Source organism: Sceloporus occidentalis, unplaced genomic scaffold, assembly GCF_023333645.1.
Source record: "Sceloporus occidentalis isolate IW3139 unplaced genomic scaffold, rSceOcc1.0.p SCAF_7, whole genome shotgun sequence".
In the NCBI taxonomy this organism is placed as follows: domain Eukaryota; kingdom Metazoa; phylum Chordata; class Lepidosauria; order Squamata; family Phrynosomatidae; genus Sceloporus; species Sceloporus occidentalis.
This window is the reverse complement of record NW_028316987.1, coordinates 6,243,288-6,365,183: the sequence shown is the minus strand read 5'-3', so window position 1 is coordinate 6,365,183 and position 121,896 is coordinate 6,243,288. Positions and strand designations below refer to the sequence as shown.

Sequence of the window (121,896 nt, the reverse complement as noted above, 5' to 3'; positions counted from 1 at the left end):
GGAATGCTCCCAAACCAGTATATATCAGGTTCCTTTTACTAATGCAATCATGGGGCTTGTGTGATAAACTCCATAGTCCCTCCCAAATACATCCCAGATTTTCTACTCTTGAGATCCTTAGCTACTGTAAACTGCTGAAAGTTGCAGTGATTCCCAAACTCTGGTCCTCAGGGTGTTTTGGACTTCGACTCTCAGAAGTCCTAACCAGCTTAGCCAGCAGTCAGGATTTTTGGGAGCTGAATAATAATAATAATAATAATAATAACTTTATTACAGCCATTTGGCCAGCCGAAATCCAAAATATCTGGATGAAAAAGTTTGGGAACCATTGGGTCACTAGTCCAAGGCCTTGGCTATATAGGAAACAGGTCTGGTTGAAGATATTTTATCACCATAGGCAAAAGACAAGATGGTGCACCTGTTTAACATACAGACGCCAACAACGGTGACAGTTGAATCTTCCTTCAACATTGGCAGGAGGATAACCACTCCCATCAGAAGGCAGTAGCCTGGCTTATGATGGGCCACCAGACATGTTGTTGTGCGACAAACACAATCCTTTCCTCATCATATATAATGTCATGTGGATTTTTAGTGCTTTAAAAGTAGTGTTTTAATTCAATGTCTGGTTTACTGCTTTTAAAACTTTTGTACTCCATATTGTTTTACGTGCTCTATTTTAATTTGTAATTGCAAGCTGATTTGAGTCCCCATTTGGAGAAAAGTGATATATAAATCAAATAAATAAACTTTTTGCCTCTGCTCAACAACTGATACTTCAGGTAGCTATTTGACTTTGCCTAATTGCATAGGCAGGACTACCAGGAAATAAACAACACCTAAACGACAGCATTTCTGATACCGTGTTTCCCCGAAAATAAGACACTGTCTTATATTTCTTTTTTCCTCAAGAAGACACACTATGGCTTATTTTCAGGGGATGTCTTATTTTTATTAAGTATAGTACAACAATCTACATTTATTCAAATATAGTTAAGTTGTATTCTTCTGGAAAATTGTCATAACTCTCCAAACCCGGAATTCCATCCTGAATTTCTTGCGACTCCATTTCCTTTAGAACCATTGGCCCCAATCTTTCTGCTCCCTTCCCGCTTATTTTATGGGTATGTCTTATTTTCAGGGAAACAGGGTAGGTGGCCATTGCAGGCAAATATATACATTTAAAGGCGTTTAAACTTTGGACTTTGAAACAAGATTTTTAAAGGACGAACAGCAGCAGCGGTGGTGGTACTGATGATGGTGATGATGATGACTGATGTTATGTCTCTGTGTTGTTTCTTCCATTACCCTTCCTTCCCTCTTCATGGTATGAACACATGATGATTGTAATATAATGTATATTTTATTATGCTGTGTGTCATGGAGGCCTCTGTCTCTACAATAAATTACTCATATGCTTACTTGATATATTCTGTTTAATCTTTGTGGCACTGAATACTGAATATAGATGACTTTGTAGGGGCTACTTTCAGATTTCTACATAAAGAAAAGGTATCTGTTTTTTTGAATAACAATATTCCGGTTTCAAATGGGCATGCCATTCTTCATAACATAATAACAGTGGACTTGGAGTTATCCTCTTATCTATCAATTATATGCCATAGTAGTTTTTCCGACATAATTTTCTCTTTACTTGTATAGGTTTTATTGGACACATATATGGGAGGTATTTTTAAATAGTGATGGGAGCAGAAATCAATATATATTTTGCATGCATCCAAAATAAGACTATCCCTTATATTCTGACGTGAACTTTGGACACTTTAATGCAAGTGATAATAACTTGTCATGACTGAATGTAATGTATGTTTTATATGTTGTGTGTCATAGAGGCTTCTACTGTATATTTACAAGAAAGGTGTTTGACTGTTTCCTTTGAAACATCTTGATGTACTGATGATGCATTTGAATCAAGTTTTTAAATGTATTACTTCAATAGTTGTTTTCCCTTTCTAAGTTCAGTGGGTTGGATTCAGAGTTTGGTATGTGCAACCAGACTGACCAAAACAGACTTTCCCACCTCTTCCTCATGTCAGCCCCCCCAGCCCCCCAAAAGGCTACCTAGATTGTGCCCGAGACCCTATTGAATGGAGTTGACTGTGGTCTTAAGAAGAAAAGAGTTTCTCCAGAACTGTGTATAATTCCGTTCCATTTGGAGAAAGCAGATTGTGAATCCAACCCCACAAATCCATCTGAGGTGTAAGAGCTAGGAGCTGGAGTAGGGTAGAGGATGAGAGGAGATTTTGTCAGGTTGTGGTGTGCAGTTTGACACCGCTTTAACTGCTGTGGCTCAATGCTATGTAGTTCTGGGATTTGTAATTTTTGAGATCTTTAGCCTTCTCTGTCAGAAAGCTCCAGAGCCACAACAAACAACAAAGCAAGGATTCCATAGCATGGAGTCATGGCAGTTCATAGAATTATAGAATCATAGAGTTGGAAGAGACCACAAGGGCCATCCAGTCCAACCCCCTGCCATGCAGGATCTCTCAATCAAAGCATCCCCGACAGATGGCCATCCAGCCTCTGTTTAAAGACCTCCAAGGAAGGAGACTCCACTACACTCTGAGGGAGTGTGTTCCACTGTTGAACAGCCCTTATGTCAGGAAGTTCCCCCTAATGTTGAGGTGGAATCTGTTTTGCTGTAACTTGCATCCACTGTTCTGGGTCTAGTCTCTGGAGCAGCAGAAAAAAAGCTTACTCCATCCTCAATATGACATCCCTTCAAATATTTAAACAAGGCTATCATACCACCCCTTAACCGTCTCTTCTCCAGGCTGAATACATCCAGCTCCCTAAGTCTCTCCTTGTAGGGCATGCTTTCCAGACCCTTCACCATTTTGGTGGCCCTCCTTTGGACACGCTCCAGCTTGTCAACATCCTGTGCCCAGGACTGGACCCAATATTCTAGGTGAGGCCTGACCAAGGCAGAATTAGAATGGTACTATTAGTTCCCCTTGATCTAGACACTATACTTCTATTGAAGCAGCCTAGAATCGCATTGGCCTTTTTAGCTGCCGCATCACACTGTTGACTCACGTTCAACTTGTGGTCTGTTAGGACTCCTAGATCCCTTTCACATGTAGTTTCATTCAGCCAGGTGTCCCCCATCCTACATCTATGCATTTCATTTTTTTGCCCTAAGTGCAGTACCTTACATTTCTCTGTGTTGAAATTAATTTTATTAGCTTTGGCTCAGCTTTCTAATCTATTACGGTCAATTTGAATTTTGATCTCATCCTCTGGGAGTATTAGCTATTCCTCCTAATTTGGTGTCATCTGCAAATTTAAACTAGATAAATCCATGGATAAAAAAAATGTGTGAACTGAGGGCCGACTGTAAAGCGGTGCAAAATCGGGTTATTTCTCCAGTGTGGACGCAGCCCTAGAGAGATGTGTGACCGGGAGCAGGAAACTGGAGAGCTGGCAGAGCAAAAGGAAAAAGGAAGGCAGGAAAGAGAACCAGAGAAGAGAGAGGCAGAACAGCAGGCCAGCCAGCAGCAGAGGAAGACTGTAACACATTTCTTCTCTTGGCATTAGTGCCACCCTCATCCTTTGGCCTTTCCTTGGGGAGGGGGCATCAGGGCAGTGGTGATGGAGGTGTGGCAGGGCCCCTTGAGGGCCCCCAAAGGTGATGCCACAACACGTGGGAGGCGTTGTGGCTTTTGCCAGCCCCCTTGATGGTGTGAGCCTGAAGGAGGAGGAGGAAGGAAAGAAGGAAGGAAGGAGAGAAAGGAAAGGAGGAAGGAGAAGGGGGGAGAAGAAGAGAGAGGGATCCCTTGGAGATCTACTGGGGATCGGGCCGAAAAGGAAGGGGAAAAGGCTGGAGAAGCAACAAAAGAAGAAGGGGGGGGGGAGAAAAGAAGCCAGAGAGGCCAACCTCCCCCCATAAGCGCCTCCCCAAAGAAGCCCCTTCCTTCCTTTCTTCCCTCCTTCCTCCCTTCTCCTGCCTTGCTTGCTCAGGATGGACGATGGAGCTCAACCCAGCTGGGAGGTGAGGTAAGTCCAACCTGGTCAAATCCCCCCCCCCTTAAAAAAATAAGGAATGGCCAAGGGAGAGGGAGGGAGAAGGGATCAGATGCTTGCCTAAGGGATCTGGGGAGATCATGGGGTTGGTACTCCAGGAATGCACCCTGATGGGGAAGCTGATCCCGGGTGGAGGAAGGGGATCTGCCCCCCATGCTTTGGGGAGGCATCGTGGAGGTGTCCAGCTGGGTGTCCTCCTTGGCCTTGGCCCAAAGCCTGGCCCTGCGGGGGGGGTGAAGAGAGTTAAGAGGGCTCCCAAGCCCCCCCTTTCCCTGGGCTTTGCATCATGTTTATTTGGGTGATCTCTTCCCTCCCCCCATCTGATGTGTAACCCCCCCTCCAGCCTGGATCTGTTATCAACAACCCCCCTTCTATTTCCTCCCCATCTGTATCAGCTGCCTTGCCTCTGATCTCCATCCAAGCTGACACCATCAAACTAGGGAAAAAAGAAAAATAATATCAGGATTCTCATCCTGAATTCCTCCTCCCTGGGTCTGTGGCATCCTCAGCAAACTCCCCACATCTCTTGCAACCCCCCACCCCCCAAATTGCATATATGCCTTCAGTTCTTCTCTCAAGGCAGCTGGCCTCCCCTAAGGATCCCTTCCCCACTTCCTTTTCCTGCTCCCCTCTTTGTTTCTATCCATTGGCATTGTAGTCCTCCCCTTTATCTTTCTTGTCCTCTCTCTGAATTGTCTTCCCAAACTAATTGCTGTGTTTTGATCTTTCCCACAATCCCCCTACACTTCCATGAGACCTTCTACCACTCTTCACCTGCAGCCATTTCTCTATCCTCTCTATCCATTGGAATTGCAATCTACCCCCATTTCTCTTTTGTCCTCCCTCTGAATTTTTCTTCCAACTATTTGTATGTTTTGATTCCCCCCCCCACAATCCCCCCCACTTCCATTATACCTTTTCCTACTCTTGACCTGCAACCCTCTTTCTACTCATTGGAATTGGAAACTTCATCCCCCCACTTCTTTCTTATCCTCACTCTGTGTTTTCTTCCCAATTTGCTGCTATGTTTTGATCACAGTCCCCACCACACACTTCCATGAGACCTTCTACCACTATTAAACTGCAGACCCTCTCTCAACCCTCTTGACATATTGGAATTGCAATCCTCCCCTCTCCTTTCTTGTCTTTACTCTGGATTTTCTTTCCAGTTAACTGGTATATTTTGATATTTTCACAATTGCCCCCCTTCCATTATACAGTATCTTTTACCTCTATTAACCTCCAGCCCTCTCTCAACTCTCTCCACCCACTGGAACTGCAAACATCCTCCTTCTTTCTTGACCTCTTTCAAAATTTTCTTCCCAACTAATTGTATGTTTGATTTTTCCACAATCCCCCCTTTCCATTATACCTTTTGCCACTATTAACCTGCAGCTCTCTCTTGACCCTCTCCACATATAGTGGAATTGCAATCCTCCCCCCTCCTTGTCCTTATTCTGAATTTTCTTCCCAACTAACTGTTATGTTTTGATTTGTTGACAATTCCCCTCTGCCATTATACCTTCTACCTCTATTAACCTGCAGCCCTCTCTCTAACCTCTCCATCCATTGGAACTGCAAACTTCCCCCCTTCTTTCTTGTCCTCTCTCTGAGTTTCCTTCCCAACTAACTGCTATGTTTTGATATTTCCACAGTCCCATGCATACTTCCATGAGACCTTCTATCACTGTTACAAATGACAATCCCCAGCATTCCATAGCATTGAGCCATGGCAGTTAAAGCGGTGTCAAACTGAATTATTTCTGCAGTGTGGATGGAGCCCTAGAGGTGTGTGTTATCAGGAGCAGGAAACTAGAGCTGGCAGAGCAAAGGAAAGAGAAAGAAAAGGAGCAACAGAAGAGAGAAGCAACACCTCTCTCAGCCCTCTCCACCAACTGGAGTTGCAACCTCCCTTCTTCTTTCTTGACCTCTTTCTGAATTTTCTTCCCAACTAATTGTATGTTTTAATTTTTCCACAGTCCCCCCCCCCCCCCATTATACCTTCTACCACTATTAACCTACAGCCCTCTCTCGACCCTCTTGACATATTGGAATTGCAGCCTCTCCCATTCTTTCTTGTCCTTACTCTGAAATTTCTTCCTAACTGCTTTGTTTTGATTTTTCCAAACTACCCTCCCCCCCCCACCATGAGATCCTCTACCATTATTCCCCTGCAGTCCTCCTTCTATTGTTTTCCCTTCCTGTTCCTGATTTTTAAATGGTTTCTTATTTCCCTAGAAACCCAGGTTCCTGGATCCCCAACCAAACTACATAGAGCTCCCCCCTCTGTTTCCCCACAACTTTCCCCCTCTTCTTTTACCATGTGGCTGCCTGCTAGGAACTCGGCACCCACATTCCTGCTGTTTGTTGGCCTTTCCATCTGTTCCCATTTCCTCTCTGCTTCGGCCCCCCCAACCCATCTCACACTGTCTTGGCTCAATGCCCTCTCTATTTCCCATCCTTTTTCGCTTATCTTCCCTGGATATCGTTTCCTACTTCCCACCCCATTGCATTCCACACTTATTCTATGCTGCTTGTGTCCTTAAGCAACCTTACTGTTTATTGATCTTCCTGACTCAGGATTTGTTCCTTGCCCATCTCATCTGTCAGAGTTTGGGACTGGAGACAACCTGGGAACCCCATGTCTTCCCTCTTAAGTTCCACGACTGAAGAAAGGTGGGGTTTCAGTAAACAGAATACGTATAATGAATGATAACCAAACATGCACCCTAATCTCCTTGTCGAGTAGATTTTTTGCAACCGCTAGTAGATTCCAGGGATCTTTTCCCCGCCTGCTCAACCTATAATCATATAATGATCTGCCTACCAGTTGGTCCCATTGTCCTGTTGTATATCAGTTTGCCCCCTCTTCAGCAAATTCCAACTATTCTTACCCCCCCATGACCTTATCCATGTCCCCCACACTTGTCTAACCAAAATGTGCAAAACAGAGTCGAAGCTCATCTTTCAAAATTGTGAAGCAATGATAGAGAAGATATTCCCAGATAGCTGTGTTGGCCATAGAGCTGTACGATAACATCCAAAATCCATAAAACAGTGATACCTTTAATTGGCCAACCAAAATGCACAAAATTCATAATGCAAGTTTTCAAAGCTCCACTGGTTTCTTTATTAGACAAAGGCAATAGATAAATGATAGAAACGAGTGCCTCTGAGTACATACAGAATACATTTCTCATCATTTGTCAGGAGCTACTCTTTTCCTTACATTTCTGGGATTATAATATGTGTGCCTCTGTTTCTCAGCTCACGAACTGGCCTACTAGGTTCAAAATGAACATACCACCAGTTTGGTTTCTTTGTGATGCTGTGCATATTCTTCACTCTTATGTATGGTTGGTTTTGAGAACATAGCCATGCAACAGAACAGGATTAAACTGAGATACTGTGATAGAAAGCTGAATGTTTAGTATTTGAATCCTTATTTTGCATTTTTCTCCCACCCTAACATTTTGTTATCCAACTGTCGTCTGGTTTCAGGGTGAAATTTTCTCTCAGACAAATGCTTCTATTATCCTTCCTGTGGCAAGTGTGAACCCTGGCTGCTCTTACTGTGAGGCCATAGTATGTCATGTAGTTAAACTGTGGAATTCACTGCCACAAGGTGCAGTGATGGATGTGAACTTGAATGGCTTTTAAACAGAAACTAAAATTTGTGGAGGAGAAGGCTGTTAATGGCTGTTTGTCATGATGTGCTTTTGAAGTTGCCTTAGTGTTGTGTATATTTTTAGACTGCACTTGTTTTATTTGTTTAATGAGCCATCTTGAGTTTCATTTCTGGAGAGAAAGAGAGAGCAGAATGAAACCTAATGTATTACATCCACTAGCAGAGAAAATATATACCTCTGCAGATGAGAACAACAGCATGCGCTGCTGTGGGCTGTTTGTGGCTTCTCACTGGGACATGTGGTTGGCCACTATGGGGACAGAATATGAAAATGTCAATAGAAGGCTGATGTTGCACTCGTGGGGTGCTCATGGGGTGCCGATTGGGGGCTTCCCATTGGGGTGTTTGGTTGGCTGTTGTGGGAACAGAAGGTTGGACTCTGTAGGCCTTTGGTCTGGTCTGTAGGCCTCTTTTTATGCTCTTTCACTGGAGGAATTTTGCGTACATTGAGGGAAAGGTAAACTGTCTGAATTTTGGGACCCAGTACTTGAGAAGTTCCTCGATTGCAATCCACATCGAAATGAATAGGAACTGTGAAAGAACATCCCCTGGGATCTATTGGTCTGTGGAACGTGTGAAATAATAGGTGTAAGATGTACTATGCGGAGTGAGAAGCATATTCCATGCACCAAGAGTAATAGGCCAGTAGTTTTAGATCTCATCCATAAGCTTCCTCTGTATCCTCCCTTTCCTTCTTTATACGCAGATAGGGTCTTAGAAGTACAGTGATTCTCGGACTGGAGTCACCAGTGGTCCTGAGACTATGACAAAAATTGAAAGGAATATGTTGAAGTGTCTCATGTTGAATGGTGTTATTGCATGCTGAAGAGGTAACCTACTTCTTAGTGTAAACATGGCAATTTTATACTGGAAGGTAGCTTGCTTCTTCAGCAACACAAATGGCTGAACTAGAATTGTAATCAAAAATTTAAAAAAGGCTTAGCTACGTGCATAGCTCTTTCTCATGCACATGTTGCATGGGTTCATTGATCATGACCTCTTAAGAGAAATGGAACAATTACAGTTTAATGCTCAGTGTGGTCTTTGTCATTTTATGGCTGCAACTGCAATCTGCAAGAAAATGTTGCCGTGTATTCTCCCTCATCTTCTATTAGTGGTGCTTCTTTCCTCATTTCTGGCCTGCCAATGCCCCTATTCCAAATACTATAAGCTGGAAGGATTCAAGATGAGAGTGTACTTTTGCCTTCTAGATATCGGTGACTCCCTCCTGTTTCTCATTTGGTCCATTTGAATCCATGCCTATTGGAACCAGGTCACTAAGCTTGTCTTCTTAGGGAGAACTTGGGTGATAAGATATAGGAGATAAGAGAGCCAGTTTGGTGTAGTGGTTTGAGCGCTGGACTCAGAAGACCAGGGTTCAGTTCTCCATTTGGCCATGGAAACCCACTGGGTGGCCTTAAGCAAATAACACTCTCTCATCTTCAGGGAAAGGTAAAGGAAAAGCACCTCTGAATAAATCTTGCCAAGAAAACCCCAAGATAGGGTCATTTTAGGATTGCCATAAATTGGAAACAACATCAAGGCATACAACAACAAAAAGGGAGATAATTAAAACAGAATATTGATCCTGAGTGCACAGAGTCTAAGATCCTAAGGTACAATGTAAACAGCATGGTTTTAAGTCACCTACACTTTTTGACTGTGCCCTCTATAGACTGAGTCTGTACAGTAGTATGTAAAAAGGGAATTCTTGGCAGGTACTCTTATAGCTTCATTATACAATTGCAAGTGTTTATTTGGTGCTGTTCAGATGAAGTCGAGAGCCATATGCAGTCCATATTCTCCAGCATACATATGTGTATGCATCTTGTATGGGTTTGTCAACACAGATTTCTTGCATACACACTTTATATCTTAAGTGTATATAGTAAATGTCCTTTATGCATAATATTTGAAAGCGTCCCTGCAAACAGGCAAGGCTCCATGAATTCTTCCATCCATTCCATTATGCAGCTTCAAAATTTGATACAATAGCTTTCAGTTTTCTTCTCACTCTTGCTTACTGATTAAATGTCACATTTCAAGTTTCTAGCTCTTATGACTCTCAAGATAAATTTGAATGAGGAAAATCTAGTAGTTTCTTAGAGGCATAAGGCAGTAGGATAGCAAGCTTTATTCTTTTGGACTACATGATTCACTGTGCTGTTTGAAAGAGATATAGTCTCGAAATACAACTTTTCGTGACTTCTGGAGCCTGTCAGCAGTCAGCATGACAATTGCTTCTTTTCTTTGACTATGGTGGGGGAAGTGTAAATGTAAGGAAATATGCTATTTTGCATGCTTTGTTAAAGGTTTCGACTCCAGTTTTTCTTGATGCACAATTTTGCTACGCCATATTCCTGAGTACCAGGATGCAGGGTGAGTCTAAATGGCCCCATGAAATCATTTCCAAACAGATTATTCTAAATAACGCTGTGTACCAGCTGCTGTCTGGAAAACAGAATTCTTTCTGGCTCTCTTTTTTGCTAGGAGGACTATAGCTTCTCTTTCCGGCTGCCGGTTACTTGGCTGTGACGAAGAAGATCTTTGCTTAATTGCTTCCAATTCCCTGGCCTCTTTCCCCCCTTTTCCATCCTGTGATTGAAATGATGATGCTGGGCAGAAGGAATGGTTCTGCTTCCATGGGGTAAGGGAGGCAATATACAAAAGCAAAAGGTCTGTCAAACTCTAGGCATTACTGTCACATTTTTACAGTTCGCTTGGAGAATTTGCAGATTACAAAGTGAACAAAATACACAACCTTGTAGCAGATGGAACCATTCCTCCAGGCAGTTTAGGATTGTCTTCTCTGACTGGCAGCTGCTCTCCAGGGTGATGGGCAGAGTGTGGTCCTTTTCATCAGCTGTTGTCTGATCCTTTTATGTCAAGATTTGAGCCTAGGACCTTCTGCAGGCCAAAGCTAGGGAAATTAGTTTTTCTCAAGTAACTCCTCTTATTATGTTTTTTTTTAAATTAGCATTGCATTTTGCAGTGTTTTTTAAAACTAATGTGTTGCAGTACTTGTTATACTGCTTGCTACTTTTTATTTGTCCAAAATCCAGTAGATTTTGTCCAAAACCCCAACCCAAGTAGGCCAATGGAATCAATGGGAATACGGCAAGTAAACACTTACATTCATTCTTTTAGTTTCATAGGTCTACTGTAGTTGGGGTGGGGGTGGGGGGTTAGCTATTGGATTTGAGCTTTTAGATTTCATAAGAGAATGGCACAAAACTAAAGATTCTTGTCAAAATGCTTCTTAAAGATGCCTTTAAAAGTAACTTTTAAAAGTTGCTAGAATCTGTTACTTGTTTTACACCACTAGAGTAACTTTACTCATTGTGTTACTTTGAAAACGTAGTGTTATTATGCTCTTCCGAAATGCAGAAAATAAATCAGACTGACTTTCAAAGCTCCACTGGGCTCTTTATCAGGCATTTTTTTCCCTGATGAAGCAGCGAATGGAGCTTTGCAATTTACATGATGCATTTTATGCATATTGTATGGCCAATAACGGTATCACTCTTTTGTGAATTTTGTTTTTTGTTATATTTTGCTTCATGACCAATACAGCTACCCCTGAATGCTATTATGCCCTTGCTCTTTTTTTTAACAGTAACTTTTTACAGGTAGTTATCTTAGATGCAACTTGTTACTTCCAAGCTCTGCTATATGTATAGTATCTGTTCTACTAGTGAGAAAGTGGGCTTTCTGGCCACAAAATGTTGAAATGGAGTGGTGGTATTTGGTGCTGGGATGCTCTGCTGCCTGGAGTCTTTCCTTCTGGGCTTCTTGGTTTAGTGTCCCAACTCAACAGCAATTCATAAGTATCGTCTTTTGCAATTAAAAACAGAGATATTCTGGTGTATTTTTAATATGTCCATTCTTGTGTGAAAAAGCATAGGATTCATTCCAGATTTACAGTTTAATCGTCACTCATAGATGTGTTGGATGTGGAGGATTAGGATTAATCTTAAACTTCTTCTGCCGGTAGTGTTGCTCTGCTAGCAGCTAACGCAGAGATCTGCTGATAAGTCAATTTGCTGGCAGAAGTGTTCTATTGGCTAAGCTCTGCTCACAGAAGAGACAGAAGAGAGGTTGTAGATTGCGGCTGAGGCGATGGTGTTGAAATGCCACAACGCCAGCACCAGGTTGGACTTGGTTAACATTGAGGTGCCATGTAGTTGGTACATAGTCTGCTATCATACCAGGTCATGGGATTGGTTTCCAGATTTAGCCCTACTTAGACTGAAAACCCATGAGACTTAAGTCATGCTTAACATAAATTCCACTGATTTCAATGGCCTACTCTAAGTATTAATTTCCAGCAGCCCTAGGTTGAGAGGGATTTGGATTCAGCACAGACTCAGCTAACCTAGTCTCAGCTCAGCAGGCCCTTGGCCGTTTTAGTTTTAGACATAATTAGGACTGTGCTTTTAGTCATACTTAAGAGCACTGAAATCTCTGACACATATGCTAAGTATGGGTTGAATGGCATGGGTTTTCAGCCAGCCAACTAGAAACCAATCTCATTTCCTGATCCAGTGGCAGACTGTACAAACCACATGGCACCTTTGTGCTACTGCTTTCAAATTTGCATCTGCCTGCATCTTTAGAGATTTGACTTGCAGGAGAAGGGTCTGAATCTTGAAGAGTAGTACCATACATATGTATGTAAAGAAGATATTTAAAGGGTGTCCCTCAAGAGGTAAAATCAAGACCATCATTTGCCTGCAATGAGTATGAGAAATATAGGTCTATGCCTGGGGAACAGTGACTAGTGGAAAATAAGAAGCTGCAGAGAACTTGGGCACACTGGCTGGGTTGGATTGTGGAAGATATATATTTTTATTATTTATGTATAAGGACACTTCTCCAACCTCTGTCCAAGATATCCCAACCAGAGCCAGATGCAAACTACCAGCAGAGGAAGGGAGGAGGTGGAACTGTTGACCAAGGTCACTCTCAGCACTTCCTCAGTCCAAGAACTGGGTTCAAACCCCCTGCCCCAGGATAAGAGCTCATGCAGAAATCCTTTCATGCACAAATCTGAGGGTCAGCGTGGTATAATGGTTTGGGCATTGGACAGTGACACTGGAGATCGGGGTTCGATTCCCTGCTTAGTCATGGAAACCCACTGGGTGACCTTGGGTGAGGCACACTCTCTCAGCTTCAGAAAACCCTATGATAGGTTTTCCTTAGGATCACCATATGACAGAAACAACTCAAAGGCACACCATCACCACCACCACCACTGAATCTATTCCTACTTCTGCTCTTTGACAGCCTTTCTTAATTTCTGCAGTCTAATTTCAGAGAGGAAAAGGGCTTTGTATTGTCCCTGTTGCTGAATCACAGCTAACCAGAAACCCTTGTTGATTTGCAGCAAATGACATAGAGACTCACACAATGTCTCAGTCTGGCTGTTATCTCTTAAACCCCAGTGATTTGATTGTTCATTATTATGTTTGGGAATGGTGAATATGATTTTAAAATGAATATAGTTTTTAAGGGTTTATTTTATTTTATTTTTGCATTGTATTTTGTAACTTCCCTGCTGTTATCTGGGTGGTCAACTGCCTGCAAGTATTTGTTGTTGTTGTGAGCCCTCATGTCTTTTCCAGTTTATGGTAATCCTAAAGTGAAGCTGTCCTTCAAGTACTGAAGTTGAACTATTGCAAATTTAATTTTCCAATGGGTTCAATCTGCCTTCTATCCATTCCTGTGTCTAATGAGATGTGCATGATCAGAAATGAGCCTCAACAAGCCTTGGAATTGTGAACTTTTCTATCTTCTCTGCATCAATATCCACCTCCCCTTGAATCTTAGTCTTTTTAAGCTGTCAAATGTGGAGACTGACAGTATTTTCCTAATTTGCCAAGAAGCATTACCATTTTTCTGTCCATTGGCTACAGTTGTTCCTTTACTTCCTGGAAACTCTCTAGAGACCAGCAGTTGAGGGCTTGTGGGCCAGCAGCAGTTTGTAGACTATCACTTTGAATAACACTAATCTACACTACAAAATTTAAGTCCTTTGATGCTATTTTAACTGCCATGGTCCTGCAGAAACCTGAGATTTATAGGGTACTTCTCTGTTGAAGTTCAGGAGAATAAACTAGAGCTCTGTCTAAACCATCTGGAGAGCTAACATCTCCTCAGACTCATTGACCATGGTCCAAACCTTTGAATAGCATTGACCTAGATGCAGGATAGTGGTTTATAACAAACTCTGATTAGTTTTTCAACAAGCCAGCTCTGAACAGTGCTTTCTAAAACTGGCCTGCTAAACTACTCAGACTTTTTGAAGTAGGAATGAGCAACTTGTGGCCCTCCAGATGTTGGAATTGTAACCTACAATCCAACAAGTAGTTTGAGCAAGACAGTTCCAAGCTTATGTATTGGTCCATAGTGGTATTTGTAGGTGGTATGCATCTTTTCTTTGTAACCAACAGCATTACTGTTGAGGTGAGGAATCATAAGATGAGGCATCCTAGAGCCAAATTAGTCATTGATCCCTGCTGTGTAGTTAGCATTGCAGTGCAAGGATAAAAGAAAACAAAACACACCCCCAATCTGACAGTATTTATGTGAGGCAAACTGTCTAGGCAAACTAGCTATTATGTGGAGAAAGTTACCTATTTGAAGGCAGGAGAAGTGCATGTTGGCATCAGTTACTTAAATCCAGTTGCTAGTTCCAACTCAGGTAGACCCATTGAACAAATTCCTCTACACTTACTATACACATCCCACTGGTTCATTAAGTCCAGTTGTGACTACCATTTGGTTTTGGCTAACTGGGTTTTATACCTAATATATTAAGTGGGTGTTACATTTTGTGTTAGACGTTTATAGCGGGCAAGCGAAGCTATGTTATGCATATTTTGAAGAAGCATTTTTTGTTCACTATTGTCTCTTCCATAGGTTCCAATAAAGTTGAGTTATATCATGTGCATATCTGATATGCACCTCCCTGATATGGAAGGTGCATATCAAGTTAGTTCATATCCAAGCTTGGAAAAGTTACTTTTGGGGGCCACAGGTCCCAGAATTGCTCTATCAATCTGGCCAAAAGGCTTATCTTGGAATTGGCAAGTGCCTGATTCCTCAAGTGCTTCTGTATACTGCTGAGCTAAATTCTTTCACTTGTGTTTAGATTCATACCAGTGTCTTGTTCTGCTTTGTTGCTTTTCTTATTTTTTTTTAATGTTTTGTCTTTGAGGCATGGGTAGCTTTTAAAAATGGTTTTAATGATGCCTTTCTCAAAAAAGTGTGTGGCTTTGTATTTAATTGAACGCATTTGAATACTAATTCCTGTACTAACCACAACCCCTCCCCACTTGTAAAAAAATGAACAGTATGCAAAGCCAAAGGAAACAGTGGAGTGGCAAAGGGAAATATTATATTATCCAGCAACAAGACATGGTGTAACAGGGAGGAGACCTTCAAAATGAAAGTTTAAGGAGTTGAAAATGAAAGTTTCCTTTGCCAGAAGGGATTCACTTGGAAATGTGTGAGCTTGTTATCACATTTGCTAATGAGCCAATGTGGAAGTTCGTTGGCCAGGGATTGGTAGCTGATATAATTTGCACAGGTTCAATTTTTCTGCATTAACTCCTCTTGCTCTTTTTTTCCCATTCACCAAATGAGATTTTTGTAAGAGAGTTGTGTGCTATGCAAGGCTTGCTGAGCAATCTGGTTCTGCAGCCTGGATGTTTTGGGGTCCAACTTCTGCAATGGTTTACCATTGATAATGTTGCCCAAGGCTTAGAGGAGTTGAAGCTCAATGCTCCAGAAAAGTCAAAGCCTCCCTGTTCCTGTCCAAGATTTAGAGGAAAAAAATGAGTCAAGAGACTGGAGAGGAAGCGAGCCAGGGAGACAGGGCTTGGTTCAGGGACGTAGCCAAGGGGGGGGGGTTCTTGGGGTCCAGACCCCCCCTTCCATTAGAAAAATGAATGGTGTGTGCTGCTGTGCCGCCGCACCCAACCTCCATTATAATGGTGGCATTTAGTCTGGAACCCGCCCCCCCTTCCTAAAATCCTAGTTACATCCCTGCTTGGTTGAAGGAGGAGCTAGCATCTGCTAGCTCATATAGTCGCACTTCAAGTCCCTGGAGCTCGGCAAACAGAGCTCAGCTAATAGGGTTTTTTTTGTGCGGATATTAGTGGGGGAGATCCTGAGTTTTGTTTCAGTGCCTACTCAGATTATTTAATATGGACAATAGCAGCTTCATTTATATACTGCTTCATGCCACCTAAACAGTCTCTAAGTGGTTTACAACTGTAAGCTAATTGCCCCCAACAAACTGGGTACTCATTTTAGTGACCTCAGAAGGATGCAAGCCTGAGTCGAGCTTGAGCCCTGGTTGGTATTGAACTCACAACCTTATGGTTTATGAGTGAGTGGCTGCAGTACAGGCATTTCACTACTGTGCCACCAGGGCTCCTACCAGTTACACCAGCAAAAGCTGTAGCATGTTTGTGTTCTTGCCAAAGAATGTGAGTAGCTACACCTGCAGCAGGTTCAAGTTGTTTGACCTGTGGGAAGAGAAGGTCCAGCAACTTGAGGCCTGTTTATTTTGTGTATTCCTACACAACAGGGGGTTGGGATGGATGGCCTGTCCAGAAATGGGAAGAAGAGAAGGGCAGGGAGAGGTGACCTATATAGGTGGGACAAAGGCTTAAACACCTGTCACTGTCTGGGGAACAGTTACTCAGCTACAGCCAAAACAATATACACAGCAGAGTACAAAAACACAGCTTTTTTTCCTTTCCTTTTCTTTTTTGGTACTGGCAATGCACTGACCGCTTTTGACCCTTAAAAGAAAAACTCACAGACAGTTGATTCATTCAAAGATGTGTCATCTTCAGGTTGCAAAGTGTACAGTATTATACAGTACAGATATGCACACTACTCTCTGTCTTTCAGTCAACTCCAACATCTGCTCTCCAGCTTCACACTAGCTCACGGCAACAACCTGCTGCTCCAACAATAACTCTCAACTCACAACAACCGACAACAACATGTGACTAGTCTTCTGGTCCACTTATATGGAGTGTTGGGTGTGAGTGATCATTCAGGGCCACATGGCCTGATGCAATCCTGTAGCAACCTTGCATCATGCCGTATGCTCATAACTTCGCTGTCAGAGGCTCTCTCACAGAATATGTGTCATCTGTCAATCAAAATGTTTAAAGGCATATTACTCTAAGAGGCCCTTGTATTCTCTTCCAGCTTTATGATTCCAGGAAACATTCATTCAAGTCTCACCTCTATCATTGAGTTGTAGAATGTCTTGGGCACCTTATTTGTCCTCTGTCTCCCATATGTAAAATGTTCATAGGCCATGTTTTGTCAGGCAGGTGCCACATTTGACTCTGACTCAAAAACAGAATTGTTTGGTCTGGATGTCTTTATTGTCTTCAACTTGTAACCCAGTATTTTCCACAACTTGAGTACAAATATATCACGTTTTAAAACTCTGGACTTTCATCTGCTTCTTCCAGGGTTTTTTTTCCTTATCACCAAAACAACAACAACAAAAGATGGGGTTTTTTTGTTAAAGAGGAAAATGGAAGAGCTGCACAATGACTGTTGATTATTAACACGAGGAACCATCTGTCTGGAAACATCCATAAGATGCAATTGTAGCAAGCGGTAATAAGAGATGCGGGCCATTAAATCATCTGACTTTTAATAGATGAATCAATCAACTGGTCACATTTAAATACATTTGCAGATAAGCAGACATACATGGAGGTGCCCTTTGAAATAATGAAAGTGGAAGATAATTTACAATTTAATAAACAAAGGATATCACTAGTAGGGAAAAAGAAGCCAGCTTTTTTTTGGTCATTTTTCATTCCTTGTTACACAACTGAACAAAGAGGCTAAACACACTGAATTGGGAGTCTCCTCCTCCTCTTTATTCCTTCTCGCCACACTTAATAGCAGCCACAGGGAACCCACAAAAGGAATTTTTCTTTTCCCATGTACTTTCTTTTCATTTAACCTGCCCCCACAATGCTATTTCACCCTAAAGTCCTTACTAGTGAATAGTGTCAGACACAGCAGGTGCCTATAACTCATAGCCCTTATAGGTAAGATGTAATTAATTCCAAATAAAACATTATTTGTAATTTTTTTACAGTAACACAGGTATAATTATATCAAATTATGATATAATTATATTTTTATCCCTTTTGCAGTGTAACTGTAACTTTTTGTTGCTTCTTTTTTATATAAATATTTTTATTAATTAAAAAACATAAAAATACATATTGTGTAATACCATCCATTCTTCCAATAAACATGAAATATTTTCATATCTATATTACTTCCTTCATATAACTCTCCATCTCAAAGTTTAGCTCATATATCTCAGCTTTCATATCTTTCTAAAATCATTTTTCTCCAAGTGATAATAAGAATTTAATTATTTAATTGTCTAAATAATCATCAATCATCATCTATAAGTGCTCTTTTGGTTTTTTTCACCACTATGGCAGTCATCATTATCATTCTCCAAACATGTTCTTTACTTGCAAAATTAAATATCTACTTAATTAAATACTTTTTCGTTGCTTCTGTATTTAAAAGGCCTCACTGAATGGCAGAGGAGGAATACCTTATGGTTCAAATGTGTTTGTTGCCTCATCCCCTGTTTTGGGCATTGTGGATATAAAAAAGTACAAAACACACAAAAATGTGTGTTGAGATGTGTTTTTGACGTAACTAGTGGACAACCATTTTCATTGTTTTTGAAAAACAGGAAATTAAAGCAATTTTTAAAGTTGCAGCTACAACAGTATCTTAGAACAATAACTACTTACTGTTAAAAAAGTAGATTTATCAGGTAGTAATCCATGAACTGCACCCTTACATTACACATTTTTGTTATTTTATCTGTCTTTCTTCCTTATATAGGACCCATGTCAGTTCATAGGGATGAAACCAAAATATACTTTAAAAACAGTCCTTATAATAAAAACACTTTAAAAACAATTAAACTATCTTACTAAAAATGATACTTCTCTAATTTGAAACAGTTGAACTGCATTGAAAACATAACACTCAGGATGAAAGTACAGCACAAAGAAGAGCCTTCTATAACAATCAGTTACTATCCAAGGACTGCCAATATAAAAAATACTCGCTTGCCAGAAGAGGGAAAGTAGAGAAGGGAACAAGCCTAGTTTTTCATGGAAGGGAATATCACAATCTGGGAGCAGCCACCAAGAAGGCCCTCATGCATCCTCACCAAACATGCCTGTGAGACATAAAGGGAAGAAAGTTAGTTATGGTTCTTTTGACTGCTCTCCTTTCGTTTGTATAGTAGGAGCCCACTTTTGCCCTGACTGCAGTTGGAGAAGAGGGCAGGAAAGGCAAAATGGCTAGGAAAAAAAGAGTCAAGAGCAACTACAGCTATCTCACCTCCCTTTCCAGGGACACTGAAAAGTAAACACTACCTCCCTGGTTTCTAACCTGGAAACCTTAAACCCTACTGAGCTAAATTGTCTTGCCTGTATTCAAGTTGTCTCTAACCCATGTCTCAACAATGTTTTAATGATGCTTAGAGAAGCAATAGTAGCCTATGCTCAACTGCTCTAGAAATATAATCTGTCTGTCTATCTACAGCTATCTGTTTATCCATGCAGATGATTTTTAAAGCATCTAGTGACACTTCGGATGTCTGTTCTGGATTCTAGAAAGATGATGTTAATTAAATATACAAAACCCAGAACATAATATTCATGTTTTCAAGTGTGTGGATTTTAAAAGCAGCAAATATCACTTTACATACATCTGTTCTGAATCAGAAGGATGCAGTTAGTCACTTATGGGTACATACTAGGGTGACTAACACAATCGGAAATATATGAATATTGCGTCAAAGCATTTCGGCTTCCTCCTCTTTTAGCTGCTCTATCTCAGTGGGAACATGTGTGTATGTACATATATATGCATGAATCCTGAGATCCTGCAACCAGAGGCTAAGAGTACAGTTGCATGAATTAAGGATCTATGCTCTGCCCAAAACAAACATCCACCCATGGTTTTCTCCAAATCTCTGTTTCCATACCATAATTGTGGGTGAAGCAGTGATTATTTGTTGCTACTGTTAGCTGGCTGAGAGTCAAAACACCTTCTCAGTCTAGATGTTACTGAGTCTGATGGGCCAATGGTCTGACTCACTTAAAGGCAACTTCCTATGTTTCTGTCTGCATTAACAGTTGTGAGTACAGAAGCAGTATCTGTCAGTTACTCCACATTTCTTCTTTTTCTTTTAATGACAGAAAATGAGGGGGTGTCCTTGTGTATGTGGCATAAGATTTATTCATTCATCATTGACTGTAACATTTTTTTTTTACTGGTATCTGCAGCCTCATTTCTACAACAAATACACCCACATCAAGCACCTTTTGAAAAAAATATTGATGTATCCTTCCAATTACTTGCAACACAATCTAGACTCCTTTTCCTGTGTTGGTGCTTTCCCACCTGCTCAAGTACCAGCTTTCCTTCTGTTTGTATTTGATGTTCCTTTCTCCCTTTTCTATTTTTTTTAATGTTTGCATGGTGTTTTCCTAGTTTGTGGGCCTTGACTCTACCATCCTCTGAACTCGCCATCAGTGTGTTGGGTTGACTGATCCATCTTCTTCCTCTGTGTTTATGGCTCAGAATTCTTATGCAGTGTTGAAAATCCCTGATGCCCCTTTCATGTTAGTAGACATTACTAGTGTGTGTGGATATAAGGAATTATGAACGCATACTTTCTCACCTGATTTCTGAAGCTAAACAGTTAAGTTGTGCCTGGTGCCCACTATAGCTAGTGGAATGGGTCACCAGTGGAAGAGCCAAATGTATCTAATTCGCTGCCTAAACCATGAGAGAGATCCTTCTTTTTGACCCACCACCCTCACCCTGGTGTGAACATAGGAGAGGGCCGTCTTGGTGGTTGCTCCCAGGTTCTGGAAAACAATTCCTAGCATGGTTAAACTAGCAGCTTCCCTGCTACTTCCATAAGCAGGTGATGGTCTTTCAATTTCAGGTCCTTGAGGGTTGATAGTTTGGAGGAAAGAGCTTTTCAGAATGTAGATCTACTGTTTGTTTATTTTTTTTAATGGTCACACTTTCAATTCTATTGTTTAATTATGTTTTAAATTCTTCTATGATCTGATTTTTCTTAACCTATGCTTGCTTTACCTTTTATAAGCCCACTGGAATTTTGGACTGGGAAAAAGATGGGATGTAAATTAATATAATAAATATCTGAACTCCATCTATGTAGGGTCTAAAATGTTTTACCTTGGCTTACAAGGTCTGAGTGCAATTGCTAGGAGATAGCAAGGCATTTTATGTTGTCTGTTAGACCACAGCAAATCTTGCCCATCAATTACCCACTAGTCATCATTCTAGCCTTTTCTCCTTGCTTAAATTTGCCCCAGAAGATAGCCCAAACAATCATTGTATGGAACACAGCCCTTGGTCTTGTAACTCTTAAAATGTTTTAAAAGGGGTTACTGAAGAGAATTTTGTTTTTCCAGATCTTCGGCTTCCTTTGCTATATCTGATGCTTTAACATAGTCTGGGGGAATTTAGAAATTTAGGGCATGTACAACCTAAGATGAAGTGAATAGGTAGCAGCTGGGATTATTTAGATTAAGGTGTTTTAATTCACTGATTTAAACCGGGGGGGGGGGGGGTTCTTCCACATTAAAATGGTACAGTGCTGTAATTCCAATTTAACTGCCATGGCAACATGTTCAGTGCTGGGAATTACAGTTTTGTTGTTGTTGTTAAGTGCCCTCAAGTCGCTCTTGACCCATGGCGACCCTATGGATGAGACATCTCCAAGACCACCTGTCCTCCACTGCTCTATTTAGTTCCTCCAAACCCATACCCATAACCTCCCTAATACAGTCCAACCATCCAGCATGAAGCCTTCCACTCTTTCTGCTTCCCTTCACATTCCTAACATTATTGTTTTTTCCAATGAGCCATGCCATCTCATGATGTGTTCGAAGTACGACAGCCTCAGTTTTGTCATCTTGGCTTCCAAGGAGATTTCTGGCTTGATCTGATCTAGGATCCATTTGTTTGGCTTTTTGGCTGTCCATGGGATCCTCAGCATTCTTCTCCAGCACCACAGTTGGGCATTTAGAATTCTTAATCAGAGAGCTCTAGTGTCTGAACAAACTACAAACCCCAGGATACCATAAGCTGTTGCCATAGCTGTTAAAGTTGAATATAGTATTATAATTGTGTTGTATGAAAGGGCCCCAGGTTTCTCATTTTGAAATTTGTATATTTCTGGCTCAAACATGCATGCTAATTGCTTATAATAACAAGGGATTGTGTTCAGCCTTATGTAAGAACCCTGGCCTTCTACCTCGGACAGAAACCTTGCTGTATAGTTTAAAGGAGGGAAGCTACAGTTTCTCAAGTGAGCAAGAAATCCTTTGTATCCCCAGATATACCATTCTTTACTATCCAATCAGAAGTCACTTTAAAAAAAAATAAAATAAAAAGTAATGTTCAATGTGCAATTTATTTTCTGAAGGAACAGTACTTTTAATATACCAAACATCAAATTAGTATGCCAAATTTATACAAAATGCATTTTATGCTCCTATAGTAACAATGTGATTTTCAATCTTTAAAAGTGCTAATATTTCACTTTTTAAATTTTCTGAAAGTTTCAGGTGTTTTCCCTAGTTTAATTGAGAAAGGATGGGATCTCTGGCTTCTGAACTTGCCTACCATCCCCAGTTATCACCCACCCAAGGGAGATGATCCAATTTACTCATACACAGTGACCCATTCAGTTTAGGATTGCTGTTTTAATCTATCCCTTCTCTTCTGCAGACCCTTCACTGTCTGCACATGCATGCAGAGTGGGAAAGAAATTTGAGATAATGGAGCCCATTGGCTTTGGGGCACCAGAAGCATATCAGCCTCTGGTCTTCAGGCCTTATAGGGGTACTGAAGGGGATGCAGAATGCCCTTTTGTGGCAACAAACACAAGGCGGTGACTTCCATCACCCTTCTTACTAGCTAACTGCCACTCTCAACTTCGCTAAGAGCTTCTGAGCATATGCACTGGATGTGTCTTCTCAAAATCTCTTGGTAGAGTTGTCAGATCTCAGGGCCTGGCTGTAAGTCTCCAATTTTTATGGGTCTCCAGGCTGGGAACTAGGCTGTTTGGGGGGCTCACCTCCAGGTATAAGAAAAGGGATGGGTGCACATCTCCAGCTGAATAACAACAGAATACCAGGTTCTCTAGCAGAATGCCAGCTTACTACAATTTACAAGATTTAAAAATTTTGGTGGCAATTTACTAAAAAGACTCTCCAGGAAATCTACGTATTTATTAACTTAACTTTCTCCTTTCCTCCGAATTGGTGCATTGCCAGGGGTCACCCTTTGCTCTGCTCTGCATCCACTCTCTGGCCAGATGCAAGTAGAGTAGATTAAAGCTTCCATATTCCATCTCCCTAAATAGGGAAGAAATAATAATCCTTTCATTTCACCTTGATCTGGAAATAGTCCCTTTAAGCTAAGATTTCTCTCTTAATTTCTGAATAAGAAAATATGTTTTCCTTTCTCTTTCACTCCCTCTCTCTGTGAGCAGCTGTGGTTGTTATTTAATGCATAATGCTTAATGAAACCACCAGGGGCTGTTTGTAGGTCTCAGGTTTTGGCCCAGAGACCTCTGGGCCTGAGAGGAACCAGAATTGCAACTCTATCTCTTGTTGGAAGTAGAGAGGGAAGGAAGCTATTTAGGGCACGTCTTGAAGACTTTAAACAGGAAAAAACAAAACAAAGCAAAACAGGAGTTAGATATTTCCTCTTAACAGACAACACATGGAAAGTTTGCTTGTTTTAAACATTATTTTATTGTTGTGAGGATCTGGATGCTTACTGTTTAGCAGGGGTGTCACTAAGGGGTGAGGGGTACCCAGGTGACACACATCAGAGAGGGCTGAACATCCGGGGTCGCTCCTGAGACCCCCCCCCGGTAGCCCCTCCACCAGCCAAGACACCTCTACCATGCATTGGGGTGCTATTGCCATATGGAGCTTCTTCTGGAGCAGCTAGCTGAGAGAGAAAAGGCTGCTAGGCACCAGCAGCACCCTACCAGCGACTGCTGATGGGAAGAGGCTGCCTTTTGGGTTTGGTGGGCCTGCTGGCCAGGCAGAAAAGCAAGTCACCTCTATATCCTGCTTGCCCAGCAGCTCTGCCAAACCCCAGAAAAGGATACCTGGTTGCAGCAACATGTCACCCCCACCATAGCCTGGCTGGCATTGGGGGCAGCTAGGAGTTACACACTAGGGTGACACCAACCCTAATAACACTGCTGCTGTTTAGCACCTTGCAGAGTTCATGTTTAAGGAATTACTTAATATGGGGCTTTTCAAGACCTCAGTGCTATAGTCACGCCTGAGACAGGTTGGTATTTGTATCTCCAAGCAAGGGTAGGAAAGAATTTTGCTTGGAGAGCTGCTGCCAGTCACTGTGGACAATACTGATCTAGAAGACCCAATGGTCTGACTCAAGGCAAGGCAGCTTCTTGAGTCCCTGTGCATTTCTGCCACAAAACAAAGCCATTCTGGGGATTAAATATGGGGGTGACATTAAGGGAAGTAGAACTGGAGGCAGCAATGGGACAAAATCCCCAGGGAAACTCTCTCACAATATTCTCTTGAAACGAAGTTGTGCAAGAGGAGTCTTCATAGAGGAGGCATGGATCTGACACCGCTTCACACTCTGAAAACAAGTGGGAGGTGGAGGAGGACACTTGGTTGTGCCAGCTGGCCTCAGTCCCTCACTGTATGAGGACTCCAGTTTGCATATTTACAAGTGTGTGAAGGAATTCTCTACACAAGAGGGAATCCTGATTGACTCTCCCCACCAACAGTAAGCAGAAGGTGCGGCTGGCAGATGTCAGCAAGTGGCAGTGCCAGTCACTGACATAAACCTCAGACATATTTTCAGTTCATGAATGGCGGAAGTCAGGCAACACCACTCCCAGGGAGGAAAAGTTCCAACTCTACCATCAGGCAGAATGAGGTAACTGGCTCAAACAGCAGCATCAGCATTCCCTTTTTTCTACCATGCTCTTCTTTTTGGGGATATCCCACATGGCCACTCCAGGGCTGTCAGGTCGCCTGCTGCCCTCAGTTCTCATTTGGGTTCAGTTCTGTATGAGGATTAGGGTCTGTGTGCCATTTTGCCTGTTGCAGCCAGGAAACCTGAGTACAGTATGTAGACAAGTAGAGGATTAGAAATATGAAATGTACCATTTTGTAAGAAGAATAGCGGAAGAGGTTGACTTCTACTTAATTCATGCCACATGCCCCAAAACTACTATAAATCCTCCATCTTTTCATGATCATTTATGGAGAGATCTACTGGACAAAACAGTACTTAGTTCTGTTTTTACTCTGATTAATTATCTCTGATTAAGTATGTACCCCTGTACATAAATTTGGTTCTAAATGGATTTTAGAAGATTCTACGTATTTTTATTGACTTTTTTTTTAAAAAAAATGTTTGTTTATTTAATTTCTATCCTGCTTTTCTTTCATAAGGGACAAAAAATGGTTCACACCATATGATAAAACCATGTAAACATATTATGTTCAAAGCAAGAATATGCCTTTTAGCATAATAGGCAGCTTATGTGAGCACACAAAAAAGGTGATGTTATGATACTGCAATTACTGTAGTGCAGAGATGAATTTATCAATTATGAGAGATAACCAGAGCCTAGACAGAAGTCTTTGTATGGTGCCTGTTTTCAGAGAGGCATCCAGATTAGTTTAACAGCAAAAAGAGCTTGGACCTCAGCTCCCATAATCTCCCCAAGTAACATGGCCAGTAATCATGCTGGCAGGAGGATTCTGGGGTTATATTCCAAAAATGTAACTTTCCCAATCTTGCAGGAAAAGCAACAAATAATATGTTTCTCATTAAGGAGCCAAAAAGACAAACAAATGGTTCCTAGGACAGATCAGGCCAGAAATCTCCCTGGAAGCCAAGATGACAAAATTTAGGCTGTCGTACTTTGTACACATCATGAGAAGCCATGAAGCATTGGAGAAAACAATAATGCTAAGAAAAATGGAAGGAAGTAGAAAGAGAGGGAGGCTGCATGTGAGATGGATGGACTCTATGAAAGAGATCACGAGTATGAGTTTGCAGGAGCTGGGCAGAGCAGTCATCTGCAAGGTCACCGTGGGTCGAGATCGACTTGAGGGTGGTTAACAAGAACAAAAGGTGCCGCAAGATGGCTTTTTAAAAATTAGATTATCAGATATTAACGTTACTGTTGTTGATATGTGCCTTCATGTTGTTTTTGACTTATGGCGATCCTAAGGCGGGTCTATCATGGGATTTTCTTGGAACGTTTCTTCAGAAGGGGTTTACAGTTGCCATCTTCTGAGGCTGAGAGAGTGTGACTTGCCCAAGATTACCTGGTGGATTTCTATGGCTGAGCAGGGAATTGATCCCTGATCTCCAAAGTCATAGTGCAACATTCAAACCACTACACCATGCTGGCTCTGCATTTTCTCATTTTATTTCCTTTTATTTATTTATAATATTCTTGCCTTGGTTTCTAAGAAAAAAATCTGTCTCCTTCACTGTCTCAGAGCAATTAAAAATAATTTCCTTAGGTTTTCAAATTCCTCCCCCCCCCCCCAATACTCAAAGGAAAGTGAGTAAAAGAGAAAGGATGGGACCTGCCTTTTCCACTTCTCACTCCTATTTCTTGTCATTTACTCCAGTCAGAGTTTGCTATGCACTGGCGTTCCCTGCTAAATGCCCAGCTTTTCCGGATTGTGCCATGGACTCCATGTTTGAGGATGACATCAGCATCCTTACCCAAGATGCCCTCGTTCAGGATGATGAATGGCTGGACAGCCCCAACACGGACCTCTCCAGTGAGATGTGTTCTGCTTCTCACTTTGCTCTAATCACAGCCTATGACGACATCAAGAATCGCCTGACGGGACTGGAGCGGGAAAACGCCAGCCTCAAGAGGAAGCTGAAGATGTACGAGATCAAAGTAAGTGATGATGATACGTGGGCATGATGATACGTGGGCTCTAGTGCAGTGTCTTTCACCCTTTGGTTCTCCAGATGTTTTGGATTTCAGCTCATGGAATCATCATCATTGTTGTTATTGTTGTTGTGTGCCTTCAAGTCATTTCCAACTTATGACAACCCTAAAGCAGCCCTATCATCGGGTTTTCTGGGCATGATTTGTTCAGATGAGGTTTACCATTGCTTTCCCCTGAGACTGAGAGGGTAGGACTTGCCCAAGGTCACATGGGTTTTCATGGCTGGATGGAGAATCAAACCCTAGTCTCCAGAGTCATTGTCCAACACACAAACCACTATCCCACATTGGATCTAGAATCATCATTACCTGTTATTTTATTATCTGTATTAAACTTGAAAGCCAGCGTGACTCTTTAAAGGTTAATCAGCTGGAGCATTTCCTTACAATGGAAAGCTGGGCTATTTAGATTAATAATTCTTATTTATTCGTTTTCCCTCCATTTATAGCCTGCTGTTTCCATAACGATGGGACTCAAGGTGGCTTACAAATTATTAAAAGCAATAAATACAGATTTAAAACCATGCAAAAAGATAAAGTGGTGTTTGTGCATATAATTTGTTTTAAAATCAGTTAAACAATCTCTAGCATTGAAATAATTTCAAATGCATTAAAAGACAATATAAATAAATGTATCAAATCAAATAAAAATGAGATAAATTAACGGAACCATCTGTACTCCCCGTCCTTTGCAATCAGACAGAAGAGACAAGCTTTCAATATACAGAGTGGAAGAGGCAGCCGGACCAGGGCCTATTAAATAATGGGCTCTCAGTTTTGTCTTTGAACACAACCAAAATTCCTGGACTCATTCTTTTTTAATTTAGCAGAAAGTTGTCCAAAATTTACCTGGAGCACCACTGAAACATTCCACAATATAGAAGTGTTGCCTTATTTCACCTCATGACTTCTCTAACCATATAACCAACTAAAAAAAAATTAAGAGAAAATTCAAATTGAACAAAATTGGAGGTGACTTCTGGTCTCTCATAGCTAGCCCAAAATGTTGTTGGGTGTGGATGTAGAGGCAAGTTGGAAATTGGACCCCACACCTTGCAGTTGCCCACCGCTGCTTTTACTGAAGAGCCATTCAGTTCATTTTCAGGACAGCAGGACTGAGCAAGTAGGTACACAGGTCACTTACTTTCAGCCTGTGGGTCACATTTTGCCCAATCCTGTTTGTCTTTGAACAGAAGACTTCCCCCTGTAAAACAGGAGGCATGACCACCTTACCACTGAGAAAGCCGACTTTTTCATGCTTTGAGTACATAGCACACTTCTGATAAAGAAGACTGTTGTTACTGTGTGCATTCAAGTCATTTCTGACTTAGGGCAACCCTAAAGCCAACCGATCATGAGGTTTTCTTGGCAAGATTTGTTTAGAAGAAGTTTGCCATTGCCTTAATCCTAAGGACGAGAGAGTGTGACTTGTCCAGGTTCACCCAGTTTGTTTTAAGGCCAGTGCTACTTGGAGTGAAAACTCAGCAGGGGATTTTAAGAAAGGCTTGGATTAAAATGTAACCACATAAAATTTCCTTTAAAATAAAATAAAAGTGTTTGAATATGGTTTTTGGCCACAAATGGTTCTTCTACCATCAGAAAAGTTACGTTTTTGGATGACATCTATATAATCCTCCAGTCAGCATGGCAATGTTTTCCAAAAACAATATTTCGAAGTTCTTTCTACAACACATCTGTTAACCTCTACTGTATCAAGCCTCCTTTTTGGGTTTCATGTAATACACTTAATGTAGCCTCCCTTCCAATTTTGTATTCTCATTGCTATGATTCCCCAGTTTGTACCAATGTTTGGACAACACACACACAAACCCCACAATGTTTGCTGAGTTTTCTTCTTGTAATCCTGGTATGCAGTTCCCGTTGATCAGTGAATTTGGAGAGGAACGTATCTTCCCAGCCTATGACTCCAAAGAAACTTCTCTTTTGAAAAGCGAGAAGGCCAATCTCCAGCAACAGCTGAATCAATTCCAGCGTGAGGTAAGTGATACTACCTGACCCACTTACAAGGGGCTTTTAAATAGCAAAGGTTTTTAGCAGTAGAAGGCTGCATTGTACCATTGGCTCATGAATTGTGGAGATTTGCTCAAGAGTATGGTCTGCAGTATTTTTTAAGTGACCTTGTTATTCCAGGCAAAAATGGTGTCACCTGATTATGTCTCCTTTTCCCATCCTCAGGAGACCAGGGGGACCCCTTAATTTTCTGGTAGGAAGTGGTAACAGAAAAGTAACTGGTTTTGCCATGAGTGCATGAAAACTCAGGGGGCTTAACTACAGTGGTGGCCTAGAGAGTCCTTCCAGCCCTCGAATCGTAGAATTATAGAGTTGGAGGAGACCTCAAGGGCCATCTAGTCCAATCCCCTGCCATGCAGGAAAACATAGTCAAAGCACCTCTGACACACGGTCATCCAGCCTCTGTCTAAAAATTTCCAAAGAAAGAAACCCCAACATATTCTGAGGCAGTGTCTTCCACTGTCAAACAGCTCTTACTGTTGTTCCTAATCTTGAGGTGGAATCTCTTTTCCTGTAGTTTGAATTCAGTGCTAAGGGCTCTCTTCTCTGGGGCTGCAGAAAACAAACTTGCTCCATCTTTAGTATAATATCCCTTCAAATATTTGAACAGGGCTATCACATCACCTCTTAACCTTCTCTTCTCCAGGCTAAACATACCCTGTTCCCCAAGCCTCTCTTCATAGGGCATGGCTTCCAGACCTTTCACCATTTTATTCACCCTGCTATGGACACACTCCAGCTTGTCAAGATCCTTTCTGAACTGCAATGCCCACAATTCTGAAATGAGAAAGTGTCGAGGGATATGTCAAGTTGTCTGTACACAACTAAAGCTTTCCAGGCATTCTTGATCATGCAGTTGGCAAATAAGTCCTTAGGAGTTGAAGGGGAACAGGGAGCATAAGAGAAATGCTGGATAGCCTTTGCCTAGCTTCACAGCATCAGGATAGGAGAAAGGTACTTTATGCTCACCAGATAGTTGCAGTCTACTCACTATGGTGAGTAGAGCAAATATCATTCTTGGAGCTTGATCTAAAGAGTATCCTTGAGTTTCTTTTTTAACCTTTTCTTTATAAAATAAACATCCATCAGGTACCACTTTGATACAATAATGATGATTATATATAACTAGCTGTTCTGCATCCCTGTTATACCTTATTATATTTCTACATATACGTATTATTCCAAAAGCAAATATATCTTTTTCTTTCCTTGGGTTTCATCAATTAAAATTTAGAGATATAGCTGTGATAGTCTGGAATATCAGCATGCAAAGGGATCTTGTAGAAAATAAATGTTACATTACTGGTACATTTACATACAAACATTACATACATTTAAAACCACAACAGTAACAATGAAAGAAGAAAAATGGGAAATGCATTAACAAAATTACTTTTTATTTTCTATTTTGCTAGCTATTTCTGTAATAAATTATTTTATTTATTCATAAGGATCTTGTAGCACCTTTGAGAGTAACTGTGCGAAAGATGTTGTAGCCTAAACTTTCGCAGATGTCATCTGCTTCCTCAGATGCAAGATGAAATGTATTCATCTTTAAGATGCTGATTGATTCTTCCTTAACTGTGGCTTTGAATCAGGGGAGGGAAAACTCATTTCATTCACTTTTCAAGACATTTTGCTACCAGAGGTGAAGGACAAGATGACTCCTTTACCATTCTCTTTATTTATTTTCTTATAATTTTATATTTCACCCAAAGATCTCAGAGTGGCTATTTTGAGTATAGCTTCTCTTCTTCTAATACTGATAGTTGAAACCTATTGCAAAATTTGTGAGAGGACAATCCACTCCATTTCACTGTGTCAGGGAGAAGTGAGCCAGCTGAGAGGCTACAGGAGGGATTGCTTGATGCACATCTTTCTCCCTTCCAGTAGAAGGGAAAGCCAGGATGCTGCCATTGCTGTCCCTTCCACTCTGCTAGCTGAGTCAACCACCTCACTGTGCCTTATGGCCAAGCTGGTCCTGTCACCTCTGCTGTTGCTAGGAGATTTCATTTTCCTGATTCTCTCCTCTCTCCTTTTTTTAACTATAAACGGCACCTGTGCTGCTCCCATTGCTGTTTCATGGAGCAGGAGTGTACTGGAGCTTGTCAGTGTACAGCAGAGTTGCAGCAAGATGGGACATACTTTGGTTTTTTTAAGAAGATGATGATGATGTTTTGCCTGTTCTAAGGCAAAATAAGGTGAAAGGGAGGGCTCTCTACAGTTTCAGCTCTAGAAATTCCATAGCACAGAGATGACATTGTAGACTGGGTCATGGGAATCAAGGGCAGTTGGGAAGATTGAGTTACCCACGTCTCGAATCACACCTTCAGGCAAGGTGAGATGGTACTGCTGAGCTGGTTTAGATCCCAAACAGTATTTGCATCTTAAATTCCAGTGCCATGTTTGCACTGGAAACTGCAGAACTTTCTTAGATATGCTACCTTGGGGGGCTGAATACCTGGAGGACAACAGATCCTCTCTGATCTTGGAAGCAAAGGCTTGGTTAGTACTTGGATTGGTGACCACCAAGAAATACCAGGTGCTGTCGGTTATATTTCAGAGGAAGGAACAGGCAAAACCACCTCTGTTTATTCCTTGCCTGTGAAATTCATAGGGTTGACATAAGTAGACAGAGAACACACAGACACACATACACACACTGCCTTGAGCACATTAAGAGGAAAAAGATATACCGGTAACTGAAACTACTAACATAAGTAAAAATGGAATTCTAAAATCAGGTGAGAAAAAAGTGGCTTGAGAGAAATGTCAACAAAATTCTCATAAAGAAATAAATAAGTGGTATTAATGGGAACATAAGAGCCCCTCACAACATTTGCAGTCTTTCTCTGAGCATGTGCTAAACACCCACAGAGGGATAGAGTGGTGACACAATATATATGGCACGGATGCTGCTGGATTGCAATACCTAGCATTCCTCACCATTGTCCATGCTGCGTAGGTTTGATGGGAGTTCCAGTCAAACAACATCTTGAGACCATAGATTGTCTAGCCTTGTAAGTCATCGTGTTTGATTCCATCAATGAAGCAAAAAAATGATTTGCGTCCTTTCCTCTCAATACATTTCTTTTCCTTTAGAGTTGAAAGAAAGCCAGCATAGCTGCTTTGCAAATAACTTTGTAAAGCAAATATCTCAGGAATGTCCCTCTCCCTGCATTAATAAGTTACTTCCTCAGCTTTACAACAGAGACTACTGGTTCATCTAACTGCCCAATAATGTCTTCTCTCGCTGGCAAGCATCAAGATCTTCCTGTTTCTAATGGAGGCATTTCCTGCTAGGAAAAGCTGTTAGATATATTCCCAACTTGCTCTCAAAGCTTGTTGGAACAGTGCAGTAAGGGTTGAGAAATTTCACCGTTTGTCTTGTGGTTTCAAAATCTCACTTAGGAGACTTTGCTGGTCTTCTGTTGACAAGCGAAAACTTTCCTGTTCTAACAGGTTTTTAAGAATTGACTTTTAATAGTGTGTTGTTTTAGTGGTGTGTTAATTGGTTGATGAAATATAGTTCCTTTACAGAAATCATACATGGCTGGAATTTATAGGAGATTTAAGGGGGAGAAAGTTTGGCTGGGCACAAACAGTTGCTTTTCAGGAAGCCTTTGGTTCTTTCAACTCCAAAAAATAGATTAGGCATGTTTTTGTATTGTGTCAGAACCTTTGCAAATTATATCAAAGTGCTGCAAACTTTAATTTCTTGAAACTGGAAAATCTACACTGAGAAAGGGGATGTGTGATAATTTCAGGAGTGAAATGTTCATTAACATGTTATCTCTGTGCCCACTTTTATTCAAGATCGGACCAAGTAGCTTCATGATGGATTGAAAGTCTGGCCCATTAGGGCTCTACATACCCAGGATTTGATGCCCATTTGAAAAAAAAAAAACAGTTCCCTCTCAGCTTAGGCTGCATCCTTGCTGCAGAAAGGTGCCACAACAAACTGCTATTCCCAGAATTCCATAGCATGGAGCCATGACAGTTAAAGTGGTGTCAGTCCAGATTATTTCTGCAGTGAGGATGCAGCTGTAGTCAAGGGTGGAGAATAGCACAAGTATCTAAAATGCAGTGAGCATTTTATTGTCAGTCTCTATGGATTGAAATTGATTTTCAAATTCAAATATCACCATTTCCCCCCTTTTGCTTTTTCTGTCCCCACCCCTAGCTGCAGAAGAGCAAGGAGAGGGAAGAACAGCTGGCTGAGATGATCCCAGCCTATGAAAAGCTATGTGTGGAGAAGACTGACCTTGAATCAGAGCTGGGACAGATGGTGGGTTTCACCAGGCTACAAGGCACACAGTGCCCTCCTTTCCATGTACCTGTTGATGTGATGCTGTGAAATGATGGCCATGTTTGTATCTGCTTGGGCTGCAGTTTTCCAGCTGAAACACATCTTGTCCTGAAAACCGACATGTGGAGAATTGCCAAATGTTCCACCCAAAGGCCTTCCTGAATCAGGCAGAACATTGTTTTCTTTTTTTCAACTAGAAACAAGGTGGCACTTCTTGTAAAATAAAAGAGGATGCTCATCTCTCCTGATTTTATTGCTGGTTTTAATGCATGTATATTTTTATTTTTTTAATTTTTGGTCAAGAATCATGTGATAGAAGCCACAAAGAGTTGTAAAAACTTTTAGCGTATGATCATGTTAACCATCCATTTAGCCTGGCTTCCTTAGAGGATTCTGGCAGGTGCTTCTGAAAAAGTTGTAGCGGAGCTTGGAAATAATGAGTTTCTGTATCTAGCTTTATAAAAGCTGGCTAAGAGAAAGAAAGTGAGATTTGAGAATAAGAAACAAAAGAGAAAAGAGAGGATCTGGAATAATCAGAATGAGTAGAAAGAAGAAAAAAGAGTCTGGGGAAGAGAGAGAGAATATAGTAGGAAAGCAAGTAGAAAGGTTTGGGTTTTTGCTTTGATCTGATTAGCTAAGCCTTTGGAAAGCCACGGACATTATTCAGGAAATCCAAATGAAGAGAAACCTGATGAAGATCAAAGGAGAAATGGAAGTGGCAGTTTTAGAGTGGGAGGATGGGGGATTGGCCTTCAAATCAGGGCCTTCTGATTTGCGCACAGCTTAAAATTCTTTTTTTTTTAAGTGAACTGATTAGCTTTACTTTAAAAAATGTAATCCATTGCATTACAAGTAACACATTAGAGACACAGGCTGCTGCCACACTGCAGAATTAATGCAGTTTGACACTGCTGTAACTGTTTTGGTTCCATCCTAGGGAATCCTGGAATTTGTAGTTTGTTGTGGCACCAGAGTTTTCTGACAGAGAAGACTAAACATCTCACAAAACTACAAAATGCAGAATTCCATAGCACTGAGCTATGGCAGTTAAAGCAATGTCAAAACTGCATTAATTCTGCAGTGTAGATGCAGCCTTAGAAGATCCAAATAAAGCTTCATCCATGAAATTCAGTCTCCTCTATATCAGAAGTTGCTGTGAAAAAAAAGTGGGGAGGACAAGCACTATGTATGCTATGCTGAACTCACTGAGTGAAAGGTGGGATAGAAATATAATAAATAAATAAAAGTGATCTTCCCGAAAACAACATTTTGGAAATAACATGTAAACGATGCTTGTCACACTAAAAGGATGACAACATTACCAGTTATGTGGCTTTATAAAAGGAACATCCTTGTGCCTTCATTACCCTTCAAAGTAATATGTTACAGGTGAAGGTGCTACTTCTAACATGATTGCCAAGCTTGGGACTTGATAAGATTGTGGTCATCAGAACTAAACTGTGTCTGCTCCTAGATCTAATTGAATCTCATGAAGAGTGCTGGACTGACGAGGGAACAGAAGAAGAAACAGTTTTGTTAGTTAAGAAATGGTTAGATAGGGATTTGGCCTCCTGAGAGGAGAATATTAAGAAAGAACTTGCAAGATCAGAGAAAGAATAGGAAATGATACAGAAGTATCTGTAAGATCAGGGAAAGAATAGGAAATGCTACAGAAATATCTGTTAGGCAGTGGCATCCCCATCCTGGGTGTGTGTGTGGGGGGGGGGGGGTAATGGAGGCAGTGCCAAAAGGGCATGTTTGCCCTTCACTGCTGTGATGACCTCCTTCTCAGGAGGGATCTTGGAAGGACATGCTAACTCTTCTCATTCATCATGGCGGCAGCTACCTCCTTAGGAAGAAGCCGTGGTGATGGCAAAACCTGGAGGGGCATTATCAGCTCGCAGTGGGAGGAGAGCATGGCTGGATGTCACTCTTCTGGGGTGTTATCCGGTGCTATCCGCACTCCCCTGTACTCTCTTAGTGATGCCACTGATCTGAGGGAACTCTGCAGAAGAGCAAGATTGTTGTGTTATGTTTTAAAAGAAAGCCTTGATATAATTTTGTTAAAAAAAAATTGTTGAACCACTATTTGAGCCTTTTCTATATGTGGCTATGGGCACACATGATTATATATTTTGCAGTCAACCAGCAGTGGCTTCTGAGGTGGGACAGGTGGGGGCCTGTCACAGGCCCCTTCTGCTAGTAGGTTTAACGGCCATCCTTTGTCAATAATCAAACACAATGAAACTAAACATATCTTCTCCCTATCCTTTCTCTCTCTCCCCATATCCATTCTGGCCCTGATCTTCCTGCAGAGAGCATTGGTTGAGACACATCTGAATCGGATTCGAAGCCTAGAACAGCAGCTGAGGCAGAGAGATGGCAACTCATTTCAGAACCTCAACTCTCAGCTTCCAAATCAGGAAGTTCAGTACCTGTCACTTCATGGTGGCCACGGTAAATCTTTTTGATTTCCAGGTTCCTTCCTCCCTCTGAAGATACCCGTGCTTTCCAGAATTACTGAGATTGAAATTCTAAACATACTCCATTTTTGAAATATCCCATACATATCCTCTCCTGTATCCCGGAGCTGGTGTTGTTACATTCATAGCTTGGTAACAAGGAGGAGGAGAAGTAAGGATTCCTGCAGATGATCAATGGAAGACAATCTTTAATCAGCAATATTGGGTGGGTGAAATGTGACTTGCATCTACCATTCTCATACTGTCCTCTGGTATATATTTCCAGGCAGCTGGAAAAATGGTGTAGTCGCATCTATAAGCAAGAACCTAATTAATCAAACTGTATTGTCTAGTCTGTTGATTTTCTCTGTATGCGGACTATTTGGGTTGAGGAGCAATATTTTGTGACCAGTAGATGGTGCTATGATTACTTAAGATAGAAAAATAAATATATACATCTACATGTACTCACAAGCATGCACACACATATGTGTGATATGATCCATTTTCAGATGATTGCAGAAGCATTGTTTGACTATTCTTCACTTAAATTTCCAAAAAGAAATTCCAACCTTTAAAAACTGGCAAGTGGGGAGGTAGTGATTAAAAAAAAAATTCTCATGACAATCCAGTTCTCATCATTATTATGTACTGAAAGCAGTGTCATAGAATCAGAGTTGGAAGAGACCTCAAAGGCCATCCAGTCCAATCCCCCTGCCATGCAGGAATGCTCATTCAAAGCACTCCCAACAGATGGCCATCCAGACCCTATTTGAAGTGGTTTGAAATAGCTCTGTTTGAAGTGGTTCACACTGATTTCTTATTATAAGGTGAGCAGTCCCACAGAAGCTCTCACCTTTGCTAAGATGGCAGCTTACCACTTTCTGGGGAGCTTGATCTTCCTGGGGAGCTTGAGGCAGAAGATATGGAATCATGATTTTGAAGGTGCCTCGGAAGGGATGCTTTGTGTGCTTTTTGTGCTTTGTGTCAAAGTGCTGAAGCAGTTCTGATCTAAATGTCCTTGCCTCTAATCTAACACTAGGTTCTGAGGCCCTCCCAGGGGTCTGAATCTAGCCGTTTTGAATTTCTCAAACAACTACAATATCCCCCTCACATACCATTGTTTTATGTTCAGTATTCATATGAAGTTTCCTCCCCCCCCCCCATTTTAAAGGTTTGAAATGACTATCCTAAGTCTTATTTATTGGCAGTAAGAAGCTTCAAGCTAAAAATGGTGTCATTTTTGGTTTCATTATTTTTCCTTTGGTAGTCTCCGTCAGTGGAAGGTACATCCCCAGAACGTCTCACAAATTGCATTTTTGTTTTGTTTTGTTTAGGGAAAGCAAGGGCAAACTTTGCAGACTCCACCTTGTATAATGCCTTCAATCATTTCTACATGCGGGACAACTGCAGCACTTCCTGGCATTGGTTGCATCCAGCATTCTCATAAGCCCATAGCTGATGGCTGCCTTACCCACTTCCCTTATCCATTTTCACACTGAACAGTATTCTGAGCAGTACTTGTTGACAGAGCCTACCTCCTTTTTAATTTCCCACAATGCCTCTGGACTAGCATCATTCTGGATCATTGTGGGAAATTTAAAAGATGGTTAAATGTACCTCTCAGTGCTTCCTGGAGTGTTGCCAACGCAATCAGATATTCCACCCAGAAAACAACCAACCTCTTCTGATTTTGGAAGCTAAACAAGGTTGGCCCTTGTTGCTATGCTTGGGTCCCAACCAAGGATGGGAAACTGTCAAGGAATAACAGGAATCTCCAGGTTTGGCTAAGAAACCTGAAACCCTGAAGAACTGCTGCCAATCAGAAATGACTGTATTGGTGCTAAATGGAGCAATGGTGTGATTCAGTATGAGTCAGTTTCATGTGTTCCCTTGACAGGAGAGAGCCTACTAGGGAAGACCTTGCTCAGACCCTCCTTAAAACCCAGAACTGGACGTTTTTCACACAGCTCTTTGACTGATGCCACAGCGTGCCAAGTACACATGCAGTTTGCACTGCAACTGCAGTTCCTCTTTATGCCCACCATAATTTTGCTTTGTGTCTTTTCAAAATGCAATGCTAACAGACTCCATGTAATTCAGCTGTGAGGAATTATCAACCATATGGCCCTTCTATTGTTTTCAAAATAGTCTCACCCTGCAAGTCTACCCTCAGTTCTTCCATAGTCAGAGATCAGCATTGCTAGGCATCCACCAAAGCTCATACTCCACTAAGCCCCACTCCTAATACTAAGCTTTTCCTGCCCCAATGTGGCTTCTCTTTGCCATCACTGCTCATTTCCCTGATCACTCTCTCTGCAAGCAACAAAGTGTCCCAAGTGAGGAAATGGTCCATTTTCCTCACTTGCCTTGCGCTGTCCCACTGGGCAGTGGTATATTTTTCAGGTTCAGAACAGAGTGGGGGAATGTCATACATTGTGGTGACATAGGAACCTCCTGGAGTTCCAAACTGACTCTCTGGCATTTTCTTCCTTCTGCATTACATTGTAATTTCTCCAGTTTTGTATGAGCTTTCCCCTGTTTTAAAAGGGTGAAATGTCTCTCCTATGGATTGCCCACTGGCAGTAAGAGATTAAAACTAAAATATGTGGTAATCTTGGTCTCGCTATTTTGTCTCTTCCACTCTGAAAAGTGTCCCTTGAAACCTTTCCTGAAACTGAATTTGGTCCTTAGGCTGCAAGAGATTCTTCACTCTTGATCTTAAAGAGAAGAACATGTGAATAGGTAGTAGTGCCAGTGTGGTGTAGTGGTTTGAGCTTTGGACTACAACTCTGGAGATCAGGAATCAATTTCCCACTCCTCCGTGGAAACCCAGTGGGTGATCTTAGGCAAGTCACACATTCTCAGCCCCTGAAGACCCTGTGATAGGGTCACTTTCGGGTCGCCATAAGTTGGAAATGACTTGAAGGCACACAACAAAAACAAAATAGAGACAAAACTGAAGAGGAGGAGGATCTAGAGACAAAAAGAAGGCTGCTAAAGGCATCTCGCCCAAGACCTCCCTCCCCAAGAACCTGGAGCTTCTCACTAAGATCTGTACTTGCCCACTGACATCTTTCTCCCCCTCTCCTGGAACATCCTCATTTACTCCTCTTTGTTTCTGTCCTGCTAGTACTGGATCGTTCCATGAATTGGCAGAGCCCCAGAGGCCTGGACCAGGTAGAGGGCTTGGAGGTGCAGCGATTGGAAGTGGAGCTAGAAGAATCAAGGCAGGAAGTCCAGAACTCTCAGCACCGAGAAGAACAGCTGAAGGCTGAATGTGAAAGATTGCAGGCTGAGGTGAAGCAGTTACAAGAGACACGAGCACAGGTAACTTGGAATTATGTTTATTGGGAATTATGTTTATTCTAACAGGCCCATTCACACCAGACCATTATAGCGCTATATTCTACCTATGGTAATACTGCCATGACTGCATTCTGTGGAATCACGGAGTTTGCAATTTGGTGAGTTAATAAAGGTTGCCATGTAATAATTATAAATGTCAATTTAAATTGCAAATTTTAGCATTACATAGGATGGAGTATAAAAGTGGAATCATACTGCTACAAATATGTTGTGTGAATGGGCCCAATGTCTCTTTGACAAAAAATTCTATTTATTGCATTGCTTTGCTGTTTTATTAAGCCAACTAAGGTAGTTGGGAATTAAAAAAAATTAGGGTAAAAATCATTCTATAACAGAATGTAGTCCCCTTGTTCCTAGCCATTTGCTTGAAGCATATAGCAAGCCAAACTGTAGAAAACTAAAGTGATGTGCAGAGTTTTAAGAGTATTTCCTGAGGGTCATGATGGTAGCATCATGAATAATCATAGGGCATGGAACTAGTTCCATTCTGGACTGCTGATGCTTTGGGTGCTGTGATCAATACTGGGGGTTGTTGTTTTATGAAATGGCATTAGAAATGTTTATACACTGATAAAACCACAAATCCCAGTGTGTTGTTGCAAAAACCCAGTTCCATTGAGCTTTATCTCTCTCAGTTGTTATCCAGCAACAATTTCACAAGGATGAGAAATCTCATAATAGTAAAAACTTGTCCTTGAGTTCTTTTGTTTCCCTTTTACTTTTCCATCTCCTGTTCTTTTTGTATTGTGTCTTTTTAGATTGTTAACCTGAAGACAGGGATCAGTGACGTCACTAGGGTCACAGAATCCTTAGTCATTTTTTTGTACTAATGTTATTCATAAATCAAAATTCCAATACATCACTGAATGTTAGGTAATAGTGACATAAACAACTAGCAAAATTAAAAACAATACCTTTAAATTACAATATCATATACACAGCCTAAATGTATTTGTATATACATAGTTTCATATGCTTAAAGTGAAAATTTGGTAAAATATGGTGTTTTAAAGAAACATTTAAAAAAGAATAATTTTCTAATTTTTAAAAAATTGAAAAATTAAGAATTTATAATTTAAAATTTAAATTTAAAAGGAACCTGGGGCATCTCTTTTCTCCTCCTGTTGAGCCACATCCCACTCACACCATCTCTTCAGCATTTTAAAGGGAAACAGGCAAATGCCACAGCCCATTTCTGCAAAAAAGCAGATGTTTGAGAAGCAGTGATGTCACCCCCTGCTTAGGGTGTCACCTGGTGTGGCCGGCACCCCTCTAGTGACAACACTGTTAGGGACTGTGTTCTTCCCCCTCCCCCCTTTTACTAATATGTCAATTGTCCGAGAGCCATTTTTGCTGCAGTATGCATTATAAATGTTGTTAAAAAATAAGAAAGAATAATAATCTAGACCTGATAAATTATTTTAACTCAGCAGTACAGGTATGATTTTGGAGCAGACTAAGAGACTAATAACATGAGATCACATACTTTTCAGTTACATATGCATTTGACTACTTTTTGGTAAGGATTAGATTGTAACTAGCAGCTTAGTGTTTTGTTTTTGTTATGTGTAATTTGGGTATATAACCGATTATGATTACAGGAACGAAGAATCATTGATCTGCCTATAAAACGAAAATGGGTTATGAATTAGCCAAGAGAGAGATTTCCATTTAACAGATGTTTGTAATGTGGATTATTCTCAGATTATGTGACCACTCACACATGTGTGCCCAGTTGAACGTGCGAATTGATAGGAATTAAATTAATGCTCTGGTTGAAGCAGTACAGTTGGCCATCCATGTCTATGGATCTTTTATCCATGTATTCAAGCATCCACAGCTTGAAAATATTTAAATATATATTTAAATTCCAAAAAGCAAACCTTGATTTTGCCATTTTATGTAAGGGATACCATTTTACTATGCCATTGCATTTAATGGGACCTGAGCATTAACAGATTTTGGTACACATGGAGGTCCTGGAACCAAACACTATCAGATACCAAGGGTCCACTATATTATTGTGTCTGGATTAAGTGCATGATTGTAATACAAAAACAGGCCTTTTGTAAAATCAAAATTGCCTTTGTCAGACAAGAGACCATGTTTTATGAGGTAGGATGGTGGCCCCCAGTTTGAGTTTTGAAGCTTTCCTTTGTTATATAGAATTAAAGCATATTATGCCCATTTTAAGACCCACTTCCTATCGGTGGTGTCTCCAGGGCTGGTGTCACTTGACGCAGGGGGAGCCTGCTGGGGAGGCGGTGGTGGCCAAAAATCCAAGTGAGACATTTTGGGGGGGGGGGGGGTACAGAAGGCGCACACTCATCCTTCTTTTTCACTGCAGCACTGGCAGCTTTGCCATTGTGGTGAAGCTTGGAAGGGTGCATTCACCCTTCTTCTTTGCCATGGTGTTTTTAGGAGGGAGCTGAGGTTGTGGTGAAGCCAGGAAGGTTGCACTCACCCATTTTCACCTTGCAGCTAGAGGAGGGCCTGACTGGGTGTCACCCCTCCTCAGAAGTGTCACCCGCTGCAGTCGTCACTCCTTGCATCCCCCCAGTGACACCACTGTTGCACCACCTAGTGTGGTGCTGTGAAGGCTCTTGTTCTGCACTGTTTCTTTCTGCATTTAGTGTGTAACAAAACTTTGAGTTGATAATTAACAAGAACTGAGAGTGTGATGCAGCATACACACTCAGTTCTTGTTAACTTGTTAACACGTGGGGTGTTGTGGAAGTGTGGCATTGTACTATCTTCTTTCTCTGCTTTCCTTGTTTCCCCTTTATTATAACAGGGCTTGTCTTAATGTTTCATAGGATCTTGCAACCAGTCAGTCAGAGAGAGACATGGCATGGGTGAAGAAGGTTGGAGATGACCAGTAAGTGCCCATTCTGACTAGTGAATTTTTATTTTTGTTGTAGCTTAATACCTTGTGGATGTGAGTATGGATGCTTGCATGCGTGCAAAACCAATCTGTAGAATGCAGGGCAGTGAAATGTTGTGGAGATGGTAAGAACATCTAAGGTGAAGGACACCTGAGAAGGTTGGACTGCTAAGTGTCATCTAAACTGATGTCATCTAACTGTGATCTAAATGGATGTGTAATGTAATAGCAATAGCAATAGCAAGTACATTTCTGTACCACTTATCAGTGCACTTAAGCACTCCTTAAGTAGTTTACAAAGTGTAAGCTAATTGCCCCGAACGATCTGGGTACTCATTTTAGCAACCTTGGAAGGATGCAAGCCTGAGTCGAGCTTGAGCCTTTTTGCTGGTATTGAACTCGCAACCTTATGGTTTATGAGAGAATGGCTGCAGTACAGGCATTTAACCACTGCGCCATCAGGTAATGTAATATACTACATTTCCCAAGAGCCCCTGCTGTGTTTTGAACCTGTGGATTACCATCTAGTGAAGGAGTGGAGGAAAACATTTTGGACAGAGAAGGACAGAGTGAAAGGACTACAGAAAAGATGGGAAATGAATGGTCCTCCAAATACTGTTGGCTTGCATTTTTTATCCTCCTTCATTGGTGGCTCTTCTGGTTAGGGCTGATGGGAGTTGCAACCCAACAACATTTAAAGGGCCACATATTCCTCACTTTTGAAGTACACCCTGTGCATCCTGGTGAAATACAGTTGGGATTTAAAGGAGATGTAAGAGATATCTCTTATTTTTAACAGTTTAACAAAGACAACTGGGACTGTGAGAAAAACCTTTGAACAAGAAGGCCAAACATACTGTTGAGGCTGCACAATCTGTGTTAAACTGACAGCATAAAAGCCCGAGCTATTACAGTTTGTTCCATGACTTTTAATGTCACCCCTAAGTCTCTGCACCTACTTCATTAGAATGTTTCTTAACTATGGGTGCATCTACATAGTAGAAATAATGCTGTTTGATATCACTTTAAGTGCTGTAGGTTCATCTAGCCTTTTCTGCCAAAGAATGTTGGTGCTTTTCAAAACTACAGCTCCTAGGTTTCGGTAGAATGGAACCATGGCAGTTAAAGTGGTGTCAAACTATAATTTTTTCTACAGTGCAGATGCATCATGTGCCTCTGTATGGTCCAATCTTAAAAAACATTTTGGATTACTACTCCTGGTGGATTCTATAATCCCAAAAAGAAAAATTTTCCAAGCTTTATGTATGATCTCTGGTAAACTCAAGGGGGTTGTTATGGATATTATTATTATTGAGTTTCTTTCAGCACTTATTCAGTTCTAGTATACTGAGCAGTACTGATTCATATATTTATTAACACAAGGATGTGATAGAAGGATACCTTAAAACTGTGTAATCTTAGGGTTACTTAGGAGTACCAGATAACGTGAATGGAAGACCAAATCAGAATAGCCTGTAGCGAACAAATGACATATAGCTGAAGGATACCTCCTAGGATGTTTAACATGGTCTAGGGATATCTTGAGACCCAGTGTGATATAGTAGAATACAACTCTGGAGAGCCATAGAAATCCACTGGGTAATCTTGGACAAGTCACAGTTTCTCATCCTCAGAGGGAGGGAATAGAAACCCCCTTCTGAACAAATCTTGCTCAAAAAATCCTGTGATAGGTTCACTTTAGGATTTCCATAAGTCGAAAATATAACTGGAAGGTACACAATGGCTACATCCAGACTGCAGAGATAATCCATTTTGACACCACTTTAACTAGCATGGCCCAATGCTATGGAATTGTGGGAACTGTTGTTTGTTGTAACGTCAGAGCTCTCTGACACAGAAGGCTAGATATCTCACAAAACTACAGTTTCCAGAATTCTATAGCATAGGGCCACGGCAGTTAAAGTGGTGTCAAAATGGATTATCTCTGCAGTCTGGATGCAGCCAACAGCAATAAAGGGTATCTGAATACCTCTTAGATTGGTTTGTCCTGACACCTGGTTAGTAAGGATACTTTGGAAGGATAAATATCAAAGAGTCCTTGGTACTTTAAAGACTAATAAATGTATTATAATGTGAACCTTAATGGATAGTAAGCCACTTTTTCAAGAGCATGAAGTGGAATTGTAGACATATATACAGAACCTCTTATGGTTAGGAATGGGATTGTAAACAGGGAGGCCTGGGGTAAATTAAATGCAGAAAGCACTGACAGTGACAATTACAGAGAGCTAGGTACTTATATATTTAGAATATTTGTATCCCACACATTTTTGCCTAATAACATAGCTCCAAGTGACTAATAGTAAGAAAAAATATCCTTGCGGGCATAAACCTCCCCCCCCCCCAATAAGCACGCCCTTTCCTAACCCTAGTACATCCTGGGGACGTCGGGCAATGGATTTCTAGGAAGGACAGTGTCTGATAGTGGAGTCTCCTTCTTTGGAAGTTTTTAAACAGAGGCTTGGTGGCTATCTGTTGAGGTGCTTTGATTGTATATTCCTGTATATCAGAATGGGGTTGGACTGGATCACCCTTGTGGTCTCTTCCAACTCTGTGATTCTATCACTGGCTGCATCCACCCTGCAGAAATAATCCAGTTTGATTCCACTTTTAACTGCCAAGGCTTGGTGCTATGGAATTGTGGGAATTGTTTTTTTGTGAGACATTTTAGCCTTCTCTCTCAGAGTTCTGGTGCCCTAACAAACTACAGTTGCCAGAGGTCCATAGCACTGAGCCACGGTAGTTAAAGTGGTGTCAAATTGGATTATTTCGGCAGTGGGAATGTGGCCATTGTATTTATAATGCATCTGATAAGGCAGATCCTGATCCACAGAGGCTTGTGCCATGATCAGTTTGTTCATCATTAAGATCCAGATCAGAAAGTTAGTTTGGATGAGCTATGTATCTGGTTTTGTTCAGCCAGGTATAGATTGGATACTACCCTATGGGACCATCACACAAAAGGGATGCTTTTATTTGGTAAATGAAACACAGGCTTGTATTGTGGTTTTGGCATCCACTTTATCAGTTTCTGTGATGAACCGTTGTGGAGGAGTTTTTGAAAGAGTGGAAGTTTTGGATGTTGCTTATTTTTTAAAACAACAACAACCTGGCACCTCTATTTGCATGTTTTTTTTAATTAATTGAGCTTTGAAGAGGGAAGGGGAAGAAGGATTACAGAAAGGGGGTGTGAAGTGTGAATTTAAAATGTGTCAAAGGGAGCTGATGTGACACCTACCTCACTCTTTACTTGTGCTGAGTGAGAAAAGAGGCCTCTGAGCCATAGAATCTTTGAACTTTGCATGGAGACATGAAGGGAGAAGGGGGACCGAGGTCTCAAATGAACGGTATGTATATTGCCTCCAGTGATCACCGCTTCTTTAAAATAACATTGTTTCGTCATCATCCTGACTCAGCCACAATCTAGCTAAGTCCTTAACTGGTGGCTGAAAGCACTCTGTATCCGGCTCCCTTTCCTCCTGTCTTTCCATACAGAGGGCTGTTGCTCATTCTGTATGGTTCCCTTGATGAATTAGCATATGTGACCTCTGGCTTGTTAACAAATGCATTAAATGAGCAATTTCATTCATGGTTCTTTAGTCTGCAGTGTCATGCCAGTGTTGTTTCAGATTTACAGGTCTGCTCCAGTGCACTGCAATTAATCGAGCGGTTAAAAGAGCGTACCCAGCTAACCTCTCCTGACCTTCTCCCCCGTCCTGACAAAACCTGCATTGTGAGAAGGTTAGGATCTGCCCACTTCTACTTTATGCTTTTATAACTGCTTTGCACTGTTGGAGTTCCCTCGTTCCCTCAAAGGAAAGCAGTAGGGATCTGGCAACTTGAGTAGCAGCAGCGTTAGTTGCTCTAAGGTGGCATCATTTTGGCAATGAGGAGAATAGCAAGTGAATAAGGGTCTCATGGGAGAGGGCAATATGTGGGGTGATGGGGATTAAGAGTCATGGGTGCATAGTAAAGAAGACTGCAAAACAGTAAAATATAAGAAGTGGGGAAGCAAGGTAAAGGGATGAAGGAAAAACATTAGTGCCCTCTGTTAATACTCACCCTTCTGTAGCCGTGTGATCATTCCCAGCCCTTAATCTAGTAAATATAATAATTTTTATACCTCATTTAAGAAATGCTCAAAGTGCTTTTGCACATGTTAGCTCAGCACAGCTTTCTGAACAGAGTGAGCAGATGTAATAACCACAAAGGAGGACAAGGCACTGCAAAATGTAGGATGTTCAAGAAAGCTATAGGACATTACAGAATAGAAGCGACGAACACTCACACAAATATAAATTTATTTCATATGGTTTATTTACAACTATATTACATATACTCTATTTTATTATGGACTCAACCATATTTTTCTGATGAATTTATCTTCATTAAAATGCTGTGTTGACTTGCAATATACTTACAGATCTCTGAGCAAGACAAGTGCTCAAAAATGCACTTTCCTGCCAACAAACCCTTGATTGAATCTACATTTAGATTATTCCTTTCATTTGTCAGTCGTGTAGAAATAAAAAAAAAAACCCTTACAACCTTTGAATTGTGCCCCCAAGCAGCCCATTGCCTAACATGTGTGCTGTCTTTTCCCCCTCTGAGAAACAAATGTGCCCTGAGCTCTGAAGGCAAGTCTTGTCTGCTGTTGCTCCTTGGAAAAAAAAAACCTTAGCAAGATCCATCCTATTCCTTTATTTGCAGTGTGGACAGGCTGCCTAGTAGACAGTTTTCGAAGGTGAAAAGCTAACGTGGTATTACTCAATGAGCATCTTAGTCATGCTCAAAATGGAGGACATTTTGGAATTCCTCCTAGACAGAAGGTTGAAATGTAAAGAAGGAGGATACTTGGTCACCCTGTTTCTAAAGTACTACACTTGATCTTAGCTAAAAGGCCAAGAAGCAATAAAGTACAACAGTATTATTATTCTGTTCTTGCAAATGGTATTTTATACCACAAAGGAGCTTTCCCTCCCCGCAGTGGCGCAGTGGTTAAATGCCTGTACTGCAGCCATTCACTCAAGACCACAAGGTTGCGAGTTCAAGACCAGCAAAAGGGCCCAAGCTCGACTCAGGCTTGCACCCTTCCAAGGTCGCTAAAATGAGTACCCAGACTGTTGGGGGCAAAATTAGCTTACTTGCTAATTAGCTTACTTGCTGTTCACCGCTATGATCTTTGGAATAGCGATATATATATATATATATATATATATATATATATATATATATATATATATACCTTAGGATCACATCTAATTTTTGAAATAAAGGTATGTAAACAAGATGGGAAAAAAGCTTGTTATCCAGTAGTCTGTTTTTGCAAACTTCATCCCAGTGTTTGAGAAAGGGAAATAATTTACTTTTTAAAAAATCATTAAAAAAATTGATCCTGCCCTCTTTTTACTTTCTGTCCAAATAATTTTGAACAGATATTGTCCATTCTTAACTGCTTTTTAATCTAACCCCTAATCTTAATCTTGTTTTTTTTTACAAAATGTTGTAAGGATTCTTTCAATCATTGTTAGAAACTACTATTCTGGTTTATGCCTTGTTTCTTTCACTGCAGCTCCTACTTAAGCGGTTGCTTTGAGTGGAAACATAAGTGTTTCATATGTATGAAAATTTAATTCCTCCAACACTCTGGTGCAGCTGCAATAAACTGGCTGGGGATGGGAAAGTGGAGGCCTTGCCAGACAACATGTAGATCTGGATATATTTCTGTACTCTCCATGTCACCAAGCACAGTGAAAAGTGCTACTTTTCAGTGAAGCAATGCTTTGGTTGACAGGTAGCACCACATAGCAACACATAGACCACGCCAAATGCCTACCCACCTCCTGTTCCTCCTCTGTGTTTAATATTGCTGTATCAGAAAACAGAAGTTGTTGTGCAGAATCTTCAGCAGTTTCCTATAATACTTTTCTTTGAGGTTCCCAAGGACTATAGGAACCACACTGCACCTCAGTGGCATTAATTTAATTACACTAATTCTGTGGGCATTCATATTTCATCTTTTGAATAAATTCCCAAGGTAATTTAAGGGAGGGGAAATTAAAATATAAATAAAATCATTTCAAATGAAACATGAAAAAGAGCAGTACTGCAACAGCTGAAAGACAGTAGGCTGTGACATCTTGAAATTGCTGGGGAAGGAGAATTGCACAAAGATGAAAACTATTTAGATTAAAGTGCATTGGGGAACTAAAATGTCTTTGCCTGGTACTGAAGTGACATCAGTGTTGTTCCCTGGTAAGCCTCTCTGGGGAGAACTTTCTGCAGTGGGAATCTGCTTGAAGAATTTGAAGTAACTGCTTAAAATTATTCTAGCAAAGATGCAGACATGTGATAATCCAAAGCTTGTGTTAAAAGCAGATGCTTTCCTTAGTGATCAGTCACCTGCTTGCACATCGCATGCAGAGTAACCTGGAAAAGAGCCTCTGAACCTGTAGATCACAGCTTAAAAGTGATGGAGAGATCCACTGTAGTTGATGTAGTTTGTAGTTGATCCCCAGCAGTCCAGTGTAGCCTGTCATGCGCTATTTTCAGTGCTACACAGCTATGTGTTATCTAAGTTATAGCAGAGAATTTGGTGCTTTATGTTGCCTTAACCCCCTTTGAACCTGAAGATGTAAAAAAAATATACTGTCCATTTTATTTCAGAGCCAGGTTGTATTACAAGGTTTATGTCTCCATATTTATTTGTTTCTTTGCTTCTTTGTTGTTGGCATGTCAAATTCAACCTTGTCCAGATCATCCACACCTCTTAAGGTGCAAGAAGGCCCTTGACAATGCTGCATCATTCAAAGAGAATGCAATGTTGTTGTTGTTTTTAATAAAATGGATCAAATGTGTGTGAGGGCAAACAAAAATCAGGGAGACAAAGCCATCTCCCAACCTGGGGACAGACACAGAGTGACACAGTGTGGAGGGGCGCACAGAAGACAGAGAGGTGCTAGAGAGCTTAAGGGGATTCTGTTTCTCTTTGTTTCTGTTCACACAATAACGAAAAGAGCAATCTGTTTGGAAGATTTGTTGATTTCATGGAGGTTTTCAAAAGGAAGACAGCTGCGGGGTCATATACATGTCTGAATTAATATAGATTATAGAATTTAGGGGAAGTGAGGTTACTTACTGAGTTTTGTATTGTTTTAAAACAGCCTTCTTGAACATCTGCAACATCTGCAGCCAGCATGGCCATTGGTGTCTTAACCATTTGGGTTCCAGGGAGTTAAGTTAGTGACCAACTGCACATTTTTTGACAATGTGTGCTGTTAAACTGAGAGGTATTTATGGCTGTTAACCTTTAAAAAAATGACTTCATTATCTTGTGTGCTTTTTTAATTACAATGGAATCCAATTTACTCAGAACTAAGTTGCATTAAATTTCAGTGATAGTTACTCAGAGATAAATGTGGGAGACTGCAAATGTAATTGGTTAACTGATAAAATACAAAGACATGTAAATATTACCAAGCTTTGAGTGAAACTGTCGTGTGATTCTGAATTAATTGTGACAATAGCTTGCAGTTTAATAAATAGTAGCTATTCACTTCTTATGTGAGAGAATAACCACTGCTGACATTTTCTTTTGGATTCTGTACCACATTTAAAAATAATAAAAAATATAATAATAAATAACTATGGCCTGTTACAGACAGCCAAAATAAAGCTGCTTCGAGTCACTTTGGAGGTATGGTATTTCAATGATGCTTGAGTCCTAAGAGTCTGGAAGCTTCACCAAAGCTGCACTCCAGTCCTTAGGACTGGAGCGTGGCTTTGGTGTGGCTTTTGGACTCTTAGGATGCATGCATCATTGAAATACCATACCTCCAAAGTGACTTGAAGCAGCTTTATTTTGGCTGTCTGTAACAGGCCTATGTTCTTGTAGAGCTGAGTCAGTGTAGAAGCTTAGACAGGGATGAGCATATTGTGCTCTTCAAATATTATTGGGCTAATAGTGGTTTGAGCATTGGACTATGACTCTGGAGATCAGAGTTCAGTTCCCTGCTTGAGCATAAAAACCTACTGATGACATTGGGCAAGTCACACTCTCTCAGCCTCAGAAGATGGCAATGGCAAACCCACTCTGAAGAAACCTGCCAAGAAAACCGCATGATAGGTTCACCTTAGGGTCTCCATAAGTCAAAAATGACTTGGAGGCACACAGCAGCAACAAACAACTCTCAATAGCTCTAGCTACCAACTAACATATAAAACTCATAGCAATTGCAGCTCAAAAATATCCGAAGGGCCACATTTGTCCATCTATCAGCTAGAAAATGACCTGCCAGTTAAAAAATCCTGAGCTTGGATCTAACTTCTCCCATGGACTCTTAAGTGGTCTTGAGCTAGCCATTCTCTCTTAGTTTCTACAGTGGAGATTGCAGACCTTGGGTCCCACTCCTCCTTTTCTCATGATTAAGTAGCTAGTGTGCTTTTCCAAATATGAAGATGGCTTTTATATTTTCAAAAATGGGGTCTTAAACACGTCTGCCTCTCTTTCTTCCAGCATTTCTAGGAATTACTCCAAATGGATTTTAACACCACCACATCGCTGCCTACAGTAAAGGTGGATGGTCTTGGGAGGTTGTAGGGCTGTGCTGGCCCCCCTTTTCTTACCCCTTCAAGCCACTTTCCGACTTCCCTCAAAATGGAAGTGATGATTTGGTCATATCTTTGTCTTCTATTTTTGTTGTTGTTATTTCAGAACTTTTTATTTTTAAAAATATGGAATGACTTGAATGGAGAATCATGCCTTTCGAAGACCTTAGAGATATGGAGATTCTATTTTTAACACCCTAACGGTTTTGGTGATAAGGGTGTGTTGGGACTCTGACATGAGGGCTGTATATACTGCTTCCCATATAGCAGTATATACGGCTTCCAAACCTACAGCCTTGTTTGAATGTCTGTTGATGTTCCTGCCATGTTCCATTACATGCCATTACACAGATACCATGACTTCAAAATCATGTCAGGGTTTTTTCTTGCTCACCCTGTCCCTTGGTTTTTCTAGCATCTTGGCATACAGAAATTGCAAAAGCTTGCACACAGTTTTTTGCTCTTTTGGTAGGCCTAGTAAAGGTATTACACCAATAGGGCTTTTGGAATTTTTCTTATGGACAGCAAGACCAACTTAGCTGTTTTGAAGCATAGTTTTCATATTTAGTAGGACTGTATTTGTTTTAGCTGGTGAGATTTGATTTGACTTGTAACATTACTGGTTTTTGCAGTTTTTAGAGGTAGGAAGAGTGCTACAGATCTTAACAGCTGCCTGGCTCAGCAGTTCTGGCAGCTGCTCAGCAATGTAAAAACAGATTTAATTTAGCCTTTGATGTAATACTTCACTATATTCCCTCTCGAAGTGTCAGTTGCTTTTTCATCAATACTAAACCATGAAGACTTGGTTGTTAATCAGAATCTTATTGTAAGGATTGGGTTATGGGCGAGTTGCTGCAAATGTAATAAAAGTTTCTGTGATGAAACTGTATTAGAGAATTATAAAGTTGGAGGGGACCTTGGAGGCCAGGGTTGACAACTTTGGAAAGTCTGGTTTTGTGTCCTCTCTCATATCATCTGCTACTTGCCTGTGCCCATTTTTTTTTAAAAATAGGAGTCAACCTTCAAAGTATTTAGAGAGTAAATCTTACTTCTTGGAAGCTTCAAGGCTTGCTGTTCTCCATTTTTCTCTGTACCTTTTTTCCAAGGGTGGTATGGGGCTTTGGGGTCTGCAAAAATGAGGAGGCTGATATATGGCCTGCCAGCTTTGTGTTGCCTGCTCCTCTTGTTGACCATCTTGTCCAAACCTTTGTTTGAAGCAGGAAATCCAGAACTGGAGCATTTGCAGAACATAATTGTCAAGCTACTATTTGAAGACCTCTAGGAAGTGGGAGCCTGCCTAAGGGAAAAACTTAACAATTATTAATTTAAAATATTTCAAACACTTAGAAGGTAAAATACTTAAAATACTTTGAAATTAAAATACTTTTAAAGAAAAATGAATGTAGTGACATTCTGAAGTCATTTGTAACTGGGTGGTGGAAGGATGTGCTCCATGTCCTTTTACAATCTGGATCATATTGTTTGATTCCTCTAAATCAGACAACTAAAGCTGAAAATCTAACAGGGCATGTTCAACTTTAGTCTTCCTATCTGGAGGATGGATTTACATGCAAATCATTGTATCTGAGGCTACACTGGTAGTTATGAAAATTATATCTGTAGCAGTCTTTCTACAGCAGTGGTCCTCAAACCTTTTTGGGCTACTGCCCCCTTTCCTCTTGAGTGACAGCCCTAGCAACCCCAATGCCTATTTTTTGATATTAAGTGTACTGTTTGTATAGTAGCCAGCATTATCTATTTCAGCAGCTCCCAGCTTGCCACCATCTTGTCCTCCACCTTAGCTCCTTATGTGTAAATACAACAGCCGCAGCAACAGCAGCAGCAGCCCATGACTGTTCCTCTTTCTCATCCATACCAGATTTGTGACAAGGTGCAAAGGGAGCAGCGACCATGCTGCTGGTTGAGCAGCAACCAGGCAGCCAGTTGAGCAACCTCTCACCCAGCCTTTGTTGCAAGGCCACCATGGGCGAAAGGCTGCTTGGTCACTACTACCAAGGTGATCAGATGGGTGCAAAGGGAGAAGCTTTTCCCTAGCGAGAAAGTACTTTCAATCCTTCTTTGCCAGGGCAGAGAGAGGAGCAGCCAGCTTCCCACTTTTCTCCACAGCTAGGAAGGACTGTCTCGAGATAGAGGTGAAGGACTCTTTTAAGGAACAGACCCAGACACTCCTCTCCCTCCATCCCCACACCGGTCATCCTCTTCCCAAACATTGTTTCTTCTTCTACCTCTTCTCTCTGCCTGTCCAATGAAAGAAAGCTGGAGCAGCAGTGCTGCTTCAACCTACCAGCCAAGTCCTGACAAAGCTCACAAAGCTTAAGCAGGGTTCAAAATATGAAAGCTCCTTTTTGCTGCTGCTTCTCCCCCGCTGCACCATGCTCAAACTCCTCATTCCCACCATGTCCTAAAAGCTGCTGATTCCTCTTGTCTTTCTCGTGTGCTAGTACTGTGATTGAAACCCTCCTTGTTGCTCCTTTTCGCTCACCACCCCATTGGATCTTTCCATAGACCATAGGGGAGCAGTAGCACCCACTTTGCGAATCACTGCTCTTCTACTTCCATGCAACTTGTCACTGGATGTCACAGCCATCAAGAGATTAATATTAATTTATGCTAGTTTGGAATAATACAAATTAATGTAGGGCAAAGCAAAAGCAAAATTCTTCTTAATTCACTGTGGGGTAGGGGAAGGAGAGCAGGCCCGAACAAAAAATCCCAAAAGCGATGTCACCCTAGAGAAGAAGAAAAACCCCAGCACTGTTTGCTTTCTTGAAATTAGTTTTCTTGTAACTGCAGTTCCGTTTTTTGTAAACTCTGCATTTCCATTGCTTGGCAGCATGGAGTGTGCGGCCTTTTTTTTAAAGATGTATTTTATTTCCTTTGATCTTCTAAACTTCCTGAACCAGTCACTTCTCCCCCAAACCTTACCCACAAAAAGGCGGAGGGAATTGTACATTTTAATCACGTTCTCTTCATTCATTATTCCCTCTCTCTTAATTGCTCTCTTATTGGAAAATGAAAGCGCAAACAAGAAGGCAAGAAGTCCCATTACGTCCACTTCAAATGGACTGGCAGTCCTAACTGTGCCATCCTTGAATCAAAAATCTTTGCACGCTGCTGGCGGAAAGCATCTGCAGACAATATTTCCATATCCATTTATTTGCTTGAGAAAGAGTAAATCATGAAAGGCAGTTCTTATTATTTCAGTGTAAGATCTATTTTCCAGCAGATTGACACTCAAGGCACCGCATATGGAACAGCAATGTAAAACTCATAAAACATTTATTTATAAAGCAAGTTAACTAGAAACAAGTGATAGGCTCATAGACCTTGCTCCAAACTGTTGCCTTCTAGATTTGTAGGATTTCAAATCCCATCATTTAAGTCTCACTAGGAGCCTTTTTGGCTGAAGGTAAGGTTATTATTTAAATATATAACTCATCCCGGGCCAAAAACTATGCTGTCTGGGGATGATGGAAGTTGTAGGGCCACAGATCTAATGGGTGTCAGGTTGAAGAAGGATGGACTAAAGGCTGTCAGGTTGAAGAAGGATGGACTAAAGGCAAAAGTTCCACATAACAAGTCATGACAATACCCTGTAATTACTTTGGATGTAATGAGAGTATAATTAGTTTTATTTATAAAACTATGTAAGTACTGGGAATATAGCTTTTTTTAGCATGATAAACATTTGCTTGTTCCTGCTGAAATGTTGCATTTGGAGAATTTTTGGCAATTTTTGTATTTCAAGTCTATTTTAAAATAATGTTAGTGACTAAAAAGCAATGAATTTAGTAACGCATTCTTAAACAATACAGTACTCTTTAAATAATGAGTAACAAATTAACATCAACAAACTACTGTACTGTAGAATTACTTAAATAACAACACACTAAATTCTGGCTAAAAGCATGGCAAACTACATGCAAAGGAAAAGGAAAAGACATTCAAAAGAAAAAGATTTTTAGCTTTCACCTGAATGGAATCAGGCAGGGAGTGTGGCACCAGGACATACATCCCATAAAGTGAGTAGAAGCACTTAGCAAAGTGGTCCATCATTTTATAATGGTAGCCATTTGTGGTCCTTATATGAAAACTTAAACAACAAGTGAAGTTCTTTAAATCTTTGAAACTTTAGTGAATACAACAAAGCAATGGGACTGTGCCTTATCTGTAGACTGTATTTATGTGCAATGACTTATTTTTTTGCACAATATGTTCAAATAATTAAAAATATAATTTAGAGATAAGAGAAGTTATTTAAGTTGGTTTCTGAATTTATCCATGCTGCAATTCACAGCATCCCAAAGACTTAGGGCGAGCTTGTTGCCATGAAGTCATTTCTGACTTATGGTGATGTGAACGTTAATCTCTCATGGGGTTTTATTAGCAGTATTTATTTAGATGGGGTTTGACCTTGTCTTCCTCTGAAACTAGGGTTGCCATATCCCGCCCCCCGGCGGGACAATCCCGGTTTGGGCGGTGCCATCCCGGTCCCGGTCCGGTTTGGCGCCCAAACCGGGACGGCCCCGCCCACCGCGGCCACCTCCGCCGCGGCGGCGGCTCCAAGGCCTTTCTGAGGCCTGGGGCGAGGCCGGGGCGATCGCCGCCGGCCTCCTCCCCTCCTTCCTGGTCTCTGCGGGGGCCAAGAAGGAGGCGAGGCCGGGGCGATCGCCGCCGGCCTCCTCCCCTCCTTCCTGGTCCCTGCGGGGGCCAAGAAGGAGGCGAGGCCGGGGCGATCACCGCCGGCCTCCTCCCCTCCTTCCTGGCCTCCGTGGGGGCCAAGAAGGAGGCGAAGCCCCGGCCATCGCCGCCGGCCTCCTCCCCTCCTTCCTGGTCCCTGAGGGTCCCAGGAACGAGGCGAGGCCCCGATCCTGGCCTCCGATCGTGGCGGGGCCCAGGCGGGGAGGGAAAGCCTCCTTAAGTGGAGGCTTTCCCTTGCCGCTTGGCCTCCGCTCCCCGCTGTGATCGCGGTAAAATGTAGGACAGAATTTTCAAATGTAGGACACACTTTTTGTGTGTCCTACATTTGAAAATTTTGTCCTACATTTTTCAAGGTTTCGAGGTCCGGCACTATGGCAACCCTATCTGAGACTGAGAGAGTGTGACCTGCCTAGGGTGACCCAGTGGGTTTCCATGGCTGAAGGGGGATTCAGACCTGATTGCCAGAGCTGGAGTCCCATTGCTCAAACAATGCAGCAGCATTTTAAGAAACAGTAGCCCTTTGCAAATATTTAATCAGAACATGCATGTGGACTTATTATTTGCTTAAACCAACTAGCACACTTTTCTTTTCTTTTCCTTTTTTTTTGCACACACCCTTATATACACTTTTGGAAGATGCTCCGGAAAATGTGCTTGTTGCCAAGGAGGACATCATGTTTCTTCCTATTTTATATTTATGGTGTAATATTTTGGCTTGATGTTTTTATAGAACATGCCTCTTTGTTTGAGTTTTAAAGAAAAATATTGCAAGATGCCTAATGAGGGTTTACCTTAAAGGGGCAGGGAAGAATGAGATAAAAGAGTAATTTCTGAAGTATGGAATTACATTTGTGAGGAAATTCAAGGCCTTGGTGTAAGATACCTTGGCCTTTCCACCTGAAAATTCAGATAATGTCTCTACCTCTAAATAATTACTGCAGTGTGTTCTTTCTTCTGGGAAACACACCTCTAGGGGTTCCATTGAAATGAATGCAGGCTGCGCAAGGGACTCCTGCTCCTTTTAGTGGGACTTTTGCAGGAAAATTTCCAGGTGGTCTGCAGCTTATGGTTCTAAATACAGTTGGCTCTGAAACCTGTGATTACCTTCACTGATAACAATAAATTTCCTCCTTGACACATTGCCCTCGCACTGCTAAAAGAAGAGACATGACTCGTTTTGGTTTGTCAGTGCTTCCCTTCAGTTTGGGTTTATAGTCCAAGGGGAATATTAGAACTCTTCACTGCTGCCTTCAGGTGTGATTGAGAATGGTCTCACATTGCCAAGACTGAATAAAGATTCAGCTAGCAGTCCAGTTAGTTTTTATCCCTGGTATGAGAAGGGAGGGCCAGTTTGTTCTTTGCCTCAGACAGCAGAATGTCTTGGGTTTAATCTCAGCTGGGTTTAGCCTTGGGAGGAGAAAGTTCAGTGAGTTTCAGACATCCCTGTGCAATAAATCTGGACAGAGCCTGCAAAATTTAACTTGCTGGACACAACAAACATGGTCAATAATCATGCTGGCTGAAGGGATTTTGGAGATATAACCCTTAAAAAGATGGTTTCGAAGCTCTAGGTTAGGGCCCTGGTGAGGATGGCACCTAGCTTGGCATGGGAAGAGCCTGGCTGGTGCCTAAGGAGGGAGCCAATGGAAATAAGGACAAGGTACAGAATGAAAAAATGTCCCTTCATTGTGAGAATCCAGTGAAGAATTCTATTTGTTGTTGTTCTAATTTATTTTAACTGTTTTCAAATTTGATTATGGTTTAATTGCTTTTTAACTTTTATATACTGTACATTTTTAACTATGTTGTGAGTCCCAAACTGGGGAAAAGGTGGAATATTAACAACAACAACAACAACAACAACAACAAAACCAAGAACATAATCCTTCCCCAAGACCCCTGAAATCTGCAGTTATGTCCTAAACATGACTTCCTTGCAACCTACTGGTATCATCATGGGAGATTCCAGGGCAGCTTTTTATTTGTGTGGGATGCCAGCCACACAGAAGACATGAGAGGCTGCACTTGAGTGCTGATTCCAACACAGCATTCTCTGTCTCCTTGAATTGTTTCTCTCTAGGAGATTAAAACCTTGCTAGGTATACTAGATTGGTCTTCCATATGCTTCTGAATGGCAACTTCCATCATCCCTGGCCAGCTTAGCCAATGGTGAGCATGATGAGACTTGCAATCCAACAACACCAGGAGAAACTTCCCATTCCTGACTTGTATGGTAGAATCAGCTTTGCAGGCATATTCAGCCCAGGCTATACAAGTAGCCTTCAGTTTGATTTTTTGTATGACTCCTTTACCTTCATATTGTTTTTGTTTCCTTCAATCACTTTTGCAGAGATTGGCTTGAGTTTAATTTCTCTGATTGAGAAAGTACAATCTTACTTTAAAGAAAAAGAAAATCTTACTCCTTTGAAGTGTAACAGATTTGTTGTTGCTGCTTTCAAGTTGACTCCGACTTATGGTGGCCCCATCATAGAGTTTACTTGGCTAGATTTATTCAGAGGAGGTTTGCCATTGCCTTCTTTTAAGGCTGAGTGAGTGTGACTTGCCCATGGTCACTGAATGGACTTCTCTGGCTGAGAGGGGATTCGAACCATGGCTTCCCAGAATCATAGTCCAATACTCTGATCACTACCCCATGCTGGCCCTAGTAACTGGTTTACTGTGGCTTAAAAATTTGTGGACTCCTGCCCATTTCAATAGATGCTTGAAGTGTTACCTTTTAATGACCATGTAATAATGAGTAAATCTGTGGGAGTGAGGGTGGAAGCGTCTGCCACAATAAATGTGTTAGTTGTTAAGGTTCCATAATACTTTTCTTTGTGTGTTTGTGCAGACAAACAGGTCTACTCCTCTGGGATCCCCCCCCCCCCCATAGAAGCATGCCTACATTTTGCAAATATGCTCTGCTAATCTGAGCCCATCAGGGCAAGACTGTTTCTTGAAAACAACGCATGGAAAGGTTGCATAAATGACTGTTGAGCATTTCTTATGAGCTCTTATTTGTGTTTAGGAGACAGCACACATTTTCTGGTATGTCTGGTGACTGAAATAAGAGAAGAGGGTTCAGCACTAACTGAAAGAACAGGAGCTCAGACTTGGAACATGTAAAGCAGTAATAATTAAAAGTTTGACCCTAGGCATAAATCAGTGAGTGTATCTTTCCTTATCTGTCCCCTTCTCCTTAACAATTGCAGTCCTCATTCATGTACAGGAGCCATGTGTAGGAACCTCAGGAGATGGCATAATGCAATGGCTCTATTTCACCATTGCTCATAGGACCAAAGTGCTATCGGGTTTTTGATAAGCATATCACTCCTGGTCTCCTTTTGGGCTGTTTTGGATGGGTGATTTCTCAGTTTCAGGGTGCCCCACAAACAGCATTGGTATCTACTCAGATTTGGTTCCAGGAACCCCCCCCCCCCCATGGATACCAAAATCTGTGGATGCTCAATTCCCATTAAGTACAATAGTGTAGTAAAAGATGTCCCTTATATAAAATGGCAAAATCAAGGTTTGTTTTTTTTGGATTTTTATTTTGTTAATATTTTCAAGTTGTGGGCGGTTGAATCCGTGGGTGCAGAATCTGTGCATATGGAGGGCCATCTGTAATGTGTTCTTTTTGGCTATCTACCAGACTTCAAAAATTGACCCAAATCTTTGCTGAAGTAGACACTCTGGAGTTTTCTTGTATTGCTGTTCCCCATCTTCTAAATGCCCCCTGAAGTTCTCTCACATATATATATATATATATATATATATATATATATATATATATAGTGTGATATTTGAACAATGTGAGTATCTTGCGGCTAATAAAATGCTGTGTTCCCATCCATTCCCTGGTATATGACTTCTTTAAAAAATAACAGAATAAAAATATGATGTGTTAGTTTGGCCTGGCCATATCCTCTCTCTGCTCCTCTGCCCACTCAGCCATGCTGAGATGGTAGATAAGGCTGTGGTTTTTCTGCTCTGTTGTTTGGTTTGTGTACAATTGATGAGGCGTGTTCTTTTCTCCTTCCCCTTGCAGTGGCTGTAGATTTAGCCACTTCCTCACAGCCACCTAGAAACCACATAGAAAACCCTATTTTCCATTACACTACTGGGGAGAATGCTGGATGGGGCTTAGGTAGGAGCATGTTTATAGTGATGAGGAATATTTTGTTCAGCTTTTGCTTGCAGAAAGGAAACCTACTGAAAGACACGATTGCATGCTCCCCGTTTTGAGAATTTTCAGAATTTAGGCTGCATTCATCAGTGCTTAGAAAAATAAGAACTGCCACTCCCAAAAAATTCGCTGTTAGCATGGAAACTGTCTGTTCTGGCTGGGTAGGGCCATTTGTCCTGGAGTCCAAAACAGTACTATTTCCGAATTCTAGGATATATTCACTTATCAAGGATTAGGTCCCATTGAAATCAGCGGGGCTCACTTTTGAGTTGTTGTTATTGTTGCAGGCCTTCACATTGTTTCTAACATATGGTGACCCTAAGGCTATCATGCAGTTTTCTTGGCAAGATTTGTTCAGAGGAGGTTTTCCATTGCCTTCACCTGAGGCCAAGAGCATGTGAGGTCACCCAGTCGGTTTCATGGCCAAGCTGGAAATCCAACCCTGGTCTCCACAGTCCAACAGTCAAACTACTACACCATGCTGGCTCTCTCACCTTTGAGAAGTTGTTATCAAATTGCGCTATTAGCTCTCTTTTCAGTGGACATATACAGCATTTGGAGGTGTGATAACTTGCAAATATATAAGCAGTGCATAAAGAATCAAATTGCATTCCAAGAATGCTGGTCTGCAAAGAAGAACCAGCTTCCTTTCTCCCCATCCCAGCCTTGAAAGGACATAACATTCCTTTGTCTCTCACTCCTTCCAAGCTACTGGGGGGAGTGAAAAGGCTGGCCCAGCTCCATCAGGGCTAGCCTCAAGAAGAAGAGTGTGTTTTTATTTTGATGTATTTTACATTTATGTATTTTTGTTGCTGTAACCAGCTCAGATTCCTTGTGATTGGGCGGGCTATAAATAAGTAAATCTATTATTATTATTATTATTATTATTATTATTATTATTATTATTATTATTATTATTATTATTATTGCTTTCATCCAGATGCCACATTAAACCTGTTGCTTACTTTCTGACTGCATTAAGCTTCCCAAGCTATCTGGTCCTTGACAACTGCACAGTCATGCAGAATGTTGCTGCAGGCTTTATTCGAATTGATCAGAGTTCCTGACCAAATGTTAAAATCTTCATTAGAAGCAATGCTCTGTTTTTTTGTGTTTGGCTACCATGGACAGGGCCTTTTGGGTAGGTGCTCCTCACTTACAGAATTCCCTCTCCATATCTGTTTGCCAGGCACCCATTTTAATGGACAGAGGAAAAATATATCCAGGGGTGTTGGCCATATAGCAAAGTACAGCAACATCCCAAATCCACCAAACAGTGATAACTTTATCAGGCCAACAAAATGTGCATTATACGCATTGCAAACTTTCGAAGCCCTGCTGGCTTCTTCATCAGGCAGGGGTGTTAAAAATGATACAGGAGCAAGAAAATAAAATTGATGATGTTAGTAATAGCCCTGCAGTTCAGATGGTATGAAAGGATATTTTTGCAGGTGGGCCTCTCCTCCTTCTGGCCTTGTGGGTACTGGGAGATTCAGTACAGAAAATAAACTTTAAATTCCGTTTGCAAGACAAAAGGCTACTGCTTCGTGATGCAGGAAAAATATGTTATACTTATGGCATAAAGACCAGACAATGCAAGCAACAAGATTATAATGTTAAATACAAAATAAATAAATAGGAAATAATACAACCAATATAGAATACAGGAAGTAAACTACAACACAGTGTAAATGCATAAAATCAGGGAATGTTAGGAGCAATATAGTTCCACATTTGCTAAGCTCCCCCTTATTGACATAGCATGATTGAATTGCTCTTATGATACAATACCTGCACCTTGGCCAATTTTTAATACTTCACTCTCTCTGGTCTTAATTGACTATTAGAGACTGATAAAGAAACATTTGCACATATATCTCCATCTAACACAATTTTAATATAACGCTTTTCTGAGTGACTCAGCATGCAGCTCGGTAGGGGAAAAATCAGTTGTTTATGACTCTGGCTGTAGAAGGTGCAAGATAGTAAAATATGTGACATATTTTCGACTGGTCAGAGTCTTGGGGAAGTGGGCAACCCAGCATACCTGCCAAAGAGTCATTTTTGAGTGGAAAGCATTGCATCTGGCCTTAGTGAATATTATTTAGATAGAGAGCATGTCAGATGGGTCCCACAATCTGGATATTTAAAGCACTAGGTGAGCAAAACATGGCAGATCTGACCTGAAGGCTGCAAAACACAATATCCCACAATATTTGTTTGAAAGATTTTAACACCATCTCATGATCCAAGTTAAAGATGGATGAAGACACGCCGGTAGAGGCCACCTTTTGGGTAATAAACTTGGACCAACTGCTAGCATAGTTGTCCAAAGCAAGGTGGCTTAGTAGACATTTGTCACACTTAAAAACAAATGCTTTGAGCCACTGTTTGATTGTTAACAACCAAGCCCTTGTAGAGCCGGGATTTTCTCCTGTTTCCAACAGTAGTACTGAATTAGGAACACATCTGGGAGTATAAAGGAGTGCTTGTAAAATTTAGATTGAAAACTTGTCATTTGAAGGTCATTTTATGCATGATGCAAATTGCATTTTCCTGCTGTTGTTGCTTAATGGCTATAAATTATTGTTTTTTACAGGACTTGGGTTTAGTGGGATTTAATGTAGATTAGATTTTATGATGATATTGTTTTAAATTGTAATGAAGGAGGACATACTGTCCAAATGCTGTAAAGCAAATATCTTCTAAACATGAATGCCCATTGAGAAAAAGATCCACTGATCATCGGCAATCACATCACTTATTTTCAAACATATATTTATCTTACAAACAGTATTTATTTAAAAACAGCATTCTGCACTAATACAATCTGGACAGTTAGTGACTATGATCTTGCCACTCATTTTGAAAGCATATTTTTATTTTAATGAAAGCTACCTTGAATCCCTTTTTGGGAGAAAGGCAGGTTATAAATCCGAATAAATCAATCTGTGGTCTTGAAATTGACCACATATGTTACTTTATTGGGAAGGGATGACTGAATATGCCAATGTTGTGTTAAAAACTTAAATAGGTTTATATGCTAAAATTGAAAATATTTTCTACCACTACTGTACAAAAATGGGAAACGACTTTAAGATCAAATTAAAATAAACCCAAACTAATTATTTATTTTATAGAAAGAAGGTGTCATGGAAGAAATAGTCTATTGTGATCTTTTTAGAAAAATGAAAATTCATGTTGAAATATTTTGTTTGTTTTAAAAATATATTGTATGTTTTAAAACAGAAGGTTTTCTTAAACTACAGTGGAATATCCCCTTTCCGAAATGCTTGGATTTCACACACAATAATTTTAATAATTTTGTACATGAAACAAAGTTTGTGTACCACCAGGAAACAAAAGTGTCTCTGTCTCAGCCACCCATGTAGACAATCTGTGGTAATTTCAGATTTTGGTGTATTTTGGATTTACGGATAAGGAATTTCTCCTGTATAAGGAGAAATACGTAGAAATACATGCCATGAGCACACCCTAATACTTGAATTCATGTTTAATTTGGGAAGCCAAATTTTCCTCCATTTTTCAGCATCTGCAGGAGATACTTCTATATTACCAAGCATTTGTTCTATCTTAAGCATTTGGATTATCTTTATTAGTTAATTATCTTTATAATTATTAAAAATTATCTATTAGCTTGGGTTTAGTCCCTGCTTTAGGATTACATTTCACCATTAAAAAACCCTCTTGCTCATTTTACTGTTTATATCATAGTTTTCTTAAGTAGGCATATAAGCTACTTTTGAGTGGTGAACAAGCAGACAGAAATGGGAGTTATAAACAGATGCAGTAATTTGAATTCCATGCAACTTTTTTTAAATTAAATTTTATTACATCAAAATACAAAATACAAGTATCACATACAATATACGAAACACACAAACTCGAAAAAAAGAAAGAAAAAGAAAAGAAAAAAAGAAAGAAAAAGGAAATACAAATTCAAAAAAGAAAAAACATTGTGTTGAATTTTAACACTAATCTGTTACAAAAAAGGCTTCCTCAAAGTTTTGTATTTTTATATAGTCTATTACAAGAAGAAAAACAAACAAGAGATCTTTACACTTTTAAATCTAAATTCATTTCTTTATATCTTTTTAAACATTCCCATTCTTTCTCTCTCTCTTCCATCTTCAAATCACCCATGCGTGCTGTAAGTATGTCCATTTCCATTGCTTCTGTTAACCTCTCTAGCCATTCCTCTATGGTAGGAATTGTTTGCAATCTCCAATATCTGGCAAACGTAATTCTTGCTATCGTTACCATATATAATATCAATCGTCTATATTTTGTTTCTAATTTTCATATTCAAAAGAAACAATAAAGGGTTCAATGGTAATACAATCTCTAAAATTTTTGACATAGAAATATGTATTGTTTCCAATTTTCTTTGCTTCTTCATATTCCCACCAAAGATGGTAAAAGGTACCCCTTTGTTTACTGCATTTCCAGCAGTTACCGCTACCGACTTTATACATTCTGTTTAATCTATTTGGAGATAAGTACCATCGATGTTGAATTTTAATGTAATTTTCTTTATAGTTTCGACAAAGGGTAAAGGAATTCGTGTCACGCCATGATTTTTCCCACAAATCCATTTCAATCGCTTCTCCTACATCTTGGGCCCACTTTACCATACATTGTTTTACAGCTTCCGATTCTAGATCTCTTTGTTTTAATATTTTATAATACTTTGAAATATGCCCTCTTTTCTTATCAAAAATAATATTGTCAATCTCATTCCCTTTACTAGCAAATTCATGTTCTTTTTTATCAGTTCTAAATTTTTCCATTAATTGTCTCTGTAACAGCCAATTTTTGTTAAGTCAACTTTTCTATTTCTTTAGTATATTCAGTGACTTCAGAAATAATTACAAAAACAAAATTGACATTGAAGCAACATGAGCAGACACTGATAGGTATAGACTACTGACAGAAGATTCTGCTTCAGAAATGAAGCTTTAATAGATTTTGTTATTGTAACCTGTTGGTCTGGCCCTATCAAAGCAAACCACAGCCTCAGGTAGTAAATGTCGAGGAGCGTGCAGGCAAAGGCTGCACCCCCTCTGCTTGTCTTGCTGAGCCCACCAGCCATTTCTTCTGCTGGAGGAAGAGCTGTGTCTGCCACATGGGCTCTCTGTCCAGCATCCCTCTCTAAGCTAAGCTGTTGACCTCAGGTGTTGTGTATAGTGCTGTGCCCTCACCAGATTCACCTGCCAGTCCTGTCAAATTCTGTATGTGAAATGATTGTGGTAGGTGCCATCTGATTCTTTGCCGTAAGCAGCAATATGGTTTTGGGTACTGTTGGCTCTGTGTGTGTAATTATTACTGCCACCCTTACATCCAAACCCAACCACAACCATGTTCTGAAAATATGGTTAGAGGAAGCATGGAGCAGTTTTTGACTTCCAAAGGAGAGGGGCTGGAGCAAAAGTTTAAAATGCTACTTTTCGTGGACTACAACTCCCAGAATCTCCAAGCCCTTATAATCATGCTGTCTGGGGGATTCAGGAAACTGCAGTGCAAATAGTACCATATATAATCAACTATAAGTCGACATCATATATAAGTCGAGGTCAAGTTTTAGGGCCAAAATTATGGATTTTGATATGACCTGTGGATAAGTCGAGGATAAAACTTAGGCACATATAATAAAGGATGTAAAGGGTGAAGTAAAGGAAAACTATTCCAAAGAACTTACAAAATTCCAGCAGTGCATATACTAAAGGCTGGATGGATGAGAGAGTAGAAGGGGGTCAGTGCTTCTAAGGCAGATTAAATTCTTGCCTGTGTGTGTGTGTGTTAAAATGCAGTACTTACACTGATCCATGGATAAGTTGACTCAGGTTATTTGGGTCAATTTTTAAACCTAAATTTCTAGATGTATACATGAGTATATACAGTAATGCAGCACTTATATCTGCTCTGGGGGGGGGGGGGGGAACCATAATGTATTTGTGTGGGTGTAAGAAGTAAGTCAATACAGGACAACAAATTGAAGATTCAGAGGGGGTCGGGAGGTATAACTCAGTGGTACCCAAACCTTGGTCCTCCAGGTGTTTTGGACTTCAGCTCCCAGAAGTCTTAGCCATCATGGTCAACAGTCAGGAATTCTGGGACCTGAAGTCCAAAACATCTGGCGGACCAAAGTTTGGAAACCATAGCTACAGTATTCAGTAATCAAATGTTGTGGACCTATCAAAACCTGTGTAGTGAAAGATTCCTTTAGTTAGAAAACTGTTTTATATACATGCATGTTCTTCATCAGTGGATGACTGCACCATCCAGTGATAAATATTGTGTGAATGGATCATCAGAGAGAGTACTTTCACATTCTCTTCATGTGGCATCATTTTCAGTGGCATTCGCTTTTGAGCCAAGTGTTGGAGAATTGGAGAGATGAAACAATGTGCATAAATCAGTTCCCAGTCTGATTTTCAGACCAGAGGTACATGACCTCTGTATGGGCCTTTTATATGCCAAAATAAATATTTGGAAAAGAAGCGCTGTTGGATCATACATAAACAGATTTTCCTCTGCAGGAAGCAGCCTCCCTTTCACGTATTGAGCTCTAACCTTTTTATGTTGCTGTTGTCATCAGAAATATTCTGCTATTTTTCTTTTACTTACTCAGGAATTTTTTTTAATGAAAAGCACTTGTTGTTTTTTTTTAAACTAATAAAAAAAACAGATGTACTTTGCTCTGGTTTCCTCAAAGGTGAAAAATAGCTAAGGTGCGAAATACAAAAAAAAAAAAAAAAAAAACATCTTCTGTCCAGACTGCCCATTTTAACACTCTCTCTCCACCTCCAGTCCAATACTTCCCTTGGAGTTATATTTTGTGGCATATATCTGGGATTATGGTCAGAAACAAACCTATCTCATCTAGTTGCTATACACTTCTAGACAAGGGTGAACTGATTTAAGAGGCTCAAAAACAATTGTGGAATCTATTGTGAAACGTTTTTAAGAAATGAAATTAGAAGTAAAGAAGTGAAATCTGCAGGCTGAACTGAACCGAACACAATTGGTTTTTGTTTTAAGTGCTATATGATCAATGTGACGCTATATTATCTGCATTTGGAACTTAATCCTATGTTGGGATGGGAATCGTGTGGCCCTTCCGATGTTGGACTGTAACTCCCAGAAGCTCTAGTGGGAAGGCATGCTGGAAGTTGTAGTCCAACGTGTGTGTGTGTTTGTGTGCACGCGCGCATTCGTGAATACATGCACATGATATCCCTGTCCATTCTACGTATTCAGAGAGGCTATGGCTATTCCAAGAAGAGAGGAGGGGAAAGGACAGTTCATTCAGCGCACACTTAGAGGCACTCTTTTTTATTTCACATCTTCAGCTGCTCCTGATGCCTGGTTTTGAAAATCAGACCTGTAACAAAGCTCAGTGCTTTGCTTTTATCACAAATCTACTTTTAATATTATCTTAAGTGCCCAATGGATGGATGAACAATTTATAAATACGTGTTGAATATAGTGATCATCATAGTCATCATTGCTTCAATCAATCAAATTAATGTGATTGCACTGGAAAGCAGGCTACTTTGCACAGATCAGAGACTGCAAGTCTCTAACAGCTACATCAAGCAATGGCACAGTATATACACATCCCCTTAGCTGTTTTTCCATTTTATCTCTACATGTATTATTCCATGAGTGGCATGAAAGTTTATCATTTATTGGGGTATTGGTTAATGGTTATGAATGATGTGCGTCTAGTTCACATCTTATTTTAGTGTGAATTTAGCAAGAGTTGCAATCTTGCAGCCTTTATTCCTCCTCCATGTTTTCAATGTGAAGATTATAACATCACCCTACCTTATAGGGCTGTAGTTAAAGATTACTAACATCCTACATGTGAAGTGGCCTGAGTATTTGAGCCTCATGCATGCAGCCTGCTCTGTGCTCACAGTTCCCTGGATCAGGGCCTTGAAATGCAAAATTAGTGGTTTTCTCAGTTTCTAGATGAACTTTAGCTTAACCAAGCATACAGCTAGCCCACACAGTTTTGTGTTCGTTGTCGACTGCTGGTGGTTGCAGTTAGTGCTATGAAACCACAGCTGCCGCAGTTCGATTCTCTAAGTATGGCATGTATTTATTATTTTTTCCTGTGAACATGAGGACTAGAAACATTTTTTTCATTCTCTCAAAACAGCTAGATAGATAGATGAGAAGCAATATGCCTCTGCCTATAAAAACAAATGCCAGGCAGGTGCCATAGCTGAGTGTGTGGGTGTGAGAGAGAAAAAGGATCTATCATTTGGACAGACATAAATGCAACTCTTACATGATAGCCTTGCAGTTTTGTTCTTTTTTTGATAACTACTTGGTTCTATAACCATTGCATGATGTGGAGAAGATGCAGCTTTTCTCATTGTTTCAGCTCCAGGATGTGAGTGGGGGGAATGCACTTGTCAATTCTCATACCCAGTCATTCAAATGTAAAGTTATCAGGTACATACCTCACAAAAATCCCAACTAAAATTTATTAGGACACACACCGCATGCTCCCAGTAAAGGCAGAGCTCAGGGTAGCTTACAGAGAAGCAAAATAAAAACAACAATAAACAATGCTATTCAAAAAGATGTGAAAACAAATCCATAAAATGTACAAGAAGCAATTAAAAAAAAACCCGTAATGGCAAAGAGCCCACTTGAAATGGAAAGATAATATGCAGCAAGTAAATGAAATGTTTGCCATAGGGAGATGACTTGAGTTTGTAGTACAATATTTAAGTGGTAACAGGTAAACCTCTTGATGTGAAGAGAATTTCCACACCTTTGGTGCAAGCCACATGAGACAACGGTTCATTCACTAAGAGTAGGATTTTAGAGCAGACGTCTGTGGCCTCATGTAGCCCAGGGATGAGCAAATGTCCCGCAACTTAGCAAGTCTGGCTTACCACATTTTAAAATGAATACAATAATATACACTATTCATTTATTCATGCTTTTTTTTTCACCATATGAAAATTGGGGCCCTAAAAACTATTAAACCCAGAGTCTAAATATCTGGTGGAAGCAGAATTTTTTTAACCAGCCAAATTAATAACTAATTATAAGTAACTTGTTGTTTGTAACTAGTCATTTGCAAACACGAGGCAGAGCTTTGGAAGCAATGTGTTATAATTAACCACTTACCTGTAAGAGTTTTTTAATAGGCATTTTCACAGAGATTTTTTAAAGTTTTGTGCCGTTTTCTTATGGGCAGCAGGAATGGCCTCTAGTATCCCTGCAGTTAGTAACAGAGAAAGAATTATGTTGTAATTATTCTGCCTCGTTCTCTCTTTCTTGGAAATTGCTGGTAGGAGAAGAGGCAGTCACAGTTATTCAGTTGCTTCCCCATGGGGCTTGGCTGCTGGGTGAGGTCAGGGAAGTATGGAACTATGGGCATGGACCACTGCCATTCCATATCCGCCATCTAGGATCTCTGTCATGTTTCCCCTTGACAAATTTATTTTATTCTATTTATCTCCTGGATCTGAAGTTGTGCATTATTTTCCCCCAGCTCCAGTTTTAGCCCAACAACAATCTTATGAAACAGGCTAAGCTGTGAGGCTTCAGTTGGCTCAAGGTGACCATTTGAGCTTTAGGGGGAAATTGGAGGTAGAACCTGATAATGTCATCATGTGAATCTCTTGAATCCTAGAATTGTAGAGTTGAAAGAGATCCAAGGGCCATCTAATTTAACTTCCTGCCAATGTAAGAATCTACAGGTATGATATAGTTCATCTTGTATTCCATTCTGTCACTCCAAATCAAATAGGATATCGTAGGGCAAGGAAAAGTTGCCTAAAAGGTGAACAAAAAGTGTTTGAGGATTGAAATACCTTGAAAGGAAAAGCTGAAGTGTTTGGGGCTTCTGTAAATGCCTGGATGAGCCTGTTGAAGTTGTGGGTTGTTACTCTTAAGGAGATTGTCGTGCTTACTTTTTTGTCTAATCAGGGCACAGGATGGGATCATACCGGAATGGGGGAAATGCGTGTTATCGCACACAAAAATGCCACCGATACTGACAGCCTACCACAACGCATCCTCAAGCTGTGCTTAACTGGCCAATTTTCAAGGTTGGAAAGCTTCTGTCCTTGCTAAATCAGTGGGATAAGCACAGCTTGGGGACAGGTGGTGGTTGGCCAGTGGCACAGCAGCATTTTCCTGTGCAGTAACACCCGTTTTCACACGTTCACGCACATCCCCAGCCCATGCCCAATTCAGGGGAAAAATGTATGTGCGATAATCTCCTAAGTATAACTGTAGTTGGACTTTAGTATCTCATGTTTTGGAACATTCCAAAATCAAATGCTTTCAAAGAAAGATTTTTCTGTTATAACCCCCTCTCAAATGGAGTGATGAGAGGAACAAATGTTCCATAAATCTAACAAAACTTGAGCTTTGGTTAATTTCAATTTTAATCATAGTTCTCAAACATTTTACAGGATTAACATTGGGCTAAAAAAACCCAAACGTGCAATTTCATCAATATAGAAATTGGTACATCTTGTAACATGCTTGGAGAATATGGATAAACCATATAGTAAAAGGTGAGAGAGAACAGTTCTAACATAGCAAGAGAGGAGTGACTTAGAAATGAAATGGACATGGGGGACTAGGAGGTGCAGAAGCAAGGAAAAATTGAAATGTGGTAATCGGTGAAATCTTGGACCAAAATCTCCTAGTTCTTTTGGAAAGTCCAGTTCAAATCCAATCTTTGGTGGTTAAAATTGTAACTTAATGCACAACCAAAAAACAAGACAGAGGTTTGGATCAGTTGCTACAGCAGGGAACTGTCTAATTAAAAATAATAATTGTAAGCTGCTCTGATAGCCTTTAGGGCTGAAGGGCGGGGTATAAATAAACAAATAAATAAATAATTTTTTGATAGTACAGGGAGAATTTCGAAATAATATCTTTTAAGTAAGGAATGGGCAACTGTACCTTCCACAGATGTTGCTGAATTACTTTCCAGCGTACTTCACCCTTGCATATAATGTCTAAAGTTAATAGGAGTTGGTGTCTAAGAATCTCTGAAGGGCCACAGTTGTGCATCCCATTTTGTATGGAAATACATTAAAGCTCACCATAATGGGGAAGACAATGATAGTGTGTCTTCTCAGTCTGCTGCCCAGATGCTAAACTGTTGATGAGTAACTTCATAGGCCTACTCGAGTTCCCTCACTCTGCCCAATGATAAATCTGGTCCTTCATGCCTAGCCTATCCTTTTCCTTAATTTACCTGCAAAATTATGCTGAACCTCAGGGTTGGTAATGACTATATCTTTCCATTTTGCATGCACTTAAAAATTGTGACTAGCAGCTGGGACAGTACATCAATAATTACTAAAATGAAGCAAGCAGGGAAAGGGAATGTATGCATTTTCTCTCTGACCTGATGAGAGTCCTGAAACTGCTATGTATACTGGAAGGAGAGATCCCATTGGTGCTAGACTTGATGTTTTCCTAGTGCTTTCAAAGTTGGTGTGGCTTTGCAGATTCTCAGTGTGATGCCTTCTTTCAAGTGTTTCTATGATCTAGGTGTCATCTCAGAAGATGATCAGGGGTTCTCCTCAATACTGTACTCACTGGAGTAAAAGATGTTCCTTTCAATGGCAAATGAATCTTGTTGGTCCATGACATTTTATTTTATTTGATGTTTTGATTTTCTTTTTATATGATATGTTTGGCATTTTATTCTGGTCCTTTGAGCGTCAAATTGGGTGAATGGGAAGTCTGATTTAAAACATTTTATAAAGAAAGGTAAAGTGGAAATCAGGGTTGCAAGAAGGGAAGGGAGTCACGTTTAAAGCTGGCAGTCTCGCCAGACTGCAAAAAAGCACATATTTTACTGATGCTGTACTGTACTCTAGGTGGACATGCCATCTGTATCATTGGGTGCTGCATGATTTTTGTTTTGTTTTTGATGCATACTGCTTCTTGTCAGATTATGGCAGTTATTCATAGTCAGATATTTCAATGTATTTCATGTCATGGCTTATCAAAACTGTTCAACAAAAGCTTCCAAACATTGTGAGAAACAATTGCACCCTCTGAGGAAATTTTGTTGTTCTGTTTAACTTAGTGGTGAAAAAGAATGTAATTTAATTTTCTTTTGGCAGAACAAGTAATCCTCCCCCCACCCAGAACACTGAGAAGACAATTGGCGACATATCCATGGGAAAGGAATAGCTGTCTGTTGAAGTTAGACGCACCCCATCTCCTGTGTTTGTCCCCCCCACCTGTCACAGCCATTCAGTTTAACTCGATGGCTTTCTTAGTGCAAGACGTCCTCCTGGTGATATGCCTTTGGTAACCTCATCAGACAGGTTCTCCATTCTTATAAACATAGCCAATATGTTATTTCAAGGTGACATGAGAGTTCAGGGCATGAGTTTTGTGAGGGGTGATGGTTTTGTCAAGGCGTTGATGGGCAGTGGGTCAGCCCCTCAAGGAAGAAAGAGTTTCCACATTATATCTTCACACTGACATTATTGTGTTCAATGGGATAGACTTCTGCATCCTCTAAGCAATGCCATACCTGAATAAAGGCAGAAAACTCTGGTCTGATCCATGGCCTCATTTCCGGTTAGGGTGTGATCCAGGATTTGGGACTGAGAATTCTTTGAGCAGAACATTGACCAGTTCGAAGGATTAGGCAAAGCACTGAAAAATTGGAAATGGAGCCCAGCTTCAGGAAAAATTAGATGGAAAGAATATTTTTTCAGTCAAACACAAGAAAAGGAACCTCTCAAATCTCACTGCCTTGGCCTGCTGGTTGCAAACTACTGTATATACTTGACATTGAACTTTATCGCATGGGGCTTAAACTGTTCTCCAGTGCGTTCTAACGGGGGCGCGCGGGGGTGTGCACGGAACGTGATGGGTACCGCATGGGGCCCAGAACGCGACTTTACCGCATGGGGGAACGCCGCCGCTGCGCGTTCCCATCGCGTCCCAATTCGGTTCCAGAGGGTGCCATTTCTGGGAACTGTTTCAAAGCATCCCCAGAAATGGCGCCCTCTGGAACCGAATTGGGACGTGATGGGAATGTGCGGCGGCGGCGGTGGCATTCCCCCGTGCGGTAAAGTCACATTCTGGGCTCCATCTGGTGCCCATTGCGTTCCGTGCACGCCCCCGCACGCCCCCGTTAGAACGGGCTGGGGAACGGTTTAAGCGCCATGCGATAAAGTTCTATAAGTCGACCACATGTATAAGTCGAAGGTAGGTTTGGGGGCCAAAATTATGGATTTTGATATAATAAAGTCGAGGGTAAGACATAGGGGCATGTGACAAAGGATCTAAAGGACGATGCAAAGGAAAACAATACCAAAGAATTTACAATATTCCAGCAGGCATAAATGTTTATGCTCACACTAAAGGCTGGATGGATGAGAGAATAGATGCTGAATGAATGAGAGATGTCAATGCTTCCAGGACAGATTATGCTCTTGCTTTTCACCAGGGCATGGTTCCTTTTTTAATAAGAGTTAAAGTACAGTACTTACATTGACCCGTAGATAAGGTTTTTGAGGTCAATTTTTGGCTAAACTTTCTAGACTTATACATAAATATATACAATAATTGTAGAAATCTGCTGCGATTTGTACTGTATAGCTTTCCACTACAACTGGTTGCAGATTCTGTTGCAGGTCTCTGAGAAAGAAATTCCTTTTTACCACATCTTTTCACAGAAGAGCAGCCCAGCTTAGCCTACCCAGCCCCCTTTCTTGTCTTCTGGATGTTTTTTTGTTGCATTGGCATTGGGAGGATGGTAAAGGAGTGCTGGAGAAAGACAGACTTACAGCATTGGCTTGCAGCAGCATATCTGCACTAAACATTGCAGAAAGCTTGGCCTGGGAGAGAATGGGGATTCTCCTCTAGGTGATCCCACTGTAGCTGTGTGTGCTTACTGCAACAACGCAAAGTAAACAGCTGCCTCTAGAATCACTTACTGAACATGTGTGATGAGCAAAACAGAAAGAAAAAGTGATATTCTGCCCAGGCATGTTGAAAAACCAGAGGTCTGTAAGTTTTGCCACCAAAATGGATATTATAAGAAAAGAGGAGGCTATTGAAAGAAAGAAAAAATCATTTTGGGATGCATTTTCAAATAAGCTTTCAAGTGGTCTCTAGACCTGGTTCCAAATGTGCATAATATTTCATTTCACAAGTACATAATGTTAATTTTGACTAAAATGTTTGCAGAAATTTGTTGAAATGCTCTTTCTCTTTGTGGCGTAGGAACCTGTCCCCTTTCTCTCCATGCAAAGGAACCTTTGAGACTAACTGAAAGAAAGAAGCTGGTAAAATGAGCTTTTTTAGACTTGAGCCAACATCCTCAGGTGCATGAAGTGGAGACATCTGTGGAAGTAGGCTCATGTCTACAAAAACCCATGCTACCAGGTTCTTTCTTTCAATTAGTCTCAAAGGTATTACAGATTCCCTTTGTGTACTGATTTTCCAGACTAACATGGCTATGTCTTTGAAATCTATTCTCTCCCTGTTATTTCTATTTCTGGTACCAAAGCTTCTGTTAAAGATGTAAAGCCCAGAATATTAACTAAGGTATACAGGAAGCTCCTGCCTTTCAGTGCCCTCTTATCTGACAATTTGCTCTTTCAACACTTGCAAAGTAAGGACAAGTACCATTAATCTGTTGAAGAGTCTACTTTTTCTGTCAGTTCTTCTTGCCTTTGAAGGCTTGCTTGGAATTGCTTGCAAAGTGAGCTGGGGCGGGGGGAGCCCCCAAGCCTATTAAGAGACTTTGCAAGCATGCATACAAAGGCAAGCATGGGCAGCCTTAAGCAAGCCACTATAATTCCTTCATGTTCCCTACATGGGTTCTCCTTTTTTTGGTGACAGTGCAGCAGTCCCTAATCTGTTGAATAAACAGGGGCTTCCTGTACCTGTATTTTCATAGTTCATGTCTTCGAGTTTCTGCCCCTGGTGAACATAGTGAGTGTGAAGGACCACTGAGCTCTAAATGACTAGGATAGTATTTCCTATTTTTGGAAGACAGAAATAAGTTATGTCTGTTTTACACTTTAAACTAGAACAAGAGTGAGGGAAGGTGCAGCAAGATCTACTCATCTTTGAGGAATTTGCAGTATATCAACAAGGATCTTCCAGTTATTTAACAGTTGTTTTTGTTGTGTGCCTTTAAGTCTGGCTTGCTTGGGATTGCTTGCAATTATGTTGACCATAATGCAAACCTATCACAGGTTTTCTTGGAAGAATTTATTCAGAGAGATCTGCCTTTTTCTGAGGCCAAGAAAGTGTGACTTGCCCGAGGTCACCCAATTGGTTTCCATAACCAAGTGAAGATTCAAACCCTGGTCACCCAGTGTCCTAGTCCAACACTCAGACCACTATACCATGATGGCTTTCTGTTTAACAATAGCAGGTTACAGGGGGGAAACTCATAGCAGGTTTTTTTTTTTAAATTAGACTGTTTGAATCTCTTCAAAAACTTTAAATTGGTTTGTAGGAAGCTTTATCCAATATGGTAACCATCTGTTCTAACCAATAATCTAGGGGACTAAGTCTGACAGGAACTGTAGTCCAAAACTCTAGAATGCATCAGACTTAGGGAGGGCAAATTCACAGACTATATAGTTGGGCCTCTGTATCCACATATTTTTTTTACCCATGGACTCAAGCATCCATGACTTCAATATTTTAAAAATATATAAATTCCAAAAAGCAAACCTTTTGCCATTTTATATCAGGGACAGCATTTTACTGTGTCATTGTATTTAATGGGATTTGAGCATCCATGGATTTTAGTGTCCATGGGGAGTCCTGGAACCAAACCCCAGTGGATACCAAGTTCCCACTGTATTAGATGATTTTATAGATATAGTAGATGAGTTGATGATTAGCTCGATTTCCTGACTGTGTATTTGGGTCTAGTCAGTAGACTTTGAAGTTCCAGGAAAAGAAAAATCAGCAAAATAGATCTCACAGATTATTGGTCTACTACTATATCCCTCCTTCGCACTAGAGAAAGAAAGGGAAACTAAATCCAAAGATATTCTCCTTGTGCTGCCCCCTGCAGAAGCAAGGGCATGAAAACAACAATGGAACCTATGTATGATTTTGTGGTTGTGACTCTGAACATATCATTGGATTTCTCCAAACAATGATGACAAAGTTGATGGTATCAATGATGAGTCAAATCAATTCATTTTTCAACCTTGAAAATAAATGGTCTCCTATTGTAGATGCTGTAGCTTATATGCCTTTGGGGCCTTTCCCCATTTGTTCTCTTTTGTTAGGGTAAACCTGGCTCTTGCCTACACAGAGCTGACAGAGGAGTTGTGCCGTCTAAGAAACCTGAGTTCTCTGCAAAACCAGATTCTTCGGACACTTATCCAAGAACAGGCCATTAGTGGTGGTGAGTGGGGAGAGGGATATGGCAGGGGATTTGTACAATTTGATAGCATTTCAGAGGATATCAAAGCTTCAGGTAAACATGTGTAAACTTGGTTGCTAAAGTTTCTATGATGGGTGGTGGAAGGAGTCTATACCTAAATACCATAAAGGCATAAAATCTCATCTTATCTTGGAAGCTAAGCAGGGCCCTGATCAGTATTTGAATAGGAGCCCTCCAACAAATACCAGGTGCTGTAGGCTATATTTCAGAGGAAACAACTGGCAACACAACCTCTGAGTATTTCTTACCTAAGAAAACCCTATGAAATTCCTGAGGTCATCATAAGTTGACAGGTGACTTGAAAGTGCATACACATGCACACACACACACATAGGCAAGGAGAGAGATGGAGTGGAGCTGCACCTACCAAAGCTTTATGCTCTGCCAGGTCAGTACAAGATCTTGACATGTGTACTAGCAAATGTACTGGAAAGAATCAAAGGCAGGGTAAACTGGCCACTCAACACTATAGAAATAAAGGAAAATCCTTGCCTGATTAGATGTGTTAAAAGCCCGTCTAACCTATTGTCACGTGTCCCATAGCACTTAATCAAATATCCACGTGAAGCATGAAGGCAATAACCATTTTCTGCTGTTGTTCCTCAGTAAACACTATTCAGTGGCATTCCACTCCTGAAACTCAACATAGCTTATAGCCATCATATCTAGCGATCTTTCAGTGTGATCTCCAATTGACATCTCTTTTCCTGAAGCCAGCTACTGTATTTAAAAGCCAGCTAAGCTATATGGTCATGGCCACATTTTGTGGTACATTCCTCTCCATTAATTGCATGCGGTGTGAAGAAGTACTTGAATTCCTTCAAGTCTGTGTCACTGGTCGATTCCGAGTTCTTATATCAAGAGAGAAACAGCATCCCTGTCATAAGTATGTTCCCATTTTCTTTACCTTTTTTCTAAATTCCAAATCATGTGGCCTTTCCTTCTAAGGTGATTATCAGACAGGGGATGAAACGTCCTTGTGCCATCCTTTTCCTGTTCTTATAGCACGATCGTGAGAAGATTTTTATATGACATCGCACTTATCTGGACATTATCCCATTTGGAAAGCACAATTGACTGAACTGAAAGCCTTTCATGGGATCACAGTCAAAGACAGGATAAGGACAAAGAAGCAATCCCATCCTTATCCTGTCCCTGTGTGATAATCTCCTAAAGAAGATTACCAACTCCTGGTAGCTTTGTTTTGTGCCTTTTCCCATTCTGTAATATCTTTTTCTGAATAATTCAGATGTGTTCTGGGATTTCACCACAGATTTGTATACTGCATTAATCATACTGCCATTGTTATTTTCAATATCTTGACTAATAATCTGTAGTGTGAATTTACTTTTTTCTCCCACAGTGAGACACATACCGGCTGCAGTCCAACATCCCCTCTGTGTGTGTTTTTCCCCTGCAGCTTCTCCTTCATCTACTCCTTTACCTTCTCCAAGCTAGAGTATGGTTCTTTTCTTATGTGCTTCTGCTCCTTTCCAGGTCAACGGCATTCTCCTCATTCCCAGCGGCACTCTCCTAACCAGCAACGCCGTTCTCCAGCTCCTCAGTGCACTCCCCCAGCTCAGCAAGGGAGACCCTCCATCCCTCAATGCCAGTCTCCGGCTCTCCAGAGACGATCTCCAGCACCACCCTGTCAGTCTCCAGCCCATCAGCGCCGTTCCCCAGCTCCACCTCCTTGCCAGTCACCTGTCTCACAACGTCGTTCTCCAGCTCCACCACCTAACCCGTCTCCTGCCCAGCAGCGCTGCTCACCTTCTCCTAACTGCTCATCGCCTGCCATCAATTCACAACACAGGTCTCCTGGTGGTGAGAGAAGCATTATGGATCTGGGCTACTCCAAGCCCTCAAGCCACCACATCAAAGCAAGCTTCCAAGGCCGCCGGAGCTACTCGGAGGTGAGCGATGCTGCTGTGTACCAGCAGAGCCGCTCTCTCTGGCTGCAGCCTGAAGCTTCCACCTTACCAAAGCACCGTCCCTACGGTGAGGTTTACACCAGAGACGCCTTCGAAGAGCACTTGCGCTTTGAGAAGCAGTCCTCGGACGAAGACGACTGGACCCTCCCAAGTCCCCCCAGCCCTGAAGCAGGAGGTATCCGCTGCGCTTCTTTCTGTGCAGGGTTCCCCATCCCCGACACCTCCACGCACCGGACTGATGCCTCATACTCCAGGGCTGAACATGCCCAGTCCTGGCCCTCAATCAATGTAAGCAATGTCCAGTGCTGTCTGTGTTCTGTGCCCCTCCCTTCCCTCCTCACTCTTCCCCTCCCCATTCAGATGCACTGTGTAGAATTACTAAAGTGCAATGGAGCAGATATTCTTATATTGCCTAATTTATTTTATTTCCAGATAAAGGTTTTGTAAGATTTTTTTTGTGTGTGTGTGTGGGGGGGGACGACAGCGGTGCATATTGATAGGTTGAAGATATGAATACCTAAAACCAAAAAATGTGTCAGCGTGGATTCGTGGTGAATGCGTAAAGATTGTGAGGCCTGCTGTTTCTGTGGCCATCTTGCAACTATTGATGACACTGGTAGATGGTGGTCTACAGGGGGGTGAGATCTATCACCATTTGGACCATGGGGTGATTGACAGACAAAATTTCATTTCTTGAGTGCCATATTTTTAGTTACATGATTTTCAGGGCAGTTCAAATACACTGAGCAATGAAGTAACACTTCCGTTAAATAATGAAACAATACTAAATTTTCTTCACCTCTGATTATTGAAATCCAACACAGTTAAGACGTTCTGGAATTTTGTCAGAATTTGACAGATATTCTGCACTTCCTTGTCATTATATTTACTTCATAGCAGTTTTCAGAGTTACGTCACAATTATTTCCATTTTCTGGAATCCTATATAGGTTGCGAATTTTCTTATTTGGAAATCTAAAATATGAAATGCTCTAAAATCCAAAACTTTTTGAGCACTGACATGCTGCCACAAGTTCAGTGTGCACAATGTACACAAACTTTGCTTCACGCAGAAAATTATTTAAAATATGGTATTAAATTGCCTTTAATCTATGTATATAAGGTATGTATGAAACATATCTTACTATGTATATACAAATATTCTAAAATCTGAAACACTTCTGAGCCCAAGCATTTCGGATAAGGGATACTCAACCTGTACCACTATTGTATACTACATATACCTTTTTAAAATTTAAATTTCATAATATACATTTCCACAGTATAAAAATATTAAAATTAGCTATAGTTTTTGTTTTTACAGTTTAAGGGTATTATTATAATTATTTATCATCATCATATCAAACAGAGGACTCTAAAAATTCAGTTCACAGTACTGTGCTTCCCCTGGAGGAATTTCCCAGAGCTGCTTATGTTCTTTCCCTGTTACCGTGGCTCCTTTTCTGTGCACCTAAAACTATCATAGACCTCTCTTTTTAAAAAGGGTGCCAGGGGTAAGAGGGGAAAACATGATTTGCACTGGAATGCTCTTTATAGCAGCAAGGCTGATTCACCTCCACTCAGTAATTTTTGTGTGTGTGCATGTGACCAGTGAACCTCTTGCACAAATGAACCTTGATGAGCAGGAGCAAGTATGAAAGATTCATTTTTCAAAATACTCTGCACTATAAATTTCATTAACAAATGATAAAGATTTATTAACTTTGAATTTTTAAAAAATGACACTCTTAATTTCCATTCCTTCTTCTGCTCTGTTATCCTGCAGTTGCTGATGGAGACGGTAGACTCTGACATCCGAAGCTGCCCTCTCTGCCAGGTGGCCTTTCCCATTGGTTACCCAGATGATGCTTTGATAAAACATATTGACTCACACCTGGAGAACAGTAAGATCTGAAGCCTAGACCACCATCCTTTGTCTTCTGGCTTCCTTAATGAGACCTGTCCACCTCACCCCACCCCACTCGTCTTGGATGCTGCATGAAAAGTGGTGACGCAACAGGGGCTCTCTTTAAAATACCTCCAAGTCTCCGGTAGACTGAATCATGAAGAATTTTGCCTCCCTCTTCTTGTCCTCTTCTCTTTGCCTGGGTTTCTAAAGTGGGTTTTGCCTCTCCCTCCTGCTCTTCCTGAGCAGGATTTGCAATATTTCTCCAATGTTTGAACTGTCTTTGGAGGTAGGGGAGGGGGTGACGAGTATTCCTGGATCAGGCTGAGCAGAGCAAACAACCCAACAGCTCAGAAGTGAGGTTGCCTTCTGGAGGGAGGGCTCTCTCTACATGGTTCAGTTTGGGTGTCTCTGGAAGATCTCAGGGTAGGATGAGTGAGAAATCACCCACAGTTGTGTGTTTTGGGGTGGGATGGGGGAACAGACAAGAAGGACTCCAATTGACCGAGGGCATGGCCTGCCACTCAGATGATAAGAAATCTAAAGGTTTCATTTTGTGCCCATCTTGTGCAGGAATATCCAAGTGGGTCAAATCTCCCTACCTTTTAAGCACCTAAGAAGGGCATCTGGTTTGGTCATTTATTGGACATAGAAAGCCTTGGCCTCCAATCACTGGTTCAAGTGTCTTCGTCTTGGTCTTTTACATTAAAAGGCCATTTTAACGATGCTGCTGAGAAACAGAGCCAACTTCCAGAGGTGTAGCATGGACATTCTTATATTATTGCACTGGACATTGTAACACACAAAGCTTTCCCCACCACCACTACCAAAGGAGCTCCTCCTGTCCTCCCATGCTGTTTTCTTGCGAGTTGCACTAGAGGAACTGTGCACTGCTGACTGGTAGAGCTCCAGGAAGTGTTCCCACGTGACTGTCCGTGTTCTCTTTTGGCGACTGTTTTCCACCTTTCTCATAAACACACTTCTCACCTTGCTTTAGATAGTTCCTGTATAACAAGAATTGTACTCACCACATTTTGCCTCATAAATCTCCTGCAGTGACAGCATGTTGACACTGGTTTTGACAACAGCATAATTGTAAAACACACTTTCCATATCTGACATCCACTGTTTCATTCTTTCTCTTTCTCTGGCCTTACTGAGAATATTTTTTGCTGTACTGATCTAAATCAACAGGCATGTCCCGGTTGATTTTTTGCTTCCGGATGTGTGGTGCCTCCATATTGTGAGAATTGTCTCCTTTAAAACAGCCTGTCCATACATCAGGCTTTGCTGGGGCAAAAAAGAAAAAAGAGCTGCACGGAAATTCTCCTCTTTAGGCAACTGTCTTCCTGTCACCAGGTTCTTTATTAACAAATGTATGTGTTGAGATTTATAGGCTGCCTTATCCCAAGAGGTCTCAGGATACCCAGTGGCAAATAGACATGTGTTTTTGTGGCTCACTATGTGATTCATGTGGGAACTAAGAGGAGAATAGAATTTTAAAGTAAAATGTAGAATAGAAAGGTGTTTTTTTTAAAAAAACATTTTGTTCCTTTATTCTCACTCCCTTTCCCCATAGAGTAAGCTGTAACCCAGTCCAATTTCTGTTTCTGAAGACTTGAACCTATCACAAAGATGTTATCTTTAATATGATCTCTCTCCTGTCAAAGTTTGGAATTGCCACATTTCTTTCATCCAGCTTTTACTCCTCATTCAATGTGTCCATATCATACCCTTTCCCCCTCTCTTAAATGGAACCCTGTTTACCCAATGGGAATGGACCCATGTCTTCATAAAACAAGAAGTGGAGAAGTGATTTCCAAATGGGGAAGTAACTGGTAATAGGGTTCAGTTGTCTGCTGTCCTTGGCTGTTCTTCTCCTACCCAGACTTATGTCCAGTCTTTGAGACCTTACTACAGGGATGCAGAATATATGGCACTCTAGATGCTGTGGGGCTGCAACTGCCATCATTGCTCATCACTGATTGTGTTGGCTGATGGCAGCTGCTATTCATCTTCATCTGGAGGGCCACATGTTCACCATTCCTGCCTTACTAGCCCCTTTGTAAGGAGGGACCCAATCCTCCTACCGAACTCATGTTGAAAATAAGTAAGATTCCATGGGATGCAACAACTTGTTTAAACCCTTAAACATCTGCAAATTGTCTGTCTGTCTATGAAGGCTCTGTATATGAAGGTTGGTCCAACCTAAAGTAGACCCGTTGAATCAATGGGGTTTACCTATGTTTTGATTAACAGTTCTACAGTTAATTGAATGGATCTTCTCTAGTTGGGACTACCCAATAGGATTCTGGCCAAAGTTTCTAAGAACTCCACAAACTTCAAATTAATCCCTTCTAAGATCTAAAACTAGTTTCAGAGATAACCTGCCAAGAGTTTTGCAGCCCAATGAGGCTGGACAGTTGCTGTGACCTCACCCATAAGACAGCCTTCCCCACTCTGGAACATTCGATGTACTTGACTACACTTAATCACCCCTATTACTATACAGGCTAGGAATAATGAGAGTTACAGTTCCAACGTATCTAGATAGAGCCAGGTAGGGGAAGTCCAGCTTGAGGAATACATTTTTCAAGGGCCAGAACCACCATTTTGGTTCTCATTAGGATCAGAGCACTCCTATTGGAGTGCTGTGAACTGAATGAAAGCATACCTAAGCCCCTTGCCAATACAGTGCACATTCGTGTTGTTGATACACTCTGCAGCCCTTTACTGGCCATGTTTCTGTGATCTCGCATCAGTCCAGTTACAAGGCTCTAGCACATCAAGCTGTTTGAGGGTCCTCCAAAAGCTTTGTCCCTATAGGGTGTAGTAAAAGAAAAACATGTATTAACTAGGGTTGATGGACACCCACTGCTACTCTTGTGCTGACCAAATTCTTGGTCAGTTTGATAGGCTGTCTCTTCTTACTTTCCCCAAATGCAAGATTCACCTATTGGGTTGGCAAAAAGAGATGCCTGCCTGGAAGCTAGCCCTTGAAAAGGTAGCCCTCCAATCTTCTTCAGCTGCCTCAGAATCTGAATTCAGGTCTGGTACAGACTGGCACTTTGCACCGACCTGGGGCCAATAGTAGGGTTCTATAGGGCTGGGTGTCCATACACGCCCAGCCCTTCAATCAGCACCCATCCACATTGGGTGGAACATTGGGATGCATGGGCATCCGCATGTTCAAATGGCTCTATCCAGAAGAGACGCTGCATCGTGCTTATGACGCTTCTAAAAAGAATCTGCTCTAGGTGGCTCCTTTTTAGGGAGTGCATCAGTGCTGTGCCATGCGGCTGGCGTGGCAACGACAAGGGGCAAAAATGGGTGGCATGGAGCTGCCCATCTGTATCCCCCCTCAATTGCTGAACTCTGCCCCACTATCATCTGGCAAATAGTGAGCCGCCTTGGCTCTCTTTCTGGGAGAAAGGTTGCATAAAAATGAAATTAATAAGAATAAGAACAGATGAAAATGAAATTTGCAGGTGTTTTTTCCACTTATTTTAATGGTTAGGAGAACTTTCTGTTGAGTCAGTTCTCCAACTTCTACTCTACTGTCCTCTAATGGTGTCCCCAGGGCAGCTTGAGGTAATTCCTTCACTTTACCTCATGGCAGTGCTGCCTCTTCTCAAGCCATCCATTTTTTCCTCCCACATCTTTAGCAACAAAGTTCAGTTACACCTCTCACAGTTGCCACATGGAGCAATGGTAGATAGTCATCATGGTGAGAATTATATGCTTGTGAGGGCTCTCTATAAAAGTTGAGCAGTAGATACCTCTACAAGCGGTCTTCATTCGAAACTGTGTAGCAGCATGGAAAAAGGAGTCTGTCAAATGCAATGCTTCTGTGTACACACATTCACTGAATGGATCTGTTTAAAATTGAGCTATTCACTTGGCACCCTTCTCTCATATAGACCCTGAGAACTAGCCACGGAAACATTCCATCCGCATAAGTCATATTGTTTCTCTGATTATTAGAGGATTTTCTTTAAAAAACAGGGGGAGAAGCAAGTTGGATGGACAAAGCTGAAGATGTGTCTTTCCCACTTGTCCCCTTTCTTCCTTTTCTGTTTGTGAAATCTACCTCAGAACTGATGAGAAGCAGGAATGATATAAGCAAAAAATGAGGGGAGGGTGGGTGGGCACTGAGTGATGGGAAGCTATTTTTATTATTATTTTTTTAAAATTCTGTAGCCTGCTGTATCTGAAGGGCTTAAATATTATCCAAACTCTTTTCCTTGCCTTGAAGCATCACATTATCTGAAATAAAAAGGGATTGCAAGCTCAAGGCAGTGATGGGAAGAGGACATGAAGAGATAAATAGAATTCTCTGCCCAACATCTTTCATATCTGTTTCAGCTAGTGTTGTATGGGGGCTAAACTGAAAGCTGGCCTAGAATGGCCCTGAATTAAATCTCACATTTAACACATATATCCCACATAGAAATTTTGGAACCACCAGTGACTCAGTTTTTCCAGATGAGATGTTTATTGTGGAACCATCTCTCTCTCACATAGATTTTTTTTTTTTGTGGGGGACAGGTGTTGTTATCTTCATTTTATGCCTTCGATTTTTCCCACTGCTTCTATCTTTTTTGCCTGGCAGAAATAAATTTTGTTAAGGAAGGAAAGCGAGGAATAGCTCCAAAATGCCTTTTGTTAGCTTGGAAGCTCCTGCTTCTGTTTAGAAGCACCCCAAGACTTACAGACAAGTATAAATGTATAATTGGGAATGGCTTTCTGCCCAATCACAGTACATTGGTGTGGGATACAAAAAAAGAATTGCATGCAGTAAAATAAACTGGTTTTGTCCTTCGAGAAGGAAGCATAAGTTAGAACTTAAGCACTACCTTTAACTATGCCTGATAATATAGGGTTTACCAATGGCTAAATAGAATGTGAGTTTTCAGAAGCAAGTGTTCCACCGAGTACTATTTTAAGAGGGAGGAGTGATGGAGCTTGGAAATGTTTTTGGATGATCACTGCTAGAACCCTTAGTCAACAGGGACAGTGTTTATGCTGGCTGGGTGATTCTGGGAGCCTCCAAAACTAAGATTTCCAGGCTCTGGTCATCCACTGCTTTCATGCCTTTCCAAGGAACATCTGCATAGCTGCTGTTGAAAAGAGAACATTGGACTAGATGTAATTTTTTGCATCTAAACCACCAAGACTGCTTTTAAGTTCTTAGAACTATTGAAGCGAATTTGAGAGCTCTTTCCAGACAAAACCCAAACAACAAACACCTTGTGTTTTCCAGTCAGTGTGGTTAAAATATCAGGGAGGGTTATTTGACACTCTTACAATGCAGGTTTATATGAATATTCTTCCAGGCCTCTTTTAGTATTTTGTTCCTTATTAACCAGTACAAAGGACTAGTATAGGCGGCATCCATACTGCAGAAATAATCTGGTTTCATACTCTTTTAACTGTCATGGGGCAATGCTATCGAACTCTAGGTATTGCAGTTTGTTGTGACACCAGAGCTCTCTGACAAAGAAGGCTAAATGTCTCACAAAATTACAGTTCCCAGAATTCCAAAGCATTGAGCCAGGGCAGTTAAAGCAGTGTCAAACTGGATTGTTTCTGCAGTGAAGATGTGGCCATAGATTAGACACTACAAGCCCTTTGACAAAATCAGAATCGTCCAGCTATAGCTTTTCATTACATACACACACACACCTTTTCTTCTGTCTAGTATTTGTCCCTAAAATAAATAATACTCAGCTGAACTACTTGGTTTCAGTGGCCAAAGTGTCCCAAAAATGGTATTACTCTTTGGAGTGGGCAGATTTAAAAACTTTACAAGGGAAAGGATGCCTTGCCTGTGTAGTACCCCAGGACTTAAGCACAGAGGGAGCAGCCAAACAGCTGCTTGAAACAATTACATTTCTTTTCTTTTCTTTTTGCTTAAAAAAAAAATAAAGATAAAAAGTGATATGAGGGCCTCATCCTTCCAAATCCTTACAATTCACACTCCCTCCTAAAACTCACAAAAAATATTGTCCCATTTTTGCAGAGGGTAAATGGTTCCACAAAATGGAGGTGAAGGGAATATTCAGCACAGTTTGAAAAGGAACCTATGCTTTGTTACATTATTTGTTAGTCAGAAAATCAGCCTCTCTGTTGTAACATCTTTCTAGCTTGCTTGTCCCAAATACGAAGGAACAAGGAAAGCCTGCTTCGGTGTCTGGCTAAAGAAAACCCTTGGGAGAGAGACTAGTCTGTCGGTATTGTCATGATCCTTTGCTTTAATGTGTGTTTTTGTTTTCCTTCTGAAGAGATTCTGTGCTCTGTGAAACAGAATTACTCCAATAAAAGTTGCCAATGGATGGACATTTTCATTTCTGTCTTTGTTTCTTACCCTAGAAGTCTCTTGCTTTGAGTTGTAGTTAGCAATGTTGGGATTAAGGAGAACTCTTAAATCCAGTCCCCAAGTCCAGAGCTTAGGGGGAAAATGATCTCTAATTCTCAGAGTCTCATAGCTACTAGTACTGGGAGATTCTGAGAGTTGCAGTCCAAAAGAATAGCTTTTCCAAGTTTTGATTTTGACATTCGCTCATTGAGGAAAAGCAGGCAAAGTGGCCCTGTCACTATGGCCACCGCTTTTCCCGAGAGATGCCAGGTTGGTCTTGGTCCTTTTCCATCTATCCAGGCGCCCAATCTGAATGAGCGATTTTTGATCACTTCTAGAAACATGTGAAAACAAAATTCACCCTGCACCATTTTCTGAGTCTTAGGAAGTTAATAAGTATACCCACAAAACCTTCTTGTTAGTTTTAAGCTTTGTAAAAGTTCAAAACAAGACTGGTAGAAATTAGAATGGTGTGGGAAGCTGAAGACTTTCCCCCCCTTTTCTTAAAATAACTAGAATTTAACCTGCTGTTAATTTCCACTCTTTGCACTTTTCCCCAAAGAGAAACTGCATATTAAAATAATTGCAGTCCAAATATTTTGTTGCTGTATGCCTTCAAGTCGTTTCTGACTTATGGTGAACCTAAGGTGCATGTGTCATGGGGTTTTCTTGGAAACTTCCTTCAGAGGGCGTTTGTCATTGCAATCCTCTAAGGTTGAGAGAGTGTGACTTGCTCAAGATCACCCAGTAGGTTTCATGACGGATCAGGGAATCAAACCGTGGTCTCCAGAGTTGCAGTCCAGCACTCAAACCACTATGCCACATTGGTTCTCATCCAAATATTATATATATACATTTGGTTTTTTTTTTCTTTGTTTAGCAATTTCTATCCCAGCTTGTCAGATGACTTGTTCCAGATGGCCACAAATGATCAATTCCATCCAATTTAAATAACATCATAAACCAGGACTAGGGTGGAACTAGGGTTGCCAGGCTAGGAGATTTGGGTTCAAAAATCTGAGCCGTAGGGAAGATCATTTATGATATCTTGGGGCGGGGGGGCGGCAGGGTTTGGCCATAATGATATTACAAAGCGCAAAGGAGATACTCCACCCCCCCCACAAAAAAAAACCCTGCATATTCAAATAATTGCAATCCAAATATTTTGTTGTTGTGTGCCTTCAAGTCATTTCCAATTTATGGTGACTATAAGGCGAATGTATCATGGGGTTTTCTTGGCAACTTGGTTTTGGTCATGTTTGTATTACATTTGCAGAGAATATACTATCCAGTTATAAAAATCTAACCAATAAGGAATATATATATTTACATCTATTTTTCAAGGCAGTGTTATCACCCTGCGATTCCTCCTACTTCACTCTAAAGTCTGGAGGACAGTACTTTTTCTGAATGATCAACTGAACCGTTTAAAGTTACTGCAGTATTCGAATTTGGGGATGCAGAATTCTTTGGGAGACAATTTCCTCCCCCCATCATGGCTATACTGTTGGGTCTACATTTTGAATACTTTCTCAAAAGATGGGAAAATAAAATGAAACTTGTTGGGTCAGACCAAAGGTTGCACTAGTTCAGCATCCTCACTCAATCTGATGGCACATCTTGCCCTGAAGACTGGGAATTAGGTAGTAGATGTGTGGTGAAGGTGCACACAGTGTGGTTAAACTGAGAACAAGTGGCTTTTTCAAGATGAGTCCTTGCACTTTTTCTCAGTTCTGCCCATGCCTCAGTAATACAGGGTGCACCTATGCTGTAGAAATAATGGTTTGACACCACTTTAACTGCCATGGCTCCATTCTACAGAATCCTGGGATTTGTAGTTTTGTGAGGCACCAGTTTGGCAGAGATGGCTAAAGATCTTGCAAAACTACAAATCCCTGGATTCCTAGAATAGAGCTACAGCACTGAAAGTTGTCTCAAACTGCATTATTTCTACAGTGTAGATGCACCTCTAGTCTTCTTAATGCTGGCCTACTATACAAGGTTGTAATAAGGAAGATTGTCATAATGGTTTATATAGCTCTAAAGTGCTATGGGCATTTTTGTTTCTGAAGCAGTTCTTTTGAAATTGGATTCATGGGTTATTCTGAATACTTTAAGTTCCCAGGAGATGGCCTAAATACTCTAATGGCACCAGATCTTGGAAGCTAAGCAGGGTCAGCTCTGGTTAATATTTGGATGGGATACCACCAATGAATGTCAGGTGCTGTAGGCTATATTTCAGAGGAAGGAACTGGCAAAATCACATCTGAACATTCCTTGAGGAAGAAAACCCTATGAAAAATTAATGGGATTGCCATAAGCTGACAGGCAACTTGAAGGCGTGCACAATGTATATAACACAGTAGAACATATTTCCAAGTAAACATGCATAGCACTATATGGCACAATATATCAAGCATACCCTGCACATAAATATATTTAAAAAGAAAGGTTAATTAATGTCTTAGGCTGTGTCAAACCTGCCCTGAATTCCCCCAATACCTAGGCATTCTAGAGCGATGCCAGGCAGCTGTTCACACATGTGTTCCAGTGTCACAGGTGCAAATCGCCTCCTCTGAGACAAAAACAAGGTGCCCAGCATTGATCACATGGCTGGTTGCCCCATTCTGACCTCAGAGGGAGCAATCCGAACCAGAGGCGGTGGCGGTGGGTGGCACAGAGGGATGCATGTGTGAACAGCTGCCCAGCATCACTCTGGAGGGCTCTGGATTTTCTGGGAAGATCTGGAGCAAAAAGGTGAACTTTAAACATCCATTTTATGGGTGGCAGAAAGTGGGTTCAGTGCTGAACTTGCCATAAGTCATCAGGACAGTACCAGAATCAAACACTGGGTCCTGTATTATCTGGACTGATCGCCATAGGGATGGGTGGGGAGGACGCATTATATGGCCAATTCAGACACAGCTCTGGAGATGGCATCCTATGTTAAGTTAAACATATCAAGTCCGTCTTTTAACTTTGGTATCACATATTGTTTTGGCTGTTTTGTTTTAACTTATATTGTAAGCTACCTGAGTCCCATTTGGGGAGAAAAGTGGAGTATAAATTAAATAAATAAATGAATAAATAGTCTTTCAGGAGATATATTTATAGATGTCTGAACAACTTTTGTAGATTTTTAAATAGTTTTTTGAGGGTGCCCCCCCAGAACTTTACCCATTCTGGCTGGGGGATTCTAGAAATTGAAGTTCAAAGTAATTTTTTTTAAAGTACATTTTCTAACCAATGCCCTTTCTCGGCGCTAAGTCAAGCATATCCTCCTCTGCCATGCCTTTATACTGCAACTTAAACACATTTTTAGACTCAGTAGCTTGGGGGGGGGGGGGACTTTTTGCTTCTAGGTTTGAATAACACTTGGTGCCGAAAACAGCGGTGGGTTCTGGATATCCCCCAAGCAGTCAGATTTCACAAGATGATTTGAATATATAAAATTTCAGTATATTTAAAGAAGGCTTCCAAGTACATATGCTCACGGACCATAGCTCAAAGACGTAACCTTCTAACCTTACTCTTGACACACTTTCTATGCCAGTTCAGCGGATGATGTATATAAAAACAGTTGGCTGCTTATTGGCCCCTATCTGTGGTTAAATTAGCAAGATGGCTTCCCTTAACGGGAAGCTTCCGGAAACAGGTGCGAGGTGGCGCTAATGAAGTCTTCTTTAAGATTTAGGTGTCATACACCTGCTTGTGAATCAGACGTGTTAATGAAAATCAAGTTGCCTCAAATAATTAGAGCTTAATTAGTGCCTGATACTTCGTATTCATTGTGGGGGCGAAACATACCACCCTAACCCACACAGTGCAGAGGTCTGTTTCATTATTAAGAATGTGGGCAATGTGTTAATAAGCTCATCCTTCTTTGGGGTAGAGAAGGTGACACCTCTTCCTCACTCTCCTTTGCAAAGGCATGGCTGTTTGACTTCTATTATTGTTGCTAAGCGTCGCTGACCTAATTTGATTCAAATAAGACTAGCTTCTCAAGGAGCTGAAGCTGTTCAGGGTTCTCTGAAGCGAGGAAAAGATTCATTTGTTCCTCAAGAACTGGCTGCATGCACAACTGCAGCAAATTGGCAGAAATTGGAACAAGACTGCAGTGGAACTGGAACTGGTCCCCCCTGTACTTGCTCAAAATCTGCCCATACAAAGTAGTTACATCAGCCAGTAAAGCTCCCAGATTTTCAAGCCTGGATTCTCTTCTCCAGCCCTTGGGGAAAGAATCTCAGGTTAAGAGCGCTGTCTTGAAAGAGGGGTGGCTGTCTATGGAGTTTATCACACGGGATGAATTTCTCTTAATTTCGAATGTAAAGAAAGTGGGTCCAGAACGCATTCACATGAATTCACTAGTTCAGCGAATTTACGTGAATTCGAATTGCATTTGAACTGACTTCCCATTGCCTGAAAATAGCTTGCCATTGACCAAAATTGTGTGTGGTCACCTCTCACGCAATAAAGTGAAACCCTATGATTGCATTCGGACTGACTTCCCATTGCCCGAAATTGCATGTGGTAGTCTATCACACAATAACGTTAAACCCCATGATTGCGTTCAGATTGCCATTGGATTATACTTCCAATTTCCCTTGTCTGATAATGTCCTCTGTCTCTGTGTATGTTTGTGTGTTCCTCAATTTTTAGACCTGGCTTTAAAAATATAAAAAATTCAATGGCATACTGTGTACAATTGATGTTTACTGCATCATCATTCTTTAAGGCATCACCAAGAGTTGCCCCATGTAACTTCCTCCTTGTCATATCATTAGGACTTGCCTGTTAAAACATCAGAAGGCATCGTCCTGATGTTTCAGGTTTGGGCCTTGAAACTGCAGGGCCTGGCAACCCTACCTAACATTCTTCTTCGGTTTTGTTTCCACTTGGTTTCTAACTTTATGCCATTTTACTGTCATGGTTGCCCACCCTCAGAGAATCATGGAAGTTATCGTTTAGTGAGGTGTTAGACTTTCAGTTAAAAAATCTTTGCTTTCACCTCACAGAACTTCTGTTCCTAGGATTCCTTGAGAAGAGAGGATTGTTAGAGTAGTTTAAGTCAGTTGGGTAGGGATTTATGTAAAACACATTTCTGTATAAGATGATTACATGATGAAATAGCAGAAATGATAAAGTAATAAATCAGTGTCTAGCAAAGAGTTTGGTGACACCTGAAAGGCTACCACTGATACTATAGCATGAACCTTTCACATTAGAATCGACTTCTGCAAAAATTTGTGCCATAATAAATGTATGTGACTTTACACAGTTATTAGACTCACTTCACAGTTATTATTATGATTCCTCTTTAACTACCATGGCAACATCCTATGGAATCCTGGGATCTGAAGTTTAGAAACGGGTATTTAGAGTTCTCAGCCAAAGAATCATAGAATCATAGAGCTGGAAGAAACCATCATTTGTTGTTGTGTGCCTCCAGGTTGTTTCAGGCTTATGGCACAAGATTTGTTTAGAGGAGGTTTGCCATTGTCCTGCTGAACCACAAACCCCAGGATTATATAGGATGTGGAAGTTCAAGTGAAATCATGGCACTCTAGTTCTGTAGTGTGAAAGGGCCTTCTTTGTTATTGCCACAACATAGACTGCCCCCAAGAATTAAGAACCATACTGAGTCAGACCATAAACCTCTCAAATCTGCATTCTGTTCCCACATGTCTATAGGAAGCCTACAAGCAGGAAATGCAGATACAGTGATGAAAAGTATTAGGAATCACTTGCTGCAAGTGTTGGTGCTTTTTGATTAAGAGCAGCCATGACCTCATCCCTTCCTGCTTCTCCTTTCCTGCAGAGTATAAAAGGAAAAGTGGAATTTCTCAGCAACAAAGTATTTTTTGATGACTTGGTCTTGAATGGGGAATTAAGCACCATTCATTTCACAAAACAAACACTTGCCCCAGTGGAGATAAAAACAGCTTGGACTGGTTTGTTGATATGGATCAACAGAGCTGCCTGCATTTTGGATATCCCTTGACTATAGGGACTTTTGTGCATTTCAGAATTTACCATCACAGCAGAACACCCCCTCCCCCTCGTGTTGCTTAGCAGATGGCATATAGAAACATACTGTCTCTGGCAACATGCAGGAAGTAGTTTATAATTATGGCACACTGCCCTAAAAGCATCAGTTCCTGTTTGATCTTGGAAGCTAAGCATGATCAGCTCTGGTTAGTACTTGGAAGGGAGACTTCATGCTATATTTCAGAGGAAGGAAGTGGCAAAACTTCCTATGAGTACTCTTTGCCTAAGAAAACCCCATTAAATTCATGGTATCACCATGAAGGCATATATACATATAACTTATAATAATCATGATTAGTAGAGTAAACTGGATAAGAAGAAAACAAATTCATTTGAGATGTGGGGCTGGAAAAGAGTGCTCAGAATACCATGGACTGCCAAAAAACCAACACACAGATATAGAGGTTAGAGGGAATGGACGACAACTCTGGAGAATAGATTGAATCCTTGCTCAGCCATGGGTGACTTTGGGCAAATCATACTTTCTTAATCCCAGAGGAAAGCAAACTGCCTCCAAACAAATCTTGCTAAGAAAATTCCATGATAGGTTTGTCTTAGGGTTGCCATAAATTGGAAACAACTTGAAGTCATACAACAACAACAAAAGGGAGATATCTCTTGTTTCATTTTGAATTGTCTCATCATAGGGTTTGCATGGTAAAAGATCTTCAAAGGAAGATTTACTGTGCCTCCCTCTGCACAGTGTTAGCTATGGTGCCAGTGCTATTATCTTTGAGCGATCCTCTGCCAGTGTCAACCCCCACTATTGCTGCTGCATAATAGTTGTTTGGCAATTTAGTCTGGCTCCTCAGCAAAAGCCTGAGGAGATCCTACCAGCAGCACTGTTGATGTCAACATAGCCTCTTGCCTCCCACCACCATGGAAAGGTAGTGCCATTTATAAGCACATACAATATCAGGGAGATACTGAAGGCACAAATTAAAACAGTTCCAGTGAGGAAGAAAAATGAGAGGTGTCTCAAGAAACCAGGATGGATGACTAAGGAACTTTCAACTGAGCTTTAAACAGAACATGTATAAGAAATGGAAAATTGGGGAAGTCACCAAAGAGGAATTCAAACGAATAGTGAGCACATGTAGCGGTAAAGTCAGAAAAGCTAAAGTGCAGAATGAACTCAGGCTTGCTAGAGAGGTTAAGAACAAGAAAAAGGGCTTTTGGGGGGTATGTCCGCAGCAAAAGGGAGAAGAAGAAAATGGTAGGGCCATTGTGTGGAGAAGATGGCAAAATGCTAACAGGGGACAGAGAAAAGGCAGAATTGCTCAACACCTTTTTTGCTTGAGTCTTCTCAGAAAAGGCAAACTTGAGGATAATGGAGCAGAGGACAGAATAGGGGAATTTCAACACAGAATAAGTAAGGAGATAGTAGAGGAATACCTGGTTAATCTAAATGAATATAAGTCTCCAGGACTTGATGAACTACATCCAAGAGTATTAAATGAACTGGCAAATGTAATATCAGAACCATTGGCAATAATCTTTGAGAACTCCTGGAGAACAGGAGAAGTGCCAGCAGACTGGAAGAGGGCAAACACTGTCCCCATCTTCAAAAAGGGAAAAAAGAGGATCCCAACAATTATCATCCAGTTAGTCTGACATCAATATCAGGAAAGACTCTGGAGCAGATCATTAAACAGAGAGTCTGAGAACATCTAGAAGACAATGCCATAATCACAAAAAGTCAACACGGGTTTCAGAGAAACAAGTCATGCCAGACAAACCTGATCTCTTTTTTGGATAAAATTACCAGCTTGATAGATGAAGGGAATGTCATAGATATAGTATATCTTGATTTCAGTAAGGCCTTTGACAAAGTTCCTCATGATATTCTTGCAAACAAGCAAGTGAAATGTGGGCTAGACAATGTAACTGTTACATGGATTTGTAATTGGTTGACTGGCCGAACTCAAAGGGTGTTCAATAATGGCTCCTTTTCATCCTGGAGAGAAGTGACCAGTGGGGTCCCACAGGGTTGTGTCCTGTGTCCAGTGCTATTCAACATCTTTATCAATGACTTGGAGGACAAAATTGGGGGCATACTTATCAAATTTGCAGATGACACCAAATTAGGAGGAGTAGCTAATACCCCAGAGGACAGGATCAAGATTCAATGACCTGAACAGACTAGAAAACTGGGCCAAAGTTAACAAAATGAACTTCAACACAGAGAAATGTAAGGTACTTCACTTAGGGTGGAAAAATGAAATGCACAGATATAGGATGGGGGAACACCTGGCTGAATGAAACTACGTGTGAAAAGGATCTAGGAGTCCAAGTAGACCATAAGTTGAATATGAGTCAACAGTGTGATGCGGCAGCTAGCAAGGCCAATGCGATTTTAGGCTGCATCAATACAAGTATAGTGTCTAGATCAAGGGAAGTAATAGTGCCACTGTATTCTGCTTTGGTCAGGCCCCACCTGGAATATTGTGTCCAGTACTGGGCACCACAATTCAAAAAGGACATTGAGAAACTGGAGCGTGTCCAAAGGAGGGCGACTAAAATGGTGAAGGGTCTTGAAACCATGCCTTATGAGGAACGATTTAGGAAGCTGGGGATGTTTAGCCTGGAGAAAAGAAGGTTAAGAAGTGATATGATAGCCCTGATTAAAGGGATGTCCTATTGAGGAGGGAGCAAACTTGTTTTCTGCTGCTCCAGAGAACAGGTCCCGGAACAATGGATGCAAACTGCAGGTAAAGAGATTTCACTGCAACATTAGGAGGAATTTCCTGACAGTAAGGGCTGTTCGACAGTGGAACACACTCCTTTGGAGTGTAGTGGAGTCTCCTTCCCTGGAGGTCTTTAAACAGAGGCTTGATGGCCATCTGTCAGGGATGCTTTGGTTGTGAGTTCTTTCATGGCAGGGGGTTGGACTGTGGACCCTTGTGGTCTCCTCCAACTCTATGATTCTATGATTGTAGGTTATCCCTATCCCATTGCTTAATTCAAAGCCAAAAATGTTTGGTAATAATTACTTTGAGGACTACAAATCCCAGACTCCCCCTTGAACCTTCTCAACACTATTTATTGATTCACAAGACTATGCTAGATGCCCCTGTGGAAATCATGTAGTTTTCCCTCGAGGTTGTCTTATAGTGTGCTCTCACCACTATTGTGTTATTAGTTTTCCCCCCTGCACACCCCGTTTTTTGCTCAAATTGATTCTAGAGATCTTTTGTGGCTTGAAGAGCAAAAAACAAACCCGCACAAAGGCCTGACCAGATGGTGTGAAGGAGATAACCCACTCTTCCGAGAGGTTGTGGCAAAGCAGCCTTGCCAGAAGCTGATCTCTACATTTTTAGAAGAAAAAGGAAAGAACCCACAATGAGAAGTGCTGTAGAATCATTTGCCCTCTTGGCAGGAGCAGGTTTATAATAAGGCTTCCTGATAAAAAAAATGTGAGAAGAAGGCGAGGCAAAATTGTGTCTTGTGAGTGTGAAAAGATGAGGCACTTACTCTGGGACCATGAGGGATCTGATATCAGGGTGCCCTTTTTAAAATGACTTTGGGAGAAATGCCCTTAAAATAAGTCACTCTGAAAGTATAATGCTGTAGATGTCTGTGGGGAACTCTATTGAACTCTATGGCACAGTTCTTTGACAAAAAATAATGTGTCCATAAAGGGAAAACTGAGTGCAAAAATGCATACCCTGAGGGAAAATTGCAAACAAAAGATATGCATTAAATGAAAGCACTTGCAACAAATGAGTGTATTAAGGAAACTTGCTTCCAACTATGTATGTGAATTGCTGAATTATGGGTGTGTGTTTTTTTAAAGTGCAAACTGTTGTGGAAAGAAGATGGAACAAACCTGCACTTTAAAATATGTGTATATTACAGAAAGCAATGAGGCAGATTTGTTAGATGTGTTGAAAACTATTGGACAATTAATCACATCTGATGTAAGTCCAGTTGTTTTCAATGTAAGTATTCTAAGTTTGACTAAATCTGGATCTAATCTTATTGCACTGTTATTCCCACATAGTGTTCTACATTTTCCATCAATATTTGCCATTGCAATGTTTCAGATTGTGAGAGTATTCCCTGGAATGTGGGTTTCATGGCCTTAGCCATTCAGATGGAGAAAGGGGACATTTCAGCTCACAAAGTTCCTCTTCTGTTCCACAAACCTCTCTTACAAGTTCCACCTCTACTCCTTCCAATACTGTGTGGTAATCACCTGATTTTATCTCCAATCAGCGATTAGAGATAAGAGTTGGGATTTCCTTGCTTAGAACTGAAGGACAGGCTTTCTTTGGCATAGTGCAGGGAAGCCCCACATTAATCTCTGATCAGCGATGGGTGATAAAAAGGCATTTCCTGAATGAGAAAATGTGATGTTATGTGCTGGTGCACAGTTACTTAGGTTATTTATGTGCTTAATATGAAATGATATGTTGAGGACACTGGGGGAAATTCAAATGGCCAGTATTAGGTGCTGCTCTTGCCACCCAATGCCAAATAATTCCTCTATGTGCCCCTCAACATAGGAGGGAGCTCACCAGAAGCATGTTTCTGAGGGCCCTTCAAAGTGGGGACCATTGTTAGAGTGTTAAGGACTTGAAGGCCACAATCCAGGTGTGTGTGTGTTGTGCACCTTCATGTCATTTCTGACTTACCACCACCACCAAAGGTCAGGAATCTCTTGAATTGGGCATCTCATGAAATAGGCTACACTCCACAGATGTGTTGTGGCTGCTGCTGTTGTGCACCTTCAAATTGTTTCTGACTTATGGCAACCCTGAGGCAAACCTATTGTGAGGTTTTCTTGACCAGATGTGTTCACTGGAGGTTTGCCATTGCCTTCCCCTGAGGCTGAGAACATGTAACTTGCCCAAGGTCATCCAATGGGTTTCATGGCCAAGATGGAAATTGAATCCTGGTCTCCGGAGTCATAGTGCAGGACTCAAACCATTATACGAACACTAGCTCTCTCCATAACACGGGTGCACCACAGTTAATGAGTTCCTGAGCATTATTCCTTTAACAGAAAATTTGGTACCAAAAGCAGGAAAAACTAATAAAACATGAATGCAAAAACAAATAAGCAAGCAAACAAGCACCTGGATTAAACAATAAATAAATGAACTCCTCACCCCAAATGGGTTTTTAAAAACTGTTTCTGTCCCCAACCCTGCTGAGCAGGAAATTGGAAAATGAGGCATACCCCACACCACTCCATGGCGGGTGGGTTAGGACTCACTTGTAGGCCAGGACTGGGTTAGGACTGCACACTGGCTTAACTATAGCCAGGAAGTGGTCTTCAAAAATATTACCTGCAGTTGTAGTACCAAGGCTCTGAGGTAGTTACAATTACAAAAAGTATTTCCAATTCTATTTCTCAAAAGTAACTAAATTAGTTACTTCAACACATACAAATCTGAATGCTGCAAGCTGCTGGCCTACAGTAAACATCCCCCCCCCCAAACACATACACCATCAACCTTGTCATCACCTCAAAACCCACAACAGAGCACAAGGCAGCAGTGCAAGTCACCACTTGAACCCTGTGACATTCATCTCCCACTATTCAATGAGGCCACATATCCCTGTAACTACAAAAGCATCTCAATATATTACAGTTACACAGCCAAAAGGTGTGATGTTACTTTCTTTGAATTATAGTCACAATATGATTTTATATACCTTAATTATTGAGGAAAGGACTTAATTACAAACCACTAGTTATTTGTGACCATTTGTTCAAGCTTTGTTTACTTGATTTTTTTAAATAAAATAAAACTGCATTAAGATTCTCACAAGTACTGGCCAATCAACCCTATATCTCAACATGCATTGAGAAGAAGGAAGAGCCCTCCCTCCAATCCATCTGCCTTGGTCCAGGCCTCAGAGGGAGAGAAGAACCACTGGACCTTGCTTATCCCCTTTCCCTCCACCATTCCCTTCTCCTTTTGTTTCGTGTCTTTTAGATTGTAAGCCTGAGGGCAGGGAACTGTCTGATTAAAAATAATAATTGTAAGCCGCCCTGAGAGCCATTAGGGCTGAAGAGCGGGATATAAATACCTAAATAAATAAATAAATAAATAAATAAAATGCATTGCCCAGAACACTGCAAGGCAAGACCAAAACAATACAAACATAAAGACCCCTCCTAGCTTCACACTTTCCTCTCATGTTTTCAAGTTTAAGTTACAATTATAACTTAGGGGCTCTACAGAGCACCGCGGCCCCGATCTGCCACACTTTTTGCTCTGGATCAGGGCCACGGCAATCTAGTTTTTCAAGGGCGTGAAAAGGAGCCACAAAAAGTGGCTCTTTTTTGCACCCTTGAAAGGGCACCATAGCTGTGTTGGACGCAGTGCCAGAGGAGCGTCATGATGCCGTGCACCATGTGGAGTGGCCTGCGGCATCATGGCACCATGTGGCGGAGTCAGGGCATGCGTCATATGGACATGACACCTTGACTCCACCCCAGGCTGGCCTTAATGGGCAGTCTGAAGAGGGCATAACTTGCTTCTCATTTGTCCTAAAAAGGAATGAATTACAAATTACAACTCCATGTTCTCTGGTCCATAGGTAATACATACCTAGTTCATGATGAGAAGGTCCTTGTATTTTTCTAAATCACATGATAATACTTCAAACATCACCACAATTGCTGTGATCTGACTCATAGCTACTCACTCTTCCTTTCCTTGGTGGGTAGGATTTCCAGTGAGAACAAAGTGTATGAGTCAAGAAGGTACATGAAGATTATCAAGGTAGAGTATGAAGGAGGTGGAAGAAAAGCTCTATCTCCTATTGACAGTCTTCTTATTTTTAATCTGAATTCAAAGTACAGTATTGTAAAAGCTCAAAAGAACACCACAAGCTGATGAGACCTTATGCTTGAGAGCTTAGCCTACCCTAGCTTTATTTTCTTATAAGGCAGAAATTGAACAGGTGCTACTTTTCCCTGAAAATCAAAATGGAGACTGTTATACATACTGATTTTTTCCTGCATTGACATCATTAAAAATATGGCATATCAGTGAAAAATCATAGGATCTTCAAACCCAAAATCTTTACAATATAGGCCTTCAATGGCTCTACAAATTAGAGACAATAAATCAAACTTGTTAGAAGTAATATTTTTCTGATTCCACACAGCAGAGGCTTCATTTGAGGTGCACATCCATTAGGCAGTAAACCCTAGAATATGCAAGAAGAAAATTTAAAACATACAATTCCTATTGCTAGAACACTCATTTCAGTTTTAAAGGCCAAAATTTTCTGGCAAGCCTGAGCCACAGTGCCATTCCTCCTGGAGGATTTTGCAGAGAAATGGCTGAGCATAGAGTAAAGGTGGCAGGTTAGCAAGCCTGGTGGTGTAAAATTACATTATTATTATTATTTATCATTACACGTTATTTATAAAGCACAATAAATTTGCACAGCGCTGTACATAGAATGGATAAAATTGATAAGAATAATGAAACCTGCCATGGTGTACAATCTAAAAAATAACAAATGCATACAACAGATAGTAATACAAGCTAGAATAAAATAAGCAAACAACAGGTTAAAAACATCAAATAACAGACATCAGGTCAAATATCAAATGTCAAACAAAAACAGTCACACACCTGGAAACGCTTCCCTGAACAGTATAATCTTGAACTCAGTTTTAAACAGCATGTCTACAGAAACTAAATTATTAACAGTATGTGATCCCTGAGTTTTCAACAGTGAAATTTGTATATCTGGCCATCCCTCATGTAAGTATGAGTATGTGTGACAGAGAGCTGAATCTTCCATGCATTCAAAACATATGTGAGGGAGGTCGTAAGGGTACATGTGTTTATCTCTATTACTCCTTCCCACCCCAATCCAAAGAGGCTGTCCTGGTCCAAATTAGTGTCTGTCATCAGACAAGGACTGGAGGAGGGCAGTGGCGTCACTGGGGATGTGTGTGTGTGGGGGTGCGGACTGCACTGGGTGAATCCCCAGAAGGGGTGTGACACCTGGTCAGGCTCCCCACTATCCCCCCCACTCTGTCCGCCACACGTGCCACCAGGTCTCCAGGGTGCACATGCCTCTCCACCTGTGCATACCTCTCTCTGCATGAGAGAGTGGTTTTGCATACTCACCTCCCTGTCTGCATGTGCGTGTGCCCCTCCTTCCCCCCACATGCATGCCACTCTTTCCCCCTTGTGTGCTAAAGGGAGTGTATGTTGTCCCCCAAACCCACCACCCCCCAAAACCCAAGTCCCGCTACCGGAAGTCCCACTCCCCCCGCACCTGGTGACAACCGGTGCAGGAATGCCAGTGGATGAGAGCAAACAAACCCAGTCAAGACAGAGGTGCTCCTGGTCAGTGTAAAGGCAGATCACAGAATAGGGAACCAGCTGGTGTTAGATGGGGTTGCACTTTCCCTGAGGACGCAGGTTTGCAGTTTGGGGGTACTCCTGGACTCAGTTTTGAACCTGGAGGCCTAGGTATTTGCAGTGACCAGAAGTGCTTTTGCACATTTAAAGCTTGTGTGCCAGTTGTGACTGTTCTTTGAAACGCTGTATCTGGCCTCAGTGGTACATGACTTGGTTACATCCCATTTGGACTACTGTAACATGCTTGGGGCTGCCTTTGAAAAGTGTCTGGAAACTACAGCTGGTCCAAAGAGCTGTAGCCAGACTGTTAACTGGGGCAGGCTACAGAGACCACACAATGCTCCTGATAAAATAGTTCCACTGGCTGTCAATTTGCTTCTGGACACAATTCAAAGTGCTGGTTATGACTTATAAAGCTCTATGTGGCTCAGGTCCAGGCTATTTGGCAGACTGTATCTCTCTGTATGAGCTGGCCTGGGTTCTGAGATCTTCAGAAGAGGCCCTTCTCTGAGTCCCACCCCCATCACAAGCACAGTTGGCGGGGATGTAAAAGAAGGCCTTCTTAGTGACTGCGCCTAGACACCAATACTCTCTTCCCAGGGAGGCCAGAATGGCCTCCTCCTTATTGTCCTTTCATCTGTAGGCTTAGCCTTTTTTTTTATTCAGACAGGCTTTTAAAACATAAAGTTTTTAAAGAATGGTCTGACGTGTTGTATTGTTTTAAAGTGTTAGCCATAAGAATGGCCAAATCAGGACAGTTGGAAGGTATGACATGGCGGTTTCCCATAATTCCCATAATTTTCCATAATAACATAATTTTAAAAGCCTGTCCAGCTTTATTAAGTCCTTTCTTTGGGGATGGTACAGAAATCTGCAAGGAAAAGTTTATACATATAGAGGCACTTTGGAACTTTCCATAGCTGGGTTTGCAGAATGTGTGGAAATGCTCACACGCATTGGCTTGCTGTTTCCCCATGCAACAAAGTTAACACATAAAGGAAGCTACAATAAACATATAGAATTATCTGCATGAATATGAAGTTATGGCTGTAATGACTGAAAGACAGCTTCAAAAAGAATTAAAGAAGTTCATGGAGGACAGAATAGTTATATGATATAAGAAGAGATAATTAAATTGAATCCCTGGCAGTATATCTCACCATGTCCACAGGAGGCACAGCAGGGAGGATTTCATGCCTTTGTATCTTGCTTCTGCATTTCCCAGAGGCATTTTATTAACCAGAATTAGGAAAAGCATGCAAGATAAAAATGATTCTTGGCCTAGTCCAACTAGGAGGGCTTCTCTGTTGTGTCCTCGTGCTAAAGGTACAAGAGTGTTGGCCCTACCTGGTTTGCTTCTGGTATAGTTGGCAATATAGAACTTTCACATATTCTGTCTTTAGTTTTAACCATGAGTTAAAACTGAAAACCATGCAGCTTTCGATGGATCTTGAGTTCAAACCACAAGTGACTGCTGTGTTTTTAATCAGTTCTTTAGTGAGAGAGTCTAAAAAGTGGTATTAAAATAAAGTGGTATTAAAATAAAAAGACTTGTCCACAGAAACCACCATTCCAAAACGTGAGGTGATATGCATGACCATTCTTTGTGTGTGGATGGGTGAGTGGATGGGAATGAGAGAGAGAAGAGAAAGAGCTGTAATGTTTTATAGTCAAGTTGCCATGAACTAGCATTCTGACAGAGGTGGAGGACTGGACAATGGTTTGCAAGGGTTTGCAAAGAGCCACTCTGTAACTGAAGGTTTTCTAGGATAGCAGCCGCTATGAATGTGATGCATGTTTTGGCAGGTCAGGTTTGTGGCTGGTGTTGAATATTCTTTGACTCTGTACTCTGGCCCACAAAGGAAGAAGATGAAACAAGTAAACAAATCACACGAGGTGGAGTTCATAAAAAAAACCCTGGTCTCTGAGCCTTATGTGCCCAGTCTTCATTGTTGCTTCACCAAAATCAGCAGCATTGACACTGAGTCATATCATACTAGGGAGATCCTAAAGAAAAAGGGGCAAAATATTAATAATAATAATAATAATAATAATAAGTTATTAGTTTGCTGAGGCACCAGAGATGGCTCAATGTCTCAGGACACTACAGTTCTCAGAATTCCATAGCACTGAGCCAGGACAGTTAAAGTGGAGTCAAACCGGATTATCTCCCCAGTGCAGATGCAACCTAAGAGAAGACAACTGTTACAAAGGGGAGGAGAGTGGATTGGATTCAGGGAGGTGGTATTTTAGGGAGCATGGAGAATAAGGGAAACCGGACCATTTCTGCAGTCCTCCAAAATGGGTCTCCTTCAGATCCAAAGGATTTACTTCCAAGTAAACCTGCAGCTTCTACACTGATTATTTTGCAGTGAATAATAATAATAATAATAATAATAATTCCTTAATAATAATAATAATAATAATAATAATAATAATAATAATAAATGAATGGGGGCTCTGACACTGAGGATAGATATAGATGTGGCTGAAATAGATGAGGAAAATGATGGAGAATAGATATAGATGAGGCTGAAATGGATGGGGGCTCTGACACGGAGGACCCCTTTGAATTTGGCTGCCAGGGAAGGGAAAATAGAAGGGAGTCATTCACGCGAGGCTAGCATTCATGCGAAAGTGGACCCAGATTCCCTTCTTCACCCCGGAAGTGCAAAGGTTCAGGATGCCTCCAAAACCCCACTGAGCATACGCAAAGGTCCCAATTCGAATCAAGTTGAATCCATATGGTATGCACCGGTGTGGTAATACAATGTACACTCACTCCACTTTGCGTGAATCCACATCACGTGACTTGCCTTGGATTCGATTTCCCCTTGATTCGGAAGAGCAATGGAATGGCAACCAAGTGTGATAAAACATTCACGCTACGACCTGAATTCGTATTGCTGAACCAGGAGTCACCCTGGATCTGAGCTGCATAAATCTCAGTGTGATAAACTCCTCTGAGATATGAACTTTGATTACTTTATTCCATGCTTGACCACAAGAGGGCTGGCTGGGATCAGAAGACATTTTAAAAAACTAATGAGGTGAAAACTACACAAATTTCACCGAAAAGAAATGATTGGTTCTTTTTTATTTATCAAACTAAATTATGTCATTAAAAGGATATGTAGACTTTGGAATTACATCAAGTTCTTTACCAGCAGTTTATGCATTAATGTTTTTTCTGTAGACAAATAATGTGTGGTCTTTGCAAAAACAAAACCAGAAATCTTTATTGTTAATTCAATAGTAATTGCAGGTGTAGTGCTTTGAATCTGCACTCAGTCTTGGAAGGAAAAGGCAGCACTTCATAAAAGATGCCAAACAAGTGAGTAAGTAATGTGTGTCCTTATACATCTTGTAAGTAAAGCCCTGTAGCAAAAGACACCACACTTCCTTGTTATGTTCCAGTGCTCAACCCTGGCTTTGAAAACAGGGAATAAAAGAGCCACTGGGATGAAATTGAGCTGTCCACTGAGCAAACAAATGAAAAAGCAAAAACATTCAAGGTGTTTTCAGAGATTTGCCCTTCTACTGAACCCAGACCTGGATAAAATACCCCCATATCTTTGGCTCCAAAGTACAAAGCACTTAGTGAAACACTACTGGGAACTCTGGCCTGCCTGGGCCAAGTACTGTTCAGGCAAAGTGGGCGAAGTTCACAGATGTGTCAGAATCGATTTAGCCCTGCCATAGCCTGCCATGTGGTAGCAACAAAGGTGAGAAGTGCAAAGAAATGTTTTACAAAAAGACAAGGAGCAGAGAACGTAGGAAGTTTTATGTGCATTTACCAGGGTTTCCGACACAAAAAAGAACAGGGACAGAACTTCTGATTGCCTTGTGATTGCTCTGCCCTTGCAATATCCACATATATTCTTTTTCTATTCTTTACCATCATCTCCAGCCACCCTACCCCAACCATTTCTTACCTTAAATTTAATCAGATCTTTGTTGGGGGGAGAAAAGGTAGTTAGGGATTTTCAGAGTTCCAAAGAAGCACTATTCTCATCTAAATCAAGTTTTTCCAAAATGTGTTCAGAGAGACTTCCCTACACCATGTAATAAAAATAAATGCAAAAGGACAAGGTCCCTCTGAGCATGATTAGACTGTGAAGGTGATGGAAAGGAGAGAATTCCCCCCTACCCTGAAAATCTTAAAACTCAAGTAGGCTCATATGGGGAGATATAGGCTTGGTTTTTTAAAGGATCTGGACTTAAGTCAGATAGAGATGTATAGGTCATAACCAGCACAATGAATTGTACCTAGGAACAGAGAAGGGAGGTGAAGCAGCTTCACTGGCTACCATTTCTTCACAGTGCACATTGTTAAACTACTGCACTTGCAAATGTGTGATAGTATGATGGCCACCACATGGGCTGGCTTTGAAAGGGGAGAAAGTGGATAAATTAATTGACTATGGAGATACATACCTATTTCAAGATCAGAGATTGTATAGACCAGTTGCTGGAAAGTGCTATTACATTCATGCACTGCTTGTGGGCTTCATATTGGGACATAGGTTTGCCAATTCAGGATTTTGTTGGGCCCTGAGGTGTCTGAGTCAAAACCTGAGACCTATGGATGGGCCATAGTGATGCCATTAAGAACCAAGCACAGTTGTCCTTAGCTTGTCATTAAAAGAAAAACAAAACAAAACCACACACACTGTGTATTTTGTTTGTTTGGAAATTAAGACAGGAGTCATGGCTATAGGGGCTATTTCCAGATCAAAATGAAAGAATTGTATTCTTTCCACTGACTTAGGGAGGTGTGATAAGGAACATGTAACCTAGCTACCTACTAGCTTCTCTCAGAAAGTGGATGCAAAGCACAGCGGAGGATGAGCTCAGGCACTGCAAAAACTGGGAAAGAAAGAAGAAGCTAAATAAATACATAGAACTCTGGGAGAGTCTTTCCAAATTCCAGCTAGAAATTAATTGATCTGACAACTCTGGAGACCAGGGTTCGAATCCCAGCTTGGTCTTGTATACTCACTGGGTGACCTTGGACAAGTCACACAACAACAACAACAACAACAACAACAACAACAACAACAACTGCTATAGTAGCTGAGCCAGAGACTTTCATGCAACCCTTTCCCCAGGGTTGGAGCTGAGCCCCCCAAAACTGGATAATGCGCACCCTTGTCTCTTGCCTGGAGGTGACTTGTGAAAACTGCAGAGCCTTGCAAGGCCAGACCTAGAGATCTGGCAACCCTATTGGGGTATCTTGTTGGTCATTGTGGAAATAGAACACTAGACTAGAAGGGCCTTTTGTCTAATCCAGCAGATCTCCTCTTGTTCTCTTCCAGTGCCTTGTCTTGGTCTTCCTCACCCCACTATCACTCTCGCTCTTTCTCTTCTACCGAAACAGGCAAACACCTGGGAAACCACATAAGCGGGCCCTGGCTTCCTTTCTGTGCCTCTCGCTCCCTTCCCCAGCACCCATGGGAGAGTGTCACGGGACTCCCAGCCCACGCATTTCGTTGCCTTCGCTTCAGAGAAATGTCTTCTTTTATAAGAAACCAGCACTACACTCTCTCCAGTCCGCTCACCTGTCAAGGGAGTCAAAAACGCTTTCTCTCCTCCCCCAGTTTCCTGTCCACACGATGGCAGGCCTGACTCAGACCTGAAATGTGCAATTTTTCAACCACAGTTTTAACCTGCTGTGTCATGTGAATCAGAGGAAGAAACTTTTCTTTCGTATTAAATTTTGTGCGAGGAGGGAAAAAAACCAGTTTGGTGGGCCCACGGAGAGGCATGAATTCTAACCTTTAAAAGACACAGAGAAACGGAAGACATTATGCAAATAGCTATACCAGGGAGATTTTGTTCAGTTTGTATCCTGCATTTAAAAAAACTATGTGTTTGGCAAGCTTTAAACAATTTAAAATATGATTTGGGTGGGCTTAACTGAATCATATTTTTAAAAAATGTTTTAAAGCTTCCCAAACACATATGATATAGTACAATAACATCCAAAATCCACCAAATATTGGTACTTTTATTGGGCCCACCAACATGCAAAAAATACATGTTGCAAGCTTTCATCAGGCAAAGATGTTAAAAATCATAGAGAAGGGGGGGGAATTAAGATGTCAACCATTGTGTCATGTTACCTGACTGCATGACAAGTAACACTTGCTGAAAATCTCTCTTCTACACAACCATTAAAGATATAGGACAAAAGGGTCTTAGTTAGCACATCCCTTATAGAGAGCCAGGGTAAATCACTTGTTTGGACGACAGCTATGAAACCTTCATTTTAACCAGTATCCAAGAAAGTCCTGTGCTGGGAACTTGCTCTACCCCACTAAAATAATTTTATGAGGAATTCAGACAACATTGTTTTTAACTTGTAGTTCTCCTGTGCTTCCACAATGCTTTTCCTGTCTTTTTAAAATCTGCTAAGGAGAAAGGAACAGGGGCCTTTATCACTAACAATCACAGCACTATGATTTCATTTTAACTGCCCTGGCTGCCTCCCATGCAGTCTTGGGAACTGCAGTTTAGGGATTAATATTTAGGATTCTCAGCCAAAGAGCCCTAGAGCTCTCCCAATACAAATCCCAGGAGAGACTAGGATGCAGCCATGGCAGTTAAAGTGGAATCATAGTGCTCTATCTGTGTAATGTGAAAGGCCCCCAGAACAGCTGCACAATGCCTTTTGATCGTGAATGCTAGCTGTGTCAAACACCCCAGGTAATCGTGGTTTGCACACAGATGGTCCCCCAGGTTTAACCCCTGTTGGCTCCAGACTGATAATATTTGTTTTGGTTATTAATGTTCAAAGGTGTTTCATTGGCAGGTTTTGGGTAGATGTCTTTGTAGGACTTGGATTGTACATTGCTCAGGACTTCATGTTCCAATTAGTGCTAGGGCTGGAACTGAATAACTGCTTCCTTATACATTGCCAAAGGGAGTGCAGCCATGCATCACTGCCTCGGTTGTCTTGGGTCCTATCTGAGATTGTTTTGCAGCCAATACAAATTAAACAAATTGAATTTTCCCATCACCTCCTCTAGTGGTGTCTGAAGGCAGCAGATACTGTCTGATCTCAGAAGCTAAGCTGGATTAGTTCTGGTTAGTCCTTAGTTCGAGGACTTCTAAGGAATATCAGGTGCTATAGGCTGAATTTCAGTGGAAGGTATTGGCAAACTACCGCTCAATATTCCTTGCCTTTGAAATGCATGGTGTCACCGTGGGTTGACAGGTGATTTGAAATCACATACCCCCACATAATAGCACCTCTATTACATTTCCTATTACATACTAGGGTTCTGGTACCATGCCCTGCAGCCAGTGTAGGTGAAGATTTAATTTCAGATTTTTAAAAAATAAGAATTGATCACAGTATGAAAAACATTCAGAAGAAAAATGGAAAACTAGAGCTTTTTAAAAAATCCCAGCGTGATAGATTGGAAGATATTCCCATATCTACCTGCAACCTCCTTTTCTCTCCTTGCCCTCCCCACCACACTTAATATCTAGTCAATGAAGCATTTTGTTGAACATGGAAGTTTGATAGCGATGTAGCTGGTTTTGACAATAAAGGGCCATGTGCCAACTGAAGAGTGTGGCTATATCCACTTTACTCCTCCGGTTTCCACATATCTTACAACAATTCTTACAACAATTCAGCACCTAAAACTACATGATGGAAACAATAAAACACAATGTTAAATAAAATCATCTGCCAAGTTCAAAAGAAAAGAAAAGCTTTACTGATCAAAACATAATGCACAGCTGACATACACTGGATATACATATGTTTTACATTCCTTATTAAGGCCAGCAGATGCACCTTTTGTGGATGACTTTTAATTCAATATTTTGATTTCTCTTTTCCACAAACACCATAAAATCCAGCAGGCTCCCTAAGTGGATATGTGCAAATAAATAAATGAGTCTGATTAGAGGAGTGTAAATTTGGATATTTGCAATCATATTTCATTGAGAAGAATTCTGAAAGTGAATTAGTTCATTAGGATTTTTGTAGGGTGCAGGAAAATATTTCACACATTATTTCAAATTCCACCACCCTTGTGATTGGATGAGATTTCTTTCTTTCTGAATTGCTTGTTTAAAGTTCTCCTGTTTTATTCTGAGTACACAGCTACAAAAACCCTTGGCACCACTCTATATTTGGGTGTCCCTCAGGACTGCAAACCCTGGAGCGCCAAAGCAGGAGAAGGAATTATATGAATCCTCCTCTCTCTCTCTCTTTTGCAGGATCACAGTTCCTATCCGTCACCCTTCCCATTCTTAATGTGAGAAAACGGAACGTGTTTCTCCTATTATCACCTTCGAGGTGATGATGAGCCTCTAGGGATAGACAGGAGGGAGGAAGAAGAGCTGAGGGTGGGAGGCACAGCCAAAATCCACTGCACAAGCGCTCCCTCCTTGTCACAACGTATCACATGGTTCATGCTCAACAACTGCACAAAAAATCCTCTGAGCACCACTAGGCCAGAGGGAGACCAGGAAAAAGAGCCCCAGTTCATCTATCAAAAGGAAGCACTAAATTGCTTCACTTTGTATGTGAGATGGGGAAGAAAGCAGTAGAGGCTAATGAGACTCTGGAAAGGGGAGAAAGAAGCCCACCACTGAGATGGCAGCGGAGCATGAACCAAGCTAACAAGGAGGCATGGGAAGACAAGGAAGGAGGCACCACGGTTATTAGTAGAGTAGAGTATTCTGATCCCAGCCCACAGGGAGCTTCTACTGTCTAGTTCTTATTAGGGGAGGACTGCCCTTCAGTGTGAAATTGCAGCATCTGCTTTGGACAGAATACTGCCCCGGTTGGGAACTTAAGCATCATTGAGAAATGTAACAAAACAGAGCATGGATTTGCATTATATCATCCTGTGTTTATTGACATTTGTAAAGACAGTCCCACTACCTTTTAAACTGGATCATGAATTGGTTTGAACTGGCTCAAATGACCCTGGTTCCCACTTAATCCGAATCGCTGAAGCAATTCCGAGGGGGTGGGCATGTGCTAAACCCATTTAACCCACGTCTTTTTGATGCTGATTTTTCCCACTTCTTTTTCAATAAATTGATTCCATGCAAGTGTGAACCACATGTGGATCGGAATTGATTTAAATTTGCCTTTTGTCAGGCTGGAGCAGGTACATTCTGAATTGATTCATGCCTGAATGTGAACCACAAGTGGATTATTTTGGATGGAAAAAATGCGATTGGGGCAAATGTAGTGGGAACCATGCTCCACCATTGAACCGATCCATCAATTTGGATTGCACACCAATTTATCTGTAAGTGAGAATGAGGTCTTAAATATAATTCTGTAATTTAAACTAAAATACAGTCTGTTTCACCCCACAGTGATGAAGATTGTGACTAAGGAACCAGTGTACCAGGTTCAGTGTTGAGGGGCAACCTGGTTATCCTTTTTAAGGTTCTTCTTTAAAACAGGTTTGGACTGGAGAGAGCTCTTCAAAGAGGATGCTAGAAACTGTACTTCCAAAGCCCTGGAAACAAAGAACTGTCCTCACCAAAATGGTAAAAAGTATAGAAACTGTGTCCTGTGCAGTGTTGCTTAGGGAGCTCAATATGTTTAGCTTGGGGAAGAGAAGGTTAAGGACATGAAAGCCATGTTTAAATATCTGAAAGGGTATCATATTGAGGATGCAGCACACTTGTTTGCTGCTCCAGAGACTATGGGACATATAGCAGTGGATTCAAACTACAGCAAAAGAGATCCCATCTTAACATTAGGAAGAACTTCTGAATAATGAGAACCGTTCAATAGCAGAATATGCTGCCTCAGAGTGTGGTGGAGTTTTCTTCTTTGGAGGTTTTTAAACAGAGACTGGGTGACATCAGTTGGGAATGCTTTGATTGTGTATTCCTGCATGGCAAGGAGTTGGACTGGATGGCCCTTGTGGTCTCTTCAAACGCTATGATTCAATGTGGCCACTGTGTCATTCACTATAACAAGAGCTACTGAAAACATTACAGATCTCATTGTAAACAGAAATAGGGCACTTTTCTGAAAATAACCAGTATAGTATGTAATTCTGTTCTGCCTGCTATTGTTTAGCTCCCCCTCCAAGCCTCATATCTTCAGTATGTTCACATATAGCAGTAGCCCTAGGAAGGTATTTTTTAGCATAGGTTGCTCTTTATGTGAGGAGTAATGGAAGGGTGAGGCTAGCTCCCCCATTTTTCTCATACAAAGCAATGATCTGAAGAGGAAAACTTTATCTATCTATGGTGACTTTCCACTTGGTCCAGAATACTGATTTTCCAGAGTCCTGGACTGCATAAAGAGCTCCTGTAAATAGAAGATGCTTTCTTCTTCAGAATGCCACCCTTTCTATGAGGAGAGGGACAGAAAGAGTATTTTAGCAGGGTAAAGCTAGGATGCTCCCCTTCCTTTTGTGTTCACCATATCTAAGAAGATCACCCATGAATAGGGATAATGTCCAGTGTCAATTCCCTTACTCTTCTGGTTTCTCCACCTTATTTCCTGCTACCCTGTCCTTTTTGCCTTGGTGACAACTGTTTGTTCTGCCTTCCTCAAGTGACCATGGTTTGTTTCCCTAGCCAATACATTCCTGAGAGCAAATGTAATAGCCTTCCCTGGATTTTTCTTCCTGGTTCAGACTCTGTCTGTAGTGCAGATCCAGCTAAATTCACATACTTTCTAACATTTCACAGATGAAAATAGGGGTGCATGTGGCGAAACAACATCAGAGTGTGGAAAGTGTTATTAATGAGGGAGAATACACGTTAGAAGAGACTGCATATTTGCTTTTGCCTGAGCCTACTGGAAAGGGGGAGATTTCACCTTCTTCTCTCCTCTCTCCCCTAGTGAGTTAACTGAGTGCAAACTAAGTTGGCACTTTGTTGGCAGCAATTGAAACTAGCTGACAACAAAGGGGGAAAGTGAGAGGAGGGAAAGAAACTGGGACATTATACAAGGATCTGAAAATCTGGGATGACAGATGATTAATTAGGCCTATCCCTGCCAAATTAGAACAGTTGGAGTGTCTGAAATCAGTCCTAACAGAAAGTAATGTGAATCTCAGGCAACATATTCTTAAGAAGGAGCCATTCTCCCATCTCTTTGATCTCTCTCTGGAGATTATATAGTATATATAAAACATATATACCATATATAAAACAAAACAAAACCAAAAAAACTAAGACCACCGCCTGGATTAACTGAACAGTCTCTTTCCCTTCTTTCTGAACTAATGGAGTACAAACTACTTTTGTACTCAGTTTGCAGAACCGAAGTAAGCACAGGACAAAGGGGGAAAATGAGGAGAGCAAAATTGGGACATTTTAAAAGCAGCTAGAAAAGTGAGATGATAGAGGATTAACTGGGAATATCCCTGCCAAATCAGGACAATTTCAAGGTATGCTTATTACTGTAATCAGGACAGTTTCAGGGTATGCTTACTACTGTATGACAATCAAATTATCCCCACATTAGCCATTTTGAATTCAGAGTGTGAATTTTGGAATATAAAAGAAACCTCAAGGTTCTTCAGGAACAAACTCTCAGCTGCCACAGCCATTAAGCTTTTCTCTTTATAGAGATTCACAACAGAGTGCTGTGGGGGCAGGATTCTTCAACTCATGGGCTGTGGTTGTTGGCCTTTTTGATTTTGTGAGCAGTCACTGACAGGGAGATGTAGAAATTTGAAGGCACCCTTGCAAAGGCAACTCAATTCCTCTTCCACCTCTAGACAACCCCATTGCCAGGGGATTTGTAACAGTCTTTTCATTCCCCTGCCCACAGCAACTGACACCAGAGTGAGAAGAGTTCCTTTACAGAGCACCAACCTCCCTTAACCCCAGTGGGCAACATGTTGGCTCCTTTACCCTGATGAAATATCAACATGCGCCAAAGATCAAAAACCTAGACCTAAAATTAAAATGTGGAGACACGCCTGGATCTGGCGTGTGTACACTCTCTCCTCGGTCACAGAATAGGGAGAAAATGATAGGTCACAGCTTTGGGGGAATGGCATGTTTGCAGTTTTTGTTTTGTTTTGTTTCCCATGATGTGTGTTATATGTGTAAATATCCGAGATGCAGAGCATGCGAAGGGGCTGCAGGGCAAGTGATCTCGCTGTCAGAAGGCGATAGAAATGAACTTCCCATGACATTACTATACATGACTCTTCCCCCTTGCACTCTCCCTTCTTTATATTCATCCCTCTCCCCCTCCTTCTGCTGTGGACAGTGTCTCAGCAAACCAAGCCAAGGGGGTAGATCTCAGCTGTCAGACTTGATCTATGTTGGGGGTAACATTTTTCAAAGCAATAAGTGGGGTTAAACTTGGGGTCATGGGTATCAAACATCAAAAGGGTGTTTGTTTATCAATCCAGCCCCATCTCGCCTCCCGCAAGCTCCCCCTCTTCATGTCAGCTGCTGCCATCATCACCCCCACCCCTGCTCTGAGGTGCTTGTCCCAATGGACTTCAGCTGGCTTGTCTTGCAAACAAGTGCATCTCTTTGGCTGAGTGAAAGCCGTTAGCACCAGCAAGGGAGAGAGACTACAGAAAGCAAACTTTGCAGAGGCAACGGGAGTTATGAACAGCGGGTGGCATAGAGATTACTGTGCTGGCCTCCTTTCTAGGAGGCTTCTGTGGGCTTCCCATTGCTCATGCCTTTTGGCACCCAGATGCACCAGCTGCTGATCTTGTTTTCCTTCACTGTAGTTTATGTATAATTTGATTTTCCTTTTTTTTTTATCACCAAACTTTAGAAGGGAAGAAAGATCAGCCTAAACAATGAGAAAATTGAAATAGCTAAAGTGTTCTTGAACATTTCATTTCAAACATTGATCAGAATGATGACTGCAGATAAGAAATAAGAAGACCAGAAATCGGAAAGGAATGAAAGAACTTGGCAAGGTCCTAAAGAGTAAAAATATATAACTGAGCACTAAAGTTAGAATTGTCCAAGCCATCATAGTTAGAATTGTCCAAGCCACCGTATTCCACATGACCATTTACAGATGTGAGAGCTGGACACTGAAGAAAGCAGATAAAAAGAAAATCAGTTCATTTGAGATGTGGTTCTCGAGAAGAGTGTTGAGGACACCATGGACAGCCAAAAAGACAAACTAATCCTTGAACAGATTACGCCTGAAATCTCCAAATTGAGCCTGTCATATTTTGACCACATCATGTGAAGGCACAACTCATTAGAAGAGAGAATAATGCTAGGAAAGATAGAAGGTAGTAAGAAGAGAGGAAGACAACATGCTAAATGGATAGACTCAATGAAGGATGCCACAGCACTGAACTTGCAGGACACAAGCAAAGAAGTGGAAAATAGGAGGTCTTGGAGATGCCTCATCCACAGGGGATACCTCAAGGGCAGTTAACAACAACGAAGATCAGCCAAGGAAAAGGAAGTTTCAGCATGTGGGTTCAGCTTTCCCATCTCTACATTGGTACAGAAGAGTTGCTTTCTTGTTACATACAATCCATACTCTTCCAGGCAACATGGATATTGGGAATTAAAATCCAAGAAAGTAACTCTTTTAAATTGTGTGCCATTGTCTTACTGTGTGGCAGCTTTCTCCAACCTGGTGCCCTTAAAATGTGTGTTGGACCAGTTCCCAAATGCCATAGTAGGAACTGTAGTTCAACATAGCGGTAAAGAAGGTTTCTGTAAGGCCTTCTTTTGGCCTCATACCTTTGCTATGAAACCAGCATCTATCAGTCTAAAAGAATTGCCAAGAATAGAAATGAGAAAACAAGATGGTACACTTTAAAAGATTTATATAAATCAAGCATTGTTAAAGTTTTCCATTATATGTGTGTGTGTGTACGTTATCTTGTATTCCTCCATTCCCACAAGTGGTAGTAGAGAAAAACAGCTTTTTAACTGGCTCAATTTGCTTTTGGCTGAAAGGATACTTCAAATATTCTTTAAGAGTCACATGACTTTTTCTCTTCAGTGTACAGGTAGATCAGTTAGTAAGTAAATAAGGAAATAACCAGTTACTCTCCATGGTGTTAATTTAATTGGAAAGGGCTATAGTAGCTAGAGTTACCAGTTCAAGATTGTCACAGGGCTTGAGTTTTGCAACATTCACTTCACAGGACCCTCAGAAGAGAACACTCCAGCTGTCCAAGTTGGCATGGATAGTTCCAATTAATCCTCTGAGATTCCACTTTTTTAGCTGCTTTTAAAATATCTATTTTTCTCTTCCTCTCATTTTGCCCTTTTGCCTTTGGCTTACTTCCACTGGTGCAAACTTTGAAAGCGCAAAAGCAGTTTGTGCTCTATAAACTCAGCAGAGGGAAGAGAAGGGAAAGGGGCAGAATCTTTCCCTTCCCAGTAGTCTCAGGCTAAAGCAAACTGCTGCAGTGATCTGCCTCAGAAATAACTCTTGCCCTCTTGGTCATACTGTGATGTTGCTTAGCCACACATGTTCTAGTTGTCATCTGTGAAATTTTGGAAGGTATGCACTTGTGAACCAGACCAGTCCAGAAACTTGGATATGGTAACTTTTTTGGATAAAATTTCCTAGAATCATTTAGCTAGAAAAACTGAAACACTTTAAAATCTGGTCTAGAATTAATGTCATAGCTCCACCCTCGCCCCACTACACCGAGGAAAACACTTTGCAGGTAGGTATGGCATGAGGCAACATCCTCAATTGGATTCATAGGACTTTATCACATGGGGAAAATTGGAAGGTTAACCAAAGGTTAATCTAGGGTCATTCAAGGTATTTCACACAATTTCGCAAAAGATTTTTAAACAACATCACAAGCAAACAGAACACAATCCAAACACAATCGTGAGACATCCCAGGAATAGCTGAATTCAGAAAAATATCAAATTTATAAATCCTTGCAGTCCATTGTCATTTGCATTAGTATGAAATGTATCTCCAGTTCGAGCATGGGATTATTGTCGGCCATGAGATCCTGTCCTCCCTGTGCATGCACAACACGCTAATTCAAAATCAAGAAGCTGATGGGTACGTACTCATGTGATGAATTCATTTGCATTCACACTGCTTTCTCTTTCAGATGGATGTTGTGTTTATCTATGCTACTACATAATTTCTTGCATTTTCAGACTGCCCCCCCCCCCCCATTCTTCGTCTTTTGGGATGGTGATACATTCCTCCATGTGAAAAAGTCCATAGAAAGACAAGCCTGAAGAAAAGGCCCATTAGCGGCCATGAAGGAACCCCTGTGATGTAGCTGGGTTGTAAAGCCACAGAAAAGCCACATGTTTTGTTTGCAGATTGTTCTCAGATTCAATCTACAGTAAGAAAAACTTCAGGTAGCACGGCTAAGAAAGCTTTTTGCCTGCTGGAGACCAAAACAAAAAGCACATTGAGAGATGAGAATTCATAGCAGGAGGCAGGCAGTTCTGTTGTTAAAGCAGACTTTCCGCAGAAGACATACTTCTCAAACACTAATTCAGAATATATACTATAGCAGAATCAAAAGATTTGTTTTCTCTAGTTGACTGTTTTTTAAAAAAATTAAAGAGGCGTATTGCAGACTATAATGCTTAACCTGAAGTTCCTTCCCTCAAAGTTGGATCCTTGGAGATTATTTACTTTGCATATGCTCAAAGGAACTCTTTTCTCAGACATTCTACAGCTGTGCCTTGGAACTTGAAACTATTTATGGGATTGAACATTTCTAAGCCCTGGCTGTAATTAAGCATTGCAAACCCTAAATCATCATCATCATCATCATCATCATCATCATCATCTACTTTTTTAGTGTGGCTATGTTGGCTAGGGGATTCTAGGTACTGCAGTCCAAAAAGTAACTTTTCTAAACACTTTCTACCAATCAAACGATTCTGTGGAAAAGAGCAGTATCTTACACCAGCATTTGGAATGCCAATGCATACAAACCAATCCAGTGTAAACAACCACATTTCACACTACCTCCTCCCCAAATGAAATGAAGACAGATTCTAAAACCTCTGGCTAAGGACCTGAGGACCTGGGCAAAAATGCACATGTCAAGGGTGGTGTCAAAATCAAAATGTTGAGAAATATGTTGCATAGCTGGGCAGTTGCTGTCTGTTTTGCTCAGTCTCGCTTGACCATAAATGCCAAGACAAGGCCTCACGTGGGACTCGCAGGGAACATATCAATCTGTTACAGTGGCATTAGCAGTTGGAGAGTGAGCTGAGCTATCTGCAAATAAGGTACATTTTTAGAAGAAGATGATAAAGAGATGAAAACATCAGGTTAGTCAGTGCTTAGAAAGTTACTTGCCTGAAAGCTTTACTCCTAAAAAAATTACATGTCCAAGCACTGGAGATACAGGTTGCATCTCTCTTATTTAGAATTCCAAAATCTTAAATACTCCAAAAATCAAAACATTTTAACGGATGCTTGAGATAGTGACATCTTTGCTTTCTGATGATTTAATGTGCACAAACTTTGTTTCATGCACGAAAGTATTAAAAATATTGTATAACATTACTTCAGGCTATATGTATATATGAAACATATCTCATGATGTACATATGTGCAAATACAGGTATTCCAAAATCCAAAATACTTCTGGTCCCAAGCATTTAGGATAAGGGAGACTCCACCTGTACTTAGTATAGTTACCATTGAACCTTCACGAGAATTACTTTTTCTTTACCTGGGAGAAACAAGTCATCCTTTAAAAACAAACCCAGAGGGACCTGTGGCTTTTGAGGTTTCAAAAGCCTGTTTCCAGAACCAGTTCTTCAAAGCAAAGCAGCAGCATTTGAAGAGATACAACTTCCACAATTGTATTACACTATAACCCTTAAAACAAGAACACCGACTCAACCACGTTGGCTTTATTATAGCAGCTGGATTTTGTCTATTTTTATCACAGAATCATGTTTTGATATAGCAGCTGTTCTCGTTTTTGTGAACCCAGAATGACACACCTAACATGACCATCATTATGTCTGTCATTTTAGAATCTACTGCCTTTGCAAGCTCTGACGGGAGAATTTTAACCACCAAAGAAGAAGGAGGAGGCTTCAGTTAAAACAGCACTCTACCTTGAAACCAAGAAATACCAGCAGCCTCTGACAATAGTGCTGAGTACAGATTCCTCATCGGGACTATCAGATGTGTTGGCACTCCCATGTTTTTAAGCGTGTTCCATAGCCTTTCATGATCTATGCAGTCAAAGGCTTTGCTGTAGTCTGTAAACCACATGTTGATTTTCTTTTGAAATTCCCTGGTGCACTCCATTAGACTTCATATGTTTGCAGTGTGGTTCCTTGTGCCTCTTCCCTTCCTGAACCGTGCTTGAACCACTGGGATTTCTGCCTCCATGTATGGTTGGAGTCTATGTTGCAGAATTTTGAGCTTGGTTTTGCTTGTGTGGGAGATTAGTGCTATGGTCCTATAGTTGCTGTAGTCTTTTCTGTCTCCTTTTTTGTGGATGGGGATGTATATTTATCTCTCCTAATACAGTGCAGGGCATGCAGGATGTGCTAACTCCAACCCTTATGAAGAACAGCTTAGGGAGCTGGCTATGTTTAGCTTGAAGAAGAGAGAGATAACATTTAAAAATGACAGCCATATTTAAATATCTGAAGGGATGTCATGTAGAAGATGGAACAAGTGGGTTTTCTGCTGCTCCAGAGACTAGAACATAAACCAGTGTCTTGAAATTACAAGATAGATTAGGAAGAATTATTTTACTCTCAGAGCTTTTTGACAATGGAATAGACTGCCTTAGAGGGTGGTAGACTCCTCAGATTTGGAGGTCTTTAAAAAAAGATTGGATGGGCATCTTTCAAGCACTGGTTGTATTTAGTCCTACATGGAGCAGGTTGGTTTAGATGGCCCTCGTGGTCCCTTCCAAATTTAATATTCTATGATTTTATTACTTTAGCTTGCTCCAAAGAGTCACGCTCACAGCCAACCAGTGATTGGGAAAGCAGAGGTGTATATAGGAGATGATGGGTGCTGTTTTGTAGTTCAGGAGGAAGGACCAACACCAGATTACCACTTTAGTACACTGGCAGACATTTACTCTCTGCCAATGGTCCTGTCAAACCTAGGCCTCTGTGTGCATTAAATTCCTCAGAGAAAAAAAGAAGTATCCAAATAAAATTATTAATAAATTATTTACATTATTTGAGGCATTGAGTGTTCTCATATGCTGTCCCAGTACATGGCTCTTTTGTGTTTACAATATTGTAGTATTCTGAAAGCAGGAGTCCTAGTCCCATTTGAATTTAATAAGAAAAACAGGCCTCCTGGTTTTAAATAAATAAAACTGTCAATATCTCTTTCTTTCTTTCTCTCCCCCCCCCCTTCTAAATATAGCAGGTTGCAACAGCCAGATGTGTCAATATAAACTGCTGGTATCTCTATTGGACTGAACTTTTTATGACCCTTCTGAGGCTAGAAGGGTTACTGACAATCAAATGAGTGCAATTCAATCAGGAGTTAGAGTGCTATACTTAATAAATGAGTTTACTCACACACATATCCGAGGCTTCCAGATTTAGCAATACATCTGACAATGGGACTCATTCTGAGCTTAATGTCTCAAACCAATTCACATTTCCCTGAAAACCAGTCCCATTGAAAATAAGGAGATCATGAGGAATAATGAGGCTTACATCCTAAGTAGACAATAGCAGGGTGTTCATGTAAAATGTGGTCCAGGACACCTTGTTTTGGAAATTCCCAACCCCTTTTTCACTAATAAACATAGGAGGCAATCCAGTGGGAAATTTATCTGCACAAATGTCTCCCTAAAAATTTGCATGCTGGTGCAAAAATATGACTTTTCCAAGCTCTGAGATTTCAGAGCACTTCCACAGAAGCGTACCCTGCAGTACCAGTAATACACATTATTAATGGTGTGTATTATCCAAAGTTGCTAATTGAAGATTAACATCTAAACATGTCATGGGAGGAGGTTCATTTCAAAAAATTATTTAAAAATCCTACTCTTTCGGGGTTGTTGCTATCATTGATTCTCTGGGTGTACCTAAAGTGTACAGAAACTAATTTATAAAAGGAACATCTGCCAAGACATTCTGTAGCAGCGGGTGGCTTCCATGTCAGTGGGGTACTGAATCTACCGTCGGCCCTCCATATCCACTGATTCTTTATCCATGGATTCAAACATCCACAGCATGAAAAGATTCCACAAAGATATTAAGTCCAAAAAGCAAACCTTGATTTTGCCATTTTATATCAGGGGCACTATTGTACTATGCCATTGTATATAATGGGACTTGAGCATCCACAGATTTTAGTTTCCATAGGAGTCCTGGAACTAAACCCCAGCAGATACCAAGGGCCCTCTGTACTTCAGGGTTTAGCGCAGGCTTAAAAGAGCTGCCCAAAGTGCTGGAGCTAATTTGCGTATAGTGTTCAGCACCTTGGGCAGCTCCTCTGGTCTTGGCCAGACTTCCATAGGGGTGGTGTTTGCCTACATGCCTTTTGCCTCTTCAGTTACTAGCTAAATGAAAGAGGAACCATATTCCTGGAGCCCCATAAGTCCTACTCAGGACTGTCCCCAAGACATATGGATGCTTGAGAAAAAAGAAAAAAGGGACCTCCCCTTTTCATTCCAAACCTGATTGCACTGGCAGATGGATTTTTCTTCACCATCCGTGATGTTATGGCATCTAGCATCATGTCTGAAGACAGGAGGATAGCCTAGGGGACTCAAGACACTGTGCTTGACACACAGCTCTCTTCTCCATCATCTTGCTGCTTTCTCATGGCATCTGCCACCTGGGGCAGCCACCTCACAGTGCCTAATGGTAGGGCTGGTACAGCATTTATATTACAGAGAATATTATTTTATTTAAAAAGCTTTATGAAGACACTACTTTGCTGGAGGGTGTTCTTTCTTTGAAGGGCTGTCCAGTCTGGTTTACAGATAAAGAGCTGGGAGAGAGAGTAGAACAAGGATCTAGATGTTGCCCATCAGTTGCTAGTACATGGGCACCCTATGTGTCAGATTTCCCAAAAATCTATAAAAATTATAGTAATAGTTTCTAAACTGCCATTTATACATACAGATTAAGCAAATGTTATGCAAATACTCTTTTGGAGGTGCTGCATTTTAGGGGGATTGCATAAGTGGCCAACATACCGAAGCTCCATGCAAACATTTGGTATCCTTCCTTTAATTAAGTTCAACAGGACAACCTTTATTAATATTGCATACTTTACAGTCAGATATAAAAGGAGAGAGTGTAGTCAAGAATTGTAACACCTCAACTTATTTAAGTCTCAAAAACCAAGGCAGTATATATAGTCAGCCCTCCTTATCCACGGATTCAAGCATCTATGGTTTGAAAATATTTTTAAAATATATACATTCCAAAAAGCAAACTTAGATTTTACAATTTTATACAAGGGTCACCATCTTACAGTGCCACTGTACTGAATGGGACTTGAGTATCCATGGATTTTGGTCTTGGAACCAACTCCCAGTGGATACCAAGGGCCTGCTGCATTTTGTGATTCCGGAACTGTGCTAAACAAATGTAGAAATGAGTTGTTTGCGCACAACCTACTCTTCCTATTTCTTTTCAAAAACAAATTTCTAGCCTTTAAGATTAGGAAAGCAGTGAAAGTCTCTGGGCAGTGCCTGGAAAGATATCAAAAGTCAGAGGATTTCCTTTAACCAGTGGAGAGGGACTTCTTCATTGTTTTATGGCTAAAAGAAGTTTAATAAAGTGTGTTTGAAAAAGCATGTGCAGCTTTGCAATGCCTTTGAGATATTCTGTCCTCTCATCACCTTGCAAAACAAACTGGCATGTGAGTGTTAAACTAGTGTCTGAACTTCAGACATAAATAGAGGTGCTTCTTCATACAGTGCAGTTAAATGATGGAATTTGCTAGCACAAGATGTAATGGTGACTGTCAACACATATATTTACAACAAAACCCCCCCCCCCACAAAATACAGTATCTCTACAAACTACTATTATCATACAATAGAAAAGGCATTTAGCATATTATATAATATTTCTTTTAGAGTTTAGCTTTGTAGTATCAATTCCATTTGTTTTATCTAAATTAAGCTTTGTACTTCTCTAATCCTATTTCTTGTCAAGTTCTTGTGAGTTTACTTGGCTTTCCTAAAGTTGTTCAGTTGTTTCTTTTCCTGCTATTTGTCTTCTTCTTTTTTTCTTCTTGTTTTCTTCTAGCAAATTCCCCATTTCCTCTATTTTGTCAACTTCAGGTGATTTTGCATTTCTTAGATGTTACTTAAATTCAGCCAAGTGCTTTTCCAGTAGTTTTTGACTTGAGTCCATTCTTCTTCCACTTTTTGGGGGGGAAGATTTATTTTTCAACCAGTTGTTCCTTCTATCCATTTCCATCACAATTTGGAAAGCTTTAGAAGCACATAAGACATGGGGCACAATGTTATTAATGACTA

At 41.0% G+C, this 121,896-nt stretch overlaps 1 protein-coding gene across 2 annotated transcripts; it reads left to right on the top strand.

Moving 5' to 3' along the window:
• The first annotated feature begins 3,942 nt into the window (after positions 1–3,942).
• TBKBP1 (TBK1 binding protein 1) lies at positions 3,943–86,077 on the top strand. 2 transcript variants are annotated; one of them, XM_089531776.1, is made up of 10 exons: positions 3,943–4,012; positions 26,521–26,801; positions 28,731–28,853; positions 33,070–33,174; positions 35,511–35,652; positions 38,791–38,987; positions 41,843–41,904; positions 75,751–75,869; positions 77,406–78,127; positions 79,625–86,077. In XM_089531776.1, the coding sequence occupies exons 2-10, from the start codon at positions 26,580–26,582 to the stop codon at positions 79,751–79,753; spliced, it is 1,821 nt and encodes a 606-aa protein (XP_089387902.1). In that variant the 5' UTR covers positions 3,943–4,012; positions 26,521–26,579; the 3' UTR covers positions 79,754–86,077. The 2 variants fall into 2 exon arrangements, with proteins under 2 accessions (XP_089387902.1, XP_089387901.1); XM_089531775.1 differs by having other exon boundaries at positions 3,943–4,017.
• Positions 86,078–121,896: the final 35,819 nt, after the last annotated feature.

Bases quoted from the DNA above. Each gene is read 5' to 3' on its own strand.
- TBKBP1 (XM_089531776.1), top strand. From the start codon at position 26,580: ATGGACTCCATGTTTGAGGATGACATCAGCATCCTTACCCAAGATGCC. The intron at 28,854-33,069 runs GTAAGTGATACT...CCCCACCCCTAG, and splicing joins TGAATCAATTCCAGCGTGAG to CTGCAGAAGAGCAAGGAGAG. The intron at 35,653-38,790 runs GTAAATCTTTTT...CTGTCCTGCTAG, and splicing joins GTCACTTCATGGTGGCCACG to TACTGGATCGTTCCATGAAT.